At 41.9% G+C, this 116,443-nt stretch overlaps 7 protein-coding genes across 11 annotated transcripts; 6 read left to right on the forward strand and 1 right to left on the reverse strand.

The window, feature by feature from the left end:
* Positions 1–13,423: 13,423 nt before the first annotated feature.
* Positions 13,424–14,494, forward strand: LOC111068311 (eukaryotic translation initiation factor 3 subunit F-1). The gene has a single exon (XM_022357703.2). It carries the CDS (start codon positions 13,520–13,522, stop codon positions 14,360–14,362), a length of 843 nt encoding a protein of 280 aa, XP_022213395.1. The 5' UTR covers positions 13,424–13,519; the 3' UTR covers positions 14,363–14,494.
* Positions 14,495–14,710: 216 nt separating this feature from the next.
* LOC111068474 (kelch-like protein 40b) lies at positions 14,711–16,554 on the forward strand. Its single transcript, XM_022357966.2, has 3 exons — positions 14,711–15,608; positions 15,684–15,892; positions 15,954–16,554. Exons 1-3 carry the CDS (start codon positions 14,760–14,762, stop codon positions 16,204–16,206), a joined length of 1,311 nt encoding a protein of 436 aa, XP_022213658.2. The 5' UTR covers positions 14,711–14,759; the 3' UTR covers positions 16,207–16,554.
* On the reverse strand, positions 16,346–92,746 carry LOC111068472 (uncharacterized protein CG43427). 5 transcript variants are annotated; one of them, XR_002607179.2, is made up of 16 exons: positions 92,657–92,746; positions 91,953–92,095; positions 79,581–79,635; positions 65,321–65,387; positions 56,468–56,511; positions 32,657–33,126; positions 31,019–31,225; positions 29,341–29,483; positions 29,048–29,204; positions 26,417–27,808; positions 20,072–21,314; positions 19,414–19,787; positions 18,387–19,357; positions 18,124–18,317; positions 17,707–17,866; positions 17,516–17,608 (listed from the first exon to the last, which is right to left on the reverse strand). XR_002607179.2 is itself a non-coding variant. In XM_022357958.2 (15 exons), exons 6-15 carry the CDS (start codon positions 32,768–32,770, stop codon positions 17,421–17,423), a joined length of 4,983 nt encoding a protein of 1,660 aa, XP_022213650.2. In that variant the 5' UTR covers positions 32,771–33,126; positions 56,468–56,511; positions 65,321–65,387; positions 79,581–79,635; positions 91,953–92,095; positions 92,657–92,745; the 3' UTR covers positions 16,346–17,420. The 5 variants fall into 5 exon arrangements, 3 of the variants coding, with proteins under 3 accessions (XP_022213650.2, XP_022213652.2, XP_022213657.2); XR_002607178.2 differs by having other exon boundaries at positions 18,100–18,317; XM_022357958.2 differs by lacking the exon at positions 17,707–17,866 and having other exon boundaries at positions 16,346–17,608; positions 92,657–92,745.
* Positions 42,073–42,730, forward strand: LOC111068432. The gene is made up of 3 exons (XM_041595136.1): positions 42,073–42,140; positions 42,189–42,515; positions 42,569–42,730. The coding sequence occupies exons 1-3, from the start codon at positions 42,075–42,077 to the stop codon at positions 42,728–42,730; spliced, it is 555 nt and encodes a 184-aa protein (XP_041451070.1). The 5' UTR covers positions 42,073–42,074.
* Positions 44,310–44,974, forward strand: LOC121404783. The gene is made up of 3 exons (XM_041595137.1): positions 44,310–44,384; positions 44,442–44,759; positions 44,813–44,974. The coding sequence occupies exons 1-3, from the start codon at positions 44,319–44,321 to the stop codon at positions 44,972–44,974; spliced, it is 546 nt and encodes a 181-aa protein (XP_041451071.1). The 5' UTR covers positions 44,310–44,318.
* Positions 53,573–54,244, forward strand: LOC111068431. Its single transcript, XM_022357897.2, has 3 exons — positions 53,573–53,647; positions 53,705–54,022; positions 54,080–54,244. The coding sequence occupies exons 1-3, from the start codon at positions 53,582–53,584 to the stop codon at positions 54,242–54,244; spliced, it is 549 nt and encodes a 182-aa protein (XP_022213589.1). The 5' UTR covers positions 53,573–53,581.
* Positions 92,747–100,522: 7,776 nt separating the features above from the next.
* LOC111068475 lies at positions 100,523–106,671 on the forward strand. The gene is made up of 3 exons (XM_041594921.1): positions 100,523–100,588; positions 106,138–106,455; positions 106,510–106,671. Exons 1-3 carry the CDS (start codon positions 100,523–100,525, stop codon positions 106,669–106,671), a joined length of 546 nt encoding a protein of 181 aa, XP_041450855.1.
* Positions 106,672–116,443: the final 9,772 nt, after the last annotated feature.

Genomic DNA, 116,443 nt, shown 5'->3' on the forward strand with positions numbered 1-116,443 from the left:
CGGCTTCGTCAATGCCTCGACCCGACCCGCGTCGAGTCAAGCGACAGAACACACCAAGAAAATATGAAGTCTTACGACGGGAATAGGTCCAGGGCCGGACTAGCAGTTGCCTAGGGCCCTCCTAGAAATAACAGAAAAATTTTGTTGAAAAACAAAACTCCAAATAATGAATAAAATATATAATAGCCACTGAAAAAAATACAAAATAAAGGAAGGCCCCAGATTGATGGTTGCCCAGGGCCCGGTTGAGGGTTGATCCGGCCCTGAATAGGTCGCTACATCACATCAGCCCTCAAAACAAAACGAAAAACCAATTCAAGCGGCCAACAATTGTAGAGCCCACACACAAGCACAGTATGTGCAAAGACCCCTGCAGTACGGGTAAACGATGTGTAAGCAACCACACATCGATGGCAACGTCATGCAGCTCGATGACATAAGCGATGACCTGCCATACGATGGGTTGTTTACTTTAACACAGGGATGTCCTAGGAGCATAATCGATGACATATGTAGTAAGCGAGAATTAGCCGAAAGTCAGGCCTTAATAAGCGATGAATTTCCCTTGAAAAGTAAGGCCTTAATAAGCGATGAATTTCCCTTGAAAAGTAAGGCCTTAATAAGCGATGAATTTCCCTTAAAAAGTAAGGCCCTAATAAGTGATGTATTAAGTAAAAAATTTGGATATTTTGATGAAAAAGGCATGGGTAAATTCTGTTTTAAAATATTAAATTTCTTTTATTTATTGTTTTCTTATAAAAATGTATACATATTCACATTTTTGTGCTGTGTGTTCTTTTTTCCACAGAACGTTTTTGGTTTTTTTGATTTGCTCATGTTCTTAAGGCCGTCGTGCTCATTCCGGGCACTTCAACTAAATCGTCTTTAAAATAAGATGGGTTAATAACACTAGTCAACACGATTTTTCCTCAAGGAACAAAACGAACTTTTTCTTAAAGATTTGGGGCTTAGAAATGGATTGCTGATATTTTTTTTTGTTTTCTATGGCAGAACTTTTTTTTTAAGAATTTTTGAAAACTGGTATTTTTTTTTTAAGCTTTTTTCAGAGGTAGTGCATGTTTTTTTCACATAGCTCTAGTATCTTACGTCTGGTTGTAAAGAACTTTACTATTTTGAAAAGATAATTAAAACAGCTAGAAGTTAAGCCAAAACACTTTGTGATTACAGCTTACCGTCTGGGAAATATAAAGCATTGAAATGCAAAAATGATGATTTTTGTGCGGTATTTTTTAGCGATGACAAATGTCAACTACGCGTCATTCAGGATTTTTTCTCTGCCGCTGCAACAGACGAGTAGAATATGACGTCGACGTCACGATCGACGCGTCGGTCAGACCAAACTCTTTTTTTTCTTTGTTTCTTTCTGTTACGATTCGTGCCGTAACAGAATTCGGTTTTGCCGTCGGCGTCGACAACGTTGTTAGAATTGTGCGGTGTAAAGTGAGACGCAGGTTTTGTTTATTTTGGGCAAAATTATTTCAGGTAAGTGCAGTGTTTCATTTAATTAAAAATAGTCTATTGTGCGTTGTAAAAAATGAAGAAAATGTGATATTGCGCAATTAAACGCGTTTTGGACGAAATTTTTCATTTCCAATAACGAAAACAGAAAAAAAACGAGTCTTGAGTCGAACAGGTACATATCTAAGCGGGTGTATTGTTTTTGGCGCAAATGCACTGCTGATCTACTGAGAGCATTGTTAACATATTGAAATATATTTTAATTAACCCATCTTATTTTAAAGGCGATTCAGTTGAAGTGCCCGGAATGACCACGACGGCCTTACGAACATGAGCAAATCAAAAAAACTAAAAAGGTTCTGTGGAAAAAAGAACACACTGCACAAAAATGTGAATATGCATACAATTTTATAAGAAAACAATAAATAAAAGAAATTTAATATTTTAAAACAGAATTTACCTAAGCCTTTTTCATCAAAATATCAAAATTTTTTACTTAAATACATCACTTATTAGGGCCTTACTTTTTAAGGGAAATTCATCGCTTATTAAGGCCTGACTTTCGGCTAATTCTCGCTTACTATGTCATCGATTATGCTCCTAGGACATCCCTGTGTTAAAGTAAACAGCCCATCGTATGGCAGGTCATCGCTTATGTCATCGAGCTGCATGACGTTGCCATCGATGTGTGGTTGCTTACACATCGCTTTTCCGTACTGCAGGGAAGTAACGTATTTGACTTCGTGTCTGTTGTTTTCGCACACAAACGCACCAAAAAAATGTGTGAGTCTGTGTGCCGACCCCTACTCTATAACACAACAAGATGCGTAACGACCATACTGCTGAAAAGCACACGAAATTTTTAGCGTGGATTTTCGATGTGGATTTTCGATTTGTCTATGTGTGCGTTGTCTTGTCCGTGTTTGAGCGCTTGGTTGTGTGAGTGCATTTTTTCGTATGTTCTGTCGCAACAAAGGAATCAACGTGACATATTGACGACTTTATTTCTCCTAAGCCCGTGGCGCAGCGTACTAAGTGGCTGACTGCAAAGCGAAATTAAGCAATTTTAAGCCTCCCTCAGTGCAAGTTTATTTATTTTTATCTTTTTTTTTTGTTTTTTTTTCTTTAACCAACTCTATCTAAAAACGAGAAGGAACGTGCGAGTCGCTTCTGGGGACGCGACTCTACTTATACCCGTACTCAGTCAGTATATACATTTTTGATCTTATGATTTTTTAGAATTTTAGAAAAAAAAAAATTTTACATTTTACATTTTTTTGCTACATCTGATATCTACATCTACATCTACAATGTATATTCTACATCTAACATGTAGATTGTACAATGTACATGCTCCATTTAGATTCTACATCTCCTCCGCTAGGGGTTGCTCGCGCACTGAACGCGGCAGAGTGTGCGAGCGAGAAGGAAAATGAGTTTCGTTGTCGTCGTCGGGAGGGGGGACAGGGGAAGCAACTGAAAATTAATTTCTTCATTCTGGCTATAATTATGATCCGATCTGGTTCAGATTCGGCAGTCTGGTAGGTATGGGCATTCTCTACGATACTGCGTTTTTAGTTTTATCGTATCTTTAAAAATGTGCCTGCCACAGATTTTCGTCCTTTGTGGGGGCGGAAGGGGGCGGGGCGAAATTTTGAAATACACTTGTAGCAGTGTGATATCACATGAGTGTGGAAACCAAATTTGGTTGCCCTAGCTCTTATAGTCTCTGAGATCTAGGCGCTCAACAAGACGGACAGACAGACAGACGGACAGACGGTCAGACGGACAGACGGACAGACAGACATGGCTCTATCGACTCGGCTATTGATGCTGATCAAGAATATATATACTTTATGGGGTCGGAAACGTTTCCTTCTCTGCGTTACACACATCCACTTTTACCACAAATCTAATATACCCCTTAACTCTTTTTTGAGTACGGGTATAATAACTAATTTTCCCAAAATATACAAAAATTAATATACGCTAAAATATGACGCTAAAAATCATTTCAACAATGCCTTCCAAATCTACTTTGTTGAATATCTTTTAAACGGAGTAGGGCGGGGCTGGATCAAGCCTCAACGGCGCCCCCAATTTGGGGGCCCCTCCTTTTTTTCCCGCCCCTGCTTTTTTCATTTAGAATAACTTATAATTTTTTCCTTTTTTTGATTATTCTGTATTTTTTTTTTTTGCTAATTTCACTACTCGACAAAATCGAACTTTTTTTTTCCTCAAGGATCCAACCCGACGTTTTCTGATAGATATGGGGATTTAAAATTTTTTAAAGAATTATGGTTTTTTTTCTATGGCAGAACTTTTTTTTGAAGAATTTTTGAAGTCTGGTATTTTTTTTTAAGCTTTTTTCAGAGGTAGCGCTTGTTTTTTTCACATAGCTCTAGTATCTTACGTCTGGTTGTAAAGAACTTTGCTATTTTGAAAAGATAATTAAAATAGCTAGAAGTTAAGCCCAAACACTTTGTGATTACAGCTTACCGTCTGGGAAATATAAAGCATTGAAATGCAAAAATGATGACTTTATGCGGTATTTTTTACGAAATTTTGACTTTAAAAACTCAGGAAAAGTCGAAAAAAAATTATATTCTGTGTCTTCTATTTTTGTATAGGTGCATTAATTTGGCGTCGTTTAAGGTATCGCTCATTAAAATCTATGAAGAGACTTTGGAGCTAAAATTCGTTAACCAAACCTAAAAATGAACAAAAATGAACAAAAAATACCTTTTGGAAGGTTGCGGGCCCAACTGCCAAACATGTTTCACCGAAGCACTAACCATACAGTATACATGGTATACCATATACTGTATGGTTAGTGACCGAAGCATTCAATTGCATTGAAAAATGGTAACATTATGAATATATTAATAAATATTATTTACAGTAGCGGACAAAGAAATCCGGACAGGCAGAAAAATACACATTTTGTTGATTTTTGAAAACAATGTTTATTTCTGGAAGAACATTTTTATTAAACTAAATAAATGAATACGTTAGCTAATCAAAACAACACTTATTTCGATTCCCTGTATGTTTTACTTTGGTAGAAAACTAAAATTAAAATTAACGATAATATTTCAAAAACTGAGGAACACAAACGATATTTTTTATACCCGTACTCAAAAAAGAGTTAAGGGGTATATTAGATTTGTGGTAAAAGTGGATGTGTGTAATGCAGAGAAGGAAACGTTTCCGACCCCATAAAGTATATATATTCTTGATCAGCATCAATAGGCGAGTCGATAGAGCCATGTCTGTCTGTCCGTCTTGTTTGACGCCTTGATCATCTCAGAGACTATAAGAGCTAGGGCAACCAAATTTGGTTTCCAGACTCATGTGATATCACACTGCTACAAGTGTATTTCAAAATTTCGCCCCGCCCCCTTCCGCCCACACAAAGTACGAAATTCTGTGGCAGGCACATTTTTAATGATACGATATCGTAGAGAATGACCATATATACCAGACTGCCGAATCTGAATCAGATCGGATCATAATTATAGCCAGAATGAAGAAACTAATTTTCAGTTGCTTCCCCTGCCTCCTCCTGACGTCAACCAAGCAACTCATTTTCCTTCTCGCTCGCACACTCTGCCGCGTTCAGTGCGCGAGCAACCCCTAGCGGAGGAGATCTAGAATCTAAATGGTACATGTAGAATATACATGTTAGATGTAGACTATACATAATATATGTAGATGTAGATAGCAGATGTAGCAAAAAAAAAGTAAAATTTAATTTTTTTAATTCTAAAATTCTAAAAAATCATATGCTCAAAAAATACTGACTGAGTACGGGTATAAGTAGAGTCGCGTCTTTAGAAGCGACTCGCACGTTCCTTCTCGTTTATGACTGACTTTATCCGTGTCGGCATAGAATCCACTAAATGTTAGATTGTTTCAACGGTTATACCGTTGTACCACACATTTTCCACAATTGAGTCGAGCTCTTTTAAAGTTTTGAGTTTCTTATTCGTTATGTTAACCTTTAAAATATGCCATAATTCTTAATCGGATTCAAATCGGGACTATTGACTGGACTGGCCAGTCCAATGATTTTATTCCAACCCTCTTCAAATATTTATTACCTAAAAAAAAGAAAAAATAATAGCAATTTAAAAGCACTGGTATCTTGTAAATAACAGATAAGGGAATTAAAAAAAAATATGATTTACCGATTTCGCACGATGGCAAGGAGCAGAATCGTCCTGGAAAATTATATTATTAGCATACGAAAGATTATCCTCAATGGATGGTATAAGATGATGATTCAATATGTGTTGGTACTTTACGGCGTTTACTGTTCCATCAATTAGTGCCAGATCTCCAACTCCAAAGTAAGAAAAGCATCCCCAGACCATACGGGATCCACCATGCCTAACCGTCCGTCGTAGGCATTCATTTTTGAACCTTTCTCCGACTTTACGTCGCACGTACGACATACCATCTGAACCAAAAAGGTTTATTTTGGACTCATCTGAAAATATTACGTTTCTCCAATCGTTTAAGGTCCAAGACTCCGGCCTCCTGAAGGCGTCTTCGTACTGTTCGAGTGCTTATATGGAATGTTTCCGACTAGAGGTGGGCGCGGGCCGGGCCGGGCTTCGTGTCCCGCGGGCCTCGTCATGAAAACTGCGGGCTTCGTGCCTCAAATAGAGTTTGGCACGAAGTCGTGCGGGCTTCGTGCGTTAGCTAAAAGCCCGCTAGGCCCGAAGAGGTATATTTATGGTATATTTTGAAAAGGAGAGAAGGTATATTCCGAATATATCTGAGGGTCTGACGGTATATTTATAAGGATTGGACGGTATATTTTTATACCCGTACTCAAAAAAGAGTTAAGGGGTATATTAGATTTGTGGTAAAAGTGGATGTGTGTAACGCAGAGAAGGAAACGTTTCCGACCCCATAAAGTATATATATTCTTGATCAGCATCAATAGCCGAGTCGTTATAGCCTTGTCTGTCTGTCCGTCTGTCTGTCTGTCTGTCTGTCTGTCCGTCTTGTTGAGCGCCTAGATCTCAGAGACTATAAGAGCTAGGGCAACCAAATTTGGTTTCCAGACTCATGTGATATCACACTGCTACAAGTGTATTTCAAAATTTCGCCCCGCCCCCTTCCGCTCACACAAAGGACGAAAATCTGTGGCAGGCACATTTTTAAAGATACGAAAAAACTAAAAACGCATTATCTCAGAGAATGTCCATATCTACCAGACTGCCGAATCTGAATCAGATCGGATCATAATTATAGCCAGAATGAAGAAATTAATTTTCAGTTGCTTCCCCTGTCCCCCCTCCAGCAAACGACAACGCAACTCATTTTCCTTCTCGCTCGCACACTCTGCCGCGTTCAGTGCGCGAGCAACCCCTAGCGGAGGAGATGTAGAATCTAAATGGAACACGTAATATCTACATGTTAGATGTAGAATAGACATTGTATATGTAGATGTAGATATCAGATGTAGCAAAAAAATTTAAAATGTAAAATTTTTTTTTTTTAATTCTATAAAATCATTAGCTAAAAAATGTATATACTGACTGAGTACGGGTATAAGTAGAGTCGTGTCCGCAGAAACGACTCACACGTTCCTTCTCGTTTTGTATATTTCTGAGGTTCGGACTGTATGTTTGATCGATAATTCCGCGGTCACACTACTTGTCTTCTTCGTTTCGTCCAGCAAACATATCTTCAACAAGGTCGAGGGAAAAACATTTTAGATTTTTGGAAAAATGCCAAAAACCTTAATTTACTACAAATTTTGGCTAAAAAAATATTAGCCATTCCTGCTAGCTCAGCAACGAGTGAGCGCGTTTTTTCCACATCAGGAAATATTTTAAATGATAGGAGGACCAGGCTAACAAGCGCTAATTTAGATAAACTAATATTTCTTTATAAAAACATGTAACTTATTTAGATTTAAGAAATAAAAACTAATATGTCTATATGTGTATTTTTATGCAGTTGATAATTGTTGGAAGTATCGGGCCGGGCCGGTCCCCTTGTTAAATATGACCAGGCCGGGCCTATTCGGGCCTAAAAATTTCATTTCGTGCTCGGGCCGCGACGAGATCCAATTTTTGTGGACCTGCACTTGTGAGAATATAAAGGAAACATTTGACCTGAATAGGTATTCTACCTCAGGTCACGAAAAAAGTAACTGTCAACAACATTTAATACCAAAGGAACGCGAACAGGTACCAAATGTACAACCCTTTTTCGTTTGCTTTGTTCCCAATTGGCAGTTGGGCCCGCCGCCTTCAAAAAGGTATTTTTTGTGAATTTTTTCCATATTTTAGGTTTTAGCTCCAAAGATTTTAGCTCCAAAGTCTCTCCATAGATTTTAATGAGCGATACCTTAAACGACGCCAAATTAACGCACCTATACACAAAAAAATAGAGGACACAAGATATAATTTTTCGACTTTTCCTGAGTTTTTAAAGTCAAAATTTTTCGACTTTTCCTGAGTTTTTAAAGTCAAAATTTCGTAAAAAATACCGCACAAAAATCATCATTTTTGCATTTCAATGCTTTATATTTCCCAGACGGTAAGCTGTAATCACAAAGTGTTTGGGCTTAACTTCTAGCTGTTTTAATTATCTTTTCAAAATAGCAAAGTTCTTTACAACCAGACGTAAGATACTAAAGTTATGTGAAAAAAACTATCGCTACCTCTGAAAAAAGCTTTAAAAAAAAAATACCAGATTTAAAAAATTCTTCAAAAAAAAGTTCTGCCATAGAAAAAAAAATAAATATCATCAAACCATTTCTAAGCCCCAAATCTTTAAGAAAAAGTTCGTTTTGTTCCTTGAGGAAAAATCGTGTTGACTAGTGTAATAGTTATCTGCACGAAGTGATGCTCCTCGCGAAGCGTCTTGCTCAGAAGCAGCTCCGTGTCAGTCGAAATGATGCGCAGCAGTGCTTGTAAGGATCATCGTCAAAAAATAAAAATTATGGTATAAGTATACTGCAACCACAGGAAGAGAAGAGGTACACTTTGTTTCAATTGACTTTACATAGCCAAATCAGCTGCCAAATAGCCAGACTATTTTTGAAATTTTGCGTGTGTTTAAATAATTAAAAATTTTTTTTCCTGCAAGAGAATATTATTATACAGTAGCGGACAAAGAAATCCGGACACCTACTTATGGCCTCAATATGCCAACTTTGAAGCTGCGTGGAATATGTAAGAAAGCTTAAAACGGTTTGGATCTTTTTTCATATTATCTATGAAGTATTTAGTTTTACTTCGCCGCCGAGGTTTTGTTTCCCTAAGCTTTTTATGTGAAATAAAAAATAAAACAGTGAAACATGCCGAAAATGACTGAAAGTGATAAAGGTGCTATATTGGCTTTGCGATCGGAAAACTTAAGTCTCCGTGAAATAAGCGCCAAAATTGGTTTTAGTAAATCTGCTATCGGGGATTTTATAAGGAATTTTGAGAAAACCGGAAATCTGAAACGTAACCAAGGCACAGGAAGAAAGAAGAAGACCAGCGACCAGGACGATCGTATAATAACGCGCTTAAGCCTGGCTAATCGATTCAAAACTGCAGAGGACATACATAAGATGCGAGTTTCTTCAGTCGGAAATAGAGAAACATTCGGCGCCGTGAATATCTGTTTTTTTCCACATCATTGGACTACCAAAGTTAAATTGTTTTCTAAAAAAAATTGTAAGAAAAAAATAATGTTTAGAATTTTGGGAAAAGTTAATAGTTTTGTGGATTAGAGTTACTTACTTTTCGTCGTAATCATATGCTGTCAAATCTACAATCTACACATTTGACATATACAGCTTGGTGCCCACTCTTCAACAAAACTTTCGGGTTTGATTTTAAAGTTTTCTTCATACTGTTTTTGGAGAGTTTCGGTAAAAGCGATTTTTATTTCGTTGATCATCATGTACTTACCACATATGTAGCAAAATGAGTCTGCTTGGAAAGCACATGCAAATGATCGGCCAGAGGTATCCATGGCAATTGATTTGAATTAATTGTTAGATGTTTTGGTAAACACACGATCGTATTCTGAGGGAAGTCAGAACTACACTAAGGCACAGACACTATAGGCACAGCGTTATATATCCATGACTATGATTAGGTAGACGCGACGAGATCCAATTTTTGTGGACCTGCACTTGTGAGGAAGGGAAAGGAAAGGAAACATTTGACCTGAATAGGTATTCTACCTCAGGTCACGAAAAAAGTAACTGTCAACAACATTTAATACCAAAGGAACGCGAACAGGTACCAAGTGTACAACCCTTTTTCGTTTGTTTTGTTCCCAATTGGCAGTTGGGCCCGCCGCCTTCAAAAAGGTATTTTTTGTGCATTTTTTCCATATTTTAGGTTTGGTTAACGCATTTTAGCTCCAAAGTCTCTCCATAGATTTTAATGAGCGATACCTTAAACGACGCCAAATTAACGCACCTATACACAAAAAATAGAGGACACAAGATATAATTTTTTTTTTGACTTTTCCTGAGTTTTTAAAGTCAAAATTTCGTAAAAAATACCGCACAAAAAACATCATTTTTGCATTTCAATGCTTTATATTTCCCAGACGGTAAGCTGTAATCACAAAGTGTTTGGGCTTAACTTCTACCTGTTTTAATTATCTTTTCAAAATAGCAAATAGCAAAGCAAAATACAACCAGACGTAAGATACTAAAGTTATGTGAAAAAAACTATCGCTACCTCTGAAAAAAGCTAAAAAAAAAAATACCAGACTTCAAAAATTCTTCAAAAAAAAGTTCTGCCATAGAAAAAAACCATAATTCTTTAAAAAATTTTAAATCCCCATATCTATCAGAAAAAGTCGGTTTGGATCCTTGAGGAAAAAAAAGTTCGATTTTGTCGAGTAGTGTAAGCAGAGTCCATTTTTCGTAAAATATAGTACGACCTCGTCTTTTACGGTTCGGGCTTGTTTTGTATCTAAAAAGCTATTGAGTAGCGGGCCAACTTTCAGGAATTAAAATTTACCCTTCGCGGAAAATATTTGCGCCAGATTTGTAACTTCCACACTTTCTTCATTTGGAACGTAATGGGGCGTTTCATCCGATTCAATCTCGTCTTGCATGGCCGTAGTTCCCCGACCTGTGCCTTGTTGAGTGCACAATACCGCACAGCTTGCTTTTAGCTTGTGTCTCAGACAGTATTACAAAAAAACTTTTGGCTTCAGGTTTCCTTAAACCTTTTTTCCTTGCGGATTCCCTTGGATGCCTATTTAGGCGTGTTAAAATTTTTGTATCTATCACATCCTGGCAACGTTTACATTCCACATGGAAATCGTTTAGCCGATTGAATTTATCCCACGCGACTGCAATGTCGGAAAATATCTCCGGATGACATGAATGCATATGGCTTTTAAACATATCACTTTTGTTTGGCAGTATATGAACAGTACCTGCAGTTTGCGATTTTAAGTTCCGGATGTTCAATGAAGTGCTCCCACACTGGATGACGACGACGGCTGTCAGTGCTGGCGACGTTGTCCATCTCCTCATCTTCGCTGTCCTCATCTTCCATGTCCTCAGCGGTACTGTTCGTTGCGGGATACTTGTTGGTAGTGCTGGCGACATTGTCTATGTCCTCATCTTCGATGGTCAAGGCATTGCTGGCAGTATCAACGGCACTGTTCGTCGCGGGATGCTTGTTAGGACTATCAACGGCACTCGCGCAGTATCGTCTTGAAACTGCTGCTCTGGGTACGATTTTCCAGATTGTTATTATTCAAGTGTATGTTTTACTTCATCACCGCTTGGTTGTGCACTAATATCCGGCTCTACTATCATGGCCCGGCATGCAGCACCGCCGTTCGAACAAAACTTTTTGCAGTATGTCTGCACCGCGGGAAAAGTTAGTTAAATTGTCTTGTAGCTTCATGACAATGGGCGCGCTCATGGGTAAACGCACATGATTTAGTGTTTTTGATGCAAGAATTCCTGGATCAATTTTTGAGAAATGGATCGTGAAAATAATACGATCCATTAGTCTCGTCACTTACCATTCGGCTCATGACGTGACAAGAGCCGACTGAAAGCAACCATGTAGTTGTGTACGTGGAACACTCCAAAATATATGATTGTATGCATATAATAATTTTGAGCTGCCCAAACCGATTTTGCTTGAGATTTCAGAAATTACGGAAATGTGTGTGTGCCTATTCTCACATACTGTGCTTGTTTGGGTTCTACAATTTTTGTCCGCTTGAACCGAAATGGTTTTTCGTTTTGTTTTCAGGGTGGCCAGCCAGGGGATGTAGCGACCTGAGCTGACCTGCCGCAACATATATGTATGTATGTATGTATGAGGAATGGGCAGAGTGGGTGGGGATGGGAAATAAATACAGTATATAAAATAAAAGATGCTAATTGTTTGATTGATTTGAATCAGCGAGTAATTAAATTATTTCGTTTCATATCAGCCAGCTTTTGTCAGCGAGCAATTAAGTTTTTTATATCAGTCAGCTATTGTCAATGAGCACATTTTTTTGTTTTTTTTTTCTTAATTTTTATTACATATTTACATTTATTTTAACATTTTGGACAAACCCATTGTCGGACAAAGTATATCGGTATATATTAATGTGCTTTTCAAAATAACCGCTCAACTTTTTAGCGCACAAGAAATACTTACATTTTTCCCTCTCGATTCGTTTTTTTTTTTTGTAATTTGCTCTCTGTTAAGTGGTGAAGGTGGTGAAGGTGGTGACTTACCCCTCATTTTCGTGGTGTGAGCGCATGTTCCTAACGGAACCGTAGCAGCAATGAGTCTAATTCACCGTGTGAATATTAGGATATGATTTTAAAAATTATTAATGGATATTTTTGTGGTACTCTGCGGAGTTTTGAAGTAAAATATTCGGCAATATTTTGTTGTTTTATGGTCGCGCGAACATTTGTTTGGGTCTGGCGTGGATTTATATGGACAAATGAATCAGACTCTCAAGAGAAATATAAATGTGCGATTCTTTAATTTAACAAGATCCCACTTCAATACCTAACTTTCTCTGATCACAACGCTAGAATGGGCTTAGTTTGGCTACTTTTTTAACCAAACAATTGTATATCAAATACATGTAATACTTAAGCAAGTAGTAGCTTAAAAGAATAGTAAAAATAGTCCGTGGAGGGAGGAAATTCTCCGAATCTCTCCAGCTTGTAGCTGTTGACATTCTTCAGGCTAAAAGTAACCTATCTAGCGCCAATTTTTGACGCACGCGACATTTTTCGACAGGTTGTCTGCTCAATTAATTAGCTTGAAATTAAAATAATTCCCTTTTACCAATAAATACTGAAACTGTACCAAATTTCAACAATTTTTCATTGGTTAGTGCTGATGGAACGTTGATTCATTGTTGCGAAGTTCCCGTAAGATACATTTGATTTGATTGATTGATTAACGAAATTTGCAGCTCACGGGTACCAATAATAGGAATCAGAACCGGGATAAATGTATTTATAAAACACAAAACATATGCATTAATAGGTAAAAAACATATCAATCTAGAATAAAATCATTATTAATGTTTCAATGTAGCTTTGAACATCAAATTTAACATTAATTAAAGGAAATAGGGTATACAAATGTCCATACGCATGCAGAAACTTGGTTGACCATCAACAATGACGGAATGTGACCGGAGTTCACACTTATGTTTTAAGCTTTGGCCGGTTTTGTTTGAAACGTTTTGTTAACAATCCAATAAAAAGGAGTTCTGAAAACTACCCAATCTTGTAAAATTGAGGAATTAAATTAATAAAATTATTTGTTTAGGTCTGAGTGGGCTAATTAGCTAGTAATATTAAACCGAATATCAAAATCGAGGAATATGAAAGCACTTGACGTGTCCGTCAGTATATTTACGGTATATTTTGATTATGAAAAGGTATATTTGGGTATATTTCTGAGGTCAGGTGAAATTTTTTTTTCGGTCCGCGGTCACACTGAAACACAGCGTGGCTTGACTAGAAATTTTCGCTAAAATTTATTAAATTTTTGCAACAGCACTGCACTTTCGCAATATGTCAGCACTAAATCTAACTGTTCGCGTCCATCCCGTGGTGCTCTTCCAGGTGGTGGATGCCTACGAGCGCCGCAATGCGGAGTCACACCGCGTCATCGGCACTCTGCTGGGATCGGTGGAAAAGGGTGTCGTCGAGGTGACCAACTGCTTCTGTGTGCCGCACAAGGAACACGACGACCAGGTGGAGGCGGAGCTGAGTTATGCCCTGGACATGTACGACCTGAACAAGAAGGTGAACTCCAACGAGTTCGTTATCGGCTGGTGGGCCACCGGCAATGATGTGACGAACCACAGCTCCGTCATTCATGAGTACTACGCCCGAGAGTGCAACAACCCGGTCCATCTCACAGTGGACACATCCCTGCAGGGCGGACGCATGGGCCTGCGGTCCTATGTGTGCATCCAGTTGGGCGTGCCCGGCGGAAAAACCGGCTGCATGTTCACACCCATTCCCGTGGAGTTGACCAGTTACGAGCCGGAGACCTTTGGTTTGAAGCTGCTGCAGAAGACGGTGGGCGTTGCCCCCGCCAACCGTCCAAAGACAGTGCCGCCCATGCTGGATCTGGCCCAAATTTCTGAAGCCTCCACGAAGCTGCAATCCCTGCTAGACCTCATCCTGAAGTACGTCGACGATGTTATTGCCCACAAGGTGACGCCGGACAACGCTGTCGGCCGCCAACTGCTCGACCTCATTCACTCCGTGCCGCACATGAGCCACGAGCAGTTCACCCAAATGTTCAACGCCAATGTGCGCAACCTTCTGATGGTCATCACGCTCTCCCAGCTTATCAAGACGCAGCTGCAGCTCAACGAGAAGTTGACGTTCCTGCCCACAGCCTAGGGCGGTCGACACCTGAGGGTGGCCTGACGTTTCTTTTTAAGTCGAAAGCAGTGTAACAACAAAGTGTATTGGATTATGTTTTTCTTTTTGATATATGTATCTAAGTAATAAAGTGCTCGGATCGCCCACAAACAAGCTTTTGAAGGCGAACAGCAACGCAATCGATTGACGTAGCTGTTCAGCTTCTTCATCGACTACATAGGCGGACATTTAGCGAAGTCCGCCTGGGGATTAGTCAGATCCAGCCTAAAGACCCTCTCGAGGGTGGTGCACTTGCTTTCAGTTACAGCTCCGTCCCCGTGGGAATCATTTGGGTCTTCGAGAAATGAATTGGAATCAGATTCGGAATTTAGTAGGCTGCTGTCACTACTGAATCTGTATCCTAGTCACCCCAGTAATGGTCGGACACAATAACCCAAAGGAAAAAAGTAGTATGGAGGACGCTGAAGCAGCGTCCAGCAGCATGGAACAGAATGGTGACAAGGATGGATCTGAATCGAGTGCTAAGTCTGTTGAAGACTTAGATGTTCGATCAAGTGATGAGGAAAACATTCCAAACAATCGGGATGAGGAGGAACTTCAGTCTGTTCCAACAATCCTTGAACGTAAGACCAGCCCCAAGACAAAGTTGGCCACATTTGTGCCAACGTACGAAGCGACGCAGGACATGTGGTCGAGTCACCGATTTCCTGTGCGCGAAAGCTTAGCCCAATCGCTGATGCACTCCATCGAGAAAAAAAAAGTCACATCCGATTTGGTGGTGGTGGTGGAAGATAAGCGATTCGAGTGCCACCGAATGTTCCTGGAGGCTATTAGTAAGTTTTTCCGCGAATTGGAGCCCAGGGAGGAGTACCACCTCTCCCCGCATGTGATCAGCGCCCATGACTTTGGTATCCTCTATCACTGGCCCTTCGATGGGAAGGACAAGGACAAGGACTACATCGGGCTTTCCTCGTTGCTGAATATCGTAAAGGCTGCCGAGTTCTTTGGCTGCGAATATCTCCTCCACAAGTGCTGGGGGATGCTCGAGATCGTCACAAGCGACAGTTTCAATGTCATGGTTCTCTGCGGCTGCTCTAACGACAGCGTCACACTCAATAGCAGCTCAATCAACAAGATTCTGATAGCCCGCATGGCTGAGGGCTTTCTGCAGTTTGTCGCCAGCTCCGAGTTCGTCAGCCTCCAGCCTCCTGAAGTGCGAAGTCTGTTCAAGAACGGTTATCTGTGGGTTAATTCAGAGTTGGAGGTGCGTACAGGGGTCTCCAGGAGAGGCTGCTGCTGCAAGCCCCATAATCAATACAGTGCAACCCCCTCTCCACAGGTTCTGATGGCGGCCATCGTTTGGCTAAATCACAATTGGCCGCAGCGCGCAAGGTACATCGGGTTCGTTGTGGAGGTGATTCGCTTCCATGAGATCCCATTGCACTCCCTGATAACCTTCGCCAAGCGATGCGACGGTCCACCGGCATTGCGCGCAGTGGCGCAATCCGAAGATTTTAAGAAACTCGAGCGGATGGCCCTCATTGTGCTGTAAGTGGCGCAGTGCATACGCGGAATCATAAACTGAAAATACATTTTAAAAAAATTGCAGCCAAAAATCGCCACAGCAATGGCAGGGGCGCACGGGAATTGCTCGCAAGTGGATATACGATCAAAAGGCCGGATACCACCACCGTCTCACGTGCGTGAATCAAAAGTTCTGGGGATACAATATGTTTGCGGACTACCTGATCTTCCTGCAGACGGCGGGAATATCGCACTGCTCGACGCTGCTGCCTTGCGATGATCCCAGCATCGTTTGCTGTCCGCCCCGAGTATTAAATTCATCTGAATCCGAGTTCTAGTTGTGTTGTACGTTGTCGAAATATCCACACAACCCCACCACACCAGACAATGAATACTAAAATTGGAAAGAGTTTGTGCTGTAGCAGGAGAAGACATCGAGCCAGTTCCACAGGTGAAAATTAAACACAATGGACAGATTGGACAGTTTGTTCTTTTAAATACTTTATTATAAAACTACGCGAAATTCAAAATGTTCTTTTTATACAGAAAAACGATTCATATGGGCATAGTACTCGTAGTACTCGTAGTATCATGCCAATCTGTTTTAAAAGTTAATCATAAAATTCAGAAAGTGTGTAGAATATCGATGCTTTTGATTTATATGCTTAATTACAATAAATAAGAATAACGACATTTAGAAATTAAATTGTTCCTTCTTATATGCACATCTCATGTATGTAGTATGTATGTATATGTACGTATGCATATAATATTATGTACTTATGTATGTCAGTGTGTTGCGTGTGTGTGTAAGGGTATTTTGTTTATAATTTTAGGTACATTGGATACGTCGTTAGGTATGCTATGAGGGCTGGGGCATGAGGCATTGGGGCGTGTGGGATAGATGGTACACAGAAATATGAAAAGATACACAAATATGCAGAATTTGTTGGGAAGTTAATGTACAATTTAGTTTTGTTTCTATGTAGGGGGGGCTATATAAGCAATATACAATTTCAAAAATTTTTAACAACGTTCATAGAACTTATTTTTTTGTTTTCTTCGTTTTTTTTTTCATAATTTTCAACACACAATAAATCTTATACGTATGCTTTCGAAATTTGACTTTGACTTTGCGTAAAACATTAGAGAGCTTGGCTTTTCTTTTTCAAACATACATATGTATATGTATATATGCATGTATGTATGTACTATAATATATGTATGTAAGTAAGTATGTACGTACGTACGTATAGAATATCGTATATAAAACGTTAAAATCTGAATCAAAAAGCAATGCAAAGACATTCAAAAAATTTCGTACTTATTTATGGATGCAATTAACATTATTCTGAAACATTTTTGTATTCTGTATTTGACTTTGTTCTCAACATGAACATACGAATTAGGTCATTAGGTTCCTAGTAATAGTACAACAACAACAACAACAATCAATGTTGCAATAGCAACAAGAACAAGAACAACAATCATTCTATAGTCCAGGCAGGACCCTTCCCACTCCATTCCCCTTTACGCCCTGAGACGTGGCGGCCTAAACGCAGCTAAACTTAATGCCGTCGTCGCTGGAGTAACAGTTCTGGCAGTGGAGCTTGTGGTTGCGCACTCGCACATCCGTCCCATTGAGTCCGTCGCCCAGCTGGACGTGGCAGACGCAGCACTTGAAGCAGTTGATGTGATAGAACAGCAGCAGCGATTCAATGATCATGGCAGCCCCGCGACCTACCAGGAATCAATCAATCAGAAAAATCAGTCATTAGTACGGGCTTCCAAATAAAATCTTCTTTTCACTTTTCACTGAAAATTGATATTGATACTACCTTAATCTTAGTTAGTTAGTTTTAGCTTAGTCGTATATTAGTCTTTCGTTAATTGTAGTTGTTATCGATTATGAGATATCAGTTGGATTGAATCAGACCCATACAATATATTTGAGCGCTTTGTGCACTTGGCGACAATTGTCGTGGGTGCAGCCCAGATCTGCGACAGACATGTAAGCGCAAATAGATAGAAGAATAGATACATATATGTAGATAGAGGTGGGGAGATAGAGACAGAGAAAGCTCCTTCCATGCCTGAGCCCAGCTACTCGTATGAGGCTAGTGAGTGTGTGAGTGTGTGGCTTGTGATGCTCGCTGTGACAAGCCTAGAGGATGTGGCCAAGAGTGAATGAAGAGCAGGAGTTGGGATATAGATAGAACCACAACACTCACAACCAACGTAGTAGCAAAGTTTACCTAATTCGTCGCCGCAATGAGAGCACTTCTTCTTTCCACTGACGCTGAGCACCTTCTCCTGGCTGCCGTTGTTGCCGTTGCTGTTGCTGTTGTTCGTGTTGCTCGTGCTGGTGATGATGGACTGCTTCTGCTGTTGCTGCTGGTAGCCATTGGTATTGCCATTGACTTGGCTATAATTGCCATTGCCATCGAATCTATGGGGGAGATAAATGCGTTTAGAAAACAAAAACTAAAGGACTTTAATCCACAGGGAGTCCACGAACCGCTTGCGTTCTCCAATGCCCTTGCTCTGCACCCGCTCCGTCAACGTTTGGATGATGGAGTCGGGCAGGGGCTTGCCATTCGATTTGTTGCCAGGCATCGATCTCCTGTTCAGCTGCTCGATGCGTCGCTGTTCCGCTTCCTGGAGCAGCCAATGGTTGTTGTTATAGATGGCCCCGCCATTGTAGTCGGGCATGGACTTGCGCTTCTGCTGCTGTGCGGACAGCCAGGCCGGATCGTTGGCCAGGTTGCTGTCGTAGCTCTTGCGCTGCTGCACTTGCACCCACCCATCGGTGTACTTGGGCTTGGGTGTGGCACTCAGGGCGAGGAGTGTGTTCCTCGACATGTTGCTCAAATTCTGGGCGGACTGATGATGGTAGGCAGCGGCCGCTGAGGCTGTGACGGCAGTGGCTGTGGGATAGCTGGCGCCAGAGTGGCGTGGCGCCATTGGGGCACCGGCAATCTTCACCAGCGAGCCGCCATAAGCATTGGCGGAGCTCTGGCGCTGCCGCGTGCTCACCGCATAGTCCGGCTCCAGGCCATGTCCGTTGGTTATGTGCATGGCACGCAGTGGTTTCGTGGGCGGCGTCGGTGGCGCCAGCATCAGCCGGCTGGAGAACTCGTTCAGGTCAGACATGGACTTGCGGTAGTCAGTGTCCATCTGCTGGTACGCATACATCGCCGCCGCCTGCTGCTGTTGTTGCTGCTGTTGCTGCTGCTGCTGCTGCTGCTGCTGTTGTGGCACATTGGCGTAGATCTGCTGGGGATGCGGTTGATGTGGATGCAACTGCTGTTGGTGCTGTGGCGGCTGGAAAGCACTCAGCATGCCGTTGCCGATGCCCAGGCCATGGTGCAGGTCCTGGAGCGAGCGACGGTTGTTGGACATCAGCATCTTGGCCCCGTGCTGCAGCTCCCGCCGGGCTATATTCTCGCGCAGCAAAAGGTTCTCCCGCTGTCGCTTTAGTTCCTCCTGCTGGAAATGGTTACGTTTTAGTATCCCATTGAATCCTTCCTGTTCCCCTTACTCACCGAAAAGTGCAATAGTTCCCGCTCCACCCGCAGCACTTCCCCCTGCTCGCGTATCTTCTCCTCGATGGACTGCATCTTGGCATTGGCCGTCGCCGTGGCTTCGCTCAGCGATTGTGTGGCCGCTGCCGCCGCCGTTGCCGATTCTGTCCAGGACTCGGCCGAGTTGCCCTTCACCGTCTGCAGTAGTGGCGTCTGGGCCGCCAGGAGGGTCTCATTCTGGTAGATAATCTCGCCGCCCAGTCCCGACACGGGTGGAGGCGGCAGCGGCGGCGGCGTCGCCTCCGACTGGGTGTCATTCTCCTCCGAGGAGTTGGTGTAGTGCTCGCTGCTCTGGCGGGAATGATTCTCCGACACCCCAGAGTCGCGGCTCTCTCCTGGGAATGGCAAGAGGAGAGAGTTGCGTGGTTAGCTCTCTCTGTTTGGGAGGCACATCCCACCCACTGCCCACCATTTGGCAGCAACTAAACGGATTATTTATACTTAACCTCAGCGGGGCAGACCACACTGCACACTGCAGACTGCAGCCCCCAGGCAGAGTGCACACCATTCTGTGTCCCATCCCCCATTCGTCGTTTGTTCTCTTGCCCTATTGGCTCTCCGCCCCATTAGTTTTCCCCACTTACGCCCCAGACTCTCTTCTCTTGTCTGTCTTTCTCACCTGTATCGGAACTATCACAGAGTCCCGCCTTGATGTACAGCTGCTTCTCGAGGCGTCGCTCCTCCTGCAGGAGCTGCGCCATGTCCGGCGGCGGGGCCACAGTCAGCTCCAGGTAGCTCTCCACATCGTCCAGATCTCCGTCCGTCTCGATGCCCAGGAAGCTGGATCGCTTGTTGCGCAGCTCCTTCTTGATTCGCTTCGTGGAGTTCATGCGTTTGATCGGCGGCGAGGGCTGGGCCGGCTCCAGCTGCGACGACTGCATATGACGGCGCGTCCCGTTCGAGATGGTCTCGTAGGTGTTGTCCGACGACCAGGTGTCCGTGTTGTGGCCCAGACTGCTGCACAGGCCATCCAGCTCGTCGTCGTGGCCCAGCGAGGCGTCGTCCACGGGCACTGGCGGCGGACTCTCGGTGGGTGGCGGCGGTGGCTTCTCCTTGGGCGGCTCCATAGATGCCATCGGCATGGCCCCCGAGCTCTGGCTGAGCTCCAGGCCCGTGTAGAAGATGTCGATGTTCTCGTACACCGGAATGGGACGCAGATGTTTGGGGGCATCGTAGTAGGGCTCCGTTGCCTTCGGCACTTGATAGTAGGGCTCTGGATCGGATGATAGGGCTGCTGCTGTTCCGCCGATACCGATGCCGATGCCGGTGCTGTTCTGGTTTTGATTGCTGTTGCTGTTGTTGCTGCTGCTGTTTTGATTAGTATTTTGATTATTCTCGTTATTGTTACTGTTGCTGTGGCTGTTGCTCATTTGTTTATTTGGAATGCTTCTCCTGTGACTCCTCCGCGTCGAGGCTTGTGTGCCCTGCTGTATCTGTGTCTCTATCGGTGTCTGTGTCTGTATCTGTGTCTGTATCTGTATCTGTGTGGATTTCGTCATCGTTGCTATCTGTTCATTATCTACTTCGTGCATAGATATAGTCGAGCTGACATTCTCGTAGATGGGCTCCCGTTCTCCCCGCTCTTCCTTCCTCTTCTGCTCATCGGTTTTATTTGGCATCTCTGTCGTGGTCTGTGTCTCCTGCTCCTCCTCCTCCTCCTCCTCGTCGTCGGCTTCCTCCTTTGGATCGATCTCCTCCTGCTGCTGCTGCGGCTCTTCCACCTCTTGCTCTAACTGCTCCTCACGCTCCTGCTGTTGTTGGGGCTTTTCCATTTTCCTGCTGCTGGTAGTGCTGGTGGTGGTGGTGGTGGTGATGGCCTCTCGATCGATTGCTTCCAGCGCCAATTCAAGAGCTTCGTTGATCTGTGGATATGGGATGAGGCGGGCATGTGTGCGGGCGGTTTGTTGGTTGGTTGGTTGGTTGGTTGGTGGCATGACCAGCGAGCGAGCGAGCGAGAAAGCATCAAAAGCGTGCATGATAGAGAGAGAAGAAAGAGAGAGAAATGCGCATGGACCGCATGAATTTTTAAGTTAGTTTTTACACACAAATGCTGGCTTTGCAGATTAAATACAAATTAATTAACAAATTAAATTGGCAAACTAAATTAAATAAATAACAAAAATCAATGAAACACAATAACATAATGCAATTTGAATGCACTTTCATCGGGCGCATGTCAGATGTCAGTCGACGAGTCGCAGCGCCCCCAATAAGAGTGCCAAAGTGGGTTCTCAAGGGATTTAATTGTTTGCACTTAATTATTCGGCTGCAATACTGGTACGTATTTGCAAGTAGATAACCGAATGAATCCAGGCAAATGGAACACTCGAGTGGGGTAGGAGGTACAAGTACATACGGGTAGTATGTGCAACTACTAGACCAGGGTATCTCCTTCCAAGAAAGAGAGCCAGATAAGTTAAGCTAATCCCTCAATTACCTATTGCGGAAATTCTAGTAGATTGCAATCTATCGGAACTCCAGAAATTATGTAGTACTCAAGGTTGAAGATTAAAGATACGGATTCACAGATTTAGTCTCTAATTGAAGGATAACTATAGATGATTTATCGTTTTCGCTTTTTGTTCAAAACTATTTCCACTCGTTCGGGATTCCTTCGTTTAGGTTGGGTTTATTTTTCCACCGATTTCTCACGTGCCCTTTGGCTTGGCTTTCAGTTCCGAGAAATCAATATCATTTGAAGGGGAAGGGAACAAACACTTGAGCAAACACGCAAATTCTTCAAGCAACTGGGGAACTGAGGAGCTGGGCGTCGCTTACCACTGCTTTACGATCCGAACCGTCTAACGTCTAACGAACTGTGGCGCTGAAATCGATTGGTTGGTATTTATGTAGAATAATTGGGCATGCAGGAAGATGACCGACCGTACATCCCCGTATCGTATGCGAAATTTTAGCACGATTATAAATAGCTGTTATGATGGGACGTCATAAAGATATCATGAGACTATCGCTGGATCTATATTATATTCGTATGCAATACGTACACAAGCACATATGTACAGTGGATGGCCCGAAACGAACCCCAACTGTTGAGGGCTTAATGAAGACTAAACATGAGCGGGGCAACCATCGACTGAACGAGCGATTCATTTAGATAAAGAAATGGTGGAAAAACTATATATACGAGTGTATGGGGCGACAAAGCTGCAGAAAGTGGGGTCGTGTGAGGGTGAGGGGGTGGCTGGTTTATGCGCCCCAAAGTATACCTTGTTGAACTGAAACCCCACGCGGCGATGGGGGTCTTCTGACATTTGGCATTTTAAGGAGGTGATAAAATATGTATGTAAAACGCAACATGCAACAATTTCAAGCAGAGACAAACGGAAAGTCTAGAAAGAAGGAGACAGGCAACACAAAAGAGGGAGACAAGCAAACAAACAGAAAGAGACGACAAACGAAAGAGACAACAACAGAACAGAACAACACAAGAACACAACAACACAACAGAGAGGAGATAGAGAAGAACGCCGCTTACCTCGGAAATTGTAAACTTGCAATATCTTTTGCTGGCAGTAAGCATGTAAACTATGTAACTGCATTAAATTAAATATGAGCCACACATCGTTTACATTGTTAATTTAGCCAACAAACGAGCGCAAGGCATGTAATAGAGAAATGACAATGAATGGATCAAATACTCGTCGTAGCATATACATACGTATATATTTATGTATATATATATATATTTATGTAGATAAAGCCTTAAAAATATAGCCTCAACCTCTGGCAAACGGATACAAAGTGTGAGATATGGAGGATATGGTTGGTGTGGAGGGGGTGGGGGGTTTAGGATCTTGTTCGGTTCTTGTTCTTCTTTTTTTACCTTGGGCAGGCAGCCGCTCCCTCTAGCGTCGAGCGGCTGAACCACGCGCAGCTTGCATTGTATACATATGTCAAGTAGCAAAGCGTATATTTACATGAAGCGTGTAGAACTACATACATATGTTCGCAGTTTGATTTCGATTTGTTTAGTTTATTCATAAATATTCATATTCATAAAATTATTCATAAAAACATATGTTTCACATTTCTTTACATAAAATCAAATTTCGTTTCTTCTTTTTTTACATAAAAGTGGGGTTTTAGTAATATCGTATTTGTATTGTATTGTATATATTGTATGTGTGTGTGTGTGTGTGGATAGATGTTGTGTATAGAGAAGGAAAACTGTAGCTGTGTAGCTGTGTAGCTTGAGCCCATAACAAAAGGTAGAAAACAGACAAAAGGAAATCCGAGAATAAACCCAAATAAATAAATTATATATATTTTAATTTGTGTTAGAAGTAAATTCGATTGAAAATTTCATTCGTTGATTTTGTTTTGGTTTTAAAATGTTCAAAAATAGTCATCAGAGAGGGGTCGAAGAGAGCTTTAAGTTCTGAAGAGCTTCACTCATTATGGAGAGAGAGAATCATTATATCACGCTGATCTATGGATAGGAGGAAACCTACTGAAACCCCTCTGCTCTTGCAGATCTGTGTGTGAAGGGGAAACCTGTTGAATAGCACTTTGGGGATAGTCTAAGCTCTCTGATCTTCCAGATCCGACATTATTTGTTCGTTATGGTGCTGGCGGCAGCTGCCTCCAATTTCATAATCTCATCATCCAGCAAATCGCTGATCTCCTGGGTCAGTGCCTTCTCCGTGGTGTTCTCCTCGAGTATCTCATCCGTGGTGATCGTCTTGCGGATCTCAATGTTCACGGGCGCCGGAGTCTTGGGCAGTGGCGGAGGGCCGTCGGCACCAGCCGCCTCTTCACTCACGTTCGGGACATAGAACTTTGAGTTCTGCACCTGCACGAATCCCTCCGGGGTGACCACATCAACGCCACTGCGAGTGCTGGTGAGGACCACCTTCTTCTCGAGCGTTTCGTTCAGAGTGGGATGATGATCTTTCTGGGCTGCCGCCTCCTCGTGGCTCCCGAAGTTCCGTCGCAGAAAGTCAAAGATATTCTTGGTTTTCTTCTCCTTGACGGCCACTGGCGGTGCCGTCTGCTGTGGCTTGGGGGAGCTGGGTGGAGTTACCTCCTTCACTTTGATCTCCGTCTCTACCAGGTGAGTGCGCGCTATCAGGGGTTGCTCTGGAACCGCAGTCGGCGCTGGAGACGAGGCCGGGGCATAGCCCGCTCGACTGATCGAGTCCGTGCCAGAGGCAGATATGCAACAGGGCTTGGGTATGGGTATCTTCGACTTTCTGCCCAGAAGCGGCGTCGACGGGGTGCCCGGGGAGGGGGCTGCCTCGGGCAGCGAGGACCTCATCATCTGACTGCTGGCCAGCCGCTCTTCGGCGATGATCTGCTCGCAGGTGTCCATCAGAGCCTTGGAGTGGGCCGCCCTGGCAGTGCCAATGGGGGAGCTGGGCTTGATTATGGGCAGCCTTCCGGCAGCGCCATCGCAACGCTTCACATCAGCGTCGTTAATGTCCTGGAAGCCCGTGGCCGGCACTGGCGACTTCTTCACATCGATGCTGTCGCAGAGGGGCTCCTGGGCAGGGGCCAAGCAGTCGAGGAGACCCGCACACAGGGCGATGTCCTCTTCGCTGGGCTTCTCATCCAACTGCTGGACTTTCTCCTGCCTGTAGCCATCGCAGCGCCTCACCAGATCCTCGCTGACACTCTGATAGCCAGTGGAGGGCCGTGGCGCCTTGGCCACATCAATCTTATCACAGGGCAACTCCTCAATGCTCAACGCCACCTGCTCGAGGTGCTGGCGATCTTCTGCGGACAGCTGGAGATCTTTGGGTGCTTCTCTGTCGAGGAACTGCTGGCACAGAGCCATCTCCACGGATGGCGAAGTGGGCCGGGACGAGGCCAGCTTAAAGAGGCTCGACTCGTTGGGCGAGCAGACCTTCAGGGCCGGCATCTCACAGGGCGAGGAGGTGTGCAGCAGCAGGGAATCATTGGGTGCCAGAGGATCAACTCTCCCTGCGGAAGGGGGCAGAGTGGGCGCTTGGAATACTTTGCTCGGCGGCGAGTGCACAATCGCCCTGGTCTGTCCCACCACTGGGGCATAGTCTCCGGAGCTGCGATCCACCACATCCAGCGAGGGCAGCTCCATGTGCAGCCTTTTGTTGGGCTTGGGCGAAGCCGGAGGCGTCGTGATCTGTGGTATGCGACTCCTGGGCAGAGGCCTGGGCGATGAGGGGACCGGTACCGGTACCGGCACCACCACATCGCTCGTCTGGCTAAAGCAGTTCGAGAGAGCCTTCACGGTGTTGGGCTTGGGCAGCTCTTCGGGATGAACGATAGTCACCGGAGGTGCACACATCACCACCTCTGGTGGGGGCACCGTCACAGGCGGTGGCTGCTGCTGCTGCTGCAGTTGCTCGACTCTGATGTTCCGCCTTGGGGGTGGCGGAGGCGTCGGTGGCTTCTCCAATTGCCTTGAATTGAATATCTCCACACGACCATTGATGCTAAACTGCTGGGGAGTGCTCGCCGCCGCCGTGGGGCTCATGGGGGAAGCTAAGGGACTGTTCTGTGGCCTCGCACTCGTGGCAATCCTCACCGCCTTGGGCGACATGGGGGGTTTGCCCATGGGACGTGGTATTTGCGTGGGACTTGGTGGGGTTGGGTGCACTGGTGGTTGGGTCTGTTGGATCGGTTCAATGGGGCTTGGAGTGGGCCTGGTAAAGTCAAAGATCTGGGTAAACTGACCAGGAGAGGTGGTGGCCATCGGTTCGGCGACCTCTTTCAGGTCCTCGTCATTTTGAAAGGTTTCCTTGAACATTTTAAGCAAATTGCGATGATGGACCATTTCATTCGAGGGCTTTCTACGCAAGTTACAATTGGCGGAGGAGGGTGAGGGATTCGGATTTGGATTTGGAGTGGGATTGTGGCTTGGGCCAGGTTTGGACACCGACACCGACACCGCTGAAGCAGCTACTACATCAACATCACAAGGACTTATCTTAGCGGAATCGATAAAACTGTTAGTAGAACTTACACTAAATTCCATGTCCCGCAATGGAGGAGCAGCCGCTTGAGTTGGAGCTGCAGATGGGGCAGCAGACGGTGCTGGAGCAGCAGATGACGACTGTGCCTGTGCCTGTGCTTGTGCCTGTGCCTGTTGCTGCGGCAATGGCGATGGATTCAGATCGGTGAGCTCATCGAACTCCGCTTCGATTTGGTTGACCGCATTGGCAGCCTCCTCCAGCTGTCGTTCCTCGATGGCCAAGGCGGCAATGGCCGCGTTCAGTTGGAGCTGCTGCTGCTGCAGTTCCTCGCTGGTGTCCTCCTGAATGCCGCTGTCATCGTTGGTGGCTGTGCCTGTGCCCGTGGGTGTGGCTGGGGGCTCCTCCACGATGAGTGCTGGCGGAGGAGGAGCAGCGACTGGGGTCTGTTGTTGCTTCGGCTTCGACTTCTGGTGTGGCTGCTGCTGCTGCTGCTGTTGTTGTCGCATGCGCTCCTCCTCGCCCCGCATTATCTCCAGCTGGCGGGCATCTATGAGGGCCACCAGCGGTGGCTTCTTCTGCTGATCCTCTTTGGTAACGGACTGCTGGAGGCTGTTCAGGCGCTGCTTGAGCGGCGGCACAGGCACATCCACACTCTTGCTGTGGTTGAAGGCGTTCCGCTGCTGCTCCAGGCTCTGCATCCGATCCCGGATGCTCGAAATGTCGCCGGAGAGTCGCTTTATCTCCTGTTTGGCCTGCGGCTTCGAGCCGTTCGAGGCTCCACCGTTGCCGTTCGTAAGGCGATCGCGCAGCACCACCTTGGGGGCGACGGGTGGGGCTCCGGCTCCGGCACCATTGGTGGCTCCCGACTTGGCCTGCTCGAACATCTCCTTGCGCTTCGATATGTCCACCTTGGGCACATCCACCTTCTGCTTCTCCACACCCTCCTGGGTGTCGCTGGGCGAGGTCACCTCGAAGCCGCTCAGCCGATCCTCGATCTTTGATCCCCGTCGCGTCGGATAGGCAATCGTCTCTCCATTCGAGGACGGGGATGAGCTCATCTTTCCGTTGGCATTGGCATTGGCATTCCCATTGCCACTGCCATTGCCATTGCCGTTGCTGCTGGCCCGTTGGACACGCTGCTTATAGTCCTGAATCGCCCCCTCGTACGTGTACTCGCACGGATCCGGCGAACTGGCCGGCGCCGTGCTCGAGGATGTGTCGTAGCCGGGCGAGGAGATGTACTCCCGCATGGCCCCCGCACTGGCCGCCTTCGATGTGGTGGGCTGGCAGCTGGCTCCGTTGTTTCCATTGCTGCCATTGCGGTTGATATGATTCTGTTGCTCCTCGACGCTTCCTCCAGAGGCACAGGCAGCGTCCGCGCCAGCCCCAGAGCCAGAGCCTGCTCCTCCAATGGCCCTGTCCAGCTCGGCGGCATTGTCGCTCTACGGAAGGGAAGAAAGAGAATACATTAATATAAAGAGAATAATGTTCAGAAATTGGTGGATGGGAATAAGATGGACAAAGGATCTGAACGATCAGCGGTTGTTGGTAGTTAGTTCTTCGAATCCTAAAGTATTTAAACCCCATTAAACCCTTTTCCTAGGAAACAGATTCAACAGTATTTTCTTCCATTTTTGTTTTGTACGAGCATCTGGATTCCATTATCTACTGTCCGGAGATCCCTATCTGTCTATCTATGTACTCCCTCGACCATAAAGCTGAAGAAGATGTACTTATTTATTTCCCGAGAGTTTTTCCCAAAGAAGTTCACTTTACACTTGAAATTTAATTTCATATTACTCGCTTCGCTTAGCTTCCTTCTATTCCATCCACAATCAGACATACTCGTACTCGTACTTGTGCCCTACTTGCTCTCTTACCCATTCTACACTACTCTCCTGCCCAGTAGTTTCCCCATTCAATTTTCCTTTTTGGCTTTTCCCTTTCTGTGATAACCCCACCTAGTTTTCAGGGGTCGTCGAAGCCGTGAACCAACATAAATTTGCAGCATTTTATGGCTGGATTTTATAAGCTGGCGACAAGCGCGTCCAATTGCTCAATCCCCGAGACACAATTTCCCACTCAATCTTCAGCTTCAATCGGAATCGGCTCTTCTGTGTTCCATTCCATTCCGTTCGTTTATTATTTATTATGATGATTTGATTGTTGTTTGCGTTTTGTGCGGGAGCATTTGATTAATAAACTATTTGTGTTTATTAGCCCGCGTCGCTGGCAAAACACTTTCCAACGAGGCTCCACAGTACACAGTACACAAGCCTCAATCCCCGATCCCCAATCCCCAATCCGCAATCGAAAATTGAAAGCTTCGTCGGCGAAAATGTTTATAAACGATACGAGTACTTAATTGTTAATTTGCTGTAATTGTTTATAAACGTTTTGACACACCACCAAATGACTCTTAATGATGTTAAATAAATAACTAAAGCAGAAAAAACAATAAGAAAATGGTACATAATCGCACTCGTACTCGTACTCGCAGATGGTACATATACAATAGAAATAAAAGCTAGCTTCGAGTTTAGAAATTGTGCTAATGATGCGATTGTCAAAGCCATTGCCATGCCATTGCCATTGACCCCGTATTTCGGGGTCGGGGTTGGTGCCGGTCCCATCTTAGTGGTTGGTTGGTTGGTTGGTTGCTTGGTCAGTGGAGTACTCACCATTACACTATTATTGTCGTAATCCTCGGATAGACTGCTCTTGCCGCTGGCACTGCTCGTGCCGATGCCCAAGTCGCTCAAGTCGTTCGCCTCATCCTCATTGTAGACGGCCAGGGAGGCGAGCTTCACACGACCCCGGGATCCACCACGTTCGGCCCTAAACACCGGAAGGATATTCACTTGGTTACTATACGAGTATATTTGATTCATGGCTCGGCTCCAACACTTTCAGCACTCGAAACGAAACTGAAACTGAATCTGACACTCGAGATTCCAACTGGGGTAACACTTGCCTCTCCTCCATCATTTCGGTGAATGTCTTCGATTTTCGTCGCGTCCGATCATGCTCCTCCAGCTCGAGTTTCTTCGTTTCCACCACTCGATCGATGATGTGCTCGACACGTTTTCGCCTTGACGATTTCCAATTGTCAAGGTTCTGTTCCGTTTGGTTCCATTCATTATTTTCATGTTGTTTGTTTTGCATTGTTGGGAAGAAGAAAAAGGTAGAAAACGGTAGCGAAAGTTAGTATAGAAAATAAATAAGGCAATGTCTGGGCTCGCGTTGTATTATTTTTTTTATTATTGGCTTTGTCGATGTTTCATGGCAGTTGGAAGTCGGGAAAGAGCAAAAGTTTCTTTTGATGGCAATTAAAAAGTTTTTGCCTCAGCTACGGCCCTACGTGACACAAAGGTAAAATGTGGCTACCAGACGCATGAACTTTGCTCATTCTCATGCTTCATCGTCATCGCCAGCTCGTTTATACTTTACTTTATTTTTGTACGATTATGGCAGAGATATGGGAGAGAATTTTGTGTAATCAGTTGAAAGCATTTCTCGGATCCGAGAGATGTGCGCATCTGTAAAAAGAATCTACACACGGAGCTATCTTCGGAGGGGAAATTCCAATACATTTATCAGCCCGAGTATTTCTCGTTCATGTTCTTCCATTTCCTCATTGGCATTCAACAGTTATTGGAACATCCGCTGAGCCAAATACTCGCACTGTACATACATATATAGATATATATCAATATATATATGTATATGAGAAATTCTATATTTAAATTTCGGCCTGGAACTTTCATTCGATTGAAAACTTTTCGCATGAGAAACAAAACAGCAACGAGCAGAGCAGCCAGAAAACACTTTACACAATCTTGAGAGACCATCAAAACGGCATTTGGACTTGACTTCCTTTCCCATCGCTGGCCAAGTCAGTCGTCCCCCCGTTGCCCAGTTGCCCAGTTCCAAAACGTTGTACGCATTTTAATACGATTTTTGATTTTGTTTTTATGTTGTTTTGGGACTTTACTCGTAAAACAAAAGTTATGTCTGGGAGTCGCGCAATCGATGGAACACCATCATCCATCCATCCATCGCATCCATGTGGGGGATTGGCAAAGCGACTGAAAATCCATTTCAAATGCAGCAACTGCATCGAAACAGCTGATTAGGTAATGAGCTGTCGTACAGTCACGTCAAATGGCGGCATTTTGTTGAGGTTATGAGGCAGACAGCAAACAAATTTGCATGTAAACCCAACATTGTGCAAAGAAAATAGAAGAGTGGGGGGAGTGGGGAGCGGAAAAAGCAGCCAAATGTAATAGTTGTGATTATGCAATGCCAATATCGTTATGTCCGCTAACGTTTTGGCGACGTGCACTGGAAACTGGAGCGGCCATAGCGAGCCATGTGCCCCATGGGCCTGGTGCCTGCCTGGTGTCTGCTGTTTCGGTGTTTGGTGCCATGCCCAAGACACTCATAGCTTGAGTTTACTTTTATCTCAAGAGTTTCCCCCTCGAACGATATGTACAATATATATACGAAACATTCCCTGCGATTTAGAAATTTGTCACGACTTTGTGCGAATGTGTCAACAGTTTGGACAGCGTTTCGCTCTTTCTCTCTGTGGGTATCTGGGTATCAGTGTGATATATGGGATAGATATACAGACGACTAAGACTACTCACATTCTGCCACTCCTCGGGTTCCTCTTTCTGCACCTCCTTCAACTTCTTGACCTCCTCGGCCTTTTTCAGCTGCTGCTGGGCCGTCTGATATAGATTGCACGGCTTGATCTGGACAAACTGCATCGGATTCTTCGATGGAGGCGGGGGCGTAGGCTTCGTTACGCGCGCCTTGGCCACATACGATGTGGGATCCGGCGATGTAATGGACTGCAATTAAACAATAACAATAATAAAGTTTTATTTTCTAATTAGCATAAATTGAAAATAACGAGAGGGAGAGACAGAGACGGAGGGCGGGGGCACCAGAGGCCAGATAAAGATCTAGAGTCAAATGCAAATGTCAGCAGCTCTCAGATGTCCAGGGTGTGTGGAGTCATTGCTGGAACTGGCACTGGGACTGCCACTGGCAGTCTGTGTGGGCAGCTCTACTCGTTCCTACATATGTCTGTATTTTTTCGCTTTTAAATCCTATTAAGTATTTTGCTTATTAAGCCGCTGCTGCCTTGAACCGCCTTTAATTGCATGAAATATTCAACCGGGACTTATATGGAAATGCTGATTGGCTAAAGACTCGCAAATAGGTAAACGGAAACCTTGGATATCGCTTAAGAGTCCTTCTCCTAAAGTGGTGTGCCGATTTTAAGGGAATTACTTAACATTTTCGAAAGTGCTTGTAGATTCTGTGACTCATTTTTCTTGGTGATTAATTCAGTTGGCAAAAATACACATTCATTTGTATATGTATGCGCCGAAGGGTTCGATAAGTAAAGGTGTTTTTGGCTGGCTAATTTCTTTTCTGAAAGTCTGGAATCCATGACACATATTTCTGGATGATAAAAACAAAATTTGCCAGCCGATCTTCAAGAAAGTTCTAATAGATTTTGACATTTGGGAGGAGTAAAACAATAACAAGAATCAATAAATACCTTATTGGTCGAGCATAATTGTTATTGCAATTCTCTGGCATTCTCTTTTGCAGCACTCGCTTTTGCGTGTCGAGCACGCCATGTGGGAGCATTGAGAGCTGCTTTAAATAATATTTCTGTTTAAGAGAATCAATTTTTGCGATATTTATAAGAACATTTCATCCACTTTTTCGCTTTTCTCTGTTCCTCAGTATTTTAGGTTCTTATTCCACATATTGCTGCCGCTCTCTTCGGATTGGCTTTTGCTTTCAACTGTTGACAACACCTAAGCGATTTCCCGAGCGCATTTCAAGTGCTTTGACCCACCCAGCCACCCAATCACCCAAACAGACCATACCAGACCACTCCACTCCACACATTTATAGGCAATAACTTTGTGTGGCAAAAGTCAAGCGTCGTCGGAACACTTCCGTCAACGAGAAGCAGGGCAGACCTCAGACCTCAGAGCTCAGACTTAGAACCAGAACGAGGCCCCACCTCAGACGATGGATTCCACACTTGACTGCGAAAAAAGAAAAGCGAAGGCAGAGGAATGGAGTGGAAAATGTGGCTCATGCACGGGGTTCTATGGTGAGGCAGTCAAGTGATTTTGTTGGGAGTTCTGTTCTGTGTATTTGAAACCACTGAAACTTGCAATACTCCTGCTGAAATCTATTAATATAACCCCCAGTCACAGTACACAATCGTAGGGTTTAGTTGATGGTAAACTCACCGATTTCCTGCCACCACAACCATTTGTGTCGCTGCCATTCGTGGAGGTTGCCGATGTGGACATCAGATCCTCGCTGCCTTCCAGCATCATCGCATCCTGTTCGATGCCCTCCATTTTCTACTAAATGTTATGTGGAGCCTGTCTTCTCTGCTGTCGCTTCTTGGGCGAATTTTAGCTTTCCGCTTGGTACTCCGATTCCGGCGTATTGGTACTCCAGCAATGCTATGGTCTGTGGGTCTGTGTCTGTGTCTGAGAGGAGAGTAAGAGATGAGCGCTGCTCACATGGCCGCAGCGCAGCGGCGGACTCCTACGCGGGGTTTGGGCCTTTGGTCAATGCCTCAACATGACAGTGGAGCATCAATATCAATATCGATTTCAGTTTCAGAGGTGTCAAGTGTTGCGCCACCGCCCACGCGCCTCAGGCCTCAGGCCTGTGGGCCCTCAAATGCGGAGGTGTCCAATTTCATTAGCTGCAAGATAAAATGTACAAACTTATTGAATACTGACCACTGAATATGAAATGCAGCAAATGGTTAATAGAGTGTGTCTGGAATGCGTGCTGGAATAATTTAAAAGCCATTAACCCAAAGTGGACCCGAGACCCAGGCCAGGCCGGGCAGGGCAGGGCAGGGCAGGTGTCATCGGTTCGGTTAGCGTAACTTGCGAGTAAGTACTAGTGGCTTCTTCGCATAAGATGCTGAGCTACTTTCTGGCATCGCAGATCCGTGAGGGATCTATAAAAACTCTCAAGCATTTCCTCAACTGAACAATGCTCGAAAAAGCACATTGCGTACTTCAATTAACATTCATCAAAGTGCATCCATAAGATGCTTTATCTAATTGTGCAACTCTGTTTGTCTCTGTATGTCTGTCTGCCAGAGTGGATGGGATGGATGGATGGATGGATGGGATGGATGCCGCCACTTGCCACGACTCCACGCAAGGGGACCCACACGCTGGTATGCGGGTCAATCTTATAAACTTCTGCCACAGTCATCTCATCATCATCATCGTCGTCATCGTCATCATCAGGCAACATGCAACATCCCCCATCCCCCATCCACCATCCACAGAGTCATCCTCCGCATCGTACGTCATCCATTTGTTTGTTTGTTTCTTCTTTTCTGTCCGCCAGTCAGCCAAGCCATGTGACCCGGTATTTTTCAGATCGTTTTGCTACGCTTTTCATTCCCTCCTACTAATTAATAACTATTAAGTATTCTCTTTTCCCCTTCGGGTTGGGTCTTGGCTCTTGGGCTTTCCTGTAATCGAGCTTGTTTATTAATTTTTTATGAATGCATCTCACATCCCAAAGATCTTTAGAAAGTCGGGTTCGAAAGGGTTACACTCGGTTATACTTATACTCGTGTGTGGAAAGAAGCGGGTGTTTGCCAAGGGGTTGGCGGTTTTATCTGTCATGATTATGCGGCTAATATGACAGCTGATAAGTATTAGGCATGCCCACGGCTTCCTGTGTTATGGAAACGGAGCCAAAACGAAACGGTACATCATCTGTGGATGTCTACGGAGATCGCATCCCCCACCATTACCATTAGCTCGAATTTGTTCATAATGTTTCTGCAATCAATTTAAATTATCAACGGTTTGTCAGAAGGAATTCTCCGATCTGTGATTTGCCTGCGATTGCTTCAATGATCATCAACATCATCAACAGCAACTATTCTGCATGAGTGTATCTTCTTCGGATTGTGGCATCTCATGTCAAATTTGATCAACACATGTGCCAGCGTTTTTCAACACTTCAGGCATTCAAGTGGAGAAGACAGGCAGACGCAAGTGGAGATGGAGGAGACGCGACAAGACACTCCAAAGATCAGGAGGCACGAGGCTAATCAACATGAGCATTCGCATTCGCAATCGCAATCGCATTCGTTGTTGAATGCTAATTTGCATATAAAATGCAACAACCAACAACAGCCAACAGCAACAGCAACAACAGTAGATCTACACGAGTAACAGATAACTGCAACTAAAAGCCAAACAGCAATTAAAGCAAAACTTTCAAATTGTAATAATTAAGCACGGGTCTGTTGTGGCCTCTATGTATGCATGCTTAGGTATAGTCTACAATATATAGTGTCTCTGTTTGTGTGGAGGTTTCAGTTGTAGAGCGGCCCAAGTCGCCTAACGCCTAACGACAGCTCGACAACAACTTAACCACATCTCCGTGGATAGCTATAATGACTCGTGCGCAAATTGCAATAATTTAAATTTAACAGAAAACTAAACTTAGGTTTAACTTTTACATAAGAGACTCTTGGCAACTTTCTCGGCAACCAAAGACCAGTGCCGAGACGGCGGCGGGGCTTTTGCTTACTTAGAGCGGAGCCCCGACGCATTAGCCATAATTATTAAGCGAACAAAATGATAATTAGATAAAAATGGCCACTACAATACAAGAAAAAGATCAACGTCAAAGTTTAGCCCCTCAACGGCGGCGCCAATACAGAGAGAGGCACAGATCAAGTCTCGAATCCAAGACGGTAACATAACACAGAGCAGAGCCAAGAGCACCGCGAATGGTACATATACTCGCAGTATTCCGCTAACCCTAGCCTATCCACATCCACTGGCCACTAGCCACTTACAAATTGTATCAAGATGTTTTTGGAATGGATCGAGGCGCTGAATTAATTGATAAAATGGCGACGATCATGGCTATGACGATGTCTATGACGCTGCTAATGCCCAGACCAAAGACAGAAAGAGAATTCTTTCAGAAACGAGTGGTGTGGTGCGGCGCGTAAATGCCACGCAATTGTCTTTGTTCTTCTTGTCTTTGAGTCTGTCTTTTAGCTAATTAGCGGCAACAGCAGTTAGAGCTTCAAAGCGGCAGATATCTGACGCTGGCGGCAGCATTGCCAACATCAAAGACCAAAGAACAGACCAAGGCAGAGTTGCATTTGGATGGTAAACAAGGGCAAAGCCTTGATTCGATTTGGGGACATGTATATATAGCGAGGAATCACTTTATTACGCTACAATTATGATGTAGAAGCTAAGAATATCACTCTTGGTGTATGCCAATCCAATCTTTCTCAACGGCCTCTTCTCAATCCAATTGAATGGTCAGAACTGCCCATATCTCCCAAATGAAGCTTCTATCCAAAGATCTCTATCCTAAATTACCATAATCCCGAGGCACTCTATCATAACTATAAGCTTCCTTCGCTCCTCCGCTACTTCGCTACTCAGTTCATTGTTTGACAACGCCTAATGCGAAAACAAACAAAACTCTGTTGTTGTTCAGGGGAGACAACGATCATTGTCTGCCGACGAAGACGACGACGAACAAACAATAACCGAAGCGTTCTGTTAGAGCAAAATGTCTAATTAAATATTTATCAGGGATTTCGATCGAGAGAGGGGCCACGGCAATGCACTGCAAAGGCATGCCAGGCCAGGCCCCGTATTAACTTATCAGGCAAGTGAAATCTAGGCAGAGCCGAGATTATAATGCAACTATAGATGGAGCACTACTATATGTTCCAGAACAATGGGTCGGGTCTGTTTTTAGTGTTTTTAGTGGGGAAACTACTACGCACATCAGATACTTACCCCGAACCGAAAGAGGAAGAAGAAGTAAAACAAATAATAATAACTGTAGTCGCCGCTTAGATAAGAGAGGAGTGCACGTTAATGATCTATCTCCATCTCTCTCTCTTTCTCTTCCTCTGCGAACCACATTAAAATGGAGCTGGCGACACTTTCCGATTCGGTAACGAAAAAAGCAAAAGTGGAGCACCAGCCAAAAGTCGGAGACCGATGTGGATGTGGATGTGGATGTGTTGACCAGGTGAAAAGTGGCATTGTAATAAATGTTTAACGTGACTTTAAATTAAAATTGTATTACCCGAAGCTGAACACGAACACGAGCACGAACTCGTCCACAGCGTTTGCGCTCGTAGTTGAAAAGTGTGAAAAAGAAAAATCACAAAGTAGGATGGAGGTGGGAGGCACATCATCACTGACTGGTTGGGTCTGCGGGAGATGGAATGGGATGGGTGTCAAGCTCCGTTAGTTGCCGGCCAGTGACACTAATGACATTCAAATTGTTGCGCTAAAAGAAGCCATAAAAAGCGAGCGAGAAAAGCAGCGAGAAAACAAATCAAAGCGTAGTCCGTGTGACACCGAGAAAGTGCGCCCGACCAGGCCTCGGTCCAAGCCCCGATCCGTATCCGAATCCGAATCCGAGTTGGAGGCGTGCAATTGAAAGTGTCGCCATTTGTTTTGTGGTCGCCGATGTGCAGCCATCACTCACTCACTCAAACTGAATCCCCATATCCATACCCATACCCATGCCCATCCCCTCTCTATTTTCATTCCAGTTCATGTCGTGGGTTGTGGGTTGTCTCATAAATAAATGCGCTTCAATTGTAATATGTATCCAGCAGATACGAATATCAGAGATACATCAGATGACAGGCCATGCCATGGCATGCCCATAGAGCATTCCATGCCACCAAGCATTTCATTTGACGTTTTCACTTGTCCAGTGTTGTGCAATGACAATCGAATGGGCTGACAATCAATGGTATTTGAAGTATATGTAGAGAAGAAATGTACGCCAATGTATTCCGATTGTTCCAAGAGATGCACGATCTCTTTTTTATCTACTAATGAACTTTTTCATGAAGATAAACTAATGAATCGCAACTTCCCATGATGAATCGGATTAAATAATGCCTTGCACAATCGATGTCTTGATAAGTTCAATTTTATACCAAATAACAGATAAATAGTTCCGATAACTTGATAACTTCCCATGATTTTCCTATTGCTCCTAATTGTTCAATAGTCTGACAATATCCTTCTTCCACATTCAATGTCCATATAAATACATATATTTAAATTAAATGTACCTCAACAAAATGAAGATCAAGCATTTCCATCGGCAACAAGTTGAATATTCAAAAAACATTGCAATGAGCAAACAAATCCCCCATGAACCTGCTTTCAAGTGCATTTTGTGTGCAAATCGAAAACTATTTTTGGATCCAGCATTGAACATGGAAATCACCACAGAAAAAGGGGGGAAAACTGAGAAATATTTCGATGGATTCCATGATAAAATGCATATTGAAAATGCACATTGGAAATCTATTTTTAGTCTTTTGTTGTGTGTTTTCTTGTGTGCATGCGGTGTGTGTGTGTGTGTGTGTGTGTGTAGGGGTTTTGGCCAGCTCATTTCTTTGATTGCATTAATTGAAATATTTCTCAAGCGTGGCCAAGAAAAACAGCCAAATGGAAAGTGAAGTGTGAAGTGAAGGCTCGACTTGGGTCTTGGTCTCCATCTCCGTTTCGGTTTTGGGTTTTTGGTATTTGGTCTTTGTCTTTCATTGTTGCCTTTCCAATCACAACAGCAGCAGCAACAGCAGCAATAGCTACAATCTTTGTATTTTAGTGGTATAGTCGTATCATTGTACAATATCTGGGCAATTATCACGGTGCCGCAGTGCGAACTATTCGACAATTCGACACGCAAAATTGTCAGTTCATTAACATTTCAATATCGATAAGACCCGCAATGCACTTTCGCTCCTCAGAGCAGAGCAACCAAAAGATACAAATCAATGCCAATCGAAATTGTATATCAGAGTATCAGTGACTGTATCTGTATCTGAATCAACACTCTCGAGTACGATCTCCATCTGGGCATCTGTGCGGAGGTACAGCCTCCGACAATGTCAGTTTGTGTTAATAATAGTTATTGACTTATCATGGCACATTCTTCTGGCAGCCGAAACCGGGTGCCAATTTGTAACTGTTTGCTTGTGACATGCATGCCTCCATCGCTATCTGCAGCTCTATTGAAAGCTCTTTGTGGCTACTGCCATCTCCATGTATAACTCTGTCTCTGTCTCTATCTCTATCGGCGCGCCTCGGGGCAACAAATTTTGCACAAATCAGCAGGAAAATTGCGAAAAATCAAGCAAATGAAAGGAAAAGCAGCCAAGCCACAGTCCCGAGCCAGAGCAAACAATATACTGCAGCATTTGCATTCTAAGATACAGCGCTCTGGCGGCAATTCGATTTCAATTTCAGAGTACTTGTATCTGTCTGTATCTTGTATCTGTCCATGTATCGGTTAGTTACGCTTTCAGATACATTACATGTTGGGGCCAACTGCTGTGTTGAGCTGCCTGCAATTCCAAGCAAATTGTTTTGCCTTCAGAGCTCCAACGGAAACTGATCTCTGAACTCGAATCGCCTCTCGCTTCATTAGCTCTCAAACGCCCCCCAGACCCCCGACACCACCAGACCCGAGCCAATGTCAGACAGCCAAATTTCTTCATTAATAATACCGTCTATACTATACGGACCATACAGACTATTCGGACTGGGAGGCTATTTAATCAATCCCTCGACCTGGCACACGCTCACTTTTCGGCCTGACCCATTTCGCGTGCCAGAGCGAAAGATTATTTTATTTGCATTCAAAATGAGTTACATGTTAAAAATTTTAATTTGTACACACCCACCAAGAGTCAGAACTCCAGAGCCGTAGAGCCAAAGAACACGCCCCAAAGACCAGCCCCAAAAAATTACGGAAAAGATTGCCAAGAATATTCTGTGTGGCTGAAATTAATATTTCATACATGGACAACGTTTTGGGGTTTCTCATGAAGAGTATAAATCGAGTTTGTTTCAGGGCGTGACTGAATGTTTTATTCAAGTAAAACAAAGTGAAGTTACCAGACATTGATCTTTTTTGAATGGAATATTCTGCCAAAGGAGAACCACATTTAATAGTCGTACGCGTATATGTTTATACACATCATCGTATTCTCACAGAGTGCTTATTCGCTTATTCGATCTGTTAACTCGATCTGGCGTATAACTAATGTACCAATTATACATATGTTTTATCATTCATTCTGATAAAACTTCTGACAATTGAGAATAATATTTAAATTTCTGGAATTCCATTTGGGAGTGATTTTATTTATAAATACTCTGCATGGATTAATCAATTTTCCATTAGATATATTCTGTCGAGAGTATTCACAGCCATTCACAGAACATGTTTCGTATTCGTAACCTTAACTTTGATCTCTTTGTATCGAGGCAGAAGCACAACAAATTGAAGCATGCGTAGGCTCATTTTTTGTACCAGTGTTTTTGATGTTTTGAGGCTAATGTCGTCGTTTGTATGGGCCATGGTTTGTAGAATCCCACCTCAACGGGTGGGTGTCCGGTTGCCAGAAGAGGAGGCAGCAGCGGACACAGTAGAATCGCCATTGACTGACTGGATAAAGGCCCAACCCAAACAAACCAGAGACTAAACAAAACGAGGCAGCTCTCCCAATTATTACCCAGGTTCCACATGTGTGCCGCAGATGCAACAGGAACTAAATAAAACTTTGGTTTTAGTGCGCCTCGCTGGCCACAGAACAGAATCAAACCCCCCACCGATCCGTTTATTGTTTGGGGTAATCATTTTCAATGCTGGAGACCCGAGCCCATGGCTTCGTTAATTGTTGATCGTCATTCTGATGAATCGGTTGGGTTCTGATTCTAATATTAGCTTGGAAAATGCCAGAACATGTGAATGTGCTACGTATTCGAATGGTTTTCAAGTCAGCACAGACTGAAGATCGTCTGCCGATGATATACACATATACATATGGAAGTACCTAATGGAAATGGTCGAAATGGCATTGTCATAAATTTAGGATCAATTGAAAAAATTCTAGTAGAATATCAAATATATAAATATTATATTATGTTATTATTAGAAATTATAAATTATTAAGGTTTCGACTTGAATTCCCATCCATAGTTACTTTTTCTTTGCTCGCACTCAGAAACGCCAAGGCCCCTGGTTCAACGTCCTCTCGATCCTCTCTAAGAGAGTCTCTCAGCACTCAGCGCAAGGTACAGTACAGTAGTGGAATAAGACAAAAGACAAGAATAACGGCCAGAAAAGCCAAAGAGACAAGGCACATAAAAATGGAGTATACGCAGTCAGCAGAGGATCATAGCCAGAGTACAATCTCGTAGTCAGTTCGAAACGTACAGCATAAAACGTATAACAATTACAATCTATCCATCGATGCCTACAAAAATAATGACTTATTTTCCGAACAATTTTAATGTTATATTGATTCGTTTGAGTGAGCATTCAAACTTAATCTGAAATAGCTATAAAGTAGTACAAAGTTACACCGGAAAAAAATATTAAAGCAACACCATGCGAATTTGTTTAATATTCAACTACTGCTAGCCTGTAATTTTTCCATCGATCATACATCTATAGTAAGTGCTGCAATGTATAATGTATAATCTACATTATAGATGTGTAATGACATTGTAGATGTAAACGTAGATAACAGATGTAGCAAAAAAAATGTAAAATGTAAATTTTTTTTTAATTCTACATAAATTATAAGCTCACAAATTTATATACTGACTAAGTACGGGTATAGAAGTAGAGTCGCGTCCACAGAAGCGACTTACACGTTGCTCCTCGTTTTTTTTTTTTAACAGTTCGAATTATTGATTACAGAGTATTAGAAAATGCATATCCCGGGGTGGAGTTTTTAATGGCTTTTATCGAGGATGGGCTACTACGCCCCTATTCCAATTATTTCCTTTAATTAAGATACTATCGATGTTCTCCGGAAATTATTTAAGCAAAGTGAAATATGATCATAAACATTTTATTGAATCTTTCATGCGGCAAAATGTAAATTTTGTATATCTGGTACTGAAAGAGTTTTGGGGTATATTAGATTCGTGTACATGTGTTTAACAGCCGATAAAGTAGGTATATATGTATGTAGGTATGTTCTTGATAAGCATGAATAGGAAGCTGTCTTAACTTAGTTTTTTGAATGATCTTTTTTTGTAAATAGTCAAATGATTCGTCTAAATCAATCGGATCGGGCGACTATATCATAAATATATTGTATGTATGTACGCATGATCGGTATGGAAAACATTTTTCTTTCTTCTTTTACATAGCTTCAAAAGATTTGCTTTAAATCGGATCACTTTTTCGTATTGATACCAGTGAGACTAGGAAGCCCACCGAGAACATATATTTCTCTCTCTTGAACTTCATATTTTTCCAATAAGCCTTTTTATTGCTGGTCTGACTAACCTATAAGATAGTCAAAGTGGAATACAGCCACGAGCATTTAGAAGGCCAAACTTAAATTTTCAAAACATAACGATATACATATGTGTACCATTGTGAACCGTTTCCATTAAAGTCATCCGGGTAAAGTCAAACGGATACACAGAGAGATATACCCTTCGCTACCCTCTGAAAGGTTATAAAAATTGACTTTATTTTGAACAATCAAAGCTACTCGAGCGGAATATACTCTGGCTAAGAAAAATGAAGTCATTGCGGTTCAATTCGCATTCTTTTGTCAGTCGATAAGGAGCAATGCAGCTAAAGCTAGTATTCTGTGTTCTATTCGTATCACTTCTAACTTCAGTATTCGATTTAAATGTAAATATAGCCTAAAACTTTCTGTGCACTAATTCCGAAATTTATTAGAGTTTACAGGATGCGGTCGTTTTTAAGTTTACTAACGCCGTCTGTGAGAGCTACAACAAATCCTGGATCGTGTTCCACAACTATCGTCTTAAAGCCGTTGGCCGGGACAAGGTGCTCCTTAACTTGAATGCCACTTTGCTACATCCGGCCCAAGGTGTAACAATACGTGGAAGGATTTTGAAAAGGGCAAACGGCTATAAGCCTTGGCTCTTTGACATGACCTTTGATGCATGTAGATTCATGCGACAGCAAAACATCCCAGTTGTTTCACTAATCTACGGGCTCTTCAAACAGTTTACCAATATTAATCATACATGTCCTTATGTGGTAGGATATACAAAATGTTTGAAAATCAACTAAATCTAAAATTTCGATTACAGGGTCCAGCGATTATCAAGGATTGGTATCTGAATCCCGAACTGTTGCGTCTTCCCTTACCAACGGGGGAATACATGCTAGCCTTAAGGTGGTTCTTTGAGAAACAGCTCGTATCTGATACGAATATAAGTTTCGTGTTCGTGGAAGATCTCCTGAAGAGCTAATACTTGGAAGTACCTACAGCAGATCCCTGAAGATCCAAAGATACATACCATAGAACACAAGACAATTAAAATTACAATCAATTATTGTGCTGATATGATAGTCTCCATTGTTCGACTTGTCGATTATAGAATATTAAGAAATGCACATCCCGGGGTGGAGTGTTTAATGGCTTAAGTCAAGGTAAATTTTATTTATTACGCCCCGATACCAATTATTTCCTATAATTGACATACTATCGATGTTCTCCGGAAATGATTTAAGCAAAGTGGAATATGATCATCAACATTTAATTGACTCAATTAAATTTCATGCAGAAATTTAAACAAAACGTGTAACTCTCAAATGTTATTTGCGACCAAGAGCTAAAACGGTGCCTTCTCATGTGTTGCTCAGTAGTCTCCTCGGACTATTTTTGATATTGAACATCAATTTTAACGTAAATTATATTATATTATATATACATATATATAAATTATATTCCACAATATTCTAGTCTGAAAATTTAAATATTTTATTTTGTTTGTTAGAGCTTTAAAAAATTCCTTGGTAGGGTTCCACAACTGATTAATGGCAAAGATATCCATTCCACTTGCTTCAGTAGGCTACAGGCTATTTGATTAACATTAATCATACATGTCCCTATATAGTGACATTTGAAAAAACCGTTTAAATTAACATATAAAATCCCATTGCAGGGTTCACAGGTTATAAAGGATTTTTATTTAAAAAAACCCGACTTGTTGCGTCTTCCCCTTCCGACGGGGTATTACATGCTGTCGCTACGGTGGTTCCTTGAAAAACAGCTCGCAGCTGATACAAAGGTGAGTTTCAAGATCGTAGAGGATCTCCTGAAGAGCAACTAAGGAAAACCGTTTGTCTATTCTATACGAATAAATGAAGAACATTGGGGCTTATCAGGCTGTCATTTATACTCGTATTCATTTACAATGTCACGGTTCAATGGCAAACTTTAAACCAAAACTTAAATCCGTTTCGAGGCCCGGCCCGACCCAAGAAGACAAATTACGGCCATGTCTATTTCGTATTCTTCTCCCTTTGAAAAATGTTTACAAAACGCAATTTGAGTGCAGAAAATAATAATAATAATAATAACAATTTCGTAGTCAGTTCATGCAGAGTCCTCGTTGAACACCTGGCTTTTGAATATAATTAATGCTAGCGTGCTGCATTTGAGCTCATACTTTTAGGATATATAGAAACTGAGTACCATTAGGCATTATTTACATTAGCTTAATGTATCCGAAAACTTAATATATCCAGAGTTATCCAAAATAGTTAGATCGGTTTTAATTACCTCTCATTTTTGCTTCTGATACCGAGGCATTATATACCCTTGTAAAGCATTTCCATGAAAGCGTATCATTTATATTTTGGGATCCGATCACTAGTATGGACAGATAAATGAACACACAGACAAATGGACATGTCTATACCCTCTGAAATTGATATTCATATAAATTGAATTTTAATTGAATGAACAAAGCTGTTCGTGCGGAATGAATTCTGGCTAAGAATATTAAATCGCTGGGATTCAGTACGCATTCGTTTGTCGTTCGATTAGGAACAATGCAGTCCAAAGTAATATTCTGTGTTCTATTTGGAATATTTCTAACGTCTACATTCGATTTTAATGTAAATATACCCTAAAACATCCTGTGATACAGGTTCTGCACTAATAAGAGTTCGCAGGATGCGGTCGTTTTCAAGTTTACAAACTTCGTCTGCGAGAGCTACAACAAATCCTGGATCGTCTTCCACAACTTTCGTCTGAAGGCCGTTGGTCGGGACAAGGTGCTCCTTAACTTGAATGCCACTTTAATACATCCCGCCCAAGGTGTAACAATACGTGGAAGGATTTTGAAAAGGGCAAACGGCTATAAGCCTTGGCTCTTTGACATGACCTTTGATGCATGTAGATTCATGCGACAGCAAAACATCCCAGTTGTTTCACTAATCTACGGGCTCTTCAAACAGTTTACCAATATTAATCATACATGTCCTTATGTGGTAGGATATACAAAATGTTTGAAAATCAACTAAATCTAAAATTTCGATTACAGGGTCCAGCGATTATCAAGGATTGGTATCTGAATCCCGAACTGTTGCGTCTTCCCTTACCAACGGGGGAATACATGCTAGCCTTACGGTGGTTCTTTGAAAAACAGCTCGTATCTGATACGAATATAAGTTTCGTGTTCGTGGAAGATCTCCTGAAGAGCTAATACTTGGAAGTACCTACAGCAGATCCCTGAAGATCCAAAGATACATACCATAGAACACAAGACAATTAAAACTGCAATCAATTATTGTACAGATATGATAATCCCATTGTTCGACTTATCGATTACACTACTCGACAAAATTGAACTTTATTTCCCGTTGTAGACCAAAATGACTTTTTCTGATACATTTCGGGATATACAAATTTTTAAAGTACTATGTTTTTATACCCGTACTCAAAAAAGAGTTAAGGGGTATATTGTATTTGTGTGAAAAGTGTGCAACGCAGAGAAGAAAACGTTTCCGACCCCATAAAGTATATATATTCTTGATCAGCATCAATAGCCAAGTCGATATAGCCATGTCCGTCTGTCCGTCTCTATGAGCGCCTAGATCTCAGAGACTAGAAGACTCATGTGATATCCCACTGCTACAAGTGTATTTCAAAATTTCGCCCCGCCCCCTTCCGTCCCACAAAGGACGAAAATCTGTGCCAGGCACAATTGTAAAGATACGATAAAACTAAAAACGCAATATCGTAAAGAATGACCATATCTACCAGATTGTAATTATAGCCAGAATGAAGAATTATTTTCAGTTAATTCCCCCGCCTCCTTTAGCAAGATACACGCTACTCATTCTCTTTCTCGCTCGCAGACTCTGCCTCGTTCAGTGCGCGAGTGCCCGCGAGCGGAGAAGATGTGGAATCTAAATGGTACATCTACATGTTAGATGTAGAATATACATTGTAGGTGTAGATCTAGATAACAGATTTAGCAAAAAAAAATGTAACATGTAAAAATGTCGTAAACTTCTACATATGTAAATCATAAGCTCTAAAATGTATATACTGACTGAGTACGGGTATAAAAGTCGAGTCGCGTCCCCAGAAGCGACTCACACGTTCCTTCTCGTTTTTTGTTTGTTTTAGGGTTATTGTAAACAATTATCACAGACAATAAAGTACAATTAGTTAATTACTTTGTGTGGAAAAAGCTGATGAATTTGAAAATGTTTTATCTACGAATGAAAAAACAGCATGGAATTCACTCCGACTGGTTACAACAAATTTGCTTGGTAACAGCAAGAGTGATGATTACGTTAATATCTTTTAAGACCTAATTAAGAACTATGAAAAAATTGGAGCCAACATGTCACTAAAAATCCATTTCCTGCACTCCCACTTAGACTTTTTTCCGACAAACCTAGGAACGTTAGTGATGAGCACGGAGAGAAATTTCACCAACAATTTAAAGGTATGGAGCGACGGTATTAAGATGTTTGGAATGAGAATATTTTGGGCGACTATGTGTCGACTCTCATAAGGTAATCTGATTCTAATGACAAAGGAAGACAGCCAATTTACCATTTTAGAAATAGTAAAAGCAGGAACAAACCCAACTAATCATAAAAATAAAAAATTCTTTATTTTATTAAAACTTACTGAAAACGAGAAGGAACGTGTGAGTCGCTTCTAAAGACGCGACTCTACTTATACCCGTACTCAGTCAGTATTTACATTTTTGAGCATATGATTTTCAGAATTTAGAATTAAAAAAAAAAATTTTACATATTACATTTTTTTGCTACATCTGTTATCTACATCTACATCTACAATGTATATTTTACATCTAACATGTAGATTATAGATGTACTATTCATATTCTACATCTTTTCCGCTAGGGGTTGCTCGCGCACTGAACGCGGCAGAGTGTGCGAGCGAGAAGGAAAATGAGTTTCGTTGTCGTTTGTGGGAGGGGGGGCAGGGGAAGCAACTGAAAATTAATTTCGTCATTCTGGCTATAATTATGATCCGATCTAATTCAGATTAGATCCGGGGCCCAGAGTGCGATCCTCCAAATCAGCAAGGAGGCAGAGGATCTGCTGTACCCCAGATTCGGGAAGATGGCGTGGGGCATGGGTAGCGTATACCTCCGCCTCAAAAAGCGCCACCCCGAAGACAAGGACACGCACACCCTGCAGGCAGGCGAGGTGGAGAAGGACCTCGGTCTGGAGTCCATCGTGGAGGCCGCTCAGGGTATGGCGCTGGACGACTCCGAGGAGGAGGAGGACGGAGACCTGACAGTAATAGTCAACCCGTCGAGTGTAGTTGAGCCAGCCTCCCATGTCAGTGAGGGTGCTGCAGCTCAACCTCCATAAAAGTAAACTCGCGTCGACGGAGCTCCTCATCGCCATGGAGCAAGGGCCCGTCGACATAGCTCTGGTCCAGGAGCCATGGCTTGCCTCTGGCAACGCTGTGGCCGGACTAAAGTCCTCTAACTACAACCTTTTCCACTCACCATCGGTAAGCAGGACTAGAACCGCCGTACTCGTACGGAAGGGCATCCATGCTTACCTTTTGTCTCATTACAGCACTGATGACCTGACTGCTGTGATGCTAGAAAGCGAGGAAAAGCACCTTATGGTAGCTTCCTGCTATATGGCACACGACAGGCCAGCTCCACCGGAAGAGCTAAGGAGTCTGGTGGCAGATGCCAGCCCGAAAGACCAGCAACTTCTGGTTGGTACGGACGCCAATGCCCACCACAGCGTGTGGGGAAGCCCCGACATCAACGACAGAGGTGAGTCACTTTTAGACTTCATACTATCAACTAACCTAGATGTAGCAAACGTAGGGGAGGAACACACCTTCGTAGGTCCCACCTCGTCCAACGTACTAGATCTAACACTCGTAACGGGAAAGAGTACTTTGGTATCTGGCTGGAGAGTCCTTGAAAGACCGTCCTTCTCAGACCACAAGTACATTCAATTCAAGTGCGAATTTAAACACTCTCCGAAGATAACTGTTTATAGAAACCCCCGGAACACAAACTGGGAAAAGTTAAAAAAAACAGTTACTTCAAAGCTCGCGACTCGCCCGGGCACAGTGAAATCCTCGGAAGACATAGAAACGTCCCTAGAGACCCTGTCAAAGGAACTACTGGATGCGTACCACGCATCATGCCCACCCTCGAGAACGAAAAAGAGGACCAAACCACTCTGGTGGAACCGGGACTTATCGCTTCAAAGAAACAACCTCAAAGAATTCTTCAAAATCGCCAAACAGGCGAACGAGGAGATAATCAATGAGGAATACAAAACCCTACTCAGGGAGTACAAGAAGGAAATACGCAGGGCACAAAGAAACTCGTGGAGGAACTTCTGCTCCAATATCGAGACAGTCCCAGAAACGGCTAGACTCCGGAAGCTGCTATCAAAGCAACCTACCATACAGAGTCAGCTGAAGCGAGAAGATGGACAGTGGACTGAGGGCAGTGAAGAAGCCCTAACAGCACTAATGGAAGCTCACTTCCCAGGATGCACCGAGGTTGCTGACGCTACAACGCATCAGGACCTAGTAACTGAGGAAGTGCATCCCCCAACAGGTCTCATATCGTCTAAGAAAATCCACTGGGCTATAGACTCCTTTGCGGGTACAAAAGCACCTGGACTAGACGGTATATTCCCAGCCATGCTACAGGTGACCAAAGACGTGATCACCCCATGGCTCTCTGCAATATACTCAGCTTGCCTGAGCACAGGCTATATCCCTATCCAATGGAGGACCTCGAGGATTGTCTTCCTTCCAAAGGCAGGAAAGTGCAGCCATATGAGCCCCAAGGATTATAGACCGATAAGCCTTACATCCTTTCTACTCAAAACACTAGAAAAGCTGCTGGATCTACACATCAGGAATGATGTAGGGAGACTGATGGTAGAGACGGCACTGCACTTGCTAGTAGCCACCATCGAGAGAGCCCTCCATAATAAAAAGTATGCTCTAGGAGTGTTCGTAGACATATCCGGAGCATTCAACAACGTCACTACGAACGCTATTATGGACCGCCTAGAAGCGACCAACACACATCCCGCAATCAACCTCTGGATAAAGAACCTTCTAAGTTGCAGACGGGTGCAATCAGAGTGGGGCACCGCTTCCCTGGTGAGGGGGGCGCATAGAGGCACACCACAAGGTGGGGTCCTGTCGCCCCTCCTGTGGAACCTGGTGGTCGACGACTTAATAAAGAGATTCGAGAGGAGAGCCCCAAAAATAACAGCCTATGCAGATGACATAAGCATAATTATTACGGGAGTATGTCCATCGACCCTCAGCTCCATAATGGAATCAGCACTCAGGGAGATATGTGAGTGGGCAGGAAAAGTAGGACTCAGTATCAACGCGGACAAGACGGACCTCATCCTCTTTACCAAGAGATACAAGGTACCGGCATGGATCCCCCCGAAAATTGATAAAACCAGGCTGACCCCGAAAACACAAGTCAAATACCTCGGCATAGTACTGGATAGCAAGCTGGCATGGAGGCCCAATGTGGTGGAAAGGGTGAAGAAGGCCACCATTGCGCTATACGCATCCAAGAAGATGCTTAGCAGCACGTGGGGCCTGTCACCCGCTCTAATGCACTGGATCTACATCTCGGTGGTGCGACCGACTCTGCTGTACGGAGTCTTAGTGTGGTGGCAAGCGACAGAAAAGAAGACGTACAACAAGCTTATGGAAAGGACCCAGCGGCAGGCACTGCTCTGCATTACGGGGGCGCTGAGGTCAACCCCAACAAAAGCTCTCGAAACCATAATCGGAATAGACCCCCTGGACATCCACGCTCAACTGACTGCAGGAAAGGCGGCACAACGCTTAGTAGCATCAGGCAATATGTCTCTACAAGGATTCGGGCACAGTTCAATTGGCCGAGACATGACCAGTATATCTGACTACATGATCCCCCAAACTGGCCTGGATGTAAAAACAACCTCATACATGGGACCCGATGATTGGAAAAGGGGTCGGGACCAGACTCAACACCTCAACATCTACACTGATGGCTCCAAGATGGAAGGAGGAGTAGGAGCAGGCATATACTGTACAGACCCTGAGATAAGGCTGTCCTATAAGCTACCGGACCAATGCAGCATATTCCAGGCGGAAGTCTTCGCCATACGGAAAGCGGCAGAGGCTGCTCAGTCTACGGATCGTCCACATGACGTGATCAACCTGTTCGTGGACAGCCAAGCGGCGATAAGATCCATGCAGTCGTCGGCGGTCATTTCCAGAAATGTCTTGGCAAGCAGGGAGGCACTAGATATCCTAAGCACGACAAAGTCAGTGCGGATCTACTGGGTTCCCAGCCACCAAGGCATCGATGGCAACGAGATGGCGGACGGTCTGGCTAAGGACGGCGTCGGGCTGGAAAACGACAGAACTGAGAACGTGCCTGTCTCCCTTAGAACGCTCCAAAGCGATTTAGAGAAACGGGCCGACACACAGGCAAGAAGCAGGTGGAGCAGAACCACCACCTGCAGAACCTCAAAAAATATGTGCAAGGAGCGCAACAGGAAACTCAGCCACTACATACTGCACCTCCCACGGAAGGACTGCAGAATGTTGGTGGGAATACTCACAGGTCACTGTCTGGCCGCGGCACATGCCGTCAAACTAGGCATCACCAACAGTGGCCACTGCAGGAAATGCGAGGAATCCGGGGCAACTGAAACCCTGGAACATCTCATCTGCAACTGCCCGGCCCTCTCAAGGGCTAGGAGAACATACCTGGGCGCCCCGGTACTGGCATCACTGGAAGATGCCTCCAAGAGGACGCCAGGGGAACTGCTAGCCTTTGCCAAAAACACCTCGATCCTTAGGGACTTCAAAACCTCATAAATATTTTCGAAAGGTTCATACACCCCCATCCGGACAACTAAGGGCCATATTGGCCTATGCGTGGCCCCGTGAGGGCCGTCTGGGTTAACCTAACCTAATTCAGATTCGGCAGTCTGGTAGATATGGGCATTCTCTACGATACTGCGTTTTTAGTTTTATCGTATCTTTAAAATTGTGCCTGCCACAGATTTTCGTCCTTTGTGGGGGCGGAAGGGGGCGGGGCGAAATTCTGAAATACACTTGTAGCAGTGGGATATCACATGAGTCTGGAAACCAAATTTGGTTGCCCTAGCTCTTATAGTTTCTGAGATCTAGGCGCTCATCGAGACAGACAGACAGACAGACAGACAGACAGACAGACAGACAGACAGACAGACAGACAGACAGACAGACAGACAGACATGGCTATATCGACTCGGCTATTGATGCTGATCAAGAATATATATACTTTATGGGGTCGGAAACGTTTCCTTCTCTGCGTTGCACACATCCACTTTTACCACAAATCTAATATACCCCTTAACTCTTTTTTGAGTACGGGTATAATTACTGATGGTTGTATGGGTTAAAGCATGAAATCCTATTTTTCAGCTACTTATGGGAAGTTTGACCAGCAACGGACCAGTATCGGACGGTATTTTTTGAGGTAAAATTAGTTTTGAGTCGTTTTGGTCAATCGATTTATCCATCGATTCTTACAAACAATAGTATCGTTACGATACCTTAAAATACTGCAAAAAAGTATCAAATTTGAATTAAAAAGCTTTATATCTTCCAGACGTTAAGCTGCAGCTACAAAGTGTCTGGTCGAATTAATAGCTGCATTTGTTCTATGCAACCAGACATAAGATACTTCAGCCATGTGAAAAATACAAGCACTACCTCTGAAAAAAAAAACATGAAATATCTCAGATTTTAAATGATTCTTAAAAAAAAACTAAACCATCAAAAACCATAATTCTTAAAAAAATTGTAAATTTTAATCTAACAAAAAAAAAATTTTGGGCCACAGCCGAAATTTCCGGTCGACTAGTGTTATAGAATATTAAGAAATGCATATCCCGAGGTGGAGTTTTTAATGGCTTTAGTCAAGGAAGATTTGATTTATTACCAATTATTTCCTATAATTTAGATACTATCGATGTTCTCCGGAAATGATTTTAGCAAAGTGGAATATGATCATCAACATTTAATTGACTCAATTAAATTTCATGCAGAAATTTAAACAAAACGTGTAACTCTCAAATGTTATTTGCGACCAAGAGCTAAAACGGTGCCTTCTCATGTGTTGCTCAGTAGTCTCCTCGGACTATTTTTGATATTGAACATCAATTTTAACGTAAATTATATTATATTATATATAAATATATATAAATTATATTCCACAATATTCTAGTCTGAAAATTTAAATATTTTATTTTGTTTGTTAGAGCTTGAAAAAATTCCTTGGTAGTGTTCCACAACTGATTAATGGCAAAGATATCCATTCCACTTGCTTCAGTAGGCTACAGGCTATTTGAAGAGTCTATTAACATTAATCATACATGTCCCTATGTAGTGACATTTGAAAAAACCGTTTAAATTAACATATAAAATCCCATTGCAGGGTTCACAGGTTATAAAGGATTTTTATTTAAAAAAACCCGACTTGTTGCGTCTTCCCCTTCCGACGGGGTATTACATGCTGTCGCTACGGTGGTTCCTTGAAAAACAGCTCGCAGCTGATACAAAGGTGAGTTTCAAGATCGTAGAGGATCTCCTGAAGAGCAACTAAGGAAAACCGTTTGTCTATTCTATACGAATAAATGAAGAACATTGAGGCTTATCAGGCTGTCATTTATACTCGTATTCATTTACAATGTCACGGTTCAATGGCAAACTTTAAACCAAAACTTACATCCGTTTCGAGGCCCGGCCCGACCCAGGAAGACAAATTACGGCCATGTCTATTTCTTATTCTTTTTCCTCTCCTTCTTGCTTTGCAAAATGTTTACAAAACGCAATTTGAGTGCAGACATTTTCCTCACTCAGCAACGCCTAGGATTGCAATCCCTGATGAAACTATACAAGGTGGTGTATTGCCGCAGCACGACCTCTTTTCTAGCCTTATTTTGCTGGTACAACTGCAAACACAGCAGAAAAATTCCATGTGATTGCATGTGTGTGAGTGATGAAATGAATGTGTGTGAGGATGAAAATGATCCAAAGACTCCAAAGGAAAGGGAATTCACCACCTTATATAGTTTCATCATGGTACAGTCCACCAATTCGAATTGCCTCTCGGGTCTCTTACGCACTCTCTCACCAACACACGAGCACAGGAATAGAATAGGCAGATGACAAGAATAACGGCCAACGATATAACGGAATCCAAAGCACAGAAGAAAATAGTACTACAGAAAAATATACCACACGCGGATAATAATTTCGTAGTCAGTTCATGCAAAGTCATCGTTGAACACCTGGCTTTTGAACTGAATTAATGCTAGCAGCGCGCATTTGAGTGCATACTTTTAGGATATATAGAAACTGAGTACCAGTAGGCATTATTTACATTAGCTTAATGTATCCGAAAACTTAATGTATTAAGAGGGTAGTGGCAATAATTAAAACAAAATCAAAATAGTTAAATTGGTTTTAATTACTTCTCATTTTTGCATGGGAGGAGACCTAGCTTCGAGGCATTATATACCCTTGTAAAGCATTTCCATGAAAGCGTATCATTTATATTTTGGGATCCGATCCATACTAGTGTATGGACAGATAAATGAACACACAGACAAATGGACATGTCTATACCCTCTGAAATTGATATTCATATAAATTGAATTTTAATTGAATGAACAAAGCTGTTCGTGCGGAATGAATTCTGGCTAAGAATATTAAATCGCTGGGATTCAGTACGCATTCGTTTGTCGTTCGATTAGGAACAATGCAGTCCAAAGTAATATTCTGTGTTCTATTTGGAATATTTCTAACGTCTACATTCGATTTTAATGTAAATATACCCTAAAACATTCTGTGAAACAGGTTCTGCACTAATAAGAGTTCGCAGGATGCGGTCGTTTTCAAGTTTACAAACGTCGTCTGTGAGAGCTTCAACAAATCCTGGTTCGTGTTCCACAACTGTCGTCTGAAGGCTGTCAGTCGCACCAAAGTGACCTTCAACATGAATGCGACGATATTGCATCCAACTAACGATATATTTATTCATGCCAAGGTGTTCAAAAGAGCAAATGGCTACAAGCCATGGCTTTTCGACGTCAACTTTGATGCTTGTCTGTATTTGCGAAGGCGTAGTATACCCTTTGTTTCCCTAGTCTACGGGCTCGTCAAAGAGTTTTCCAACATTAATCACACATGCCCCTACGTGGTAAGAAGATACGGCTACTTCTCATATATACATCTAAAATTACCATCCCCATCACAGGGTCCACAGATAATCAAGGATTTTTATCTAAAGCCCGAGCTACTGCGTCTTCCCATTCCAACGGGGGATTATATGTTGTCGCTGCAGTGGCTATTCAATAAAAAGCCACAATTTGACACGAACGTTAGTTTTACTTTCGTGGAGGATCTACTGAAGAGCAAATAATCTCCGTGTAAGAGATTGCAATGATAATATTTTGGATATCCTTCGTCATAATATACTACATATATGTATATATATACATATATATACAGTTTGTTCATTGTATTGTGCAATTCCAATTGTATTTTAATGACATCAAAATTTTTATTATGTGTGGAAGTTTCTCCTCATTTCATCATTGCAATGTGAATTAAATTGAGAATTATTTTAAGCGGAGAATACATTATATGCACAAGCGGTTGTCACTCTTTGATAAAGGTATGCTTTATATGTTTGGGAATATTTTTAGCCGCTAGTTATCTTCAAGTTTACGAACTGAAAGTGAAAGTTACATCCAGTCCTGGTTCGTGTTTCACAACAGTCGACTGAAGGCCGTCAGTCGAATGCCTCCTTAATGTCAAACGGTATTGCATCCTGCCCACGATGTATCCGTGCATGGCAGGATGCTCAATAGGGCAAATGGCTACGAGCCCTGGCTATGCGACGTTAAGTTGAATGCCTGCCAGTATTTCCGAAAGCGAAATACACCCTTTGTTACGATAATGTATGGATAACATTAATCACATCCGGCCCTACGTGTTTAGTTTCTATAAGTATTATCTAGTTCCAAGTTCCACAACCAACAAATTAAAGGAAACTACTTCCATTTGCGACGGGCGATTATATTATATCGATTCAGTGGCACTTTGATAAGAAGTCTCAACTCGGTAAAAATGTAAGTTTTGTATATGTGGAGTACCTTAATGCAATTTCAATTAAAAATGAAAAATAGATCCATTTTGACTTATTTGACTTATGAGAACACGAGACTTGAGAAGTAAATTGGTGATTCTTTTATGCGGAAATTCACTGTCTCGCTTTTCCAAGCTGCTTTTTAGTGATCTCTTCGGATTTTTCAGAAGGAGAGCGGCCTTCACAAAGTAACAAATATTCCACAGGATGCGGTCGTTTTCAAGTTTACAAACTTCGTCTGCGAGAGCAACAAAAAATCCTGCCGTCAGTCGAGGCAAAGTACACCTCAATATGAATGGGTTGCATCCGAACTTCAATGTATCACTTTATGTGAAGGTGTTCAAAAGGGCAAATGGCTACAAGCCATGGCTTATGGACGGGAACCATCGATGTTTGCCAATTTATGCGGAGGAGATATATCAAAATAGTCTATAATCTGTTCAAGGAATTTTCCAACATCAATCACTCATGTCCGTTTGTGGTAAGTAATAATTCAATATTCTTCGATTAAACTTTGTGTTAACCCCCAAAGGGTCCACAAATAGTCAAGGATTTTCGATCTAAGCCCTCTTAGCGGTTGTCATAGCAGTATATCGTTTATAATAAACCACAATTCGATACAAATGTCAGTTGTGTCTATGTGGAGGATCTACTAAAAAGGAAAAGCTAATTAAGCATATTTTTTTAAATACAATTAAGAATTTCTTTCTATACATTTTTTATTTTTTCATTGAAAGGAAACCATAATGACGCAAATAGGTGATGTAATGGCTGCCTGGCTTTGGCCAGCGGATGCCCGTTGTCGGCTGAAATAGTTGCCACTAATGATTACACGTACTCGTACTCGAACTTTTTTGTACTCGTATGCAAAATTTTTTGCACTTCTGTTGCCAGACACATGATTGGATTTGCACTGCGCCAAAGCACCCGAGTTGCTAGATCTTGAATGGAGATTGCAGAGCAGAGTAGAGTTCGATATCATTTCTTGTATGCAAAAGTCTTTGACCACCTCTTGGCCGTAGATTGAACATAACCATTCTTGAAATTGTCACAGAGAGCCGGAGAGTCAGACAGTCACCTGTGAGTATTCCAATAACAGTCCTTCCCTGGAAGGTGCAGTAAGTAGGGACTAAGTTTTCCATTGCGCTCTTTGTACATAGTTTTCGATGTTCTGCAGGTTGTGGAACTCCGCCACGTGTTATTGGTCTGCACACTGGCCTGATCCTCCAGATCGCTAGATCTAGAGGCACGGCCTCGTCCTTTCTTATCTATCATTCGCCAGCCCGAGGCCTTCTATCGCTGACTTGGTCGTGCTTATGGTTGGCACCTCCTGGCCCTTCTTCAGCGTTCTCTGGAGTGAAGGACCATTCTTAGACTAAGCAGTTAGACTTTGGAGCAGTTAGACCTTTCTGTTAGGTTCATCTTTGAGATACCCTGCCTTTTAAAACGCATTCCAGTAAAGATTTCCTAACCGTATTGCTAAGATAAACCTACCAATTTTGGTCCAATTGAATTATTGTCAATGTTTCGAGTAAAATCTGCAAGAAAAGAAAGAAACAAGATACAAATTAGAATATTTTCAACACCAGGAATGATTGAATGATTCCTAAACAACAGAAAAGTATCTACATTCATTGTTCTATATGGTGACTCTACAACTGTGGACAAATCTCCCCGAAACAAGAACCCGTCTGGCGTCCAGAGCGCCTAAAGAGGCGCTAATGAAATTCCCATTGACGTAAATTCCCAACATCCCGACATAGACATCAAGAAACAAACCACAATCGATGGATGGATAAACAAAACTTAACTGCTCTCTGCGCCCCAAAAGAATATCTCACCAACCATCTTGTGTGCGGCAAGCTACCAATTTTAGGCATATGAACTCGCCTCTCGAAGTATACTTAGAAGCAGTAACACACACAGATACAGATACCAGAGATACATTCGGGGGGAGGAACGGAGACGTATGAGTGATTTCTATGGCTCTCCTAACGTAAGCGAGTATTCTCGAGGTCAGCCACTTTTGTTACGAGACGGTCCCCCTCCCCCACCAATCCACCAACCACCCAACACTTTTTTCTTGTATCTGTAGCTGTAGTCTATCTTTCTCTCTCTCACTATTCTCAGACACTCTTGACCAACATATACTCCCATCAAGCCAAATCCTAAAACTCTGGCTCTGTCCGGTTTGCAGTCAATGCATTTGTACGTATATCTATGTATCTTTTTATCTGTTGCTGCTGCTGCTGCTGCTGCTGTTGCTGATGTTGCTGCTGTTGCTGCCGTGTGGTTTTTACTTAATTTACTTTACTGTTATGTTTTTGCTTTCCGCTTGTTAGGCAAGAGCCATGCAAGCAACCAGTCAAGCCATCGACGTGTGTACGTGTACGTGTACTTGTGTGTATCTGTCAGATACTTTTCAGTTTCGGCTGGTTCTATGGTGCAATGGCCACACATCCATCCATCCATACATCGCTAGCTGCAATACACTTGACATTTGGTGGGCAGAGGCGGGGGCGTGGGTTAAACATACAAATAATTTCATAACCAATCCGTACATATATATGTACATAAATACATATGTAGATATATGTATGTATGTAATATCAGAAATATCAAAGCATAATGCCAAAGGTTAATGCCAAACCGATTTGACCAACAAAAAACCCAACTATTTTCACGTATTATATTTGTATCTTATTATTACAGCATTTCACAATTTGTTGTTGTAATTTGTTTGGTGTCGACTCCAGATATTATGCAATGTTGGTCTCTTGGCCATAAAGAGTTTTGCTGGCCATTATCAACGCCATAAACAATTAGTGCAAGACCGAATCAATAACATAACCGATTTCTGTTCAGCTTTTACGGCTTTGATTTTTATTGGTACACACGCTTTCGGATCGCCACAGTATCTTTCGGATAGAAGTTGTATCTTTACGAGCTGCATCCCATAAACAAAGAGGACGCATTGTGTCCCATTGACACAGATTGCAATTTATGAAATTTTATTGCTCTGCTTGTGCCATATATTGAAGGTGTGTGTGTGTGTGTGTGTGCGGGGGCTTGGGTCTGACCTCCCCCCTCCAGCGAATGAAACAGCATGACCCAAATACGATCTAAGCCTTTGCAAGTGGTGGAGAATAAAGTTGTAAAGGTAAAAGTGTGCGAGGAATCAGTGTTTCGATCAGAGAACATACGATTAGGAACTAGGAATACGAAAATGAAGATGCTTTATGTTAATCACGATAATCACAACTGAGTCTCACTGGCATAAAGCTGGTTGTGGAGAAAGAGAGAAGAAGAACTTCTAAGAAGAAGTTCCTGCTTTATGCTCATACAAAAACCATTCTATACTCGTAGTTACATCTTCAGCTAAAAACGTGAAGCTTCAATTACAACAACCATCCAACCGAGATACTCAATGAGTTCTTAGGCAGACTTCTGATTCACTTCTCAAGTTAAAGCTTGACAAAATATTTACAACATGTAATGGAGGATGAGCCGCCGCCGCTGCCATTGACAACTTTAAAGCAGCACCGAGCCGGAGAGAGATCGCTGTTTGCTAAGGCCGTGGGGCAGAGAGAGGGAGCGCTGAAAGACTAAGTAAACTGAGCTGAGAGCCACCATCTGGGGGTCTCTGAGAGACAAAAGGCGTGAAGCCTAAACCGATGATAAGTGCCTATAATGTCTATGAATATCCGGCTGCAGGCAGACACCAAGCCGAGGCAAATGGAGGCCTCAGAGTTTCAGAGCTTCAGAGCCGAACCAAAGTAGTAGACAAACAATGTGACTCAAAGGATCCGCTTGGGGTCTGTCTGTGTGTCTGTCTGTCTGTCTGTGTGGAAGCAAAAGGGTAAGGAACCATAATGACAACATGACATGCAAAGTTTTGTCAAAGCCCAGACACGGGCAAACAATGTTCCGAGTCTTGGATGGGGGGATGTGCTTAAAGATGTGGATGTATCAGAGGTAGATGTATCTGTGGATGGGGATGGAGATGAGCCTCTCCTTTGCAGACATAAGTAGCCAATGCGGCTGGATGCGGGCCTTAATCAACCTGAGAGAGGAGGAGAGAGAGAGAGAGGAGTACCACTCGCAGGAGGACCCGAGTGCTGTGTGCTGATTCTTTATTATTTTTTACATTTTTTGTGTTTAGCACGTTATATGAATAACTAATTGAGAGCGTACACCGCAACACGTACACGTATTCGCATGGAAGGTATACACGGGACAGGAATGTTGCTAAGTGCACTGCGAGAAATCCACGGGTATGATGTTCCTTTACATCGATCAGTGGAATATCTTTGCAGCTTAGCGGGGCCACAAACATTCTTGTGTCTGGGTTTACACATTCTGTAGGACGTCCTTGCTCGGCACATTGATGCTCGGCACATTGATGCTCGGCTTGCACAAGCGAAGCCAGCCAAAGAGAATGCCCAAGAATTGCAAAAACAACTGACATTGTGTGTGCATGACATTAATGATCGTCCCGAGATCGTTGAGATTGTATTTGGAGAGGAAGTAATGGAATTTAGGTATATTTTACAGTGCCTATTGGTCAAGGGCTTCTTTCAGTGCACTGCATCCATTAGATACAAGTGTACACATGCTGTATATTCCTTGTATCTGTATCTGGGTATTCCTCCTGAGGGGCAATGCCTGTTGAGGGCGGGCAACCATGACTGGGCATAACAGCAAAGCGAAACGAAATCTTGGCTTAAAGAAGAAGTGGAGTAGGACAGCAGCAGAAGCAGCAGGCCATCATCTTGGACTCTCTGTTCTCCGTTCTCCGTTCGGTCTTCGATCTTCGATCTTCTCCTCTACTCGATGCTAAACTGGTAGCACATTTCTTCTCGTATCTTTTTTTTTTTTAGGTCTGTGTCTTGGGGGCTGAGTCATCTTCAAGTCGGGTAGTCGCGTATTCGACTGTTGGCTGTCGAGCGCTGCCTGTGTTTTGCATTAGGCCAAGTTCGATGACTAAGCAGAGACTTGATTTCTGGTTCCTCTGTGGCTGTGAGGCCTACCGGCATACCGGCATACCGGCATAGCTTTAATGTGTGACGGCAGCTCCCAGATGGGAGCTTGATGGCTTGCAGATGTTGTCATCGGGGTTACCTTACCCAATGCCTCCGTCTCAGTTTGTGCTTGAACTTGGTCGGGTGGCAATGATTTCATGGTTCATCTCTGAGATGAGATCTACGAGTATTATATGCCATTTCCCACTTCATTTCCACACCAGAAGGAATCTATTGAGTTGCACAAGTCGTTATTTCCCTCTTCAAATATTGCTCAAGTTTTCCTCCGCCGATTGCCCCTCTATAATGTTGCTTTTCCAACACTTTTTTCCACTATTTTTATTGTTTTATTGTACATTAAATAAGCTCGTTAAAATCAAATGCATTTGTTAAATGTGCAAAACAGAAATAGAAACACACAGATCCACAGATACATATGAACAAATGTATATGTATTGGTATGAAGATGAAGCAAACAAAAGATACTTTTTGTATTATAGTTTTTTTTTTTGTATTGGTTTTGTTTTTGTTTCAAAGCCAATGCTTGCGAAACCGTGACACATGGCGAAGGCCAACAACAGATTTAAACAGACTAGACGCTGATGCAGAGGATGATGCTGCTGATGATGATGATGATGAAGATGGTGGTGTTTGAGCAATGAGAAAACAAAAATAAAACATGACAAACGAATGGGAATGAGGAGAGGCACTACTATAGAATGCAATTTACAGTTGAAATCTTTAGGGAACGAGAGTTTTGATAACCATGGATGGGGTATTCTTCTAGAATCTAGATGGATGGATGGAAAATAACTTTCATCCTTATATAAAATAAGTTCCCAATTGATAAATTAATATATCTTTTAGTTAGAAGAATGCCTCCATTATTTTAATTTAAGTTTTGGACATGGGCTATCTTTATTACGAGTAATTAATAAATAAACATATATGTTTTATCGTATTTTATGGGATTTTAACTCTCTTTACAATAATTAAGTGAAGTTTTAGAGCCACTGGCCTCCGCCCCTAACTGCTGATTTCATTAATTTCCATTCATTTCCACCATACCACCCAATCGATGCCCCGGATTGTTGTGGCGTTGCCATATGGTCTATAATTTATGCTCGTTTGATCATTTGCCACACTCTTCCAGCCCCAGTCGCAGTTCCAGTTCCAGTTTCCAGTCAAATTGCTGCTCAATCGATACTTAATTTCAGTTTCATTCGAATTCGGATTCCCTCTCTCTTCAAGTCGCTCTTCCTCTCTATAGATACAGATACTCCTCACAAACATAGATACATACACACAATTACCGGTACATACACATATGTACATGAGATTTAGAGAGAATTCAATGAGTAGAATCAGCGCAATGATCGCGCAAAATTAATTTCCCTTTAAACTATTATTTTGTTGTTGCTGCTCGGTTCGGTTCGGTTCGGTCGTTGTTTTGTTTGTTTTTTTTTCTATCCACCGAAGTGGAACAGTTTTCGTTTCGCTTTTGCGTTTAGTGGGACAATCGATCGATGTTCTCTCAGGTCCACTCGTACGAGGCGATCGAAGACCGATAAGGGTTTGATTTATGGGAAAAGCAATGGAAACGGAATGCAATGTAATGAAAAAGATGGCAGGAGCCGTATGCAAATGTTGCTGTCAAATAAATTAAAGTATCCGTAAGAGTATTTTTCACAGATTTCGAATGTATTTAAATGAAAATATTAAAAATATTCATAAGAATAGGAGTATGCCGTCGTTTATCCGTCAAGTGGCATTAGAATACCTTTTATACAGGAATCTTTTACCTTTCAAAAATAGTTATAAGACCTCTTATCTTGGGAACATGAATAGCTTCATCTCTGAAATTCTTTACATTTCTAATCTAAAAAAACTTCCCATTGAATCAGTTTCAAGTTCTCTTCTGCATCCCATGATTACATCAACTTTACATGCAGCTTAAAGGCTTCATTCCCTGCTCTTCTGACTGTTTTTGCCTTCTAGTCCTCCGCCGCCCAAATGTCATGCAAAATACCTTCGGAGAAACCCAACGAAGCATGCAACAGAGTCTACCTCTTAAGTCACACGCACAACGCCCCGAAAAGGCGAATCTTTGTGCAACAATTGCAGTGGCACGAAGCAGGAGGGGGCGGCGGAGACTCGCCTCGACTCATGTGAACAATCTGGTAGTAAGGTCTAAGAGTCTAGAGGTCTATTGTATTTGGAAGTTAATCTTTATCTGTTGCCAACCTGCCACGTTATAAGCGAAAATCTCATAAGCTTTTAATTTTTCATATACTCGTACATATATTTCTCTTGGCGTTTTCGCTGCGGTCGCGTAATCAGGGTGTAACAATTACGCGTCTTGAATTGCCATAGACAGAGAGAGAGAGAGAGAGAGAGATACAAAGATACAAATGCAGCTATGGCTCTGACTCTGAAGCTGACTCTGCCGCGCCCCGTCACGTCTTACGTGTTAGCCGTGCTTTTGCCTCTGTACGGGGTTCGGTTCTCATTCGAGCCAACACACTCGTACTCGTACTCGTACGAATATGCGAAATAATTTCAAACTTTGTATTGTAATTGTAGACTGTGGCTCTCAGGCTCCGTCATCCATCTATCTGTACTTGTATCTGGCATTTGTGTTAGATTCTTACTTAATTTCAATTCTGTGGTTACGCTTTGCATTTGATTGCCTGCGACTGGCTTCATGGTTAATTAAACGCCTTAAACTCGCCTTTTGGCTGGGGCCAGCGCCATCGCCAGCGCCATCTGTTGGCCGTCAATTCATAATGATTTCACGTCGGATCGAATCGGATCGCTTGAAGGTATGTAATTTTCGCAAAAGTCAGCCCCAAAAGAGGAATTAAATTTGGTTTTAGAATGTTCATCTAGCGATCCAGCGGCGAGCACTCGATGGCCATATAATAAGTACCGCTAATTAGGGTGTGGCACGAACAGTGTGGGCCACCCACCCGTAAAACACAAAATATGTATGTGTGCCACAAAAGAATGTGCCATAAGGAAAGGAATGTTGTATGCCTAATGGCTGTGCTTATGGCCAAATTGGTCAAATGGCATTTTCAAATGGTGTTCAAAATGTGTTTGCGAATTGATAAACAATTGAACCTAATGGCCGAAAATGGCAGGGCATGGGAGATTGCGAACGGAATGGAAGAACAGTCCCACCACGCGGGTTGCGCTTAAGAGAGGCAGCGGAACTGTACCTAATGTGGGATATGTTCATTGAGGGATTTATATGTAGAATCTCATAGATCTACCATGAGATAAAGCTATCGTCTGCTTGAAACCAAGAGTTTTGTAGATGCCCAAGAGATGTAGCAGTTCATTTCCATAGACCAAAGCGGGTGTTTATAATATTTCGCAGACGAAACTAAGGTGGATGTATATTTATGGTATATTGGTATTGGATAATATATTTCATCCATTTTGTGGGATGTTTGGATAAACGCGTATAATAATAACAAGCTAAAGAATTGGTCTCGTAAAATAAGCGGAAAATTACAAAGAAAGTGAAGGTAGCGACGAAGTACATATGTACTAAATATACATACGAGTATGTAAAATAATTAAATCCAATGTTGATAGTTACCTACACATTCGAATGGACATTGTTTTAATCTAGTTTTGTTGATGAGCAAGACTCTAACTATCTGTTCATAGCACCAATCAGCACTTTCGGATGAGCGGGATACTCATTAACGAATGACTCAAGATTATAAAACACATACAAATCTACATATGTATAAGCGAATGAACTAGCTATTCAACACAAAATCCGCAACCTCAAACAAACAGAAGACAATCAATAACAAATCGAATCTTAGACCAAAGAAGAAACCAACAAATGATCCGACATCCCCAAAACCAATCGTGCAAAAACACACACAATATATCATTGGAAGTGTAACCTTCGAGGCAAATGAAACGAAACGAAATCGTTCTATAAGACAATCCCCCCCAATCCAAATCCCAATCGCAATCGCAATCCGAGTCCCAATCCCACACTGCATACAAAAGATCAAAGCCAGAGAGAGAGAGAGACAGAGTGAGAAAGATTCGTGGACCCAAAAAGATGACAACGAATATGGCAATCATTCATTTAGCTGCCTGCCAAAGTCATTGCTAGACATTGCAGATACATATCTTGCGAGTAGTATATTGTAGGTGAACGATAGATAGATGCTAACGAATCGAAAGGCAGACAAAGACTTGAGGCGCCACAGAAACAGAGGCAGAGGCAGAGACAGAGCAAGGCGAGAAATTATTATTGCAGAGAAAAAAGCTAACGGAAGAAAAAGCTGGCAGCAAAGTGTTGATAAATGAAGGAAATCAAAATGCAGAAAACAGAGAAAAACACGCCGCCCACACGGTCCACGGATCCATGGATCCCATATGCAATGCGGTTGCGGTTGCAGTTGTAGATGCAGATACGGATGCAGAACTCGACAGAAACTAAGCATTGATGAAAATATATCATCAGAAGTATGGACAGGGGACGGGAGGAGAGGTGATGGGGAGGACTGGCAGCCATAGGCATAGATCATTTTCCCCGAGCTATTTTTAAAACGAAAGCACACAGAGCACCACACACTGAGGAGGAGGCTGGGCTCTACCTATGGCCTGCCATAGTTATTGTATCTGGTGGATGCGTTTAGAAGCAATGCGCCTGATTCTTTTGGATCCCTCTCTCTCTCTCTCTCTCTCTCTATCTGTCTATCTGTATCTGCATCTGTATCTTTCGCTTTGTATGGTCTGGCCTGTCATTTTGATTTCGCTCGACATGTGTGCACACCGCATCTGATCTGACTTTCATCTGGTTGCATTTTGTGTATCTTGTAGCTGTATCTGGTATCTGGCATATCTCTCGCATGCGTATCTCTGTACACATGTAACTATAACGCTTTGTTGAAAGGCAGACAAAGGTGCAGGGAACAGGGACTCAACACAACTCGCCTGTCAAATTAATTTCATTCAATTTAAATGCAATTTGACGCTGTTTGACTGCACTCGCAGCACTCGCTCTACCGCTGACGCTTGGATCTATAAGTATCTCTGTATCTGGCAGGTATGCATGCGCACGTATCCGCCAGATACTTGTACGATACTAGTGCTGCCCCTTCAGCGCTGATTCAACGTTAATGATGCAATGCCCCGTGTGAGACAGCAAACTGTGCGTTTTATTTTGTGATGCCTTTTGATTAACGACCCTTGGGCCTAACATTTTTGCTCGATTGAGTGGATGGATCCCAAGGGGGATTCTGTACTTTCGAGAAGAAAGTATCATTCCCATATTTGGACATCAGCTTACCTCTTGAAATGGTCGTGTCGGAGGGGGGAAATATCTTGGTCGCGGTCGCGGTATTAGTCGTTGGGATCTGCAAAGATAAAGAAAGGAAACCAATATTATTTTCATCATCATTTCTCTTAGTTTAAGATCATTTCTCAATTCCCCATCACAACCATTAAAGATCGTTCTTTAATGCCCATAAGCCAAAGACCTGAAGCAATAGTTTTCAATAATTAACCAAGGAAACAGGCAGTAGGCAGCAGGCCTTAAGCACTAATAAAATCTCTTCAGAGAGCTTCTGAGAGGCGTTTGCAATGCCACTCCCCATGGGGAACATTAACCGCTAAAGACATTCGATAATCATTTAGGGGCCAATAAAATCAAATGGACCAAAGAAAACCCCAAATAGTGGCGTTAATTAACCAAAAAAGTGAACAAAAAACGCATTAAAATATATTTTTGTGTAGAAATCTGATGATAGAATACAACTTCTTTATTTATGATGGAGTTAATTCTACTCCCAGAGATACTTCAAGAGTATCTTTTAGTGTCATCCAGTGTCCAGTGTGGTAACGAGGCTAACTTTGCTTACCGTTCCACTTACAACTGTCCAACAACTGGCACTATCATCCGATTTTGTCATTGTTTGGAAAGAAAATTTTCTTTTTCTTTTTTTTTTGCCGGCAAATGAGCGCAAACAAATGAAAAGTTTAGAAAACTCTTCACACTTCAGTGTGAAAATTCTACGGTTACTTTTTTTATGGTTAAAGATGATCTAACGCCCCGATTTGAGAGCCAGAAGAAGAGAGAGAATGGGGTAAGATCGTGACTGCGACGGACGCTGGAGATCGGGGGGAAAAATTGGGTTAACAGAAGCACACGGTAGCGGATGGAAATCTTTTGGGTTTATTCCAACGGATAGATTGTTGTAGCGGTTGAGCGGAGAATATTCTGATGTCAATTTTTAAGGGGAGGGTAGGGGATGTTCTTAAAATTTTGGCAACATGAAGATATTCTTGAACTAATTTGGAATTGTCATTATAAAATAAAACATTTTTATTTTTAATCAAATCTATCTTTTGTAAAGAATCTACCCTTAAGATAATCTATGATAATCTTTATACAAAGGATCCTACCATAGATAATCTTAGTACAAAGAATTCTTACAGAGAAATTTCGTATAAAGAATTCTCAGCAAAACCCTCCCAGAATCTCCCAACTTTTCTCTTCAACTGAATCCCAGTTATATAACTGAATTACTAAATAATAATCTAACTTACTACAGCACTCTCATAAATATTTAGACTTGACCCGCACAACCCCTTTTTGATGTATTACCCCGCAATCAAAAAATATCAACCAATCCGCCAAAACCTTTTATGATTTTATTTCAGTGTTCGCTCCACATTTTTTATCTGTTCCTCCACAAATCATCACCCGAACGAAAATTATATAAATTATATTATATTATTATAGGTATAAAAACTTTCATAACTTTGCATGGATATTGTATAACAACAAAAGCACCTCCGCAGCTCATGCACTGAAATGTATTTACAGCTACGAGATTATGGTATAAAATTATGAAATGGGAAACACACTCCAAATGGATGGATGGACGGATGGATAGATGAATGGATGGATGGATGGTGTTTGAGCATGAAATTGACAAAATACTCAATCAAATTTCGAGAGTAAGGGGGGTGGGTAGGGGGTTTATTATGGATCAGCAATGTCATTAAACTCTTCAGCAGTTTCGCCGATTTATACATTGATTTTTTAACAGTTTTGTCCAAGACAAAATTATGCTAATTTGTGACTTTGGTTTTGGTTTTATGTGTGGCATTGGGATTAACATATTGTGTGAATTCTGTTTACCCAATAAGAGGGTATTACATACATACACACATATGTAAAAGAATAAGCATAAACAATGAACGCAGGGATTGAAGATCTCTCGATCTTCGATGTTTGATGCGCAATTGCTCATCTCCCATTACTCTCTCAACAACCGCGACAACAATGCGAGAGTAAAGGAGTTCCACAAGCCGGACCTCTTCTCATTAAATTTTACGTGAGAAGCGCAGGAAATCCTAACACGAATTACATCAAAATGTATGTACATACAGACTCTACTAATTCCTTCATTCTGTTGATCTAGCACGGCAATTCCTTCTAGCCTCCAACAACAATGAGCTTTAGGTGTCTCTCGCTCTCTGTCTCGAAATAAGCAAATTTCACGTTTTAAAGTCTAAAAATTAGAATAAATTACGAACGGGATTTATCCTTTGCCTTATGGATTGTATTTTTTGCGTCTTTATTTTTCATTTCATTGCTTATTGCTATAGTACATTTTAAATTAACGACTATGGCTACTTTTTATTTTGCAATCTACGCGATATCAACGGGCAAAAGCTGGGCTATAAACAGATTCGTCACTATATAAATATTTGTACACACTTTTTTGTTTATTTTATCTTAAAAGTTTATTTCTCCAACATTTTCAATGTCAATTCTGCTTGAGAATACATATATTTCATGCAATTTTCGTTTATTTTTAAGCCATGACGATGACGACCATGAGAAGTGAAAGTGCTGTGAAAAATTCAAACCAAGAAAATCGGACATTTACATATACATAAGAATGATGCATAATACAAGTATATTTGGCACATTTCTGTCACATTATCAGCTCACATTTATTAATAACAATCATACGCCCCCTTGGCCCTGAACTGAAAACTGAAACAGAGCGAAATATCCGAGAGAAAAATAAAATTCATTCATTGGACAAAAAGTAAATAAAATACGTTCGCTGGCTCGCGCGTATTTTTGCAGCTGTCTTTCGCCCTGTTCTCGCTTCCCTTTTCGCTTTTGTGTAAACATTTTCGCACTTTTGGTTTTCTTTTCCTTAGCGCTTAATTAATAAATTTCATTTATGTGTTTGCCTTCCCCCACCAGCTGGAGGATGGCAAGAAAGGAAAGGCAAGGCCTACAGATGGATTGTGTTTACACTTCCAAAAAGTCTGAGACGCAGTTCTTAATACCGAAGCAATCCCCCGTACATTCCGCGAATAAACACAATTTCACACTCCAAAACGACAGAGTGGAATGGAGAATGGAGAATATGGAGGGGTTTTGCTGTTTGATGGTTCTCTCTCTATCTCTCTGTCATTCTTTCTTTCTCTTTTGAATATTTACGTTTCTCAAAATGTGAAAGGCTCAAAAGTGTAGCTACGTTTTCTTTCTCAAGATTTTTCTTTGCCATTTTGCATTGTTTATAATGCGCTAATAATACATTTTAGATAAGCGATTGAAGGGGGTCTCTGTGGGAGGGAATTGATAGAAAGAATTCCATATGAGAGCAGTTATTGAACAGTGCAATTGATGATTGACAGCTCCGTTAGTCCTTCAGCAGAGACCCAATCGAGGCAGGTGCCTTCTACTATATCGTTTATAAACATTCCCTCACAGAGACTGCCTTTCTGTAGCATTCTTAAGTCGTTCAAAGACATTTCCCCTCCCTCTCCCACATTCGCAGACATCGTCTCAACCATTTCCATGCTTTATTTTAGAGCAAAATCCAGATTTAAAGGCCAACCGCTTGCTTCTTCTACCTTCCCTTCCACCTAATTTGCCATATAATTTACAGTTTGTCTGTATAGTAATTTATGCACATGCATAATCGATCGAGGGGGGGGCCAGGTTCAAAGGCGTCTCAAAGATTCTATAGCCTAATCCGAACCGATTACTGAACACGATTAGCATTTTTATATAATTTCGCAATCAAGTTCAACATTTAGACAACCAGCGAAACGAGTTCTGTTTGGGGAGGGGGGATCTATAACTTATTTTTATTACATAATAAAACACCAAATTCCGTAGACAATTTGGCTACTAAAAAAAACACTTGTGTTAACTTTCGGGCCTGTTTTTGGCTTTATTTCGGAAGCTTCTCGATTCAGAAGTGAATCAGACAACGCCTCAGAGATATGCATGCCTCATTTGTCGGATAAAGAATCTGGTATAAGTATGTATATGGTATATGTAGTATCAATTGTTTGCATTAGCCGCAAAGCGGCAAAACAGCTGCAGGGAAGCACAAAAGTACGAGTATTTGCGGTATTTTGTCATGTTCAAAGCATTTCGATTCGATGGCTTATTTAATTATAGAAATAAGCTAACACAGCACACATTCTGCGAGCATTTGTTATTATACATTTGAACAGCAACAGCAACACAAATCACGGGGATGACATAAGCGAGCCGAGCCGCTATTTCCACGAGTAAATTGTGTGTGTTTCGATTCAATAGAAATCAAAATGTGTGGCCACACTGGCCACGCTCTCAGTGTGTCCCTGGCACTAATAACAGAACACAAGCAAAAAAGTTTGGTTTGCATGTTTTGTGCTGCTGTTTCTGCATTTTCTATACGAGTAGTATTGCAAAATTGAAAACAATAGACTACACTGCCGTGAAATCATTCAAATACAACGAACGCAGTGCAGTGCACATGATGATAATTGTGTGTGCAGGCCAACAACTGCAACACTGGCAGCACACGATCACATCACACAAGCACGCACTGGTTTTGCGCACTTTATTTGGCTTTGTTTTGTTGATAATTTTGCATTTAATTACACTTTTTAGCTTGTGTTAATTTCCTGCATTCAATTTTCTTAGGAATTGGTAATCATTGTTTTTGAAAGAGGGATTCGATTCGAAAGGAAGCTAGTAATCGGTGCAACTGCAAAGGAGGGACTTTTACGAGTATTTTACTAGCTCCAGGACCAATAAGAAGCTGTCTCTTAAATTCATTTTTACATTTTGTAACATTTAAAATACATTAAAAAGTAGTCAGTCTTCGTTCTAGAGACTTACAAATAAATTTATTAATGTTAAATAGATATGTGCTCGACATTTCAACAAATTGTACTATACCAAGTAGTATGAACTTACCCACCCCAAAGAGAACTTAAATTTCTGCGTTGAAAAGTGTCACCCGAGGCGAATTTCTTTTCTCAATTGATTCCCACTGCCAGTGTTGCCCTATCAACAAATAACAACGAATAATAAAGAAAAGGCACCGTCGAGTGTCACCATAGTAAGCCATGTTTATGGTGCTCTTTGGCTCCCCCACTCCATCTGCATCTCTTTCGTTGCGAGTGCCATTGGCTTTGTGGCCTGCCACAGCTTCGATAAGGCCAAATGCAGCAACATTGTTGCTACTATTATGGTGATGGTTGCTGTTGCTGTTGCTTTTGCTGCTTCGGCTTGTAGCCATTATAGTTTCTTGTTTATTTTCTGTCATCATCAGTTTTTCGGTTGTTTTGACTGTTATGCTGCGATGCGATGTGACCATCATCAACATCAACATCCATCGGCTTGGAGTCTGCACGAACTTCCACTACATACACACATATGTATGTACGAGAGTGTATCCGAACACAGACAGAGCATTGAACCTTTGCCGAATGCCGAAAGTGATTGTTCGGGTAACCGGAGATGATGCCAGAGAGAGATGGGATGGATGGGAGATGGGAAATGGTAGACGACTGAAGCTGAATGATTTCTATTGTTAAAACTTGTGCTGTGATCAGCCATGTGCATTATTTATACCAATTTATGACACGACAATGATGTTTGAGCATTTGATTAGCGCGAAGAAAATAGCAAACAGCAAACACCAAATAGCAATGGCAAACAAATGAAGAAAACTGCAATCGCTTCAGTCAAAAGCAAAGGCAGAAGGCCACTAATTGACAGGCGCCAAAGCATACCCCCCTCCCCCGTACGTACCACCATCGCACACTCTCGATATACATATGCACACATAGGCAGGGAAATCGGTAAAGCAGAATCATCCCCCAGAAGCTTTCAGTGCGTGCAAACAACAGACCCACCGGTGGACACACCGAAATTCATAGAACTAAAATCATTACCTTTCAAAACAAAAGAGTTGAACAACTTGTATCCCCTTCGCTCTCTTTTATTTTGTATTCTGGGTTGCCATTAGTTTTTGTTGAACCGAAAACAAAGCCAAGAACAATTTAATAGTCGAAGTATCGGCTATGGGGATACCTGGTAATTGAATTTCTTCTTTTTAAAGATTTTATTTAACGAAAAGTAGATTTTATCGTACCTTGAAATCCCACAACTACTTAACCAAACATTTAAAATATAAAAACAAACAAAATATCTATTCAATTGTAACGGTATCTGCAAAATCAATAACTAAACAAACCAAAAATAAATCATATTTATATTTTTAAAGTTGTGGCTTTCAAGTTTCTTGGCTCCTATTTAGGAAGATCTGGATCTGGAAGATCTTACGATCCAAAATCCTTTGTCTTCTGTTGTTCCTCATCCTCCTACACAAGAATAAATACACTTCACATCTTCACATAAACAATTAGCCAGTATACCCTCTTCTCATACAGGGTACCCACAAAGAAAGAATCCATTAGGCCCGAACCAACGATCCGCAGAGCATCGTCAGAGCCACAGGCCAGAGCCAAACACTAACCGGAAGTTTACAAAAGTTGACAGTTGATCGTGTTTTTATGTACATACATACAACAGCAACAGCAACAGTTCTCTCTCTCTCTCTCTCTCTCTGTGTCTCTCTTTGTGTGTCTCTTTTTTTTATGGTTCAGTCAAATCAGTCAGGCATATAGAACATTGACATATCGTCGCAGCATGCCACAGAAAAAGCAGACAACAACAACAACGCAATAAATGGGTTGTTGGCAGAGCTGAGGCAGAAAGGAAAGGCAAAGGCATATCGATATGCAAAAAAAAAACCACAAATTAAGAGAGGGAGAGGGAGGGGCCTTCCACCGAAAGCGGAACTTTGTTGGTATGGATGGTGGATGGTAACCCAAAACACACACACACACACACACACACACACACACACACACACGCACACTCTTACCCGTAAAGCGGAATCGGAAAAATACCCAAGATGGAAGGGAGCGAGGGGCAAACAAAAGCGCATAAGTTTCCGTTGACCGTTAATTAAAGCCACAAAAGACAGTAGCAGTAGCATGGCCTAAAACAGACACAGGGACAGAGAGACGGAAGGACAGACGGACATACATGCATATGGGAACATAAATTTGCTAGCGCCTTGACACAGCTGCATGGCATTAGAGAAGTGCAACGTCAACGGCCAAAAGACAAAAGCAAAAGCATAACCACAGACGGAAAACGTAGCAACGGCGGGGCAACGCAAAACGAAGCTGCAACGGCGGCACGCGCTCCTATTCGCCCGAAATGAAACCTGGGGAAGGGTAGTGGGAGGCATGGGAACACGTTGCAGCGTTTGGGCAACGCCTCTATCAAGGTTGCACCAAACCAATCTTGCGTCGGCGGCGCCGCTAACTGTTTGATTAAAGGATCTGGCGGCATGCGACATTCACTCTTCCGACTAGAAAGTTCACTGAATTGAATGATTCTCACGAATATACGAATACCCTGGAATTGCAGCAAATAGAAAATACTACGAGAAATATATATCGATCATACATACATCTCTAGATACATATATCTAGATATACATATATACAGAACTGATACTCGGAAGAGAGATTCTGTAGATAAATTCGAGTATATACGAGTAGACAGAAGGAGATATTTTTATATACATAAAAAATATAAATTCTACTATAAAAAAAAGCACCAGTCGTCTTTAAGATAAGATAGAACTGGTAGTGAAAATAGATAGATACAGTGAGAGAAAGTCACATCACCCTTTACTGCTAAGTTACTCTGTAAGAGAGTACGGGTATGGAAAATTGTTATTCATATTCTGACTATAATAACGAACCGGCCACAAAAAGATACTGCAGTTCTTGATTAGAGAAAGAAACACTTTGAATTATGTACTCTCTTCTTTAACACTTGATTCGGCTTTTCCTTCGACGTTTCGCACTCACAGAACCCAGCGAAACCACCCAACAAAAACAGGGTATGCAAAAATCATGCTTGAGGAGAACGTTTTGGCGGCAGCTGTGCCACAATTTATGTTAAATATTGCACAGCCGGCAGCAAATCTGCAACAAATAAAAAAGAGAGTTGAACGTTGAACATTGAATGTTGCACAGCCGCAAGAGATGTCAGCTGCTGCCGCTCCGTTGTTGCATGGATGATGATGATGCTGCCCCGCTGCCACATGGCGTTTGCAACATAACACGCATATGGAGGAGAAATTGTGCCAATTTGTTTGTTGCTTTTGTTGTGGTTGCTGTTGTGTGGCAAAAGGCAAAAGGCGGCAGGCCACAAGAGTGGATGCAGAAGCAGAGGTAGAGGCAGACAAGAAGTGTCTATATGGCGGCATTATTGATGATGACAGAAATGTGTCGTTTGTGGAAAGCATTTTCTAAGCGCGCAGCTGTTCCACTCATTGCCATGAACCTCAGTCCAAAGTTTGAGGCCAAGTAAGACCGCAAGTTCATGAGCCACATGCCACAAGCCACAAGCATGGCCCTCCTCCATCCAGAGCAGCATCAAGAGCAGCTCCAACCAGTTGTTGATTAAGCTAAATGCGCCTTGAGGATCGGATCGCAGTGGATCCTCATCGCGGATGGGCATGGGCATGGGCTGGCTGGCTGGCTGACAATATTTATGCCATGCATTAATTTTCATGTCTAAAAGGGTTTAAGCCGTACAGACGGAATGACCTTGTGCGTAAATTTTAATCAGCACATCCTTAAAAAAAATGAAAAAGAAGAATATTAAATAAAAAGTGACTGGACGGGTCTGTCTGATCCGTGATCCGTGTTTCGTGACTCATGCACTCCACGCCAAACACCAGAAAATGATGTACAGACAAGTTAAGATATTTTTGCATGCGGAAGAGGGAACATCACTTTGATGGACTGACAGACACAATTGGGTTACTCTTTCTCATTCTCAGTCTCGTTCTGCTTCCCCTTCTCTTTCTCCTTCTCCCGCCATTGCAATTCCATTTGGCAACCTATGCTGCTTCATATGATATCATCTTTCAGCCAGCTTTATGCTGATGCTGTGATGCTGATGCTGATGCTGATGGGGAGAGGAGATTCTTTAGAAAACCAAACCAGAAAGAACTTCAAGCTAAAAAGCGAAGACGCCCGCCCACATGGGGCATGTCAACCACAAGAGAACGACGCCGTCTTCATTGTCATCTTCATCATCAGATAGAGATTGAGAAACAGATACAGGCAACAGCTACAGCTAAAGCAACAGCTACAGATGCAGATACACCTACAGATACAGCAAAGTGATATACAAATTAGCAAATTGTTATTTTTATAATTTAATTGAAATGCCAACGAGCCAAAAAAACAAAATAAAAAATGCGGCAGAAAGCATCAAAAAGCCCAAACAAAAGATAAAATTCCCCCACGAGTCACAGAGCCAACAACAATTAATGCAAAAAGAGAGGCAGCAAAAGCAAAAGGCAGCATTTCAAAATTAACATGACAATCTTAACTTCTTCTGTCTCTCCTCTCGGCTTCATGGTATTTTTACTGTATCCGACACGTTGCGTCTCTCCCGTATGCGCATTCATGCCGATTATTCAGTTCCACTCATTCATACAATTCGAATTCTTTTCAGAGAACAAACCACCAACCCAACCCGCCCATTGCCAAATTCTTAGGCTAAAGATTTTCTCTAGATTTTCTTTAGTTTTTGATTTTTGTGGCTTTTTCTATGGGTTTTCTTTGATGCCTGTACAACTCTGCAGAGTATAAGGGTTTTCAATGTGCACACACTGGATACTGGATTAAGAAATTCAAATGAATCAAATACTCAGTGATATTTATCATTGGTGAACAGCCTTGTTAGTCTTTCCCATCTTCAATTAATGTTATTTTCTATCCACAAATAATAGCAAAATCAGATTACTCAACCTACAACTGTGGACGCGTTGAAATTTCTTAGATTATCATTTTAAATTGTTCACGATGTGCATCTGAACCATACATACATACATCAAATTTCTCATAATTTATTGAGTTGCATCCAAGTTGCAAAGAACACCACACAGAGCTCAGTCGAAAGCAGAGATTCACTTGGAGTTTTATGCACTTTGAGCATCTGCCAAGATAAATGTTTCCTTAACCGCATAAAGCCAAAGTCAAAGAAAACAATGAAATCTGCATCCGAGAGTGAGAAGACCAGAGGAACCCCAAAACCTTGCGTCTGTCTGGTCCACTTGCATATAAATTTCATTTGGCCAAAAAAAAAACAGAAGAATATAATAAGCGCCTTTGCGGTTTAACATGACCCGAATCCGCCTTTAAGCCTTTATTTAAATGCCAGAAAGATACTCTCGGTAACTGTCAAAACGTTTATATGCTCTCGTACCGCAAAACTACATACATACATGTACTATACGGACAGGGCTGAAAAGGCAGATAGGTAGGTAGGTATAAGAACTCTTTTTCTTATCGGGCTCATCAACACAACACTCAACACTTGCCCACCGCATGGATCCCAGGGATCCCAACTCAAAGTTTATATACAGGAAAACGCATTTGAACGCTCTCCGAAGAAAGGCTGATTATATAATCTTCTAGCATCAGCCGAAACTCCGGCAGCAGCCCCAGAGAGTGGGCCGCAACCACAACAAAATTATTTTATATTATTTTTACTATAACGAGGGGGACATGCAGGGGGAGTTAGAGAGGGAGAGGAGAAATATGCGTGGGAATCGGAGTTGGGAAACGTTCAAATGTTTACAATATACAAAGTAGAAGAAAAAATAATCATAAAAAAAAAGAAATAATGCCAGGTCTTGGGGGCAACACAGCAACAAGAGCAACAACAGCAACAAATGAAGTTGAACAATTTTTCGCTACTGTTTTGTCCCGCGAGTTGTGGAGTGGAGTGTAAAGTGCCACCTGAAGAGGAGGCAAGAGTAGCAGAGTCATCATCAGCGCGTTTTGTGGTCGTCATCATCATCATCGCTGAACGTAGCTCCTCTCCTCTGCTCCTTCTTCTAAGCATATTCCATCATCATATCCCTGTAGGTGCCTACCCTCTGTTATCGCATAATCTCCTCCTCCTCCTCTTTCTCTACTTCTACTATTCCTTTGGAGACGACTACGACTTTTGACCGTGAAATATTATATCGTACCTCATTTCGTGGGCATGAATTTTTTATATTTTAATTAGGAATTTTCTTGCGTAGGCAGGCATAAATTCGTATCACAATATAAACAATTGTAGGGTAAATGGGAAATGAACAGGAGCATGTGCTACAAACAGAATCAGCTAAGGAATGACCTTTGACATTTGACAGATTTATTATGCCTACATTTCGGCAGTTGGTCAATTATGAAAAGTCTCTTTCCTTTCTATAATACCTGTATTAGATGGTTTTTCGGTTTTCTAAAGACTTTGTCTGTCTGTCTTTCTCTCCCATAATAGCTTAGCAATACTTAAAGAGAATGCACCACCTCTCTACCACTAGCTCTATCCGCAGTGAGACTCTGCACTTGAAATAATTTCGTACGAGTATTCAAACTACATTTGGTCAGAATTGTTCGGCTTCCCACACAAATTTTCCACATAACGAGTATTTCATAAACAGTTCCGTCGATTCTTTCATTATTTCTTACTTTAACAGTGGTCAACATTCAGCAGACATTCTGCTGCTTGGAACCTACTTGGAACTTGGTCAATTAACATGTTACCTTTCTTTCTGTATTTCCTGTGCCCAAATGACAAGAACCCGCCAAACCACCAAGTAAAAGGGCCTACTAATTCCAAGAAAAAGTTTACATTTTGTACGACAGCACAGTCTGTGCCTCGTTTGCTTTGGAAATTGGTTTCTCTTGTGGGGTGTTCGCATAATAATAAAGCTTCAGGCCTCAAAACAAAATGCTAAACATTGACAAAAACGGAGAGAATAAAAGAGAATCAAAAGAATCAAGAAATCGCTCTGCTGATGAGCGTCTATTCAAAAAGTTTATAAAATTATGATTGTCTCTTCGGCGGCTCTTCAACCTGTCCCATGTGTCCATCAAATGTTTTCTTCACATTTTGACGTTGAAGTTGACTTTCAAAACACGTGTCGCCGCGGCATCCCCTCCACCGAAAAACGAAAAACGAATTACGAGTATTATCATGCATATCATATCATAATCTAAAAGTAAAGCCGTGAATATGTCATTTGTGGACATATTTAAATGCTCAACTCGTAAATCTATAGAAAGTCCATGTAAAGGGTTTCATTATGAGACGGACAGGGGGTAACGACAAGCCAGAAGAAATTATTGACCTGCTGAGCGTTTTACGATTTGACAAAAGACAAGCATCGCCAGCTAAGGGCCATAAAAACGAAGAAAACTCAAATGAGATCTAGACAATCTTTAAAGAACCCCCTCCCCAACCGCTGGGTACGAGACCATGGATTATGATCAGAAATACTTATACTTGGGGTTCAGCTAGAAATTCCTTCGGGTTTCGCTATGCCTCGTTTCAGATCTGATCTGGCGAATTCCAACTCCCCGGAGCAGCAGAAAAGAAGGAGTCTAGGAAAGTGAAAGAGAGGCGCCATAAATTCAGTTGTCCCAAAATGTCTTAGCGCCCCAAAAGGAGGAAAATAAAACAAGAAAATAAAATGCGAGCATTTCCCAATTTTTAGCTTCGTTTCGAGAAGAATTCCTGTCGTCTGGCTCCCAAGACAGGGAGCTCTATCTCTCTCTCTACAAATATCTTGGGTATATATAGAATGGATATACGTATACACGCATATAAAAATATATGTACATATGTATATATGTACATATATATAATTATATAGAACCTATTTTCATCTAATTTCTTTCATTTCTATCCACATGCCTTGCTCTATTTTTGTGGGGCGCAGCATTTTTAGCGCTGTTTTCTTCTGTCGTCGTCGTCGCCGTCGTCTTCTTCTTTTATAACTCAATTTTCATTGCATTTCTTTCACTCTCTCCAATCTCTTCAGTCTCCTCCGTTCGTTCTTCTTTCTCCTTCTGTTCTGCTCCATTTTCGTGGACTTTGTTTTCGCTTACGCATTGTCTGGCAAACATTAAAAAGCATCGAAATAAACGAAATAAAAGCTTTTTCCCCACGTATTTTATTGTTTGGGCCAAATATTTAGACATATATTTTTGCATTCCTTTTTTTCCACCACATTTCACTAATTTAAATTGTATGCTCTATAAAATATTTCGATTCCATTTGCCATAAATTATCGGGGGGCACAGTCACTGTTCACGCACTTTGAACCGGCGCCTGCCACTGCAGGCAGTGCCTCGAAAATAGAAAACTTTATATTTGGATTACAACTGGAGCGCATAAAAGTCGGATCATCTGATTTATAGCAGGTGGTTAATATACGTACATACATATATATGTATGTATGTATGTATGTATCTTGTGTGTGTGTGTGTGTTTTACGAGGGTCTACAAGAGCTTGGCTGGTGTTCAGGGACTGCAATCGGGTCATTTTCATGTCTTTTTAGTGGGTAATTATTGGGGAACTCAAAGTTTTCTGTCAGTTCTGTGATCTATTATTCGGTATATGTATTTGCTACACAAATGTCGGATTTAGCGGGTTTTCACTTCACCTAAGCTAAGTTGGTTCGTCTAAATAATTTTGTTACATTATTTAATTTTTGTTTTTGGTTGTCAATTTGTTTAATGATGTTGTAAGCTCCCTCCCAATTTGTAGAGGGTCTGTAGCTTCAAGGATAATCCTTTAGCCACCCAACCAAATGGATGCGACTTCGTAGTAAGAAGATTGATGAGTGTCACAATCCACCGCATAGAATTCGATTCATTCTACTATGTAAATTTACAGCCATTTGTTTAGAGCCGGAATGTAGAAGTTTACGTTTTTTTTTTCTCTATCTATTTACCTGGTGAGTCTCCATTTTCCCCTTGTTGTAATTGGTTCGTTAAACTGTATCTCCAGCATTGGCAAGCATAATCAGTTTGACTCCAAAATACTCTATTAATATGCGTTACATACAGCCATAAATTGCGAATCAGGAGGTACGGTACAGTACTCGCCGCTTTCTTTAACCATAAATTATCGGAAAGCAATGCCGATGGCCGATTAATAATGGATAACTCCATCCACTGCAAACTCACGATTCAAGGGTGGGGCACACTCGTAAGACATACTTGAAATTCCCAACCGACTCGTTAATAATATTGGTTTATATATATATGTATGAAGTATAAGTTTATGAACAAATTTGGCAAATGATACCAAAATGCACTTAAGAGCAGGGAGAAGGGGGCGTGGACTCACCATAAAAAGCAGTTAGGCTTCGTTTCGTCGAATGTTTTTATGGCTACATTTAAGCCTGCAAGAAAGATAAGATTAACGAGAAATTTATTAGATAAAAGAGTTCAAGCCCATAAACTGTGATATCTAAAGAAACAGGAATATAATGCCAATGCAGAGGGGCTTTCATATGCAATTTTTGAGATTTTATTGTTGAGTTTTGATCTTTATTAACGGGGGAGTCATCTACAAAGAAAAAACCTTTTAAAAAGTGAGTTCACATTTTGAGGGAATCGATTTCTATGAAAGTTAATAAACTTTTATCATGTTTGAAGATAAAGTAATCTTTGGCACACATAAGAATTAAATGAATGAAACGAATTTACCTCTAGTTCTGCCCCCTCACCTCACCTCTCACCCACAACTTCTCACCTATTGCCAGTGTCACCCCATTTTCTATTACATATAAGCAACATTTACCCATTAAATAAAGATATTTCTTGATTTTTCTATATATTTTGGTAAAATTTATGGCAAACTGCATAATTTGTAGAGCCAAGAATGCGTAACCGTCTCCTTTCTCCCCTCGCACCGCTACAACACCACAACACCCAGCAGCACCCTATCCTACACACCCTCCTCTGCCAAGTGCTCTTCTATGCAGGCGATATTTTAATTTTTTGCTCAGAGCGCCAAGAACTAAAAATTCCTAAAGATCAGCCAGGCCAGGCTGTTTCTGGTTGCCATTTGCTATTTTTGCCATCTTTTCTGTTGATTTGACAGCTTTGCTTTGCAAACGACAAACAAATTATAGAAAATTATGCAGGCAGCAGAGTAGAGTCGTCTACAGTGTCGACAAAAAAAGATAGCGAGGGAATCTATAGAGACGAGAATCAATAATGATTCGACAGAGTGGTCTCGCAAACAATTAAAATTGATGAGGATCGCAAATTGAAAGAACTATCCATCAAATAGCCAAAGGGGCTAAGGCGAAATAAAACCCAAATTCTTGACAAATCTCACAACAAAGAATTGTTGTGCTCTTTGCGCGGTTTCAGTATCTGTATTTGTACCTCTTTATTGGGGGGACCGCATCCCATCCCATCCTCCCCTCTTTGAGGCCACTTTTCAATTAAGATGAACAAAAAACTTGGTCGTCGGTCTCGTAATTTTTGCGGTGTGTGCTAAAATAAACATTTTTATTGCCTGCATGGCGCCAAAGGCAAAGATGTATCTGGAAGCCATCCCAAATTCGAGAGATTCGTGTATTTCTGCAATTTGTTTCAATTGCCAGTCGCTAATAAATATGCAATTAAAACTCAAAGAACACACAGAACGCAGAGAATTTCTAACGCACGCAAAGTGATCAAGGATCTCCGTGCCCCCTCTTCATTCTCCCCCTACATCCAGCACCAAAGAAGATCCATTCGAAGATCCATCTGTTGGATCTGTTGGCCACATAATATTCACATTTGAAGATCAAACGCTGGCTCTGGCTCTGCGATCAGATCATTTGGCTAATTGATCATAAAAACCCAACGAGCCGCACCACAAATCCAATGGGAGAGGAGAACACCAGCGATGTTTTTTTTGAGAATGGGGAGAATACTATTTAGATCTATGTATGTACATTTGAAAAGTTTTCTGCTGCGAAAATTGGTTGGCACGAATATAATAACATTGTAGGCAGACTGTGGGAGTCAGCGGAAGACGATGTCAGTTGAAGAGACGTTCAAGAGTTCGATCAAAATTGCAATTGCAATGGCAGCTGACCCGAATGGCCCTGCCCCAAGCTTAGAATGAGAGCGAGAGAGCGACAGAGGTGGTGCGCGAGAGCAGCCTAGAGCCGAACGCGAACGAGAGGGAGATGAAGAGACGAAAGATTGGCGAAGCAGAGGCTGCTGCCGAGTAACAATGTGTCGATACAGTGGGCAAAGTGGGCGATATAATGTGCGAACAATTTCGATTAGCAGCAATAACTAAAGACACTTTAACTCACTTTAAAGTTTAAGCCCTCTTCATTTCCATAACCATTCCATGCAAGAGTTGCAGCACTTACTTTCCCTCTCTCTCTCTTGATCAATCCCATTATTATTTGACCCAATCCCATCGATGAACAAACTTTCTATAACCCAACAAATAACCCAGTTAAGATTCTTTATTATTGCCACACGTACGGGGAGAGGGAGAGGCAGAAGGAGAACCAACCCATGGGGCAGGGCAATATGGTCAGACGTCTGGCGCTGGGACTTTCTTTGTTGATCAAAAATCCATAAAGTGTTGAAATTTTCACCTGAAGAATGGTCATAGAATACCTCTACGGCATACGGTGTACGTTCTACCCCCTAATCCCCTCGGTATATTTGTCTATATGAAAAGTTAATCAAAGAACTGAAGGAAGAATCACAAGCCCAAAGAGGCATACAAATTAGAAAACGCTTTACAATACAAAATGCAAACAATTACAACCAGACGTAGGAAAAACTTCGTGACAAAATTACAAATTGTTGTGTTTGAATAAACAGAGACGAGAGGCAGCAGCAGCAGCAACAGACAGAAACAGAGACATTTGGAGAGCTAAAAACTAAAAAGAATAACAGAAAAAAGAAGAAGAAAACGCCAAGCCAAAAGCCATTAAGTGAAAACAAATTTATGACAATTCAAGCCCATCGAGCGACGAAGCAACGGAAAGACGACGACGACCCCCGAAGAACCAAAAATACCTCTGGAAGAACACCAAATGTCAAGTGCATGCAGATGGAAAAGCTTTTCCCTCGTCTCAACCCCGGAGCTTTCCCTTCATTGCATTCTATTCCATTAGGTTTACAGCTCTACAATTGCAGTTTTAGAGTCGCATTGGCGATAAGATTTTGGGGCTCCTCTAATGGCTTCATTATCATGCGACTGACTGCTAATGTGGAATCGTTGTAGGATCAGCACTAGTACATAGACATAGATATATTTTATGGCTATTTACGTAACTGTGTATGGCCACAGAGAGACACAGAGAGAAAAGGAGGAAGGTTAATACTACTAACTATATGATATGATATGAAATCGAAGTAGAATCAAGTATTCAGTAAAGTTCTAGGATGCAGCCTAGAATGTGCTTTTAAGATTATTTTCTTGGAATTTATTACTGAATAATTAAACAATTATGAACCTCACTGTTCGAGAGCAACTACAGTGGGGTTATAGACAGGCGAGTATGAGTAAAGAGTTCTCTTTGAGTTAAGGCCGAAAACTAACCATTAACTGCTAAGCAACGCTGTAAGCGAGAACCTGACCAGATTAATGATCCGATGGCCATCATATTCGCTAAAAACGGATCCTCTTTTGAGTGCCGATCAAGGCTTTCTTCAGAAATTGGGACAAATTAAAAGAATATTATTATTTCTGTGCTATATATTTCGTTTGGTCCACTAAAATGCACATTAGGGGGCGGGAATCCACCAACTTTTTGTATTTTCAGCTATCTCTATCGCACCAAAAACCCCTTTTTCAGAGCCACAGACAAAGGCCATTGATTGTTGATTTGTTAAAGACAAATACACTTGGAGTATATTTATTTCCCACTATGTTTTTGCCACTAATCGGCTCTCAGCAAATGACTGATTGTGTTAACTATGTCAAGTTCCAGTCGATTGAAAGACGGAGACTCTCCAGTGATAAGGTCCGGTGTGTCCCCCCCTAAGACAGCTCTCTGTGGCCCATCTATAAATAGATAATGATTGTTGATTTTATGACTGGTCGCAGGCGGAAATTGTCCATTTAGTTAGTGGTGGAACATGGCTCAAAGAAGACCCCACTGGCTCTGACCACTGGCTTTGACAGTGTTGGTCAATGCAAAACAGATGCTAAGCAGAACGAGGGGAGTGGCCTTTAAACAGTGGTCTCCCTCTACTCTACCCACCAGCCCACCAGTCGCTTCTCCTCTGATGATCAATGGATGGAGCGTTAACTGATTGTGATCTGCTGCAACATAGTGTCTGCTTGGAGTCGGAGTAAGTCCAAGCAGATTGCAGACAGACAGACAGATAGACAGACACCCTGAACAGTCACTGAACTTGCAACAACAGCAGGAGATGATCGCGGAGAAGCTGCAAGAGGGGGGAGGGGGAAGAGCGTCAAAAGGCCAACAAACGCACGCATACCAATCCCTCGCCTTTACAATCTCCCTACCTCTCCTACCTCCCTCCCTCTCGCTTCACGGCACATATGGTCAACATTGTCTGGGGGCCAACTAATAACAAAACATACACAACCGGCTTTAGGCCGGGCAAACACAGGGAAAGAGATAGAGAGAGAGAGAGAGATGAAGAGAGGTGCAAGGTGTACGGTGTACGAGGAGCGATGGAAAGAAAAGTTTGTTTACTTTGGAGGCAACAATTTTTGTGTCTGCCACACAAAACTCGTCGTTTGTTGTACCCTTTGCTGGAGAAAGGGCATTTGGACTAAGGAAAGAAAGTATTTCCGATCCGTAGAGTCGTTCAGAGTCGTACGTGACTGACAAGCACTGATAAGGATCGATTAAGATTATGGGTAAAACTTTGTTTTCCCTTAAGAAATCCAAAACAAATCTGTAATTTAATGAAGCCATAAATCGGATCATTTGTTTAAGTACTTATATATTTATGTATCTTGCATTAGGAAGATCGTTTTTGCTAGAGGGTATCCTTTGCTTCGATCTGCCATTGGTTGCTTGGCGGTTGGTTGTGGCATGCGCATAAGTCACTCTCCCGTTCCGTTGATGCTTGAGGCGGAGGAGGTTGTGGAGGTTGCTCCGGCTTTGGCTGTTGCTCTTTCTGCTGCAAATTGCGCAAATTCCTTAGCCGCCAAGGCAGGCAGCAACCGCCGCCGCCGCCACACATCTGTCGTCACATTGCGGCAATTGTCGCTTCACAACACTGTCCAAAAAGAGAGACAGAAATAGAGAGAGAGAGAGAGAGAGAGAGAGAGAGAGAGAGAGAGGTGAAGGCCGTACTGGAGCTAGCCGTGGATGGAGGAGGGAGTCGCGCAAATAATTGCATGGCCCGCATCCCAAAGAGAGCCTCGCGAGCCTCGAGGAGCCTCCACTCTTGGGGCCATAACGAATTCGCAATAATGTGCATTTTATTAGATACTCTCCACTACCACAACCACTCCTTCGCCCCTCTCAGCACCCCCCGGAAACTCCACTTAACTCTGAGTGCATTTTCCGCTTGAACACGATTTCATTTAAATTTTCCTCCAGCATTGCCCTTTCGGGGGCTACAAGGAAGGAAATGACATGCCTCTGGCTCATGGCTCTTGGCTCTTGGCTCAAGGTGTTTGATGGTGGCTCAAATGGCGAATGGCCAATGGCTTAGGGTTGTCAGCTAAGCGGAAAATATGTGTGCCAGTGCCAGTGTCAGAACCAGGGTTTGCATGTGCGTGTAAAGGCGTTCATTTTTATGGCTTATGATGGAGAAAATTATGGGTTTTTTTTCCAAGGGAAACTTGTAGTTCAATAAAGATTAAGTGGCCTTTTGAAAAGACTTGCTTTTTCTTCTCTTCCTTCGATCGTCTCCCCCATTAAAGCTATGTATGTATATACCATTGGGCCCAAAACTAGATCTAACATTTATGGATTTTCCAATTAGAAAAAAGTTCCGAAACGATCTTCAACGGCTTACTCTCGGGGGAAGCTCTCTCAACGGATGGGGTTTGCTGCCTGCAACATCCCCAACATCCACAAACGACATACAGACCGATAGACAGACAATTTCCACTGCCATTTATTTTATTTATTAGCGTTGCTGTTGCGGCAAAAGCGAGAGTAAGGCCCGCCACATCTCGCCATAGAAATAAAAGTGAAATTTTTCCCAGCCAAAGAGAGAGAGAGAGAGAGAGAAATTGTTGCACATTCGCGCGAGGCGTCACACAAACTATGCCTCAGGTTAAAGTAGAAGTACTTACATACATACATATGTATATACCGTATAATTGGGGAATAATTAAATAATTATTCAAGCATTTTACTCGTACGAAATGTCATTGGCGCATTCGGTATTCGGTAATCGGAGGAGACCCACAGATCTGATCAGAGAGGGTAACCTGAACCTGAACCCATTTATCAAAAACCCTAAAAACACACAGAAAAAAGACTACGACAGGCCTGAAAATTATGCGTTAATTAACATGGAAGCAAACTGACTTTGAAGGTCTCGTCTCACTCGGGGCCTGGTCGATTGGGTTTCTGTGGGAGATCTGGTTTTCGGGTTACCCCGCCCGTAAATCGGCTTTGACATGTGTGACCACCGCCGACCCCCGACCCACGACCCCATACGGCAAGAGACAGACGGAGTGTGACCTTCAGAGAAGCCCAATATTCAGCAGCAATAATGGGTAATACTTTAAGACCATATTTCAATGGTTTAATTGGGAGATTGGGAGATTGATCGATCACACTCACAGTTAATTTTATTCCCTAATTTTCGAGTACTTTTCCACGCCACAAACTTTGACGCAATTTCCGTAAGAAAACGCCCATTGATTGGGAGGCATTCTTTCTATTTTATGGGAATTCCAAATTCCAACCAGTGCCGAAGCGATAGTAAAATTCAATTTGATTAGCTTATCGGAAAGCGGGTCTAAACCAAGCTACGGCTAGTCATAGTTATTCGAGGTACAGATATTCGGAACCGTAAGGTATTTCGTATGGCAACTGGCTAAATCATGTGAATAAAACTTCAGTTTAAATATCGGAAAAAAAATATAGTTCAGTTACTGGCAGCGTTGCCACACTTCCACTTCCACTATCCCCTACTTCTGCCACCTCACTCTACTACGTTCCCAATTTGCAATGCAATGCACCTCAATGTGATTCAGAAACATCTGTTCCTCGGTCTCCCCTGTTCTTCTCTAAACAATATTATTTACTTTGTTAACAAAAAGGCAAATAGAGAACTTAATTGCTACAGAAATGTAAACAGTGAAACGCAGAGGAGAACACCTGAGGGAGAAGGCGGCGCTACATAGGGCGGGGGCCTACGCCTCTAGGCAAATAGACAACTTGACGTTGACGTTGACGTTACGTTCATTCCACTGATAATTGCTGATAAGCGTTGACGCTGCACTCTATATAGCAGACAGACAGACAGACAGTCCATATATGTACATATGTATGTACGAGTGCGAGTGTTGGGTGTCTGTTCTGTTCTGTTAACTTTAATCAAATGCACCCTCCCCGCCCTATTCATAAATTCACTTTGAAGCGCAGTTCTGGGTGCAATCAGAGAGCTGTATATTTGCATAAATGGGACAAGCTTCATGTGTACATATATACGTATAGAGCAGATAAAACCTGGCTGACGGTTGAGAAGGTGTGAATAATTGCAGTGCACATTTAAATAAGATTGTTCAGACAAAGGTGGAGGCAAAGTACAAAGTGAAAGATAACCCCGTGGACCTGGCCCGGGCCCTTTCCTGACAAAGGGTCTTACCTGGTAAAACAAGATTTTGCACAGATTGTCGCTCACTAAAGAAGATCTTTCTCTACTCCAGAAATTTCGTTTCCTTTAAGTTTCGTATTCCGCTTAGCAACACATTGAATTGGGGTTTACTCCGAACCGAACCGAACCATCCAGCCATCAAACTTTTATCCACTCAACCTCATTCTATGCCTGGCGAAAATATATTAAAAATTCACGACTTTTTCCTTTGGCGTCCGATTTACACGCGCACCAACCACATCCCTCCAGATCCGGACACGTTAAGGCCTCATGAAGAACTGAGCAACTGAAGCCGGAAAGCATTCAAGCCATTTGATAAGGCTGCTCCTCCTGTGGAGCCTCCTGGAGAAGAGGAACATCAAAAGCCATTTGCATGCACACTCACAGGCCCTTTTATATCTACCTAAAAACATAGAGATATCTCTACATATATACGACTATGTACAGTGAATCTGTATCTGTATTCAATTTGATATATAGGTCACAAGCTGTCGACTCTCCGCTGCAATGGCAACGGCAAAGTCGGGAAAAGGCAGGCACATACGAGTATGTAACTTCGTTGCACTCGTTTTTTCTGCTTTCGGAAAACGATTCCTTTCGCGAGCACCCGGAACAGCTGTTGGGGTTCACAGCCAACTTTAACAGCTATGTAGGTATGTATGTAGCTAACAGCTACAGCTATGTTAAAGTTTCAACTGTTGGAATGTTGGGATAGGTTGAATAAAACTTCCATTTGATAGAAGCGTATCTTCAATGAAAATCTCTCAGAAAATTATTTCAAAAAGAAAACTAATCGAATAAATCAAACAAAGATATAATATATTTATCTTTAGGCTCTTGTATACGATTTGCAGTCTCGTGATAAGCTTTAACATTTCACAAATATGTACGTACATACATACATATGTACATATTTATGTATGTATTTATGTATGCACAAATTTTTTACCTAAACTTTGAACTTTTTCGCTGCTGGCAATTAATTCTCTCTGCTGCTGCTCTTGGAGCTAGGTCAACAGTTTGTACCCTCATACATACATATATGCATACATATGTATGTACATATGTACATATGTGTATACCCTTATGTGCATAGGAATGTATCCTTTGAGGGGGAGAGTGGGGTGTGGTGACTCCAAAGCTCTGACAAATGTCTGACTCTGCCTTTTGGGCAGCAGGGAGTCGGGAGTCCCCACTCGAGGGACCTGCTGTAAATTGCTGGAGCTGCCATTTGTGCTGATAAGCGAAAATGATGATGTAATTGAAAATTTCAATTAAACGAATTGCCAATCCTTTGGGGTACGGTACGGAGAAACAATGCAAAACGAATCAATTTAGAAGAGTACATTTTTGATGGGCAGGAGGGAAATCCCAACAATTGAATGAAGATTTGAGTTTCGTCCTCTCTTCATCGATAGCTCTATCCTAATTACTTTTTAATTATTATTATTATTTATTTAATGAAATGCTCCACTACTCTGCATCCAATCATTGATTACGAATTAGAAACTCGTTAAAAATCAAACCAAACTTTTGTCCCAGGGCCCAAAGAGTAGACACTAAATCACAGGCTTTAAACTTAATCACGCTTTAATGATAAGCAATCCCAAGACCCAGAGTCAGACCCAGACGCACAGAAACACCCAAAAACCAAAACCAAAAAAAAAATACATATATATTAACAATCAGGTTGCATTTTAATTATAGAGTAAATATACGAATACGAACTAATAAATAGGCAGACGACGATGCGGCGCGGTGCCGACAACAGGGTACGGGGCGCCGTCAATTTTCTAGAGATCTAGAGATAGGGGGGAACCGAATCCGAAAGGAGGAATATGGTCCCAATAGATAGAACATCTCAGCTGGACATGGCCCAGGGTCTGGGCCACAAATAGAGTGGGAAATAGATAAAAGAAATCGCCCCCTGCGGCATTTCCGTTCTTGTTCATTCAGGAAAAAATCAACAGGCAGGCAGGCAGGCAGAGCGTGCAAAAGCGAAGCTGAAACATGGCCAGAAAGAGAGGCACTCGACAGAGAAAGGGAAGGGACACACACATCTTTGGAGAAACAAAAGAAATCCAAGCGAGGGCGACTAATCCACGGACACAGACACAGACACGGACACACAGCAAGTGCAGTGCATTTTCCAGTCTGGCAGAGACGAAGCCGGCTCTGCCTGTGCGTGTGAAAAATGAAAATGGTTAAAATAGCAGGTAAGTTAATAAGCGACGAGGCACTGCACCGCACTGCACTGCCGCAGCACAAAAGCATTTTCACTAAATACCCGGCATTGTTTCAATGGATCCGCTGCTGTCGCTGTCGCTCCTGACAAAGAAAACAAAAAATGTTAAACCATGAAAAGAGAAGCAGCAACCTGTCGAAAAGACAGGGGGGGGGTTCTACACTGTGCTATAGACTGGACGACAATAATTGCACAAGTGTCACTTCCCTTGTACCGAGTTGTAGCGATGTATTTTTGGTGGTGGAACGTACAAACAGGTAAGCAAGCGACAGACCCAAAACTGGGCCCATCATATGGGTGGGCCCACAAGTGGAAGCAGCAACAGCGGCAACAGCAGCAGATGGCCCAAAGAGAGCGGGAGAGCCAAGTTTTTATGGTCGATTATGAAAGAGCCCGAGAGTTAAACCAGAAATTATTATGAAATAATACGAGCCGGGTGTACATACATGTAATAAGATACAAGGTGTTGCTCTACTCCATTAAAGGAGTAGAGGCGAGTCTCTGGAGACAGATCTGCAAGGCACAATAAGCTTTTAATTCTTTTACCGAGTTGCCACATTCGAAAATTGCAGCTGGCAATGCTGCGGAATAGCTAGGATCATCACCTTCCAATAGTGGAAAGGAGTGTCCCCAGATCCAAAATATAAAGTTTCTTCCTCAATAATCACAAAATGTATAAGGGCAACACTGTTCCACTGTTACCACATCCAAAAATTATAGCTGGCAGTTCTGTGTAGCTGCACTAAAAAAATGAAGAAAATGTACCAAAAAGTCTACGGAAAATGAAATGTTTCTTCTATGTAATTCTGATTACCTCAACAGGGGGTCAACAAACAAAAACGAAAGAAAAACCAGACCCGACTCCACTCTACTCCACTCAGACTCCGACTCCAAACGTGCCCCAAACAGGCATTGCCAACACTTTCAACTCGAAAAAGTAAAGAAAAAAAAAAAAATAAAAAACAAATAAAGACCAAAAACAACTGCAAGCAAGACAAATGGCCATAAAAAATGAAAATTGCAACTTTGGAAATTATGCGGCAAACAAGTTTCAAGTTTTTGTTCAGCGGCTGCGTTGCGGCGCCAATTTTCCATGGGGTTGTACTATGTGGCGGAAAAGCTACCAGGGCACCCTTTTTCTTTGGTTTTTCTTTAGTTTTTCCCCAGCTGCAGCCACTACCTCGAGCTACGAGTACGAGTATTATTTGTATCATTAAGAGCTGCCGCGCCGCTGCTTCCGTCTTGGGAGCGAGCGAACGAAATGAAATTCACATAAATTCGACGCACGAGGCGCGCAAAAACAATAAGATGGGAAAAGCATAAACAAAACAGAAGCACAGCAAGAAACAGTGAAACAGCAGCGGAAAACGTCTGAGAAAGGGAGGCAAGGAAGGAAAGGAATTGATTTTCATGGAAAAAAGCATTTTTCTTGGGGGGAAATGCTTTGGTTTGGTTTGGATAATTGTGTAATGTCCCCAAAGCGTTGCCTGCCAGTCCCCAGTCCCACACACAACTTTTCTCTCGTTCGCCAACTGTCGCTTCGGGGCGATTTATTGTCGTTTGCTGTGGGTGGCACTGCTGTGTGCAGTGTGTACACACCCAAAAGCTGCTTGAGGTTTGAGGTTCGGTTGGGCGATGAGGAGCGTGTGTGTAACCCTAGCCCTTTCGAGGGGCCTCTGCCTTTCTCCCATCTATGTACTTGTAGTACTCTTACGAGATACAATCCAATCCAATCCAACTATCGCCCTTGCCGGCTGTTGCGAAAGTTCAGCAGCCACTCGAAAAGCAAATGAAGCATGAAGCCTGAAATATTAGCCAAGTGGAGTAGGATGAATGGAGGGGATGGATTTCGCACAAAAAATGCGTTGCGTCGCGTCGCCCTGTCGCACAACTAGGCAACCCTGACGACCGACCGACACGGGACTGGGGTTGCATTCCGCAAATGCAATCAAATCAACTTTCCAATGATGGATATTTTTTTCTCTTTCGATTATAATTTAGCCATTTTTTCATCATCTCTTTCGGCATTACCTTATTAGACGCAAAAACCTGTTGCACTCGACGATGACGATGATGACGATATCAAATAAATGAGCAGGCGCCTAAATGCTGCTAACGTCTGAATGCAGGTGGAGAGGATGAATGGGTCTATTGGCATGCAAAGTGAAAATTATCAAACGGAAAAAATACAACAAGTAGGAGGCCTTACTTTAAATATATGTACATATGTACATTTGTACAAATATTGATCAATTTTAGCCAGAGAAAAACCGAACAGAAATAATCAAACCAGGATGAATTCAATGGAAGGGAATGCACGGCAGTGGATCAAAGCTCTTAATTTGAGGAAACAAAGGTCACTATTTTTTACCACAAAGCGAATAGAGGACATGTTGGTGGAAACAACCCAGCATGCACCCAAAGTGGAGGAGGTGGACAACGTTGGACTCTATGCGGTGGGCATAATGGCTGTATTCGTAGCAATATTCTGCTTGATATGTTACTTTATCAATAAAGGATGATTCTCACCCAAGTAGTCTACCTAATTTTGTTTTATGCTCTGCGAAATAATTCCTTATCTGCCTTTGCAAATATCTTCTCAAAAACATCATACCCTCTGCAACTGTATGAAAATCCCAAGCTGCTCTGCTTGAACAGTTAAAGAGTTACTTTACTCACCGTAAAAATCAAAGTTGTCAATTTTTCCTTGTCAATGCTTCCGCCGTAGCTGCACACAGTTAGTTGGTTTGTTTAAAAAAAATATTAAAATTATAAAACACGCATTAACAGAATCCCAATTGTTGTTGCTGCTTTTTTTTTGGCTATTTTGGAATACAAACGAAACGAAAAGCATTAGAAATTTCTATACACAAACACACACACACACTGAGACGTCAGAGGAGCAACACGTACACACAGCATCCAACCCACTAACACACACACACAGACGACATGAAAACGTGTTTGTTTGTGTAAAACGCTTAGAACTGTTGTTGTTGCCCCGTTTTATGACTTTTGTTGTAGTTTTGGTAAACTGGTATTAGACACGAACGATCAGTAGAGAGGAAAAATCTTCATTTCCACGATATTATTCACTTGAAAATGGATGGTATTTCTCTCGGCTGGTTTTCAATTTCCATTCGCGAAAATTAATACAAAACGGTACTCGCACAACATCCACACACTCATACACGCCCTCACACACACCCCACACACTCATACAGCATATAGAGAAAGAGAGAGACGAACTAGACCGCGGCACAGAAGCACAGGTGCCATTTATTAACAAATTATCAATTATAATTTCACACGTATTCTGCTTGTGCAGGAAGCCAACAACATGAGTCGACGACCAACGCGTTCAAATTTTTTGTTAACTTTACCCCGCAGTGTGCCAACCAAAACAAGCGCGAGAAAATATTATTACTTTATTTATTCGACGCGCGCAACACGTTCGCGCAGTTCAAGAGAAAATTGTTTTTGAATTTTTTTTTTTTGCGCCGCAATGGTAAGGTATGAGGTGTGACGTGTGACGTCACAAAACTCAGAGCTTTCACGAAAAATACCCACCTCAGCACATAACTCACCGTGCGGGATTTTGTGCTTTCGCGCAAACATGGTACATTTATTCCGTCGGAGCTAGGGTGAGGTCCTTACGAGGCCCTTAAAAAAAGTTCGGCCGTTTTAATACTGGGGCAATACCTTGCCATGGCCCAGTCGAAAGAGAGCACTCAAAACGCTCTCCGGACTCATTTCTGCGTTTAATTGTGAGCCATATCGATAGTATCGATATTTTGCTACGTTTTTGTGGCGTTGCCAACCTCGTGCAATTCGTAGTTGCTGCGGGCTGCCATACCACGATATTTTGTGATATGAAATTCGTCAATTTTGATATTCAGTTTAATATTACTAGATAGTCGGCCCTCTCAGCCCTAAAAAAATTATTTTATCCAATTCCTCAATAAATTTTGTTCAGGATTGGCTAGTTTTCAGAGCTCTTTTTCATTGGATTGTTTAGATAATAGGGTTCAAACAAAAACGGCCAAAGCATAAAACGTAAATGTTGACTAAATGTGACGTCAATGTTGCTGGTCAACCAAGTTTCTTCTATGCGTATGTACTTTTTTATACCTTATTTCTTTTAATTGATGTTAAATGTTTTGTTATGATTATTATTTATGATTTTATCCTAGATTGAAATGTTTTTTACCTATTAATGCACATGTTTGTGTTTTATATATACATTTATCCCGGTTCTGATACCTATTATAGGAACCCGTGAGCTGCCAAATTTCGTTAATGTCTTTAAAACAGAGCCTGAGTAGTTTTTGCATTAATTGGATCCTGAAATTACAAACAATATCTCAAGCCCATAATATCCGTTTTCCCAAGGTATGCAGAACAGTTGCACAACAATGCTGCCTCTTCATTTCCTCATGCTGCTGAACTTTTTCCCATACAAGTCAATTGTATCTTACGGGAGCGTCGCAACAATGTATATACCACACCACAAAAATGAGGGGAAAGTCACCACGAAAACGCTCTCTTCACCACGGAAAAGAGAGAAAATTTTGAAAACCCACCACGAATTGAGAGCGAAAAATGTGAGTATTTTTTGTGCGCTAAATGAGTTTGGCGGTCATTTTCAAAAGTATATTAATATATGGAAAAATAAATGTTTCACTTTATTTGTTTTGTCGAGTGTGACTCGAACCTCAGAAACGTCATTTTAAAATATGCCGTAAATATACCGAGAAAAAAAACAGCTTAACCCCGCTCCATTTTATCAGGTTAGTAACCAGTAAAGATCAACAAACAAAACTATTTTGAACAATTTTTATATTATTTCGCTTAAAAAATAAAATTTAATAGCATTTTTTAGTAATAATTATTTGAGCCCGATATTATCACGATTGTTTTTTCAAAACATTCAAAACTATCCATGACTTAACTATCAATCGTTTGACAGCTCTTTGTTTTGGTTTTATTTGTTACGAACCTGTTTTAGTGGTGGGGCAAGGCCGGCTAAATAACATTTTTTCACACATTCTTTTTGTATTCTATAACTCCTAGCTGGTTTAGGTCGACCTCCTAATCCCCATCCTAACCTCTTCCTTTCTGTGACCTAAATTATGGGCATGGGCGTATCAAATTAACTATGATTAAATAAATAAATAATTATAAATAGTGACAATTACATATATAAGAACAAATAAATAAATATAATTAACGGTAAATAAATAAATAAATAAGTGTATACACAGATATGCGACGGCCTAGTGGGTTCTAAATTATATGTAGGTATTTAAATAGGGTTTAATAAAATCTTTGCTGGAGGACGGGGACGATATTCCGGGGTCCACTTCCAGGCCGGGCGAAGGACCATGCCGCTGTGGACAGGACGGCGGAACTGGGCACAGTTCTTAGCAAATTTACAAAAAAAAAGTGGAGTGTAAATTGGGATTTTTCTCCCCCATTGGAGCGGACTCACTTTGTTCCTTTTTTTTTCAGCTTTTCTAGTCTATCCGCATCGGTCCCGCTAGGCAGCTCTACTTCCACCTTGCTATTCGAGGAAACGTAAAACAAAAAAAATTCACTTTGAGTGATGACCACTACCCATCCTCATTTCACTCACTTTCTAATTATTTTTATTTTTATTTCTCTGAGACCCGATCCGTAACCGATTTTTTTTTGTACCGTCTTCCGCCAACGATTTTTTTGATCTGTCCTAAGCCTAAGCCTAAGCTTTATATCGTTGGTCGCCAAGCCCCATCGATCTCTTCTATTGCCCTTGAACCAGGTTCAAGGGCATGGCCTACTCTTCCTGTAACCGCTCTCTCTCCCCTTAAGCGTGTGTGGGTGAATTGGCTCCGGGACACCGGCTCTCCTCTCTCCACAAGGGAATTCAAGAGCGCGCGGATCTCATAGTTTTAAGATCGACCGACTAGGGGGCGCCACTATCCGCTCACCACTATCCCTTCAACCTCGGCCTTGCCACCCTGTCTGGAAACCTTCCTCTCTACCATGCAAATTATTTCAATCGATTACCCTGAAATGCAACACCTAGTGAAAATTCGGGGGACCATGGACGCGAAGAATTATTCACCAACATTGAAGGACTTATAAGTTTGCGTCGGCCTTGCCTACAGCGCCCCAACGTAGGCTTACACCCACTCTTCTACCAGTTAATACGTGAGTACATCTTGGTGTTAATTTTGCTCCTACAATTTTAGGTCTTTGGCGTGAAAAATCCCCACCGGCTTCCCCGCCAGGTCTTCAAGTTCGTAGGCATTATTTCCAACCGGGCGTACGACTCGGCACTTCAGGAACTTCCGGGCGAACTTAGCGTTGTAGCTCTTCCCAAAGTCACTGATGGTGAAGTTGCGCCTGTATACTTCTTGCCCAGGTTTGGCGAAGAATATTCGGGCCCGTTTGTTGTAGCGCTGGCTGCTGCGCTCATACGCGTGGTGAAGGTTGGCCTTAATACGTTCCCGGATGATGTGGCATTTATCCGCGGGGTCCAATGCGTGCACCTCATGCTCCGTCAGCGACTGCAGCTTCCTCGCCAACTTATAGCAGTTCCCATTAAGGAACATTTGCTGTCCAAAAACTGCAAAAAACGGCGTCACGCCTGTTGCTTCGTGCACTGAGTCACGGATCGACACTTCAATCTCCGGTAGGTATATATCCCAGTCTCGATGATCCTTCTCTAAATACGTCCTGATTGCAGTTAATATTGTCCGGTTCACCCTCTCGGCGGCATTGCTCTGTGGTGAGTAGACTGCTGTGCGCAGATGTCGGACGCCAAAGGTGCTGATCATGTCCTGGAAGATCTTCGACAGGAACTGTTTTCCGTTGTCGGAGTGGATCACCTCGGGCACCCCAAACTTGTAGAACACTTCCTGTACTAGGAATTGAACTACGTTCGCCGCGGTCGCCTCTCTCATCGCTTTCAGGAAGGTGAATTTAGAGAAGTGGTCTACGACGACAAATATCCAGGCTTGTCCCCTTTTTGACCGGGGATACTTTCCCAGAAAATCGATGTATAATTTCTGGAACGGCCTCTCCGTTACGACTTCCTGACCGATCCCTACCTGGCTTCGATAATTGGGAGCTTTGGACTCCTTACATGCATCGCAATTCCGGACATACTCCCGCACTTGTGTCGTCATCGCTGGCCAGTAGAATTGCCTTCTAAGCCGATGCAGGGTCTTCTTAAGTCCGCCGTGTCCAGCTGTGTGGTCTTCGTGGGCCTTGGAGATGAGAGTTTCCGTCAGTGACGCGGGAATCCATAATTTCCAAATGGACCCTTCCACTTGGTCGTCCATTTGCGTGAAGGCCATCCGCTTGAATATCAAATCCCCTTCCACTCGTAAGTCGGGCAACATGTCTTGATTCTTGCCGATTTCTCCTTTCAGCTCCTGATATTCTGAAGACTCAAACTCTGTCGTCTGGAACCCGAGGATCTCCGTTGGATCTATCACCACTTCGTCGATGCAGCGTGAGAGCGTATCCGCCACGACGTTATCGGCTCCTTTCCGGTGTTCGATCCCAAAGTCAAACCTCTGCAGTCGCAATGACCACCTCGCAAGACGTCCGTTTAGGTCCTTCAACGACATGAGCCATTTCAGGCTGGCGTGATCCGTGATAACCGTGAAGGGCATCAATTCAACGTATGGTCTGAATTTCTCAATGGCCAACACCGCAGCTAAACACTCTTTTTCCGTTACAGAATAATTTAGCTGATGCTTGTTTAACTTGGCGGAGAAGAATGCCACCGGACGCTCGGCTCCTTCGACGTCCAACTGAAACAACACCGCTCCCACTCCGTAATTCGATGCGTCGCACTGTACGTAGAAAGGCTTCTTGAAATCCGCATGACTCAATACCGGAGCCGTGGTGAGTGCCTTCTTCAGGGATCCTATCGCCGTTTCGGCCTCCGTGGACAGGAAAAACTTTCCACGCGGATGCTTCTTCAGCGCGTCTGTCAGCGGCACTGCAATGGAAGCGTAATCCTTGATGAAGCGCCTGTACCATCCTGCGGTTCCTAGGAAGCTTCTTAGTTCCTTCACTGAACTCGGATTGGGAATCCTTTGAATGGCCAAAACTCTCTCAGGATCCATCTGCAACGTGCCACCTCCGATGATAAATCCCAGGTATTTCAGGGACCTAAAGCAAAATTTTGATTTTTGTAAGCCTATTGTTAAATTTGCTTTTCGCAGGCACTGGGCCACCAACCGAAGGTACCGGAGATGTGTCTGGAAATCGGGAGCTATCACCAAGAGATCATCTAGATAGACGAAAACGTTTGATCTCAACTGCGTCGGGATCACTTTGTCCATCACCCTGCATAGCCTCTGTGCAGCGTTACACAGACCGAAGGGCATCATTACAAACTGGTACAGCGGACGACCTGGAACGGTGAACGCGGTACACTTTCTGCTTTCTGGATCCAGCTTAATTTGCCAGAAAGCAAATTTGAGGTCTACACTGGAAATGTAGTGCGTCTGGTCGATCCTGGACAGTATTCCCTCGATGCTAGGAAGAGGGTATGCGTCTTTGACGGTGAGTTGGTTCAGCTTTCGCGCGTCCAAACAAAATCTGTTTTTGTTAGGCTTCCGCACTACCGTCGTCCTGTTGCTCCACGGACTATCGCTAACCTCTATCACTCCCAGTTCCAGCATCTTGTCCACTTCGGTCCAGACCACTTCCTGCATCGCTGGGGATTGAGGGTAGTGTCGATCTTTAAACGGCTCCGCGCCCTCTACCAACTGGATCCGATGCTCCTCTACCGTCGTTGACCCTAATCCGGCATCTTCGTAAGTTAGGAACTCCTTCTTCACCTCCTCTAGTTCTTCAGCTTCTTTCTCTTCCAGGTCCCACGCGTCCACATGTACGTTCTCCTGATGGTCTTCGGCATATTGGCTGATCTGTGACATCTGGACTTCGGATATCTTGGCATCGCTGGGCGAACTTGGATAAGCTCCGAGGACTGTGGGAGCCAACGCGAACGACCTCCAAAAATCGACACCCAAGTACATGACTTGCTCCAGGTATGGACAGATGTAAAAGAGAATGTCCTTGCTGATTCCTTTGTACTCCACAGGGATTCTCGCCTTGCCGATTATGGTCCGGTCCTCTCCTGCGGCGGTTTTGACGATCGAGACATAGTTGTCCATCTCCACCCCGAGGTCGTCTAGGAGCTCACGACTGCCCTTTCCGAGGACACTTACGGATGCCCCAGTATCCAGGAGTCCGGAAATCTTCCGTCCTAGGATTTGCACCTTGGCAAAAACCCTTGGGTCACGTCCTGCTCCACGCCTGACTGCTTCAGCCACCTCCTGGCGAGTCTGTCTCCTTTGCCGGAAGCGTGCCCGGGCCTTCTGGAGTCTACGGCTGACACCTCGCATTCCACTCAGCTGATGTCCGTCAAAGATCCGATTTCGGACTTGTGTATATCTCCTCATCCTCTCTTCGGCCGGTAAGAATTTTAAACTATATTTTTCTACACTACTTGGGTTAATATGCTTAATTTTTACAAACTCCAACGGCGTATCCTTCACTTTCTCGCGGGCCTTCGTCCCGAGCTCTGATGTCCCGCCTTTATCAGGCCCGTTCTTGCGTTTCCCGAGCAGTTGGGACACTTCGGCGTGTACGTTTCGGGCTTTCCGCAGAGGTAACAGAATACTCTGCGTTCCTTTGCCATACACTCTCGGAACCCGTGATCAACTTCTCCGCAATTCCAGCAACCCAGCCTCGGCTTCGCTGTCAGGTGGGTTTCCTCAACCATCAACTCTTCCTTTCCTTCCAACAGCTCCGAATCTGGCTCTATCTCCTCGACTCGCTTCCCGGATTGTTGGAATTTTGTCGTCGGGCGAAAAGCTGACCTTCGCTCACGTCTGCGTAAATGGTATTCCACCTCTACACACTCTTCCCTCAGCTGCTCCAGGTTCCGGACTCGGATCGCGTACACATACCGAGCGATCTCCTCCTCGAGTCCCTTCTTGACGACTCTGACCATCTCGGCATCCGCACGGAATCGGGTCACCAACTCGTCCTTTAAGTCCTCCCAGACTTCTGGAGGCCTCTCTCGGACAAACTGCCAGTACCACTCGGCAGCCCGTCCTCTCACCAGATGGTGAAAATTATTGAGGACTTCGTCCCACGAGCGTCGACTCTGCCTCTGGAGAAATTCGACCCGAAAGACAAAATCCTCCACCGTCAGTTTGGCTGGGTCTGGGTCGCCGTCGAAATGGATGTCCCACTTGTCGACGCGTCCCCATCTCGGCTCTCTCCACTCGTCTCGCCTCTCGTAGGGCGTCGTGAATCGCCGAGCTCCGCCGTCTCCTGCTGGTTCCCGTTCCAGTTCCATCGGTCTCGTTTCCAGACCGCCATCTTCCACCATGTGGGCCCAACTTTGGCTCTGTCTCTCCGGCTTCCTTGGAGGCGCTTGTGGAATATGCTCCTGTTGTTCCACGGAACCTTTGGGTCTGGTGCCGGTACTCTGTCTTCGCCATTCTGGAGCCGCTGGACCGCCTTCTCTGCCATTTGGACCATTCTCCCAGCCCAGATCATGGATCAATTCTCCCTTCTGGTGCAGGGGCGTCATTGCCTCCGTTATGGCACCCATCAGCTCCATAAATCCACGACGGATCTCTTCTTGCAGCGTCCTGCTGATGGTGTCCGCCATAGCACCTCTCTGCGTCTCCTGCGCTTGTGCTATGGCGACGTTTATGCCCGAAAGAATTTCCGACGGCAATTCTTTTGGGGTCTTCGGCGGGTTCCAGCTGTCGTTCTCGCCTCCTTCCGCGCCCTGACTATCTCCTCCTCGCATCTGTTCAGGCAGGTTTCCTGACGGAGGAGTCCTGTGAGTCATTTTCCCTTTTGACCGTAAGTTGTAGCTGCTCATAAACTTTTCTAACTACCTAACTTTCCTTTCTTTCACAGATAACTACCTAACTCCAACAAAACTCAACACAAAAAAAACAAATAAAAAAACTGCAAGATCAACCACAAGAGGGGAAAGTAACCACAACTGCTACTGGAGCCATCTGCACTTGGTTCCCTACGTCTTTGCTTGTCCAACGTCTACCTTCTTAGTCGCGAGCGCTGTTGACTTCTCATCTTCTACAGAAGATTAAGTGTCAAGGGCGCTCACTCTTCTACCTAGCTGCTTCTGTCCCACTACTCTACTGAAGGATATCCTCGGGATCCTGTAGATGCTCCAGGTGCATCGCGTGACCGACTAAATGTCCCCACGGGCCACCTACAGCAAAAAATCTCTACGAGATACTACCTTCCCGCCTCCTCCAGCGGTAAGTAGGGGAAGCAGCACAAACAAAAACTACTCGACCTTAACTAACTTTGGGTATTTTTTCTTTCCAGGCTCTCTTTCGTCCACCAGGCAACGGGTCGGTTGCTAACTGGCTTGAGGATTCTCCTCCGTCAGTGCCAACCTCACCCCCTTGAGAGCTCCAGCTTCCCTCTGTCAGATAAGTTTAAACACAAACTACAAAAAACAATTTACTTTGTGGATTCCTACATTTTCAGATCCCCCAGTGCCGTGCATCTGCGAGCCAACCTTCACAGCTCCTCCCAGGCCACCGGAACACAGACGGACCCTTACTGCAGACTACCACTCGAGATCGTTCCTCTCGGCTGGACATTTATAACCTCCTCGACTTTTGTGATTCGCAGCCGTACTCTCCCACTTTCGTGTTCGAGAACGGACTGCGACTCACAAATTTGTCTTAGATTGGGCGCCATTATCGTTACGAACCTGTTTTAGTGGTGGGGCAAGGCCGGCTAGCCAGTCATCTCAGGAATAGGTTTTTTCCAGGCCCCCAGGTCGCACAACAAACCAGCTGTTCGGGCATCTCGAACAAATATGACAACAAAACGACGATTCAAAACAAACCAACGGACTTTCTCTCCGACGCGGAACAACTACAAATCTCCTCTTTTCCTCAAGTGTAGCGGCCGATCTCCATTTCGCCGCTGTGGTCCCCTTTCCCCCCCCATACTAAACACACTAGCAATTCATATTAAACGTTATAATTTCACTTTAAATAACATTTTTTCACACATTCTTTTTGTATTCTATAACTCCTAGCTGGTTTAGGTCGACCTCCTAATCCCCATCCTAACCTCTTCCTTTCTGTGACCTAAATTATGGGCATGGGCGTATCAAATTAACTATGATTAAATAAATAAATAATTATAAATAGTGACAATTACATATATAAGAACAAATAAATAAATATAATTAACGGTAAATAAATAAATAAATAAGTGTATACACAGATGTGCGACCTGGGGGCCTGGGAAAAACCTATTCCTGAGATGACTGGCTAGCCGGCCTTGCCCCACCACTAAAACAGGTTCGTAACATATTTTAAATAAGATGAAGTGTGATTGCGGATTTGACATTCAAATATACCGGCAGACCCTCAAAAATATACCAAACAATACCACACAAATATATACTAACGCTTAAAAAATACCGTCGAAATACCGAGGAAAGAACGAACTTAACCAATTTAGGCCCCTACAAACTTTAATTTAGCCGCGTTTTGTAGATTCATCCTTACTCTTTACTTACAAAATCAAATGACCATGATATCTTTCAACTGCGCTGAAATTTTTGTAGATTAGATTGTTTTATTTTTTCGTTCAGTATTTTTTGTGAACTGACAGTTGGACTAGCAAAGTTCGAAACGGTATTTAACAGTAAAACGGTAGATTTTCATAAAAGATACTCTAAACGACGTACAGTGTAATTTTCTGAGTGAGCGCTGTGGATAATTTCAATTTACGCATCTGCTCGAACATTTTTAAAGGGTTTCGAAAATGGAATATTTTTTAAAAACGTTTGAAGTTGACCATTTTTTCAGTGAGCAGCATTTACTGAATTTTTATGTACATGCTGCATCTTTCAGGTCGTAAACTATAGTCTCTATGTTTAGGTGTATTAATTGGTAAGATTGTTCATTAATACAAAAATTGGATTTTTGGAATAAAACTATAATGTAGAAAATTACTTTCTCCAAGTTCTCGCGAGATTTTATTTTTATACTCGTTTGAAAAAATTTTAAGTGTACACATTATAATATATTAATATTGGAATAATCATTAATATTAAATAACTGTTGAAGAACACAATCAAAAGCTGCATTAAAGCTATCAAATAGCTCGTCACAAGTTGATTCGATGATTTTGTCATCAAAAATATAGCTGATAGTTTTGTGGAAAAAACTGTCAACGAATTTGGATTTTAATTTTTTGTTTGTTTTACGTCTTAAGACCATAATACTGAGACTTTTTATTTAACTTATCGACCAGATGGTTGCTTTGAAAAAACATCTATATTTTTGTGTGATAAACGGAACTAAAATTTACTTTGAAAATATTAATCACAGACACCATTTTTAAAATACTATTTTTCCAATACAAATTATAAAAATGATTTTTTTGTATTTTTGCATATTAACATATAATTTTTATAGAGAATTTACAAGGTTACAAACAGCTCCTAAGTTGCACTACCCGACACCATTTATTTTTGATACATTTGGGGCTTTAAGCATGCTTGGTAATCATATTTTTATACCCGTACTCAAAAAAGAGTTAAGGGGTATATTAGATTTGTGGTAAAAGTGGATGTGTGTAACGCAGAGAAGGAAACGTTTCCGACCCCATAAAGTATATATATTCTTGATCAGCATCAATTACCAAGTCGATATAGCCATGTCTGTCTGTACGTCCGTCCGTCCGTCCGTGTATTTCAAAATTTCGACCCGCCTCCTTCCGCCCACACAAAGGACGATAATCTGTGGCATGCACAATTTTAAAGATACGATAAAACTAAAAACGCAGTATCATAGAGAATGCCCATATCTACCAGATTGCCAAATCTGAATCAGATCGGATTATAATTATAGCCAGAATGAAGAAATTAATTTTCTGTTGCTTTCCCCGCCCCCTCCGACAAGAAAACTAACCACTGATTCTTTTTCTCGCTCGCACACTCTGCCGCGTTCAGTACGCGAGCAACCCCTAGCGGAGGAGATGTAGAATCTAAATGGTACATGTCGAATATACATGTTAGATGTAGAATATACATAGTATATGTAGATGTAGATAACAGATGTAGCAAAAAAATGTAATATGTAAAATTTTTTTTTTATTCTAAAATTAAAAAAAATTATAAGCTCAAAAATGTATATACTGACTGAGTACGGGTATAAGTAGAGTCGCGTCCCCAGAAGCGACTCACACGTTCCTTCTCGTTTTTTTTCCATAGATTTAAAAATTTTTTTTTTTAATTTAAAAATAATCTTATGTTTTACTTGCTTTTTGCTTAATTTTTTCACATAACTTAAGTATCTTACATATGGTCGTAATAACTTTGCCATTCTGAAAATCAGCTATAATTGAGACCCAAACACTTTGTAATTTCAGCTTAACGCCTGGGAAATATTAAGCTTTCTTACGCAAAATAATTTTTTTTTGATTTGATTGATTTTGATTTTGTTTCAAAATTTCAACGATGTCTTCGAAACTGTTGGCCACATTTAAAACCAATGTAGGCTCGTCTTAAAGACAGTATTGTTGGCTATGGATATTTTTCTTAACTGAATACGGTAAACCGTTTTTATTTTATTCCACTATATGTACGGGAAGTGCCTTAATTGTGGACATAACGGTATATCGCGTGAACTCGTCCTGATAGGAAAAAATCAAGTACATATTTAGATTCAGCGTCCCCAATTTCCTTAAAAATAACATTCAGTTTTTAATCAACAAAAACCTTGTTCTCTTGAATAATCTATGTATTATAATTAAGGCTTTTGTATCTGAGGTCCGAGCTCCAGGTCCAGTGTTCACAGTATTCAAAGCCATTAAATATACTTACATAGTACATATACATATAGCAGCATAAAATAACATGTTGGTTTAGAGCAAAAGCAATGCGCTTCCAGCTATTGATCTGTGATTATATCGGTCTATTCCTAACATTATTCATCAATATTAACTTATATACATACATATGTATGTACTATGGGCAGGCACCCAGCGCACTCGCTACGCTCATAAGCTGGGGATTGGGCTCACTGAACCGAACACTATTTACCACAGTACATTTTTTGATGCCAAAATGGTTCTTTCTGCCAGTCATGCATGATTTAAGGATTATATTTTTTACATTAGGGGATAAACGGTCAATGAGAGAATTTGGCGAATCAACAGTTGTGGATAAATGTATTGGCAAATTTATACAGCCAGCAGCAACTTCTCCATTGCCTATATATACAAATTGTTTGGAAAATGTTTCAGCCGATTGATCTTTGTATTTGTAGTTGTACGCTCATGTTTGTTTAAAGCTTGACTTTTCACACAATACGCCACGATGACGATGACGATGATTTCAAGTTAGCGTTTATCTCATCTTTGAAGGACGGAAGTGTTTGTCTAAAATCTCCTGAGAGTCCCGCAGAATAAATCGTCCCTATTTTCTTTTTTTTTAATCTTTAAGTTTCCTGTTCAATCGAGAGAAATACCATTGAACATTTTTTTTTAATGTTGCACACTGCGACTGAGATATCTTGAACATTTAAACGCAGCTTAAATGATGAATGAGCTCTTCTTCCTCCATCCAATAAATTTGCAACAATTACAATCTGACTCATGTTAAAATTTGAGCGCATGATTAATAATGTCAATTAGTCCATAGCAAAAATCAGCACTTTTGGATAAGCGGAATACTCAATATCTGCCTCGCAGATGAATGCGAAATGAAGAAACGAAGCGGATGTAAATACTCGATGTACTTGTGTTTGTCTCTATTCAAATTATCGTTGTTGATTTCGTTCATCCCGTACCTCTTGTATTTCAGATTTACGCAATTGCGACATGCTCACATGCATATTTTCATTATCTCTTGTCGGATTCGTTCTTCTAGTCTTTCTGCTCCACTATTTCGCATGTTAGTGGTTAGCTGTCGACTATCAATTCTACATTGCGTACACTCCAAATATTGAAAGATTTGCATCTAAAACCCGAGCTGTTGATACTGCCCTCTCTAACCTGCGATAGACAGCATCTATACGTTGGCTGTTCGGCAGAAGCATGCAATATACAAATGTGAGCTTCGAGATCGTAGAGGATCTCCTGAAAAACTTATAGTTAGAACTATCTACAGCAGATACCTGAAAATTTAAATTGCAAGCAATTACTGTACCGATTTAACAAATGTATTCGAACCCCTCTATTTCCACAATGCGATTATGAACAAATTGATAAATAATTGCATGAACTACACAGAAATTGGAATGGAAATCAGTGGTCTATACATCATATATTAAATATTGGTCTATTTGAAAATTGCGACTGGGTCGCTTCTTCAATAACCTTTAAATTTTCATTTTCTGAACTCTTTTTGAATTAATAGATTCCAAAATTGTCCAGAAAAACGCCAGTCAATTCCCATTCAAACGAATTATTACGTACTGCCGATACGGTTGTTATTTGAAAAGCAGTTCGCATGACCTTAACATAGCGAAAAAATAAATGAAATAAATTTTTTGAATCAATTACGCGAATACCCTCTAAAAGGGTATCTAATTTTGAATTGAAATTGAATAATCAAAGCTACTAATGCGGATTGAATTCTGGTTAATTATATTACATCATTGGGATTCAATTCGCATTCGTTTATCATTCGTTCATATCAGTCGGCGCAATGGAGTCCAATTTAATATTCTGTGTTCTATTCGGAATATTTATAGCTTCTTCATTCGATTTTAATGTAAATATATCCTAACACTTTTTGTCCAACAATTCCGGCATTTATTTGAGTCCACAGGATGCGGTAGTATTCAAGTTTACAAACGTCGTTTGTGAAAGCTTCAACAAATCCTGGTTCGTGTTCCACAACTGTCGTCTGAAGGCTGTCAGTCGCAGCAAAGTGCTCCTGAACATGAATGCGACGATATTGCATCCGACCAACGATATGAAAAGTCATGTGCAGATGTTTAAAAGAGAAAGTGGATATAAGCCCTGGCTTTTCGACGTTAACTTTGATGTCTGTCTGTATTTTCGAAGGCATAATATCCCCTTTTTTTCTATAGTCCATGGGCTCTTTAAAGAGTTTACCAACTTTAATCACACCTGCCCCTACGTGGTAAGATTAAACGGATTCATCTCAAAACTTCAACATCTTAAATTCTCATTACAGGGTTTAATAACTATCAAAGATTTGTATCTTAAACCCGAGCTACTGCGTCTTCCCCTTCCAACAGGGGATTATCTGTTGTCGTTGAAGTTTTATTACGATAAGAAGCATCAATTTGATATGAACATTAGTTATACGTTTGTCGAGGATCTATTGAAGAGTTAATAACCTGCTATCCCTATCCCTATCTCTAAAAGTTCACAGATGTCTGTTATTGAAGTTGTAGAAAAATTAAATTTCAAGATTGTATTTTACAGCGTTTTAAAATTTGCCGCAGTCAATTGCAATTTTTGTCCATCTGGGAATACACGTTTATTGAGAGTATTTTTGAACCAACAATTGTGGACAAATCTATTGTCCCTTCTTTACAGCCAGTAGCAACGCTTCATCTATATGATAATTGTTTAAAAAATGTTTCAGCCGATTGATCTTTTAGCTTGACTTTTTCCACATTACGCCATAGTGACGATGATTTCAAGCAAGCGTTTATCTCATTTGCGTACGTTAAACCTGGAAGGACGGAAGTATTTGCCTGAAATCACCTAAGAGTCCCGCAGAATAAATTGTCGTTATTTTTTAAATCTTTAAGTGAACAGGACAACGCCTCAATAGAATGTTTGTGTGCCATAGTACATTCATCACAAATAATAATTTTGCATTGTATTAGTCTTGTCTTTGTCATTGGCCCGAACTTTCCGGCCTATTCGTTTACCCTTCTCCAGATCTAACTTCGCGCAGCACGAACCTTTCCGTGTTCTTTGCAATAATTACAATTTCTATTACAATACAATATCTCCCGAAATATCCCTTGATACAATTTACGTAACGTTTACCATCACCTTAAACCTTTATTTTCTTCCTCTATCATATTTTTCTTTAAGTACGTCTATACCTAGTATAGTTCTTAGTTAGCAGTTAATTGTTGAATAATTGAAATAAATTAATAAAATACCAAAAAAAATGTTTAGATTGGATAAATTTACCCAGAATGAAGAAATTCATTTTCAGTTGCTTACCCCGCCCGTCTCTGCGCATTAGACGCTACTTATTCTCTTTCTCACACACTCTTCCCTATGCAGTGCGCTACCTTTCGCAGAGAAGATGTATAATCTACATTTCATATGTAGAATAAACATATCAGATTAAAATGACTGAAGGGTCAAAAATATGTACAATATAACATTTCTTTAATTCTACATAAATCATAAGCTCACATATTTATATACTGACTGAGTACGGGTATAAAAGTAGAGTCGAGTCCACAGAATGGGACTCACAACGTTCCTTATCGTTTTCTATGTTGCACAATGCGTCTGGGTTGTTTTGAATATGCAAAGGCAGCTTTAATGATGAATGAGCTGTTCTGCCTCCATCCAAAAAATTTGATCCATTGCAGCCTAGCTATTATTGTAGCCGCAACGTGCATCTACGCGATTGGGGAGTGCGCGTTCGAGATCCACACGATTTATGGCCTCGTCGCCCATCAAGTATATTTGTCCTTTAATTTTAAAGTATTAATTGAGTTGGCGACCAATTCTAAAGTATTGTGAACTATTTCGTTTTCACTTAGAAGCATGAATTGAATGTAAGAGTGGACTTCAGGAACATGTTTGAATCGGAAATTGGTTTAATGCTTCTGATGGCGTCTCAGGGGACTTTTCCTGATACGCAACTCATACCATCTGACTCATGTTGAAATTTGAAAGCATGACAATGTGGACATCCTTTGTCCGGAAGCGGACGTAAATTCTCGATGTACTTGTGTGCGTTGACTACCATTTTCTCTGAGAGTGTCAATTTGTTCATCTCGTGCCTCTTATATTTCAGATTTACGCAATTTTCCTTATCTCTTGTCGGATTCGTTCTTTCGTTCTTTCTGCTGTACATATTTATTGGTTTATTCGTTCGATGACCAATGGCATTGTTCACTATAAAAAACACAATTTCTGTTCGTACTTTTGCCAAAATAGTCTTAAGCCTTTGCAAAGATTTCTTAAACCTTAACCACACTTGTCCGTATTTATAATTAAGAGGGACACCAAATATTGAAGGATTTGTATTTAAGACCAGAGATGTTGAATCTGCCCTTTCTCACCTGGGATTACATGATGTCTCGTGGAGGATCTCCTGAAGTGCTAAAAGCAGATCCCTGAAAATCCACAGATAGAACAGTAGCAAATTTAAATTGCAAGCAATTACTGTACCGATTTATCAAATACATTCAAATCTCTCTAATATCATCAAATTGCAAAATAATTGCATGAGGTTTACAGAAAATGGAACGGAAATGAGTGTTCTATACATCATTGCTTTATTAAAAAATTGTGAGTGGGTCGCTTTTTCAATGACCTTTAACCTTTCATTTTCTGAACTCTCTTATTTCAATAGCTTCCTAAATTCCACAATTTGCCAGGACATTTATCTGACAGGCATTTTCAATTCCAACGAATTATTACATGCTGCTGACACCGTTGTTTTTTGAAAAGCAGCTCGCATGACCTTCACATCGAATAAAGATATTCTGAACAGCAAACAATTTCAGCCGTTTATCTATTCCATATAAATAAATAAAAAAATATGAACATAGTCGGCGCAATGGAGTCCAAACTAATATTCTGTGTTCTATTCGGAATATTTATAGCTTCTTCATTCGATTTTAATGTAAATATATCCTAACACTTTTTGTCCAACAATTCCGACATTTATTTGAGTTCACAGGATGCGGTAGTATTCAAGTTTACGAACGTCGTTTGTGCGAGCTTCAACAAATCCTGGTTCGTGTTCCACAACTGTCGTCTGAAGGTTGTCAGTCGCAGCAAAGTGATCCTCAACATGATACGGATACATCTCAAAACGTCAACCTCTTGAATTCCCATTTCAGGGCGCAATAATTGTCAAAGATGTGTATCTAAGACCCGAGATAATGCGTCTTCCCATGCCAACGGGGGATTATCTTTTGTCGAGGAAGTGGTATCACCATAATAAGCATCAAACAGATATAAATATTAGTTTTTCGCTCGTCTAGGATCTACTGAAGAGCTAATGGTGGGAATTATCCTTATCCCTCTCCCTGAAAGTCCACAAGAAACATAAAAAAGTTTTCTAAATACTTTAAAGATTTTTAAAACAATTGATCATCTCTAAACTTCGCCTGATCGAAGAATGAAACAAATCTGTAATATATCTCTATAAATAAATACCAATACAAAAAAGCTATTTGGATAAATAGGCGCTCAAAACATGTAAATCTCGAAAAATGTCTAACCATCTCTTAAATAGGACACGCAAGAAAACAAAAAAACAAAACAAAAAATGTCAGAAAAGGGTTTAGTTTAGGGATATATTAGTTTTCTGGTCGAAGTGGATGTGTGTGGCATCCACAATTTTGAAGATACGAAAATACCTAAAACGCAGAATCGTAGAGAATGACCATATCTCAGATCAGATCCTTATTATAGCCAGAATGAAGAAATTTAAATTTCTGTGGCTTTGCTACCCCCTGTAGCGCTGCAGCGCTACGTTTTCTCTTTTTATACCCGTACTCAAAAAAGAGTTAAGGGGTATATTAGATTTGTGGTAAAAGTGGATGTGTGTAACGCAGAGAAGGAAACGTTTCCGACCCCATAAAGTATATATATTCTTGATCAGCATCAATAGCCGAGTCGATAGAGCCATGTCTGTCTATCCGTCTGTCCGTCTTGTTTGACGCCTGGATCTCAGAAACTATAAAAGCTAGAGGAACCAAATTTTGTTTCCAGACTCATGTCATATCACACTGCTACAAGTGCATTTCAAAATTTCGCCCCGCCCCCTTCCGCCCCCACAAAGGACGAAAATCTGTGGCAGCCACAATTTTAAAGATACGATAAAACTAAAAACGCAGTATCGTAGAGAATGCTCATATATACCAGACTGCCGAATCTGAATCAGATCGGATCATAATTATAGCCAGAATGAAGAAATTAATTTTCAGATGCTTCCCCTGCCCCCTCCGGCAAACAACATCGCAACTCATTTTCCTTCTCGCTCGCACACTCTGCCGCGTTCAGTGCACGAGCAACCCCTAGCGGAGGAGATGTAGAATCTAAATGGTACATGTAGAATATACATGTTAGATGTATAATATAAATAGTATATGTAGATAACAGATGTAGCAAAAAAATGTACTATGCAAAATTTTTTTTTTTTTAAATTCTAAATAATTATATGCTCAAAAATGTATATGCTGACTGAGTACGGGTATAAGTAGACTCACACGTTCCTTCTCGTTTTATTTATTTATATGGAATAGATAAACGGCTGAAATTGTTTGCTGTTCAGAATATCTTTTTCCGATGTGCAGGTCATGCGATCTGCTTTTAAAATAACAACGGTGTCCGGAAAGTCATGGAAATTGGTGGAATTAAGGAAGCTATTGAAATAAGAGAGTTCAGAAAATGAAAATATAAGGGTCATTGAAAAAGCGACCCACTCACAATTTTTAATAAAGCAATATTTAATATATGATGTATAGAGCACTGATTTCCATTCCATTTTCTGTAAACTTCATGCAATTATTTTGCAATTTGATGATATTAGAGAGATTTGAATGTATTTGATAAAGCGGTACAGTAATTGCTTGCAATTTAAATTTGCTACTGTTCTATCTGTGGATTTTCAGGGATCTGCTTTTAGCACTTCAGGAGATCCTCCACGAGCTTGAAACACACATCCTATCAAATTGCAGCCTTCTGCCGAAGGGCCATCGTATAGACATCATGTAATCTCAGGTGAGAAAGGGCAGATTCAACATCTCTGGTCGTAAATACAAATCCTTCAATATTTGGTGTCCCTCTTAATTATAAATACGGACAAGTGTGGTTAAGGTTTAAGAAATCTTTGCAAAGGCTTAAGACTATTTTGGCAAAAGTACGAACAGAAATTGTGTTTTTTATAGTGAACAATGTCATTGGGTCATCGAACGAATAAATCAATAAATATGTACAGCAGAAAGAACGAATCCGACAAGAGATAAGGAAAATTGCGTAAATCTGAAATACAGGAGGCACGGGATGATCGAATTGACACTCTCAGAGAAAATGTTAGACAACGCGCACAAGTACATCGAGAATTTACGTCCGCTTCCGTTTTTTATTTAACCATTCATCTACGAGCCAGATATTGAGTATTCCGCTCATCCGAAAGTGCTGATTTGGGCTATGGAAAAAGGATTTCCACATTGTCATGCGTTCAAATTTCAACATGAGTCAGATGGTATGTGTTGCGTATCAGGAAAAGTCCCCTGAGACACCACCAGAAGCATTAAACCAATTTCCGATTCAAACATGTTCCTGAAGTCCACTCACACATTCAATTCATGCTTCTAAGTGAAAACGAAATAGTTCACAATACTTTAGAATTGGTCGCCAACTCAATTAATACTTTAAAATTAAAGGACAAATATACTTGATGGGCGACGAGGCCATAAATCGTGTGGATCTCGAACGCGCACTCCCCAATCGCGTAGATGCACGTTGCGGCTACAATAATAGCTAGGCTGCAATGGATCAAATTTTTTGGATGGAGGCAGAACAGCTCATTCATCATTAAAGCTGCCTTTGCATATTCAAAACAACCCAGACGCATTGTGCAACATAGAAAACGATAAGGAACGTTGTGAGTCCCATTCTGTGGACTCGACTCTACTTTTATACCCGTACTCAGTCAGTATATAAATATGTGAGCTTATGATTTATGTAGAATTTTAAAAAATTGTATATTGCACATTTTTGCTACATCTGTCATCTACAATATAGATTACACATCTGAAATGTAGATTCTACATACACAATGTAGATTCTTCATATTCTCCGCAAAGGTCGCGCATTGTACAGGGCAGAGTGTGTGCGAGCGAGAAAGAGAATGAGTAGCGTCAGCAACTCTGGAGGAGGTGGGCGAAGAAACTGAAAATTAATTTCTTGATTCTGGCTATAATTATGATCCGATCTGATTCAGATTCGGCAATCTGGTAGATATGGTCATTATCTACGATACTGCGTTTTATCGTATCTTCAAAGTTGTGGCTGCCACTGATTTTTGTTCTTTGTGGGGGCGGAACCGGGCGGGCGAAATTTAGAAATACACTTGTAGCAGTGGGATATCACATGAGCCTGAAAACAAGATTTAGTTGCTCTAGCTCTTATAGTCTCTGAGATCTAAGCGACAAACAAGACGGACGGACAGACAGACTTGGCTATATCGACTCGGTTATTGATGCTGATCAAGAATATATATACTTTATGGGGTCGGAAACGTTTCCTTCTCTGCGTTACACACATCCACTTTTACCACAAATCTAATATACGGGTACGGGTACGGGTATACAAACTATTTAACTATTTTCATTTGACTGAATACTCGTTTCACGTCATCATTTGTCAGCGGCCCATTACGGACACATGCTTTTTGCTGGCCTACAGCAGTAGGCTTCGTTGTGTCTGTGGGAACTTTGGGCGCCAATGTTTTAATACACCACTTTACGTTATTTACACACCACACAACACAAGGCGGCAAACCATTGTTCCTTTTCGTAGAAAAATAGATTCTGGAAATTTAATTACGAAAAAAAATAGAAACTTTTTAATGCTTGTGGACTTTTAGGGATAAGGATAGAAGCATATTCCCACCATTAGCTATTCATTAAATCCTCGACGAACGTAAAACTAATATTTATATCTGATTGATGCTTATTAGATTGATACCACTTCATCGACAAAAGATAATCCCCCGTTGGCATGGGAAGGCGCAGTAGCTCGGGTCTTAGATACACATCTTTGATAATTATTGCGCCCTGAAATGGGAATTCAAGATGTTGAAGTTCTGAGATGTATCCGTATAATCTTACCACGTAGGGGCAGGAGTGATTAAAGTTGGTAAAATCTTTGATGAAACTATAGACAATAGAAAAAAAAGGGTTATTTTTCCTTCGAAGAAACAGACAGACATCCAATTTAATGTTTATTAGCCAGGGCTTATATCCATTTGCTCTTTTAAACAGCTGCATATGACCTGTCAGATCGGTGATCGGTTGCAATATCGTCTCATTCATGTTGAGGATTACTTTGCTGCGACTGACAGCCTTCAGACGACAGTTGTTGAATACTACCCAGGATTTATTGTAGCTCTCGCAGACGAAGTTTGTAAACTTGAAAACGACCGCATCCTGTGAACCTTAATTAATGAAGGACATGTTTCACAGGAAGTTTAACGTTATATTTACATTAAAATCGAATGAAGAAACTAGAAATATTACGAATAGAACACATAATATTAGTTTTGACTGCATTGGGTCGACTGATATGAACGAATGATAAACGAATCCGAATTGAATACAAATGATGCAATATTATGAATCAGAATTTATTCCGCACCAGTAGCTTTGATTATTCAATTTAAATTCAAAATAAGATACCCTTCTAAAGGGTATTCGCCCAAAAAAGGAATAGCTTAAGCTTAAAACTATTTTTCTTTAAAAGAGCTGTATTATTCAGTTGTAAAACATACGTTTCCATTGAAAACAATTATATTTCTTCATTTATTTACATGGAATAGATAAACGGCTGAGATTGCTTCAGGATATATTTTCGCGATGTGAAGGCCATGCGAACTGCTTTTCAGTATGTAATAATTCGTTGGAATGGGAAATGACTGGCGTTTTCCTGAACAATTTTGGAAGCTATTGATTCAAAAGAAGTTCAGAAAATGAAAATTTAAAGGTCATTGAAGAAGCGACACAGTCAAAATTTTCTAATAGACCAATTTTTAATATATGATGTATAGACCACTGATTTCCATTCTAATTTCTGTGTACTTCATGCAATTATTAATAAATTTGCTCAGAATCGCATTGTGAAAATGGAGGGTTCGAATATATTTGTTAAATCGGTACAATAACACTACTCGACAAAATTGAACTTTTTATTTAGGCTGTGAACCAAAATTACTTTTTCTGATAGATTTCGGGATTTACAAATTTTTGTATTACAAAATTGCAGATACAAAGGGTCTGGGTCAGATTTATAGTTGCATTTATTAGCTCTTCAGAACTGCAAAGTTCTATGCAAGCAGATATAAGATACTTAAGTCATGTCAAAAATAGAAGCACTACCTCTGAAAAAAAAACATTAAAAAAAATACCAGTTTTAAAAAAATTCTTTAAAAAAAAACTACACCATAAAAAAAAACCATAGTTCGTTAAAAATTTATAAACCCCGAATTCTATAAGAAAAAGTTATTTTGCACCACAGCCTATATTTAGTGTTGACTAGTGTAATTGATTGCAATTTAAATTTGCGACTTTTCTATCTGGGATCTTCAGGGATCTGCTGTAGATAGTTCCAACTATAAGCTCTTCAGAAGATGCTCTACGATCACGAAGCTCACTTTTGTATCAAATTAAATTAATGTACTCATTCCGAGGGTATAAACCAGTGCATCGTAATGCCTTACCATTATAGGATTGACTCATTTCCACTTGACTTGACTTGAACTAACTGTTAGATTGGTGAGACCTGACCTGGTAATCGTGCCGCGAGACTACTATAGCAGTGTACCCGCTAAACAGTAGGTACGAGTATTTATGTATATTATTTAATATATTCTGCACTTTATCTATTCTCGCTCCACCTAATGATTATTATAAAAGTAGTATTCCCCTATACTTTTTGTGTACCGGGTATAACAAAAATATTGATTGCCGGATGAAATAGTCAATAAAGTACGCATAAACTTATTCCACTTTTCTGAACTAGCTTCCGGACAACATCGATAGTATCTCAATTATAAACGAGAAGGAACGTGTGAGTCGCTTCTGGGGACGCGACTCTACTTTTACCCGTACTCAGTCAGTATATACATTTTTAAGCATATGATTTTTTAGAATTTTAGAATTAAAAAAATAAATGTACATTTAACATTTTTTTGCTACATCTGCTATCTACATCTACAATGTATATTCTACATCTAATATGTAGATTGCACATGTTCCAATTAGATTCTACATCTCCTCCGCTAGGGGTTGCTAGCGCACTGAACGCAGCGAGTGTGCGAGCGAGAAGGAAAATGAGTTGTGTTGTCGTTGGCAGGAGGGGGCAGGGGAAGCCACTGAAAATTAATTTCTTCATTATACCCGTCCTCAAAAAAGAGTTAAGGGGTATATTAGATTTGTGGTAAAAGTGGATGTGTGTAACGCAGAGAAGGAAACGTTTCCGACCCTATAAAGTATATATATTCTTGATCAGCATCAATAGCCGAGTCGATATAGCCATGTCTGTCTGTCCGTCCGTCCGTCCGTCTGTCCGTCTTGTTGAGCGCATGGATCTCAGAGACTATAAAAGTTAGGGTAACCAAATTTGGTTTCCAGGCTCATGTGATATCATACTGCTACAAGTGTATTTCAAAATTTCGCCCCGCCCCCTTCCGCCCTCACAAAGGACGAAAATCTGTGGCAGGCACAATTTTTAAGATACGATAAAACGCAGTATCGTAGAGAATGCCCATATCTACCAGATTCCCAAATCTGAATCAGATCGGATTATAATTATAGCCAGAATGAAGAAATTAATTTTCTGTTGCTTTCCCTGCCCCCCCCTCCAGCCAACGACAACTCAACTCATTTTCCATCTCGCTCGCACACTCTGCCGCGTTCAGTGCGCGAGCAACCCCTAGCGGAGGAGATGTAGAATCTAATTGGAACATGTACAATATACATGTTAGATGTAGAATATACATTGTATATGTAGATGTAGATAGCATATGTAGCAAAAAAATGTAAAATGTAAACAATTTTTTTTTTCTAAAATTCTTAAAAATCATAAGCTCAAAAATGTATATACTGACTGAGTACGGCTATAAGTAGAGTCGCGTCCCCAGAAGCGACTCACACGTTCCTTCTCGTTTT

The sequence above is a fragment of the Drosophila obscura genome, unplaced genomic scaffold (assembly GCF_018151105.1).
Source record: "Drosophila obscura isolate BZ-5 IFL unplaced genomic scaffold, ASM1815110v1 contig_4, whole genome shotgun sequence".
In the NCBI taxonomy this organism is placed as follows: Eukaryota; Metazoa; Arthropoda; class Insecta; order Diptera; family Drosophilidae; genus Drosophila; species Drosophila obscura.

Bases quoted from the DNA above. Each gene is read 5' to 3' on its own strand.
- LOC111068431 (XM_022357897.2), top strand. From the start codon at position 53,582: ATGCAGTCCAAAGTAATATTCTGTGTTCTATTTGGAATATTTCTAACG. The intron at 53,648-53,704 runs GTAAATATACCC...AAGAGTTCGCAG, and splicing joins CGTCTACATTCGATTTTAAT to GATGCGGTCGTTTTCAAGTT. The intron at 54,023-54,079 runs GTAAGAAGATAC...TCCCCATCACAG, and splicing joins ATCACACATGCCCCTACGTG to GGTCCACAGATAATCAAGGA.
- LOC111068311 (XM_022357703.2), top strand. From the start codon at position 13,520: ATGTCAGCACTAAATCTAACTGTTCGCGTCCATCCCGTGGTGCTCTTC.
- LOC111068472 (XM_022357958.2), bottom strand. From the start codon at position 32,770: ATGGAGGGCATCGAACAGGATGCGATGATGCTGGAAGGCAGCGAGGAT. The intron at 29,484-31,018 runs GTGAGTAGTCTT...CAAACGGAACAG, and splicing joins AACCCGAGGAGTGGCAGAAT to AACCTTGACAATTGGAAATC. The intron at 19,788-20,071 runs GTGAGAAAGACA...TGCCATTCCCAG, and splicing joins CTGTGATAGTTCCGATACAG to GAGAGAGCCGCGACTCTGGG.
- LOC111068432 (XM_041595136.1), top strand. From the start codon at position 42,075: ATGCAGCTAAAGCTAGTATTCTGTGTTCTATTCGTATCACTTCTAACT. The intron at 42,141-42,188 runs GTAAATATAGCC...GAAATTTATTAG, and splicing joins CTTCAGTATTCGATTTAAAT to AGTTTACAGGATGCGGTCGT. The intron at 42,516-42,568 runs GTAGGATATACA...TTTCGATTACAG, and splicing joins ATCATACATGTCCTTATGTG to GGTCCAGCGATTATCAAGGA.
- LOC121404783 (XM_041595137.1), top strand. From the start codon at position 44,319: ATGCAGTCCAAAGTAATATTCTGTGTTCTATTTGGAATATTTCTAACG. The intron at 44,385-44,441 runs GTAAATATACCC...AAGAGTTCGCAG, and splicing joins CGTCTACATTCGATTTTAAT to GATGCGGTCGTTTTCAAGTT. The intron at 44,760-44,812 runs GTAGGATATACA...TTTCGATTACAG, and splicing joins ATCATACATGTCCTTATGTG to GGTCCAGCGATTATCAAGGA.
- LOC111068474 (XM_022357966.2), top strand. From the start codon at position 14,760: ATGGTCGGACACAATAACCCAAAGGAAAAAAGTAGTATGGAGGACGCT. The intron at 15,609-15,683 runs GTGCGTACAGGG...CCCTCTCCACAG, and splicing joins GGGTTAATTCAGAGTTGGAG to GTTCTGATGGCGGCCATCGT. The intron at 15,893-15,953 runs GTAAGTGGCGCA...AAAAAATTGCAG, and splicing joins CGGATGGCCCTCATTGTGCT to CCAAAAATCGCCACAGCAAT.
- LOC111068475 (XM_041594921.1), top strand. From the start codon at position 100,523: ATGTCCCCACGGGCCACCTACAGCAAAAAATCTCTACGAGATACTACC. The intron at 100,589-106,137 runs GTAAGTAGGGGA...TTGAGTCCACAG, and splicing joins CCTTCCCGCCTCCTCCAGCG to GATGCGGTAGTATTCAAGTT. The intron at 106,456-106,509 runs GTAAGATTAAAC...TTCTCATTACAG, and splicing joins ATCACACCTGCCCCTACGTG to GGTTTAATAACTATCAAAGA.